At 46.8% G+C, this 144,179-nt stretch overlaps 1 protein-coding gene and 1 long non-coding RNA gene across 2 annotated transcripts in view; one reads left to right on the forward strand and one right to left on the reverse strand.

Annotated features, from left to right (window-relative positions):
• Nucleotides 1-9,194: 9,194 nt before the first annotated feature.
• On the reverse strand, nucleotides 9,195-117,148 carry RTN4R (reticulon 4 receptor). Its single transcript, XM_083590322.1, has 2 exons — nucleotides 116,474-117,148; nucleotides 9,195-11,332 (listed from the first exon to the last, which is right to left on the reverse strand). The coding sequence occupies exons 1-2, from the start codon at nucleotides 116,493-116,495 to the stop codon at nucleotides 9,900-9,902; spliced, it is 1,455 nt and encodes a 484-aa protein (XP_083446448.1). The 5' UTR covers nucleotides 116,496-117,148; the 3' UTR covers nucleotides 9,195-9,899.
• Nucleotides 117,149-141,136: 23,988 nt separating this feature from the next.
• Nucleotides 141,137-144,179, forward strand: part of LOC310751471 — an 11,427-nt gene continuing 8,384 nt past the window's right edge. Inside the window, exons 1-2 of the long non-coding RNA XR_014542534.1 lie at nucleotides 141,137-141,921; nucleotides 143,259-143,355. This is a non-coding gene — a long non-coding RNA (uncharacterized lncRNA). The remainder of the gene's footprint in view (nucleotides 141,922-143,258; nucleotides 143,356-144,179) is intronic.

A 144,179-nucleotide genomic window follows, 5' to 3' on the forward strand; every position in this document is an offset into this window, starting at 1 on the left:
GGGCTAATTTCCTTCAGAATGGAGTCTATGGGACTCTCAAGAATCTCCTCCAGCACCATAATTCAAAACCATAAATTCTTCAGTGATCAGCCTTCTTTCTGGTCCAGCTCTCACAACTCTGCAATTCTATGATTCTGTTATTCTCACTCTGTGTCAAACTATCCTCCCTCTCTGGGGCTTCGTTGCATCTGCAGTGCCCATGGGATCTCCCTAGGAAGCAGAGATGATAATGCCTGTCTGTCCCCCTTCAGAAAGATACTGAAGATTGATGTTGTCAAAGGAAAAGGGTGTAGCTCAGTGGTTAAGAACATAAGCATAAGAACACCAACATCTTCTGCATCTCCAAGCATTCAGCTTCATTGGCTGTCCCTGAGATCTGGTGAGATGAAAGAGGGAGAAATACTTCTCTCTGTCTACTTCCTCCATGCCAAATCTGCAAGAGGCCTCTTCTGTTGTGTGAACAAACCCTTCCCCATTTCCTGCACTGATCACCAATTATTTCAGTGGCCTCTGTGCTCTTCTCTCATGAAGGAGGGAGAACTCTCTCTGTGCCCATCAGAAATCGACAAGCCTCATCAGTGCCAGGGGATCTGTTATGCTCTGATGGCGAAGCGGATGAGTTTTTCTGCCCTGGCTGCCAGCACCAAGCTGTGAAGAATTCACTGGCACCTCAGTTTTTAGCATCGTAGGGCCAAGATCCGTTGCAGGGCACAGCTGCATCATAACCTCCTGGCTCCTCACCAGGTGGCATGGGCATTGTTTACGCAGGCTCTGCATCTGGCGCTTACTCCTCTGCGATGCAGAGCTGTCTGGGCACAGCTGGTGCATTTATCCAGCTGGCAATCCCTGGACCCTGTTAGCCTTCCCCCTCAACGTGGTGGCAGGGGGCTCCCTGTGCTGAAGCAGCCCAGCTTATATCCAGCACACATCCAGCCAAGGCATTTGATGAGAAGCATCCATGTTATCATGGCAAGTAAACCCAGGATTGCTTCTGAATACCACTTGCTGGAAGCCACGGAAGAGGAGAGTGCCCTAGTGCTTGAATCCTGCTTGTGGATCTCCTACAGACATCTGGTTGGCCACTGTGAGAACAGGATGCTGAACTAGCTAGGCCATTGGCCGGATCCAGCAATACTACTACTACTACTACTACTAATAATAATAATAATAATAATAATTTATATCGCCGAAAAATTGATGCTTTTGAATTATTGTGCTGGAGGAGACTCTTGAGAGTCCCATGGACTGCAAGAAGATCAAACCTCTCCATTCTTAAGGAAACCAGCCCTGAGTGCTCACTGGAAGGAAAGATCGTGAAGCTGAGGCTCCAGTACTTTGGCCACCTCATGAGAAGAGAAGACACCCTGGAAAAGACCCTGATGTTGGGAAAGATGGAGGGCACAAGGAGAAGGGGACGACAGAGGACGAGATGGTTGGACAGTGTTCTCAAAGCTACCAGCATGAGTTTGACTGAACTGTGGGAGGCAATGGAAGACAGGAGTGCCTGGCGTGCTCTGGTCCATGGGGTCACGAAGAGTCGGACACGACTAAATGACTAAACAACAACAATTATTTATAACCCCCCCCCATCTAGCTGGGCTTCCCCAGCCACTCCGGGCAGCTTCCAACCAAATATTAAAATACAGTAATACATCACACATTAAAAGCTTCCCTAAACAGGGCTGTCTTCAGATGTCTTCTAAAAGTTTGGTAGTTGTTGTTCTCTTTGACATCTGGTGGGAGGGTGTTCCACAGGGCGGGTGCCACTACCGAGAAGGCCTTCTGCCTGGTTCCCTGTAACCTGGCTTCTCGCAGTGAGGGAACCGCCAGAAGGCCCTCGGCGCTGGACCTCAGGATCCAGGTAGAACGATAGGGGTGGAGACACTCCTTCAGATATACAGCAAGCTCTTCTTACGTTCTTATGGAAACTGCAGGAGAGGAGAATGCTCATCTAGTACGGCATCCTGTTCTCAGTGGCCAACCAGATGCCCCAATGGAAAGCCCACAAGCTGAACCCAAGCATAAGAGCACTCTCCCCCCTGTGGTCTCCAGCAACAGGTATTCAGAAGCATTAATAACATAAGTACAGCCTGCCTAATCAGCCCACTGGCTCACCTAGTCTAGCTTCCTGTTCTCACCATGTCTAGGCCAAGAGAATAGGGCAGTTCCTGACACAGTGATCTGACTCCATACAGAGGGACTGGTGGACTGCTGCAGTCAACTCTCTGGAGGGTGAATCATAAGAACATAAGAAGCACGTACTGGATCATCCTGGCCCATCTAGTCCAGCATCCTGTCATTACGATGGCCAACCAGATGCATGTAGGAATCCTGGTACAGGATTCAAGCTCAAGGGCAAATCAAATTATCTACTACTGAGCTATTTTCAGCCTTTGTCAAACCCAGCCTGGAGTCCTGTGCCCAGTTCTGGGTAACACATTTTAAGAGCAATATTGACAAGCTAGAACATGTACAGAGGAGGATGTCCAAAACGGTGAAGCATCTGGAAACCAAGTCTTGTGAGGAACGGTTGAGGGAGCTGGGTATGTTTAGCCTGCAAAGGAGAAGACCGAGAGTTGATATGATAGCCATCTTCAAATATCTGAAGGGCTGGATGATGGAAGATGAAGCAAACTTCGTTTCCTGCTGCTGCAAAGTATAGAACCCAAACCTATGGATTCAAATGACAAGAAGGGAAATTCTGACTCAACAGGAAGAAGTTCTTGATTGTAAGAGCTGCTAGACTGGAATCAACCACCTTGGGTCCACTGAAGTCTCCCTTACTTGGCTGCTTCTGCAGTGGCGGCAAAGTGAGAGGTGTGCTCTTCCATTTCTGCCACCCGAGGCAGCTGCCTCACCCAGCTTCATGTGTGGGCCGGCTCTGAAATGAGGCAACATTTCAATGGGAGGTGGAAATGTTTTCACATTTTTCTTACATAGTCTCCCCCTCTAACTATCCTAGTGTTTGAGGGGAAGTCCATTCCCTTTCCCACTTTATATAGATCAAATTCCCTGCTGTCAATCCACCAGATGTCTCGCCCAGATGGGAAGCAGATGGCCCAAACAGCAGGGGGCGGGGGTGTTCGCATCACCTGCGTGGAGGAGCATATGTTGAGGTTGTTCACCTTTGGGCTTGTTGATTGATGATGGACACAAACCACCTTTTGCTTGGAGGACACAAAAGCTCCTGGGAATATATATCAAGCAGACAGGCAAGCAAGCTGGGGTAGGGTGGGAGGTGGACATTAGCAGCTGTTCCTTTTCTGGTTTCAGAATTATGATGGGCCATGGTGCTCCCTGGCAGGTTGTAGAGCCGCTATCTGGATTTCCAGAGCGGTGGAGGACATCTCATGGAGAAGGTATCAGATATGCTTCCAAAGATCTCCTCATCCAGATCTCTCCCCAGGTCCTGAATGATCTGGTCCCAAAGTGAAACTGATGCACTCAAAGGCCACCCCTCTTCATTTATTTATTTTTAAATCAATTTCTGAATTTTGTACACTGTGCTGTGGATGACATAACTTCTGTCCTGGATCTTAAGGAAATACTTTATACCAAAGGAAAGCGAAGGGGCCGTAGCTCAGTGGCAAAGCATCTGCCTTGCATGCAAAAGCCAGTGTAGTGTAGTGTAGTGTAGTGGTTAGAGTATTGAACTAGGAACTGGGAGATCCAGGTTCAGATCATTTCTGTATCAGTTTTCCTTTTAAAAAAATCAGCACAAAAGTCCATATGCAAGTTCTTGCACATTTCTCCTAACCTACACATTTGAGCACATAATGTTGCCTAATATATGCATGTTTGCAAGTAAATAAGCTCAGACCCCTTGAAAGGACCCAGAGCTCCCAATGGGGTCTAGGTAGAATGAATGAACATGCCTGTTCCAGCAGGGGAACACAGAGAGAGTCAAAAATGAACAGGTCTGAACCATCTGCTCACCAGCTGGCAGAGGTGCCAGGTTGCCCCCAAGCTTGGAGAGCTGTAGTGTGCATCAGACACATATGACATCACACGCGCAGCACTTGCGTGTGATGTCACACGTGTGACACATGTTATGTGATGTCATACGCATCTCCCAACACCGTGCAGGCTGGTGCAGCCTTCTGCGATGTCGTGCTGGGCTCCTCATCGCTGGGGGGCTGGGCCACCTTCAAGCAAATATTGAGGGGGCTGAAGACCACCTAGAGTTGGGGTGCCTGTTTGCTGTTGAGGATTCCATTCTGCTTAGTTGGGCTGTGTGTGTGTGTTCGCTAGGTGGCAAGTGGAAGATCCAGACCTGCTGCCTGCAGGGGTCTGTTGGGCCAAAGCGTTCCCTGCCATTCGACATTAGCCCCTGCCCAATTGATTCAGGGCCAGATCCACCCTGGATGTTAAGAGCACAGGAAGAGCCTGCTGGATCCAGCCAATGGCCTAGCTAGTTCAGCATCCTGTTCTCACCGTGGCCAACCAGATGTCTGTGGGAAATCCGCAAGCAGGACTTGAGCACAACAACTCGCTTCTTCCATACCCTCCAACATTTCTCCAATGAAAATAGGGACATCCTGTTGTTGTTGTTGTTGTTGTTGCTATGATGATGATGGTGATGATGACTATTGCCAGGGGTGATTTGGGGCCTTGGATAGGGTTAGGCTGTGCCCAGCACTAGCACACAACTCTTTTCCTTCCACATCCCTCAAAGTGAACCATCCCTCAGATATATGAGACCAAGTACAGGAGAGGGAAGAAAGGTGCATTTGTGTGCTCTGTGAATGCATGTGAGAATGCGTGTGAACCATTATGGGGGGCCAGTACCCACCCACTGGCACACGGACTTCAGAGGGCTGGCCAACTCCCCCAGCAACTCTAAAAGAAAGTTAGGCACCACTGCTTTGGGGGAGGTGTTTTGTTATATATCTTTTAACGTTCGAATGTATTAGAGTATGTGGTTTCCCCTCACTAACTTCTAAGATGGTATGCAGTTCGTTCTACTGCCTTGGGACTTCCACTTCCAACTTACCACATTGCTTCCTCCTTCTGCCTTGTCTGTAGAGCCAGCCTTAAATAGCTTTCTGGGAGCATCACAGATCAGCTGCCTCAGAGTCAGCATTTACCAGTCAGCAACTTCTGCAACCCAGTGAAGGTTGCTAAGAGCTCCCAGACCCACTTCCTAATTAGCAGAGAAGCAGGCGGCTGGAGGAAGTGTTTGCTTATGAATCGCATTCTGCTGGGCTGATTCCAGTGGACATCCCATAGCATATTGCAAAGAGAGGCAGTGTGGTGTAGTGTTTAGTGGACTGGAAGAAGCAAAGATCACCAGTGTTGAAGCAATGATTCTTCAACATGAACTTTGTTGGACTGGCCATGTTGTGTGGATTCCTGATTACCGTCTTCCAAAGCAACTACAGTGGTACCTCGGGTTACAGACGCTTCAGGTTACAGACTCCGCTAACCCAGAAATAGTACCTCGGGTTAAGAACTTTGCTTCAGGACAAGAACAGAAATCATGCTCTGGCGGTGCAGTGAGAGCAGGAGGCCCCATTAGCTAAAGTGGTATCTCAGGTTAAGAACAGTTTCAGGTTAAGAATGGACCTCCAGAATGAATTAAGTTCTTAACCCGAGGTACCACTGTACTCTATTCTGAATTTAAAAATGGACAGTGCAATGCTGGGGATCAACAAAAGAGGTTTAAAGACTCTCTCAAGGTAAATCTAAACAAATGTAGTATAAACACTGGCAACTGGGAAAACACTGGCCTGCGAGCTCTCCAATTGGAGAACAACCTTTACCAAAGGTGTCATGGACTTTGAAGATGCTTGAACTCAGGATAAAAGGGAGAAATGTGCAAAGAGGAAGGCACGCTTGGCAAACCCTCACCGTGATCAACTCCTGCCCGGAAACCTATGCCCCCACTGTGGAAGGACTTGTGGATTCAGAATTGGCCTCCACAATCACTTACGGACTCACTGTTAAAACTGTGTTTATGGAAGCCAATGTGGTGTAGTGGTTAAGACCGGTGGATTTGTAAGCTGGGGAACTGGGTTCGCTTCCCCGCTCCTCCACATGCAGCTGCTGGGTGACCTTGGGCTAGTCACACTTCTCTGAAGTCTCTCAGCCCCACTCACCTCACAGAGTGTTTGTTGTGGGGGAGGAAGGGAAAGGAGAATGTGAGCCGCTTTGAGATTCCTTGGGGTAGTGCTAAAGCGGGATATCAAATCCAAACTCTTCTTCTTCTTCTTCTTACTCGGCTACAAGTGATCGGCAAAGAAGAAAGAAGAAGAAGAGTGTCAGAGTCAGACCTGGGAGATCAGGGTTCAAATAGCCACTCGGCCATGATGCTCACTGGCTGACTTTAGGCCAGTCACTCGCTCCTCATGTAAGCTACCTTGCAGGGTTGTTGTAAGGACTAAACAAGGGATGGGGGACCATGTACAATACCTTGAGCTCCTTGGAGGAGAGGTGGAAAAACAAACAAACTGGATAGATTATTTCCACCTCACACCCTATGCAGTAAGTCATGTTCAATGCTACTTTACATCTTCTATCTGCATATTTTGGTTCTTCTGAAGCTCACCTAAATATCAGTAGTTTTCCTCTTGAGTAGATGCTTCCAGGAAGCAGAAACAGCCCTGCAAAGGTCAGGAATGAGAGGTGCTGCTTAGGGATAGGAGAGGAATCTGATTTGGTTTCCATTTTAACATACGTTTAACCGATTCACACTTCCAGAAACTTTCTGATAACAGGAACGTGGTTTACCCTTTGAAATTCACACTTCTCCAAATTTTGTGATGTGGCTCTCTGGCAAAAGAAAGTATGCACAATAATGCATATCTATGGTAAAAAAAAAATTGCATACATGACATAAAATAGAAATGCATTGTTTCAGGGACAATTGCGGCCCATAATATGGTATACTAGAGAAATACTGTTCAGAGATGTCAGAAGCCTGCCCTGCCATAAATCAGAGCAGGGCCTTTGCTGTGGCTGCCCCTGTTCCGTGGAATAGCATTCCTGTTGGTGTACAGAAGGCTCCTTCTGCCAACCCTTTCTGCACAAAGTTGAAAACATTTTTGTTTCGATGGGCTTTCCCAGCTGGATGAAAAGTCTTTTGTTTTCCGTGTTGAGGTTGACTCTTTTTAAGCTGGTTTATTTTATTTTTAAAAAAAGGTATAAATCACCTTGAGAGTCATGCAGAAGGCGACAAAAAGGTAAATGGATGTGTATGTGTGTGAGAGAAGAGGGGTGGTGTAGTGGTTAGAGTGCCGGACTAGAACCTAGAGGATCAGGGTTCAAATCCTCGTTTGACAATGCAGCTCACTGTGTGACCCTTGGCCCAGTCACTACCTCTCTCAGGGTTGTTGTAGAGATTAAATGAGGAAGGGCAAGGAACCATGCATGCAATCTTGATCTTGAAGAGAAAAAGGGGATGTAAATGCAATAGTTAGATTCCCAAATGCCGATAGATTTCTCTGAGGATTTTTTTAAAATAAATAAATAAATAACTCGCATACTGATACAGATGCATGGAGGATGCAAGACTTAAAAAGTGGCAGAAACCAGATCTGACAGCTTCATCGATCCCTGGTTTCTGTACACACTATCACTGTTACCTCTGCCATGAATATAACCAGCGGAGAAGGCAATGACCTAAGAGGAATGTAGTTGTCTGTTGTCTGCATGATGCTCCAATCTAGTTTGGCCTGTTTCCAGTCAGGTGTGTGTGTGTGTGTGTGTGTGTGTTTTCACAGAAGCAATTTTGCAACATCTCTGCACCAGCGGAGCTTGGATCATCCACTCCATGGCTGTGTCGGCTGGAGCTGATGGGAGCTGTAGTCCAACCAAAACATCTGGATGGCAGAAACTTTTTAAGAACAGAAGAAGTGCCTGCTGAATCAGGTCAAAGAGGGGGCCCCTCTAGTCCAGCACCTCATGTCCAGCCCATAGCTGTCAACTTACAGATTTGAAAATAAGGGACCAGCAGCCTCGAAAATAAGGGATCAGCAGCCAAAATAAGGGATTTTCCAGGCACAGGTATATTCAACTTCTGAGCCCCTCTGAGCCAAAGGCAGAAAGCCCAGCCAGCAGCCAAACGAAGCCTCAAGTGGTGGTTCCCACAGCGCAGCAACCCGGCAAATGGGATGCAGCGAGAAACCACGTCACCTCTCTGCTGGGAAGCGCTGAGCAAAGGCGAGTCCCCAGGCAACGCAGCCGATTTGATCGGCGCAAGGCATGCAAGCTCCAGCTCCCAGTGATTCTTAGACTCCTTATTGGGTGAGCAACGCAGCCAAGCAACACAGTTGGAGCCTCCCTCCTCCCTGGCCAGCAGGGAGGGAGGGAGAGGAGCTGCTTCCTTTGAAACCAGGGAAATTTAAGGGACATCATCAATAAGGGACAGCAGCGGGACACGGCACTGGGATAAGGGAGTTTCCCGCCAAATAAGGGACAGTTGACAGCTATGGTCCAGCCAGATGCTGCTAGGAAAACCCACAAGTGCAGGATCTGAACACAAAAGCTCTCTCCTGTGGCTTCCAGAAACGGGCATTCAGAAGCGTCGCTGCCTCCAATATGTTCAGACTCCAAAGGTGATTAGCTCTTCTGCGAAAGCTGCAAATCCTAGCGCGTCAACTCTGCATATTTTGACACAAGAAAATCCCCCAGACCTGCCAAAAGACGTGACTCAGCTACACAACACATGCGTATATAAATATTCAGCAGATAGCACAGTGAACACACACCTCTTCCCAATTTCCCCTTTTTTCCCAACAACTCCTGTCAATCCTCAAGGTTTCATTCTTATTTTCTGCTCTCCTCGCTTGGCTTGGGGCCTGGTTTATACATCCTTTTTCTATTCTGGGCCATCTGAAATATGTATGATGCTAGGAGAGACTGCAGGGAGCTTGTGAGAGGAGGGGAACCGTACCATTAATGCAATGGGTTTCGTGCGATGAAATCCTTTGTTGCTGCCAATTAGAGATTGCATAATGGTGAGCTCCATGCCTTATTCATCACCTCCCTTCCAGCTGACAGCCCGTCTCAGGTGGTGACTGCAAGAGCTAAAATCTAAAAAAGGGAGAACCCAGGATTGACATACGTGAGACATTTGTCTGTTTGCACATCTCTCTGTGTGCAGAGGACACCGTAAAGGGGGCAAAAAAAGAAAAGAAAACCTTTATTTCATATCTTTTTTGTCATTGTTGAACTTGTACACAAGTAAAATAAAATGCATATCTTTTATATATATATATAATTTATATATATACTGCAGTCTCGAGGGGATGAAAAGGGATGCATTCTTTAACAAATGCCCCTGTAAACATGGCAGAATAATGAAGGTGGGAAGATGGTTAAATTGCAGGAATCGGAAATGCAGGAGCCGCAATGAAATCGTTGCGTCACCTCTTCAAATGGTAGGGGGGTACCGGTACTTGCAACATCATTCAAGGATGGTTTCAAATTACAAGTAACACTTTGGAAAACATTTTGAAAATGGCATATTTGCATCTTTTATTTTTTTTCTATTTTATTTTATTTTTTTCCATAGGTAAATCTTTCTCTCTCTTTTTTCCCCTTTTTAACCATCAGCTGTGGCTATAGACTCTCGTGGGCAAGTGCAGTTCCAAGGACGAAAAAATAATAATAATAATAATTAAAAATTAAAACACATAAATTTCAGGAGGAACAAATAAATTATGTACAACGTTTTGTTTTTTTATAAAGGCATCCAGTTAACTCGTAGTGTAACCAAGTTTTGTTTTTGTTTTGTATTTCCCCCACCCCCTGGGCTTAACTTTCTTCTTGTTTGTGGAAGTGATTTTATGTTTTTATTTTTTTATGGTTTTATTTTTTTTAAGCAAAAGTCCTGGGATTAAAGTATCACTCCTCGAGGAAAGGGGTGGGAGGGAAACAAGAGACATGTTGCTGTCGTTTCAACAGGACCAGAATAGACTCCACACCAACAGAGAGATCGATAGGCTGGGGATTAGCCGTGAGGTGGTACTTTGCGTGGGCTGAGCCATGCGACACTGTGACCTGGATTTGTTCTTTTTCGAACACCCCTGCCTCTTTTTGGTTGGGACTGTCGAAGGTTCGATGGGGCCTAGGAACTCAGGTTTCAAATTGGTCAGTGGAGGGTCCACTGCACTGGGGAAGGTCCCAAAGGGGGAGTCGTTGATCTGTTTGTTGCTGCTGTTTTTGGAAGGGTCCGTCTCCACCTGGGGCTTAGTTTTGGCGATGTTTTCCTTATCCTTGAGGGGGTTGTTGGAGGAGGCCCGGCTGCTGTGGGAAGACGGGCCTGCCTTGGCTTTGGCTTCATAAATAAAAGACTTATCCATCTCCGGCTGGCAGCATTTCCGCCCACCATCGTGGGGGCTTAGAGGAGGGTCGGCAGTTGGCAATTTGCCAGTCCTGGTCTTAGTGCTAAAGACGCTTGTTCTGATCTGGTTGAAAGAGTCGACGCATCCCTCCAGGTCAGCGCTCTGCAGCCGTTTGAGGTCCCTCCCTGCCAGGTGAGCGGGCAGGTGGCACTCAAGTTCCGAAGAAGACCCTTTGAACTGCTTGAACCAATCCCAGAGCGACCGGGCTTGGCAGTCGCAAACCCATTGGTTGCCGTTCAAGCGGAGATACTGGAGGGAGACCAAGGGAGCCATCGTCTCTCCCGTCAACACCGTCAGGTTGTTATTAAAAAGGTACAAGGTCATCACTTTGCCCAAGTCATGGAAAGCCCTGGGGTGGATGACACTGACCCGGTTCTGATGCAAGAGGAGCCGGTCCAGGTTGATCAACCCCCGGAACACGTTTTCCGACAAACTCTTTATCCTGTTCCCGTGCAAAAACAGATAGGTGAGGTTAGCAAGATCCAGAAAGGTGTCGTCCAGGAGGTTCTGCAGGCTGTTGTCCTGAAGGTAGAGATACTGCAGAGAGAATAGCCCCCGGAAGAGCCCCGTGGAGAGCTCCAGGAGGCCACAACGGTCAAGGTGCAAGGTATGGAGGTGGACAAGGCCTTGGAAGGTGGAAGGGTTGATGGACCTCAGGTTGGTGTTGTCGCTGAGGTCCAGCTCCTCCAACTTGTCGAGCCCGTAGAAAGCCCCAGGTTCTATCAGGCTGATGTTGTTGGAATGGATCCAGAGGATGGACATGTTCCGGCAGGAAGTGAAGCTGGTGGAACGGATCATGGTGATCTTGTTGCTGTGGAGGAAGATACGCTGAGTCTGGATGGGGATTTCGGTGGGGATGGCTCCAAGTCCTTGCTGTTGGCAGCTGATGGTGATCTTGGGTTCGCTGTAGCATACGCAAGCCCCTGGGCAGGATTCCGCTTCCGACGGGAAGTTCAAGCACAACACCAAAATTAGCAGTTTGCTTCCTGGAGGGACAGCCATAGGGGAGGAGGGGGGGAAAAAAGAAGAGAGAATGATATGCAAATTAGATCATTAGCACCTTCTTTTCCAGCATCCCCTACATTAGCTCAAAATGCACCTTTGGAAAATTCATTAACTGCACAACCTTGGCGAACGTGCATGACCTTGATGAAAACATAGGCATTGCTTTTGTTCCACCAGCCTGAGAATCAGCTCAAGGAATGGAAGGAATAAGGCTTAGCAGAGGAGCTCATTGTACCCTTTCCCTTGCCCCCCAGTCCTAGCCTGATTTGGGTCAAAAGTAGATTTGGGGCAGCGGGGAGAAAGAACGATGAGAAAGAAAAGCAGTTCAGGTAGGCCGCATCCACACCATAGCAGTATCATACCGCTTTAAACAGTCATGGCTTCCGACAAGGAATCTTGGCAGCTGTAGTTTGCTATGGGTGCTGAGAGACATTAGGAGATCTCCATTTTCCCCCCACCAAGAACTATAGTTCTCAGAGCTATTTAACCATCAATCTTTCTTCCCCGGGAACTCTGGAAACCGTAGTTTGGTAAGGTGAGATATAAGTTAACCAAAAGCAGCTAAAAGCACAAACACAGCCAACACATTTAAAAATAGATTATAACCCTAAGAAGTGGACACTCATGGGAAACATCCCATGACACAACAAAAAGGTCTTCAATTGTTCCCGGAAAGTGCAGATAGTGGCCACCTGTTGTATCTCAACAGCAATGTTATTCTGTGGAATAGGGGCAGCCACACTGAAGGCCCTGCTCCTCTGAGTTACTGCATGGGGACTTCAGAGATCTTTGGAACTGACAGGAGGAACTCTCCCACAGACAGCAGTGATCTACTGGGTGCATAAGAGATAAGGTGGCATCTCAACATTGGATTAGTTTACCTGCGAGGTCACCTTACTTCTCACATGCCCACTCAGCCACTTCACTCTGTGGGACTGGCACCAATACAGGATCCACATGGAAGAACTTGGTCTTTTAGTGTGGCAGTGTCCACACTCTGGAACTCCCTGCCTATTGATATCAGTCACCTTCGTTGTATTCTTTTCAGCACCTGCTAAAACCATTTTTGTTTAGATCAGCCTACCCAGATAAGTAGAATATCTCAAATGCTGATGTGTATTTTAATATTTTCTTTTTGTTTATAACTGTTTTTTCAAAAAAAAAAGTTTCAAATTTTTGTTAACTGTTTTATTGCTTTATTCTATTCACTTTGAGGTTTGTTTGTTTGTTTACAATCAAGCAGGGCATAAATTTTATGAAATAGATAGATCCCATTATATGTATTTTACTGGTGAATGCATTGAAAAATGCGGGTTTACATATAATTATTTTTAAGTGCATATTTTATTTTATGTAGAACTGGCACTGTTGCAGGTGCCATGCTGCATCCATTCTGCATCTATAAGAAATTGATATTTTAGTGTGGCGTCACCCGCACTTTGAAACACCCTGAGTCTTCGCTGTACTCTTTTCAGCCCACGTTAAAAACATTTTTGTTCAAACAAGCCTACTCAGATTCTAGAACGCTGGAGTGTTTTTAGTTTATTGCTGCTTTTATTTTTATTTTATTTTTATTTAAAAAATGCTTCAGTTGTTTTTACTAATAATTTCATTGCTTCATTCTTTTTGTAAACTGCTTCAGTAAACTGCTGCAATCAGGTGGGATATGAATATTGCTAAACAAACAGACACATTGAATGCAAAAAGTGCTTACAAAATGTGTACCAAAAGCCTATGGCAGGACATAATGCAGCAGGACAGGGTGCAACAAACTACTGACTGCCAGTGAAATTGTAGGTGGGGCAAGGGCACACCTTGTGGTCTCTTCCAACTCTATGATTCTATGATTCTATGATTCAACTCGTGCCCTCCTTTTTGGCAGACAGCTCTGCAGCAGGTGTGACTTTCACCTTGGCTTGGTGTGACCCAGATCTCCAGATGCCTGTCCAATTTGTCCAGCACTCTCTCTCTCATTGCCTCAGCCGACCCGGCTCTCTCAACTCGGTGGCTGAGCTGTGACTTTGCATTAAAGCATAATGAGGCATCAGAATGGAAGAGCATCCTTCACAAAGGAGGATGACTCTTTTCCCGAAGACGCGCAAGCCGAGGAAGGGGTCCTGAGGCTTGGACTTCCCCAGATGATGGGATGGGTTGATGGGCAATTCCTCCAAATGGAGGGAGTGCAGGTCAAATCTGACAGGGATTCCTGGTGCCTCTTCAAAATGTGGATGGACCAGACTGGCAGAGATAATTCATAATGATGTGGTTTTTTTAATATATATATTTTATTAAAGATTTCTTGGTTTATTTTCAAGCTACGTTTTTCTACAAATCAGTTTCATTTGCTGTGAGACATTAATGTTACATTAGGAAGAAAAGGGGGAAAGAGGTGGAGGGGGGAATGGTGAATGGGGTGGGGTGGGAATGCTTCTATTCTACTTGGTGTATGTGTGGGGTTTTGTGTCAGCGTCACTTGTGTGGGTTCTCTTTACTATTTGCTTGTATTCCTTTACTGGTGAAAGAGGTTGGAGTTGGTTTAGGGTGTGGTTGTTTGTTTGTGATTGGCTGGGGTGAACTTTGTTTTCATGTGGGAGTGGTGTGTGTGTGTGTGTGTGTGTGTGTGTGTGTGTGTTTGGATCAGGTTAGCCAGATTGATTCGAATGCTGTCAGCGGGTTCTTGTTATTGTCTTGTTGGGCTGTGTATGTGATAAAGAGGAACCATACCGGGGTGAAGGCATCTTCTTCTATTTGTCCCTGTGTCAGTTTCAGTTTGTTGGTTAGTTTTTCTAATAAGGCTGTTTCCCAAACTATTTGATACCATTGGTCCATGCTTACTCCTGACAGGTCTCTCCAGTGTCTGGCTATGATGTTTCTGGCTGCTGAGAGTAGGTGGGTTATGAGCTCTGTGTGTTGTGAGTGGCCATTATTGCCTTGGAAGATGCTTAGTAGGGCCAGTTCTGGGGTGACTTCTAATACTTGCTTAGTTATTTTGCATATTTCTTGTATGGTTGGTGTCCAGAAGAGTTGGATTTTAGGACATTCCCACCACATGTGAAGGTATGTACCTGTGGAGGTGCATCCTCTCCAGTATTTTGGTGAGGTTCCTGGGCATATTAGCATTAGTTTCCATGGTGTTAGGTTGAGGGAGAATCTTTGTCTAAAATGGTTTGTTTTAATTATGCATTAGGTACTGTGTACTACAAGGGACGCGGGTGGAGCTGAGGGTTAAACCACAGAGCCTAGGACTTGCCGATCAGAAGGTCGGCAGTTCGAATCCCCACGACGGGGTGAGCTCCCGTTGCTCGGTCCCTGCTCCTACCAACCTAGCAGTTCGAAAGCACATCAAAGTGCAAGTGGATAAATAGGTACTGCTTCGGAGGGGAGGTAAACAGCGTTTCCGTGCAATGCTCTGGTTCGCCAGAAGCAGCTTAGTCATGCTGGCCACATGACCCGGAAGCTGTACGCCGGCTCCCTCGGCCAATAAAGCAAGATGAGCACCGCAACCCCAGAGTCAGCCACGACTGGTCCTAATGGTCAGGGGTCCCTTTACCTTTACCTTACTGTGTACTACAGTTTAGGGGAAGAGTTGAAGATTAGGAGAAGAACCATAGTTTGGTAATGGAGTGTCTACTTTGTCCCTGGTTCAATCCCCAGTAGCATGACCAGGTAGGGCTGGGAGTGTCCCTGGCCTGAAACGTTAGAGATCTGCTGCCCACCAGTGTAGACCAAGGATGCTGCTTGCCTCCAGCTCCCATCATCCCCAGCCAACAAGAGCAATTGCTATAGAAGTTGAGAGTTGAGATCCAAGAACTTCTGGAGGGCCACAGGTTCCCCACCCCAGTGAAGGCAGTGCTGAGCTGGATCAACTCATTTTCCCTAGCACTGCCTGTCGATTCCTCTGAGATGTCCCTTTGCTGAGTAGGACAGACATCATTATCACCATTATGGACTTTTTGCTGGACAGTGAGCCGGAAGTCATTTTATTCTTATCTTCCTCTAATCTCCCCCCACACACACACACTTTCTCCTCTTCTCTTTCTTTTCTTTCGCCTCTCTCCTCTCCTCTCCTCTCCCTTTCTTGAGGTTTTCCTTTTTCTTGTCTTTACTCCTTCCTGCCTTTGTTCTAGACTAAGTAGCTGTTAGCATATTGTAAAAAGACACTTTGCAACAGACATGCATTTTTGTATATCTCTGAATAAGGATCAATAAATAAATTTCCAAAACAAAAAAGATGTCGCCAGTCATCATGATCATTGGCATTCTCATCATCTCCCTCTGCTGCTTTGGTTCCTAGGTGATGATTTCCTCCTTGGTCCATCCTCAGGGACGGTTAAGTGGGTGCCAAGGCAAGCAGGCAGCTGAGCCTGTAGCGTAAATAGCCCCACAAACCCCACCCACAGACCAGCTGGCCTGCAAGCATATTGTCTACCCATATATAGCAGGGCTGGGGAACAATTCTCAGCCTCAGGCCCACATCCCCTCCTGGGCCACCATCCAAGGGCAAGAAGCCATAGCCTCCAACATTCTTCTGATGAAAATTGGGACAGTGCAGCACCAAAAGACACAATATTATCAATAATAATTTATTATCTATCCCCCACCCATCGGGCTGGGTTTCCCCAGCCACTCTGGGCGGCTCCCAACAGACTATTAAAAACACGATCAAACATCAAACATTAAAAACTTCCCTAAACAGGGCTACCTTCAGATGTCTTCTAAAAGTCTGATAGTTGTTTATTTCTTTGACAGGGTGTTCCACAGGGCGGGTGCCACTACTGAGAAGGCCCTCTGCCTGGTTCCCTGTAACCTCACTTCTCACAGTGAGGGAACCGCCAGAAGGCCCTTGGAGTTGGACATCAATTTCTGGACTGAACAATGCGGGTGGAGATGCTCCTTCAGGTATACTGGGCCAAGGCCGTTTAGGGCTTTCAAGGTCAGCACCAACACTTTGAATTGTGCTCAGAAATGTACTGGGAGTCAATGAGAACGCAGTACCACCAGAAGCACCAGTGATGCCTGCAAGCACCAACACATCTTCCTGTCGCATACCAATGCCTGTGCATCCTGCATCAGAAGGAAGGAATAAAATTAATGGTTTCATCCTATGTTACCCACATATCATCCCTGAAAAGGAGAGATGGTGACTGGCCCAAAGTCACCAAGGCTCAACAAGGACTGTGCTTTCCTAATCTCTTCCTGATCCACCAGTCCCATTCCTCCATGTTGGATCTCAACCCCATGCACGCCAACTGTTGCGAAATGGAGTGTGTTAGAGAAATACTCTTGCATGCTACGGAGAGCAAGGCAGAAACCGGGCTATAAATCTCAATCAATAACTTATTATTGCTTGCTAGGTCGATACTATAGATATGGCTTGAATGTTTTATTGGGGGAATGAGAATGGTGCCAGGGGGGTGATAACCATGAAGAAGGGAGATTCTCTCTTTGGGGTAATCAAAAGCTGGAAACCTAAACCGGAACTGCAATCTTGTCATCATAACTCACTTGGTGCACTTAATAAAACTGCCAGAATCCGAAGCATCTATGTGCTTCCATACACTTCCATATCAGATATCAGGGGAGAGCTGGCACCTGCCTGGAACGCATGCCTAATCTGTCCCAGATATTATTAGCTTCTGCACAGCCCCCATGAGGCTCTGGGTTAGGGATTTGCCTGGTGACATCTGCTGGCTGGCTCACCATCTTTTTTTGACACATCACCGCCCATCGAATGGGATAAAATAACACAAGGCACATCAAGTCCCTGCTGGGAGTGTATCACACTGGGAGGCATCCCTGGGGAAATTAAAGCATTGCAGGCACTGCTTTCTGCCCAGCACTATTTCTTACTGGGTGAGAGAGGCAGCAGAAGGATATATATATATCTATATGGTGCAAAGGGGAGAACATTCTGGAGCTAGATGGCTGCTGATCATGTATCAAGCGGGTGAGGTGCAGTAGGGATTGGGAGGTGTTCCACACTTCCTCATACTTCTGGGTTGTGAGGGCAGCAAGTCAGGGGCATAGCGTGGTGAGGGCCATAGCCCCAGGCACCAGTCCAGGGCTGGACTGAGGAGGAATGGTGGGGACTGCCCCAACCTTCTCCTGAACCTTCCCGAGAACAGGAGGACAGTATAGATTTAGAACAGTGGTTTGCAGAAGGTCACAGTTCAGAGGCTGCAGAGGGGAGAAGCTGGGAAGAGGAACAGCAGGAACAAGAAGCACCAGGGGAGAGGCAGCTGACAAACTCAGTGTCTTTGGAAAGCATTCCTGATCAACCCCCCTTTGCCAGGACCAGGCGTGCATTGAGGGTGGTAGAACAGAAAGCTCAGAGGCAGAAAGCACAGATCAGCCAACGCAGGGGTGACGTAGAGTAGGAGAGATGGATGGGGTGAAACTTTACCCATTATCCTACACCATTATCCTAGGTAGACTGCATTCCTTCATCTCTCTCTGTGCATAGTGAATAAATTCCTTGGTAAGAACTGCTTTTTGGTTTGTCTGCTTCTTGGCTGCCACCATGGAAAGGATCGGATTCCCTGAACCCAGTCCCTTCATTGAATGGCTGGAGGGATGTGCCTGCCCAGGGCTGTGTCGGCCGGCCGGGCTCCCCCCTGCATGGGTGGGTGGGTGGGCAGGTGGGCAGGCAATGCAGCAGGGTCCTGAGAACCTTCCATGCCCCCCCAGCAGTTGGGGTTGGGCAAACGCGGCAGGTTTTGTTTACCCTCCACACCCCAGCCCCTGGTCCTGCCTGGTATTTGTACACATATGCCCCGGGTATCAGCAAAGGACGCAACGCTTCTGCCCCAAGCTCCACCTGACGCTGCCCATCTGTGGGGCTTCAGCTCAGCCAATTCTATCTATTCTATCTCAAACATGAAACTAAGATGGTCAAGGAAATGGAGAAACTCCCTTATGGAGGTTGCAGCATTCGCCCCTACGGAAGTTGCAGCATTTGGAACTTTCTAGTTTAGAGAAAAGGTGGGTGAGAGGCAGCATGGTTGAAGTTTATGCAATTATGCATGCCATGGAGAAAGCAGAAAGAGAGAATTTTTCCTCCTTTTATGACACTAGGGGCATCCAATGAAGATTAACATAGATTCAGGCCAGAAAGTCCTTCTACATGCAGTACAGAGTTAAACTGTGGAACTCTGTCCCACAGGGTGCAATGATGGCCACCAACTTGGATGGTTTTAAACGAGGATTTGACAAATTATTGAGGCTATTGATGGCTGTTGACCACAATGACTATAATCTGTGTCCATGGTTGGAGGCAGTGATGCTGCTGAATACCACTTGCTGGAAACCCTGGGAATGGTGTGAGTGTGTGTGTGTGCTCTTGTGCTCAGGTTCTGTCTGTGGGCTTCCCACTTCATAGAATCATAGAATAGTAGAGTTGGAAGGGACCCCTAGTGTCATCTGCTCCAAAGCCCTGCAATGCAGGAATTTGTCCAACATGGGGTTCAAACCCACGACCCTGAGATTAACAGTCTCATGCTCTACCGACTGAGCTATCCCTAAGGGACAAAACACTACGCCGACAAAGCTGGGGTATCTGTGCTTGAGTCCTGCTTGCTGGCTTTGGAGCTTCTGTTTCGCCACTCTGAGAACAGGATACTGGACTAGCAAGTATATTATTGGCCCAAAAATGGAAGCAAGAAGAATTACTGACGATTGAAGAATGGAGGATGAAGTTAATGGACTATGCAGAATTAGATAAACTAACAGGAAGGATTCGAAACCGGCGGGACCAGAAATTCACGGAAGACTGGAGTAAATTTACGGACTATTTGAAAAGTATTTGTGAAGATCAGACGACGTTTGTAGGTTTGCAAGAAGTTCTGTGAGGAGTATTATTGGAAGTATTGCAAAAATAGATAGGGGAAGGATAATTAGTTAAGAGACTTAAAGGCAATACAAAGTTAAGAAATGTATAAGAAGTAGATAAAACGGTGGATTATCAGAGGTGCTGATGGAAGTAAAAAAAAAAAGATTGTATAAGTGATAAGTTTCGTGGTACATTTTATAATTGATATGTTAAAATCAATTAAAAATATTTAAAATAAAAAAGAGAGAACAGGATGCTGGACTAGATGGGCCATTGGCCTGAACCAGGAGTCTCTTCTTACTTTAGTTTGTTTTTACCAACTTTGCCCACAACTCCAGAAAAAAATGTTTGCAGCACCCTGCCCACTCCACCTCCTCCAAAAAGGCTCGTGAAATTGGCAAAACGACTCAGCCCTGGCTACACAGACACAGATCCTAAAGAACCCAATCACAAGCCCTTTCAACATCTAACACACACCACCTTCATGCTGCTGAAACTCGACGTTCATTTTCCCCATGGCCTCCGAGGCAAAGTGGAGAGCAGCGGGCCGCAAGTGTTTCAAAGCAAACGGGATCGCCTTTTATCCCTCCCCGCAGAGACAAAGGCAAGAGAAGGCTGTTTGACTCAGCAAAAGTCTTTGAGCTGCCTATGAGCCCCTTTACGTCCAAGGCAGTAGAGAATTCTAATGATTATTGATCCGGCTCTGAAGGGAGGCTGCATTATCATATCCCCGAATCAATAGATTCGAGAGGCGAGCAGTTGTTGGGGTGGGGGGAGTGAGGAGAAGGCCAAGCCTTGGCAAGCGGAAGAAAATTGCATTTTGCTTGGGCCTCTGAAAAGAAAAGGAGAAGAAGAAAAAAACCGGAGCATCTATTAGTGGTCTCCAGAGTCTTTTCCTTCTAATTGCCGTGTCTGACAATGTGATCGCGCTGGGACCAGCGGAAAGGCAGATAATGGACCCGCTCTAATTGCTTCCCTGTTCTCTGAGTCATCCAACACTTTGGAGATGGCAAAAGGGTCGTGCCGACGTTTTTGACTGGAGGAGGAAACTAGCTTTTAACAAGGCCACGGGAGAGGCAAACACCCGATTCAAAGCCCATCTCAGCAAGAGAACGGATGTTATCAGGATGGTCAAGTGCTTGTTTTTCTACAGAGGTGCTTTTGACCTGAGAGACACCCTGAACGTTTTGATCGTGGTTCTGCTGAGAGATGGCCCTTGTGTGAGGGGGGGAAGGGCTTTTACGGATAAGGAGGAACGAGGAAGAGGGCAAAGCGGAGCTGATGGCTAGTTGATAGGAATGGAGAGGGGCGTCTGGCAGAGAATACTGAGAATACTGAGCTATGTGGGTTAAGGTGCAAGTAGATAAATAGGTACCGCTCTGGCGGGAAGGTAAACGGCGTTTCTGTGCTCTGGTTCGCCAGAAGCGGCTTAGTCATGCTGGCCACATGACCCAGAAGCTGTACGCTGGCTCCCTTGGCCAATAAAGCAAGATGAGCGCCGCAACCCCAGAGGCGGCCACAACTGGACCTAATGGTCAGGGGTCCCTTTACCTTTTTAAGGCCAGTAAGGCAGTGTCGAGTCAAAGGTAATAGGGCTTTTTTTCAGCCGGAACACACCAGAAATCAGTTCTGGCAGCATTCAGGTTGGCTCCATTGCCAGTACAGTCGTACTTTGGAAGTCAAATGGAATCCGTTCTGGAAGTCTATTCGAGTTCCAAAACGTTCAGGAACCAAGGCACGGCTTCCGATTGGCTGCATGAAGCTCCTGCAGCCAAAGACGTTCGGGTTCCAAAGAACTTTCACAAACTGGAACACTCACTTCCGGGTCTGCAGCATTCAGGAGCTGAAACATTTGACTCACAAGGCTTTTGACTTCCGAGGTATGACTGTACAGTGGTACCTCAGGTTACAGATGCTTCAGATTACAGACGCTTCAGGTTACAGACTCTGCTGACCCAGAAATAGTACCTTGGGTTAAGAACTTTGCTTCAGGATGAGAACAGAAATTGCACGGTGGCGGTGTGGTGGCAGCGGGAGGCCCCATTAGCTAAAGCTAAAGGTTAAGAACAGTTTCAGGTTAAGAACGGACCTCCAGAATGAATTAAGTTCTTAACCCGAGGTACTGCTGTATAAGAGAACAAGGGAGGCATTCATGTTGAGTTCCAGCACCTCTTTTTCTAGAAAAATGGCACCAGTAACTCTTACCTGACTTGCATTCAGAGTCATAGATTAGATCCAGTGAGTTAATAAGAACATAGGAAGATCCTGCTGGAAGACAGTGGACCATCTGTTCCAGCATCCTGTTCTCACATTGGCCAACCAGAAGCCCCAATGGGAAGCCAGCATGCAGGACCCGGCACAAAAACACTCTCCCCTCCTTTGGCTTCCAGCAACTGGTATTCAGAAACATAGTCTCTGACTGTGGCGGCGGAGCATAGCCATCGTGGCTAATAGCCATCAATGGCCTTCTCTCTCCCCCAGGAATTTGTCTAATCCTCTTTTGAAGGCATCTGAGTTGGTGGCCCTCACTGCCTCTTGTGGGAGTGAGTTCCAGAGTTTAACTAGACACTGCATGAAGAAGTCCTTTCTTTGGTCTGTCCTGAATCTTCCATGTGAACTTCAATTGGCTGAAGCAGTTGGCAAGGCTGCCATGGAATGATGCAGGAGGGAAGGCAAACTCAACCAAACTTATTGGACTAACAAGGAGGACGGGGGGGGGGGGAATTGAGATTAATTACACTTTTTGCATATGGATGTTGGAGAAACTGCCAAAATCTTGTCATGCCTGAAGCCTATAATCAAACTGGGGAAAAGGAGACGTCAAAACAGAACACACTGACTGCCAAATTCATGGGGAAATGGCCACAGCTCAGTGACAGAACATCTGCTTTGCATGCAGAAGGTCTCAGGTCCAGTCTCCAGATAGGGCTGAGAATGGTAGTGAATGAATAAGTGAACAAATGAACAAATGAGCAAGGCTGTGAGGATTGACTAGGGCACCTTAAAGACTTCCATTTTTTGTGGAAGAATAAGCTTTAGTGAACTACAATCCATCAGATGCACAAAACATCGCCATCCTGAGCTACGCATGGTTGGAGCAGGAACAGAGGAAAATGGGAAGATGCCTTTGTTGTTGTTGTTTAGTCGTGTCCGACTCTTCGTGACCCCCTGGACCAGAGCACGCCAGGCACTTCTGTCTTCCAGTGCCTCCCGCAGTTTGGTCAGACTCATGTTGGTAGCTTCGAGAACACTGTCCAGCCATCTCATCCTCTGTCATCACCTTCTCCTTGTGCCCTCCATCTTCCCCAACATCAGGGTCTTTTCCAGGGAGTCTTCTCTTCTCATGCGGTGGCCAAAGTATTGGAGCCTCAGCTTCACGATCTGTCCTTCCAATGAGCACTCAGGGCTGATTTCCTTAAGGATGGAGAGGTTTGATCTTCTTGCAGTCCATGGGACTCTCAAGAGTCTCCTCCAGCACCATAGTTCAAAAGCATCAATTCTTCAGTGATCAGCCTTCTTTATGGTCCAGCTTTCACTTCCATACATCACTACTGGGAAAACCATAGCTTTTACTATATGGACCTTTGTTGAAGATGCCTTATACTGAGTTAAACCCATGGTCCATCCAGCTCAGTATTGTCCACACGGACTGGCAGCGGCTCTTCAAGGTTTCAGTCATGGAGTCTCTCCCAGCCTTGCCTGGAGATGCCATTTCGGGACCTTCTGCATGCAAGACAGATGCTCTACTACCAGCTATGGTCCTTCACCGTTGGTCCACCTAGCTCAATATTGTTTACACTGACAGTTGTTCTCCAAGGTTTCAGGCAGGGGTCATGGCTGGAGGTGCTGTGAATTGAACAGAGGACCCTCTGAGCACAAAGCTCTAATCATTGCACTGTGACCTCCTTCTTCCCCTAAAAATAATGTAAGGTTCTAGTCTTCATTGTTCTGAATCCTGTGAACTGCCCTGAGACTTACGGGTATACAGAGGTATATAAATTTAATAATAATAATAAAATAATAATAATAGTAATGGACTAAAAAAAGATAGGAACAGGGGAATCTGCCCTGTGCTGAGTCAGCCCATCAGTCCACCTGCACTGACTGGCAGCAGCTCTCCAGGGGTTTGGGTGGAAATACTTTCCAAGCCCTACCTGCAGATGCCCAGGGCAAGATTTAGGTTTGACGAGGCCCTAAGCTACTGAAGGTAATGGGGCCCTTTACATGTCCAGCTGTCCTTTGTCAACAACCAGTTGTCACTGTTTTTTTGTGTTGAATATATGCTATATGGTAATTTATGGACCTAATAGGTATCTAAAGCCATTTGCACATAACAAAACATGTATTTTATCAAAGTAATTGTTGAACTGAAATACATTCCATGCAGAATGTAAGCACCCTATATATAGAAATGAGCAAGCCCGTGATATTTTAGGGAGCAGGCGAGCAGGCGGGGCCCATTACTTACATCATAGGAGCCTACACAACACAAAACACTGTTACTGTATGTAGGTTTTATTTTATTTGGTTTTTTTGTCTTATATTTTGGAAATGTACATCCAGGGTTTTTTCTTTTAAATTTTTGTGGGGGCCCCAAGTGATTGGGCCCCATGTTATAGCTTGTTTAAGGTAAAGGGACCCCTGACCATTAGGTCCAGTCATGACCGACTCTGGGGTTGCGGCGCTCATCTCGCTTTATTGGCCGAGGGAGCCGGCGTACAGCTTCCGGGTCATGTGGCCAGCATGACTAAGCCGCTTCTGGCAAACCAGAGCAGCGCATGGAAACGCCGTTTACCTTCCTGCTGCAGTGGTACCTATTTATCTACTTGCACTTTGACGTGCTTTTGAACTGCTAGGTTGGCAGGAGCAGGGACCGAGCAAAGGGAGCTCACCCCGTTGTGGGGATTCGAACCGCCGACCTTCTGACTGGCAAGCTCTAGGCTCTGTGGTTTAACCCACAGCGCCACCTGCATCCCATAGCTTGTTTAGCTTATATGTAAATCTAGTACTGCAGATGCCAAAGATTGAACCCAAGGCCTTGTTCATGCAGGACAGATGCTCTGTCATGGAGCTTTGTCCCTGCTTTGGGAAAATATGAACTGTGAGATTAGAAAGAAAGAAACTGTGAGAAAAGAAAGAATCTGTGAGATCAGAAAGAAAAGAAAGGCAGAAAGGTATACAAACAACACACACATATTCTGCACGAGAAACCAAGGTTTGGCAGTCTGACTATATGACTACCAGTTATAATTCATTTACTTTACTCGTGCTATATAATGGTGCTGTATAAACAACCCTTAAGCATCTCCATTAACCCTTTGCCTTGCTAAGCGGGCATGGGACATACACACACCGCAAGTTTAATCCGGGCTGCTCTTGCAGCGCAGAGGAAAGTTATTTGACTGGATCATTGCCTTAATGAGGCTGAAGCAAGAGTTTGCTTAGCCTGATTGTTTAAATCTTTAACAAACCACCCAAATAGGATTATGGGCTTTGTTAATAACCCAGATCCATCATCCCGTTAGCAAAACAATAGAAACCAATGGAATGGATCTAGGCTGAAGTTTGAGCAAATATTTTTCCAAGTTGTTAAAGTGAAACGGGGGAGGGAAAAGGAACAGAAAAACATAATTTTATAGGTGCAGCAGAACCTGGTTGAAAGAGAACAGAATGGACGTCATGTGGTTCTGGGCAACTGAAGATTTCATCAAGGATTTGGCTACAGTTCTATTATTAATTTATTGCCTTTGCATCCCATGTTTTTCTCCAAGGTTGCACGCGTGGTCCTCTCCCTCTCCCAATTTAATCCCCACAACAATCCTGTGAGGTAGGTTAGGCTGAGGGGCAGTAACTGGCTCCAAAGTTCACCCCGTGAGCTTCATGACCACGTGAGGAATAGAACCTTGGTCTCCCAGGTCCTAGTCTGAATGACTAACCATGACATCACACTATCTCTAAGGATCCTATGTAAGAAAGGCAGTGTGGCGTAGTGGTAAGAGTTCTGGACTAGGATCTGGGAGACACCAGGGTTCAAACCTTCATGGGGTTGTGAAGCTCACTCAGTCACTCTCAGCCCAACCTACCTCACAGGGTTGTTGTGAGAACAAAAAGGGGAGGAGAACAATGCATGTCTCCTTGAGCTCCTTGGAAGAAAAGGTGTGATAGAAATTTTTAAAAGGCAATGCATAAATAATAAAACTAACCACTACTCAGAGCAAATCCACTAGAATTAATGGAACCAACTGCATCCATTTCATTTGTTTCAATGGGTGTACTCTACCAACGTTGCCTACAGCACTATGGGACACGGGTGGCACTGTGGTCTAAACTGAGCCTCTTGGGCTTGCTGATTGGAAAGTCATAGTTCGAATCCATGCTACAGGTTGAGCTCCCATTGCTCTGTCCCAGTTCCTGGCAACCTAGCAGTTCAAAAGCATGCCAGTGCAAATAGATAAATGGGTACTGCTGCAGCAGGAAGGTAAACAGCGTTTCCATGCAATCTGGTTTCCATCATGGAGACCTGTTGTGTCAGAAGTGGTTTAGTCATGCTTGACCACGTGACTTGGAAAGTTGTCTGTGGACAAATGCTGGCTCCCTTGGCCTGAAAGCAAGATGAGCGCCACAACCCCATAGTCGCCTTTGACTGGACTTAACTTCCAGGAGTCCTTTACCTTTACCTTTTACAGCACTACATCTTCCTTTGAGAGTGCCCAGTGCCTGATTAACCATGAAATTAATGTGTGGGTTGGGGGATAAAGCAGACCAGAAGACCCCTTTCCCATTAATAACCCCCTGAGACCAACTTAATCAAATCCCAGTGTTTGCATGGAATCTGATTTCGTTCAATTTGATTTAGATAAATTACACCATTCTCGATTTGAATTCATGAAAGATGGCGAATTATGGGAGATGGTGGGTTGACAGCGATGAACATGCACCGCAGCGCAAATTTGTGTGTGTCTAATCAGAGATTAAATTATGCACAACCGCCCCTGCGCTTTAACTCTGCTTGCTAACAGGCACCTCTTTCTGAAGGAAGGAATAATCTGAAGAAATAATGTCTCTGTCCCAAGACGTAGGCAAAGTGCTCCTATAATTCCTCCTACACCAGTGAAAATTAAGGCTGACCGTATCAGGCATTTACCCTGATACACAGGAAAAAACACCAACAACTGGAAACAATGGCCTCTGAGCACTCCAGTTAGAGAACAGCCTTTACCAAAGGTGTCATGGGCTTTGAAGACGCTCAAACTCAGGACACAAGGGAGAAATGTGCTAAGAAGAAGGCACGCTTGGCAAATCTACACCATGATCAACTCCCACCTGGAAACCTATGTCCCCACTGTGGAAGGATGTGTGGATCCAGAATTGGCCTCCACAGTCACTTACAGACTCACTGTTAAAACCGTGTTTATGGAAGACAATCTTACTCAGCTACAAGTGGTCGCCAAAGAAGAAGACACAGGAAGGGATGGCTTGAGAAGAGGAACTCATGGAGAAGACTACTTAGGGCTACTGGCCATGATCGCCATGTTCTGCCTCCATGGTCAGAGGCAGCAATGCTTCTGAATACCAACTGCTAGAAGCCACAGGACGTCCTGCTTCCCCAAAGAGGCATCTGATTGGCTCCTCTGAGGATGCTCATCCAGCGTCAGGGACATGCCCAGCAGAGAGGAATCTCCAGAGGAAGAGGAATTGGCTGCACTTGAGTCTCCAAGAAGTAGGAGGCAGAGCAAGTGATTAGAGCAGAGGCAGGGGAGGACGGGGCGTATATCTGGCCTTGGGAGGGGTCAGAAGCCAGTCAAGTCAACTGACCCTGATGGAGAAGGATGAGTTGTGGAAGCCTGGACTGCTGTAAGCCTGTTATTGCGAAATAAAACTCAGCTACTTAAACTGCCAGCGTTCCGTGTCTTGTGTGGGAGAAGCGCTAAACCTGACATCCAGCAAGGCTCTTCTTATGCTCAATATGGTATTTAAAGCATTTATGCTTTGAAACGCTGTGCCTTCCTGGAGCATTTGATTGAATGTGGTGCCATGGTTGACACTGCTAGTTTTGCCCATTAAACTCAACACCTCTTTGGAGAGCTGAATTTGTATGCCTAGCTGACAGCTCTGCTTTACGTGGGTCTATGCAGACTATTAATAAGTGACAGCCCACTGTGTAATTCCTTATCGATTAAAACCCACATCAGATCCAACTCCCCCACGTCCCCGAGGGTCAATGGAAGCCTAAGCAGATAGTCCCATCTCATCTAGACTGCTCAGAGCACTAGAACATAATGAAAGGGACCTGCGTACATTTTCAAAAGCGGCGTTTGTCGAGGTGTGAATCTTTTCTCTTTCTCTTTTTGTGCTTTTTGTGCATCTTGGTTTCTGAAGTTCAGTTCATCACATTCTGCACAATCCTTAGTCCTTGATCTTTGACTGACTGGGTAAGAAGGAGAGCAGAAGGCTGGAAGGCAACCCCTGCTGGGCAAGAAAGATGGCTTGGCCACTGGTCTTTTTAAATACTCAGATACAAGAGTGATGCAAAAACAAACTGTAGAAATTTACCAGCGTTCAATAAACTGCACTGCGCAACCTTAGCAACTGAATGAGAAAAACCCTTGCCCCATTTTCCTGCGCACCCTATGCTCTGACTCTGAAAGAGTCTTCTCTGAAGGAGCGTCTCCACCCCCATCTTTCAGCCCAGACACTGAGGTCCTGCTCTGAGGGTCTTCTGGCACTTCCCTCACTGCAAGAAGTGAAGCTACAGGGAACCAGGCAGAGGGCCTTCATGGCAGTGGTGCCCTCCCGGTGAAACACCCTCCCATCAGATGTCAAACAGATAAACAACTACAGTGGTACCTCGGTTTTCAAGCATAATCCATTCCGGAAGACCGTTCGAGTTCTGATGCGTTTGAAAACCCAAAACTCAATAGGTGCCAGCTAGGCCTCAGCAGAAGCCGCGTGGCATGTTCGACATCCGAGATGTGTTCAAAAACCAAAGCATTTACTTCTGGGTTTACAGCATTCGAAAACCAAAATGTTCATCAACGGAGATGTTCGAAAACCGAAGTACCACTGTATTTGACTTTGGGGAGACACCTAAAGGCAGCCCTGTTCAGGGAAGTTTTAAATAGTTGATGCTTTATTTTGTTTTTAATATTTTGTTGCAAGCTGCCCTGAGTGGCTGGGTCAACCCTGCCAGTTGGGCATTATTATTATTATTAGTACAATGGAACCTCAATTTTTGAGTGTCTCAGAGGCCGAACGTTTCAGAAGCCGAACGTCGAAAACCCAGAAGTAATCACTTCCATTTTCGACCACACCTCAGAAGTTGAACGGCTTCCACTGCGTGTTTTTCTTTTTTCTCAATGGATTTTGCTGACCACCCATTGCTCCTCAGTTTTCGAACATTTTGGAAGTTGAACGGTCTTCCAGAATGGATTTCTTTTGAAAACTGTGGTATTATTATTATTATTACTATTATTATTATTATTATTATTATTATTATTATTATTACTACTACTACTACTACTACTACTACTACTACTATTATACCATCTTGAGCTTCTTGAAGAGAAAAGGTGGAATATATAATTATTAAATAAAATAATAATAAACACCCACTGTAACATTGAAAGGTGTCCCTTTCCACTGTCCTCTCTTTTCATTGGGGGGGGGTGGCTTACGTTGGGTTAGAAAGCAACCTATTTTCTCATGACTCCTGCCCGCCATGTTAACATTACTGCCTAAGTGCAAAGAGAACTCGGAAATGTTTTTAAACTCTTCCAACTTGGGACCAAGGAGTTCAAAGCAATGTCCACCCTTCCCTTGGTGGTCCTGCAGAGCCTGCCACAAGCAAGATGATGGAACAGTCATGAACTGTCTGCCATGCCTTGACAACAAAGTAAACCCTGAAATTAGTGCATCCATCTAGCGATGGACTGATGGCTTGAATTAACTCTGCATTTAGGACGGACTGATGTTTTCTGCCTCAAAGTTCACAGGAAGTGATGAGAATATTTAGAGGGCTCTCTTTTCCCCACTCTGCTCTTGAAATGTTAGATCATGAATCGTGTGGGTCTTCGCTGAATCCCAAACATCTCATCTTAGCATTTATTAGAGAGTTATGTAATGGTGTCCTGGTTTCGGTATCCTTTGTGATTTTCTGCGCCGTACCTAGGGACAAATGAATCAGCCTATTTCCATTCTCTGTCAGTTTTTGCATGCAGTCCATCATAAGTCTGTTCTGCCCTGGGTTTTGTGAATTCATTAAAAGAAACGCATGGGGGAAAATGTACATTTAAACTGTTTTCATTTTCTACACATTTTGGGTGCATTCATCCCCTGAAATGTGCATTTTAATATGCTTCACAGTTACATTATTAGATGTAGTACTAGCAACAGCAATGTTTCAATTTATTTATATACCATTCTTCAGCCCAATGACCCCCCTCTAAAGTGGTGAAAAGCATATCAAAGGAATGAAATATATACCGGAGTACAATAAAATGCCCTAAATCAATTTGCAAGCAAAAGCGTATGAGAGAATAAATTGACACACATAGGAAAGCCAAAGAAAAGCTTCACAAGCTAGAGGGGTGCTTTCACCAAATCTATATCCCGCATTCTTCTCCTGCCAACCTAGCAGTTCGAAAGCACGTCAGAGTGCAAGTAGATAAATAGGTACCGCTCCGGTGGGAAGGTAAACGGCATTTCCGTGCGCTGCTCTGGTTCACCAGAAGTCATGCTGGCCACATGACCCAGAAGCTGTCTGCGGACAAACGCCGGCTCCCTTGGCCAATAAAGCGAGATGAGCGCCGCAACCCCAGAGTCGGTCACGACTGGACCTAATGGCCAGGGGTCCCTTTACCTTTACCTTATATCCCGCATTCTTAGGGACCAGAAACCTGAACAATGATAAATATTGAAAACAAAAACGCAAGCCTATCCCAGTTAGAAGAATGAAGGGTACTCTCACCAGCTCCCTTCTAATGATCCAATGCACAATGCATTTTAACATCACATACACACAAACACGCAATTTTGGGACTCTGAATTGCAAAATTCAAAGGTGTGTGAATCTGGTTGCATTCTGATCCCACTCCACACGAATTTGGAGCAGGGTCTTCAGAGAGGGTGCCCCTGTCCACACTGTCTGCACTTTCCGTGAATACATATTTTTTTAAATTGCATGGACTTTCCCAGCTGGATAAATGGGTATTCTTTTAAAAATTATCTGTTTTTATTCTCTGTGTTGCTTTTGAATGTTTCCACTGAATTTTGTACAAGCTGGTGCCAAACCTATTGTTCTGCTTTCCTTTGGACCACATCAGCAAGGCTGGGGGGGGGGGCGGGTCTTGTCTTCTGGGCAGCCCAGGACCTCCATACACACCACCCAGGCTTGTGCCCTGGGGAGGTCACTTTGGTTCTGCTTGTTGTGATATTCCGTTCCACCTTAAGAACAGACGTGTAGAATTGTTGTATGTCACAGTTCTGTTTACACTCCAGCACAGCTTGCTGGGAACTTCCGTTTGTGTATAGCTTTTGCTGTCTTGCTTTGGAGACAAAGGAGATCAGACATGTTTCCTTTTGTCCTGCTGTATGCTGAATAAGGAACGCGGGTGGCGCTGTGGGTTAAACCACAGAGCCTAGGACTTGCCGATCAGAAGGTCGGCGGTTCGAATCCCTTCGATGGGGTGAGCTCCCGTTGCTCGGTCCCTGCTCCTGCCAACCTAGCAGTTGGAAAGCACGTCAAAGTGCAAGTAGATAAATAGGTACCGCTCCGGCGGGAAGGGAAACAGCCTTTCCGTGCGCTGCTCTGGTTCACCAGAAGTGGCTTAGTCATGCTGGCCACATGACCCGGAAGCTGTACGCCGGCTCCCTCTGCCAATAAAGAGAGATGAGCACCGCCACCCCAGAGTCGGTCACGATTGGACCTAATGGTCAGGGGTCCCTTATTCCTTTACCTATGCTGAATAAACTGCTTGTAAATATGCTCACTCAACCTCTCCAGCCACTTCTGTTGCGTAGCGTTTACTCTTCTGAGTAGCGTGCCCTAGCTTCCGAAGCTCCGGTTGCAGATGCTGCACCAAGGACTGGAGATCGCCCAGCATACCAGCTGGTGCCAGCTGGGGGCCTGCCAATTGCCCCCGTTTCCTTAGTTGCATGCCAACACTGCTAACCCAGCGGTTTGACTTCACCCCTGGAGGCACACTGCATTGTCTCTCGAAACAGACGGATGCCAACAACTACCTTGAGCCATGTGTGTGGAAGGCGATTAATAAATAACAAGAATAGGTAAAGGTAAAGGGACCCCTGACCATTAGGTCCAGTCGTGACCGACTCTGGGGTTGCGGCACTCATCTCGCTTTATTGGCCAAGGGAGCCGGCATACAGCTTCCGGGTCATGTGGCCAGCATGACTAAGCCGCTTCTGGTGAACCAGAGCAGCGCACGGAAACACCGTTTACCTTCCCGCCGGAGTTTATCTACTTGCACTTTGAAGTGCTTTCCAACTGCTAGGTTGGCAGGAGCAGGGACCGAGCAACGGGAGCTCACCCCTTCATGGGGATTTGAACTGCCAACCTTCTGATCGGCAAGCCCTAGGCTCTGTGGTTTAACCCACAGCGCCACCCGCATCCAACAAGAATAATGTAAGTCATAATAATATAAGAAGAGTCTGTCTGGATCAGGCCAATGGCCCATCTAGTCCAGCAGCCTGTTCTCACAGTGGCCAATGAGATACCCAATTGGGAAACCCTAAACAGGACTGGAGCATGAAATCACTCTCCTCTCCTGTGGTTTCCAGCAACTGGTATTCAGAAGTATTACTGCCTCTGATTCTCTCGTCCAGTAGTAGTCAATTGCATCAGTCAATTGCCGAACGACTTTCTCTTCCATCCCAAGCTGCTTATGTAATGATGCTAAGTGTCGAAGGCACCTGGCACTGTTTTGTTTTTGTGTGCTCTCCTACCGATGGCACGGGATTACCAAACCATCTTCCTTATGCAAGTCATCACTGATGGACTCGAGAATCCCACGGAGGAACTAATTACCCAACTTGCCATTCCAGGCACGGACAGAACTGGGAGGGCTGGGCTGGATGTCTTCCCCACGTTCTCCCAGAAGTCTGTTCTCCTGCTGCCATGCAGGGGGATCTGTTTTTAATGAGAGCTAATCAAGAGGCTTCTCCTCACAGAGCCCATCAAAAGCAAACCTGCTTTGCTGGCTGCTGATAAAATCATTAATGGCTCGGCATCATCAAAAGGATGGAATTGGACTCTCTCTCTCTCTGTGTGTGTGTGTGTGTGTGTGTGTGTGTGTGGATGTGAAGGACATGTGCCATCAGCTTTCCTTCTTCAAGAAGTTGGAAGACAAATACCTGCAGATATTTTGAGGATCCAGCAGTTCTCACCTCCCAACAGATCTGAATTGTTCTCCATCTCCATAGCTGTGAGAAGCTGGAGGGAGCTCAAAATCTGGAAGGAGGAATTTTGATTGGTTGATTGCATTTATAGGCCACCCTTTTCTCCAAGAAACTCAAGGCAGTGTACATAGCTGGATGTCCTATGGTTCTGGGCAACTGAAGATTTCATCAATAATTTGTCAAAGGTTCTGATTATTATTTACTACAGTGGTACCTCAGGTTACATATGCTTCAGGTTACAGACTCCGCTAACCCAGAAATAGTGCTTCAGGTTAAGAACTTTGCTTCAGGATGAGAACAGAAATCGGGCTCCGGCAGCGCGGCTTCAGCAGGAGGCCCCATTAGCTAAAGTGGTGCTTCAGGTTAAGAACAGTTTCAGGTTAAGTATGGACCTCCGGAACGAATTAAGTACTTAATCCGAGGTACCACTGAAATCACACCTTTTCTCCAAGGAGCTCAAGGTGGTCACATGGTTCTCCCCCTCCTCACTTAATCCCTACAAGAACCCTGTGAGGTAGGTTACGCTGAGAAACATTGACTTGCCCCAAGGTCACACCCAAGGAGCTTCATGGCCGAGTGGGAATTTGAACCGTGCTCTCCCAGCTCTTACTGAAATGCTCTATCCAGTGTGCTTTAGTCATTAAATGAAAGAGAATAGGAATATAAGAATTTGGCCATATCAGGCCAGTAGCTTAGCATCCCAACCAGGTGTTTTTATGAGAAGCCAGGAGGCAGAAACCTTTCAGACTGAATCAGAGGTTAGGCCTCAATGTTCAGGAATTTTTATCCTAGGCCTCTCCCTTCTTTCTGTCAGGCATCAAATATGAAATCTCGTCAGCTGCCAAGGACTAAATGCCTTTGCGTAATCAGCTCTCAAGGACTGTCAAATATTAAAACACCATTAGATGTCAAACATAAAACACTGTCAAACATTAAAATCAAATATCAGAATGCTGGGTGGATATTTGCCGCCGCTCCAGGCATTCACAAATGACATGGGCAACATATGAAATCAACATTCCTGGAGGGGGGTCTCTAAGGGCATGTGTGGGTCATCTCTGCCATTTTCCAGTGAAATTGACTGCCACCCAAAGTGGTTGGAACTGGCCCTCGGCACAGGGCTGGATGTGTTTGCCATAAGAACATGTAAAAACACAGGAAAAGTCCAGCTGGATCAGGCCAAAGGCTCAACTGGTTTGGTAAAGGTAAAGGTAAAGGACCCCTGGACGGTTAAGTCCAGTCAAAGGTGACTATGGGGTTGGGGCACTCATCTCACTTTCAGGCCGAGGGAGCCGGCGTTTGTCCACAGACAGCTTTCTGGGTCATGTGGGCAGCAGGACTAAACCGCTTCTGGCACAATGGGACACCATGACGGGAGCCAGAGCGCACGGAAACGCTGTTTACCTTCCTGCCGCAGTGGTACCTATTTATCTACTTGCACTGGTGTGCTTTTGAACTGCTAGGTTGGCAGGAGCTGGGACAGAGCAATGAGAGCTAACCCCGTTGGGGGATTTGAACTGCCGACCTTCCGATCGGCAAGTCCAAGAGGCTCAGTGGTTTAGACCACAGTGCCACCCGCATCCCACTGGTTGAGTATCCTGGTCTCACAGCGGCTCAGAAGATACCCCCAAGGGAAGCCTACAAGCAGATTGCAAGTGGCAGAGAAACTCTCCCATACCCTCCAACACATAGAAGCCAACTCCTAGGGGCTGTGGGGCATTCGCTGCCCCCCCATAAAATATTTGAGGGGGCTGCCCCCCTTCCAGTGGATGGGCATTGCCATTCAAATGTGATGCGTACACCGCATCGTGTGATGACTTGTGTAGGGCATGGCTTACCTGCCCTCACAATATTTTATTTAAGTTGGCACCCCTGCCCCAACATTTCTGCAATTTAAATCGGGACACTCCATTCTACATCAGGAAACTCCTTCCACATTTGATCTCCCACACCACATTGACGTCATATGCACATCCACATCGGTCACCTTGAGCCAATTACAACATCTCTGCCTAACCTACCTCACAGGATTGAAAATGTGTGAGGGAAGGGATCATGTACAACACCTTCAACAGATATGGAATGAAATAAAATTTTAGCTGCAAGCTGCATTGAGTCAGGGGAAAAAGGCAGGTAATAATCATAATCATAATGGAAACAGAGAGAATGATCAGAAACATACCAAAGAGTCAATCCTATTGAACGCAGTGGGACTTAGTTCTGAGTAAAAAATGCTTAGGATTGCCATGTAAGGCTGCACAGTCCAGTTACCTGGGAGTAAGCTCCCTTGAATACAGTGGGGGAATATGCATGTGTGTAACTAACTCATAAAAAAAAAAAAATCAGACCTGTTCACAACAACTGTACATAAAATCAAACAATAAAGACCCCATAAAGAGGGATAAAATCAGAACTCAGCTAACTATTGTGGAAAGATGTGTTCTTTATTGCCTGCATAAGCCTGGTGGAATAGAAAAGTTTTCAACGGGCATTTCTGAATGCATTTTGAGACAGAAGGTGCCTGTTGGATCCATAATGGCAGAGTAGTCACATGTCTGGGTTTGATAACACTAAAGACTCAGGGAACAAGCAGCAACTCTCCTGCAGACGATCTCAGTGATCTAGCTGGGATACAGGGGTTCAGGCAACCCCTGAAGTTCCCTAGCCCTAAGTAGTTCAGAGCTTTGTAAATTAATGCAAGGGTCTTGATCCCGGCTCAGTTGTAGATGTGCAGTCAGTGCAGCTGTTTTAACAAGGGTGTCGCAAGGGTGTTTTCAGCCAGATGTCCCCATTAGTAATCTGGCCACTTCCGAACCAGGTCCAAGGGCAACCCCACCTAGAGAGTACTTTAGATACTGTGGGGTTGGGGAACCTGCAGCCTTCCAGATGTTGCTGAACTGCAACTTCCATCATCTCTGACCATTGGTCTTTACTGACTAGAGCTGACAGGAGTTTGGCCACCTCTGGAGGGCCACAGAGCTCTGCTCTGACATCTTGCTTCAGGAAGTGCTCATTGGCTGGGTTTCCCTGAATGAACTTCTCCCTTGTCCCTCTGGTTAGATAACCTTGCGCTGCTAATGAATTTGAAGAGGGCACTTGTAGAAGCAGGGACATCAGGTCCATTACGATAAAGAGGCTAAAGCCTACTCTGCAGCCTGTTATATAACTTAGGCTAGTCCCTGGAAGTTTTCGGCTCTTGTTTCCACATGCTCCAGTTGAAATTTGCTATAAAAATGGGGCAAGAAAGAGGACGAGATGATGCAAGAGAATGGAGAAGGATGGCAAAGGACAGGAGATCATTCCCCCCCCCTTTTTTAAAATCAAGTTTCAGAGTCCAGCTTTATACAGCTTTCACACATAAGACTTAAGAACAAATGAAGAGACTTGCTGCATCAGGCCAGTGACACGTCTAGTCCTGCCACCTATTCCCACAGTGGCCAACCAGATTGCTTAGGAATGCTATAGGGGTTGAAAGATACCCTCTATAATCACTGACAAAGAAGGAGGGGGAACCTCCCCAGATCCGTTTGACATTCAGTGTTGGTGATACGCAGTTTGATGGCTGATTTGGCCTAATCAAAACCCATTCTAAGCAAAGGCTCAATGGGAAAGCCCAGAGCTGTAATTTTAGTCCGAACTGCCTATACAATGCAGATTGAAACTCATCCTTAAGAATAAAGGGAGCGAGCCCAGAAGGAAAAAAACAATAATCTTAGCCAATAGGTGAGTATGGATCCATGCTCTGGTGTATATGCTCAAAAAAACCTGCCTCCAGCCTCAAAATGGCGTTTGAAGCTAGTCATTGACTGTAATAAGATGACTTGATTTGACAGTGGCCAACCAGATGTCCCGATGGGAAACCCTCAAGCAGGAACCGTCCTCAAGAGCACTCTCCCCTCCTGTGGCTTCCAGCAGCTGGTATTCAGAAGCAACATTGCCTCTGACCGTGGAAACACCCTCTCACTGAGCAGGAGCCCTCCCCAAAACTGATGCAGGAGATGCTTGGCCTCTAATGCATGAGGAGGAGGGGGAATCACTGAGACCTCACTGACGCCCCCGTGGGGTTATTAAGGTGCATAGGACTCTGAACAATAGATGGAAAGCAACAGTTTGAAGCAGGTGAACATACAGTCTAAGATGCCTTGATGGTCAACCAGTAACTAATGATACGCTCAGCCTCCTTCCTGACCATTCTAATTGTCAGAATTCAGATCATGAAACATATACCTCCTGTACAACAAGGCAAACTGCTCACGGATGGAATTTGGGTGTCCAAAAGCACCTTTCTTCACAGTCTTGAAGTACTGATGGATTTAAGAACATAAAAAGAGCTCTGCTGGATGACATTTTTCACTCCATCTCCCATCAGCTCCAGTCAGCTCTGCCAATGAAGGGAGAATGAGTTCTGGAGGGAAGGTTGACTACAGCTGTATTTTGTGATTTAATACGAATGAAGTGCATTGGCTGAGGCAGCCTTTGTTTTGCTCAGAAGACAAATATTGAAGAGCCAGTGTAGTATAGTGGCTAAGGTGTTGGACTAGGGATCTGGGAGATAAAGGTAAAGTTAAAGGGACCCCTGACCATTAGGTCCAGTTGTGACCAACTCTGGGGTTGCAGCGCTCATCTCGCTTTATTGGACGAGGAAGCCAGTGTACAGCTTCTGGGTCATGTGGCCAGAATGACTAAGCTGCATCTGGCAAACCAGAGCAGCACACGGAAACGCCGTTTACCGTCCCGCCGGAGCGGTACCTATTTATCTACTTGCACCTTGACATGCTTTCGAACTGCTAGTTTGGCAGGAGCAGGGACCGAGCAATGGGAGCTCACGCCGTCGCGGGGATTCGAACCGCCGACCTTCTGATCGGCAAGTCCTAGGCTCTGTGGTTTAAGACCAGGGTTCAAATCCCCACTCAGCCATGAAGCTCAATGGGTGTGACCTTCTCAGTCTAACCAACTTCACAGGGTTGTTGTGAGGATAAAATGGGGGGGCGAGGTCTCTGTACACCTTGAGCTCCTTGGATGAAAGGTAGGATATAAATGTAAAAAATGAACAAATTAAATAAATAAAAAGAACTAACAAGCATCTTTTTTATTTTCTTTCAAAACTGGTGGTTCCCATCTGGAAGGAGAATGATTATTTGTGTTTTAGGGTCTTTTCCCAAAGCTAGGGGGTTGGATGGTGGTTTGGGGTCCAGTAGAGCCCCACATTTTAATGGCTAGAGTGTACCCTCTCTTCCGATCTTGGTGAGCATACCCAATTTCATGGCCCAACAATATAATTTCGCCCCCTCTATGCTTGCGCACACATCACAATTATTCAGGAAATGCAAAAAGCGCAGAGGAGGGTGCTTCTGAAATTAATTACTTTCCAACTCATTTGCTCAAGAGCTACACTGGGAGCCTGTGAAGAATTACAACCTTAATTAGGGAGTAAACGACCCCTAACTCATAACAATGGTCTCCTGGCTTGGGGAGCCATTTGCTAACAATAATGAAATGCATCCAGCTTTATTGCAAAACCCAACAATGGAAGGTGGAGGCTCACAGTACCTTGAAATTAGCTCCGGCATGGGGGTTACGGTGAGCAAAAGAGCTTTTCCCATATCTATCTTGGTTTAAGCCAGTCACTGGACATTCCCATCTGATCTCTGGATGCCCACAATTACAACCAACCACAGAAGAAACTCGGGCAGCAAAAAATGATCCACTGAAGCTGCCTTCCTACACTGACTGACAGCAGCTCTCCAGAGTTTCTGGCAGGAAGTATTTCCCAGCCCTGCCTGGAGATGCTCCTTGGGGATTGGACCTGAGACCTGCATGCAAAACAGATTGTCAGGAACTGGCTGGATGAGGAGGAGAGATGGAAGCCGCCTGGCCAAGAGCCCCCCAGGGAAAGCACAGAGGGAGAGGATTTGGATCCTGGTGGTGGGAAACTGACTACATCCCAGGGGAGGGGAAGAGCTGGGAAGCTCTGGGAGCTTGGAGGGCGATGAAGAGGAGGAAACAGGCAGGTTCCCCAGCACAGGGCAGAGATGGGAATCAGACTTAGCAGCTCTACCACACAGCCACTCTGACAGCTTCTCTGCTGGTAGCCAGCAAGCCCCATTCCCAATAATAATAATAATAATAATAATAATAATAATAATAATTTATTTATACCCCACCCATCTGACTGGGTTTCCCCAGCCACTCTGGGTGGCTCCCAACAAAATATAAAAAACACGATAAAACATCGGACATTTAGAACGTCCTGATACAGGGCTGCCTTTGGATGTCTTCTAAAAGTCAGATAGTTGTTTATTTCCTTGACATCTGATGGGAGGGCATTCCACAGGGCGGGCGCCACTACCGAGAAGGCCCTCTGCCTGGTTCCCCGTAACCTCACTTCTTGCAGGGAGGGAACCACCAGAAGGCCCTCGGAGCTGGACCTCAGTGTCCGGGCAGAACGCTGGGGCTGGAGATGCTCCTTCAGGTATATTGGGCCAAAGCTGTTTAGGGCTTTAAAGGTCAGCACCAGAACAAGGTGTCTCCCATGTTTCTGAGCAGAGAACAAGGCAGACACAGAGAGGGTCCCTTGGGGTTCACCATAGACAGAAGGAGGGGCCTGACACAGAGGGATAGGGAGGGGAGGAGTTACAAGCCAGTCCGGGCAACTGCTTCATCTAGACAGGAGCAAGCAACCCTTACAAGTCTCTGTGTGTTCTCTGTTCTCCTTAATAAAGTAACTAATAGTAAGTTAGCTGGTGTTCACACTGTCTTTCTCTTATCTGTGTACAACCTGTTCTCCTTGTTGGTTCCCTGACAGAGATGCTCTGCCACTGAGCTACAGCCCTTCTGCAAGGTTTGTGACCAAAGCCAATGAAACAAGCAGTTGTGACACAGGTGAAGCTTATATAAGCTTACTCAAGGGTCTCTTGGGTGGCAATCTGTGTTGGAAGTTACACCACAAAACTATTCAGATGAATCAGTCCCTGCTATGGGGAACTGATGATTTTTAAAACTTGTCCTTGTCCCTTTGGAATGAATAGGGGACCCTTCTAATTCACCATAAGCACTTAAGAAGAGGGTGCTGGATCAGGCCATCTAGTCCAGCATCCTGTTCTCACAGTGGCCAGCCAGATGCCCATAGAACCCTGCCATCAGGACACAAGCACAAGACCACTTTCTCCTCCTGTGGTTTCCTGCAACTGGCATATTAAGTATTACTGCCTCTGACTATGGAGGCAAAGCTGGGGAGCCAACTTGAATAAAATATTGGGGGAGCAGGTAAGCCCTACCCTGCATAATCACATGACTTGGCACACACATACACACACACACACAATTTGAATGGGAATTCTCCTTAACTTTTTTTGAGGGTGGGGGCACCACCGTCTAATTGCCAGGCTTCGGGGAATCCCACGGTGGCAGTCAAGAAGCAGAGAAACGATAAAAGTTCTTACCATGCAATTTATTCAATAATTCACAGAAAGCAGTGAAGGAATGCAGTCTTCCCTAAATAATGGTGTTGCTTCAAGTAAAGTCCCACCCCCCTATGCCTCCCCTATTCTACGTCACCCCTGCACTGGCTGATCTGTACTTTCTGCCTCTGAGCTCTCTGTTCTACTACTCTCAAGGCTCACCTGGTTCTGGGAAAGGGGGGGGGTCAGGAATGCTTTCCAAGGACACTGTCAGCTGTCTCTCCCCTGGTGTGTCTTCTTCCTGCTGTTCCTCTCCCAATATTTCCCAGCTTCTCCCCTCTGCAGCCTCTGAACTATGCCCTTCTGCAAACCACTGTTCTAAATCTACACTGTCCTCCTGTTCTTGGGAAGGTTCAGGAGAAAAAGGGGCGGTCCCCACCATTCCTCCTCAGTCCAGATCCTGACACTAATATTTTTTAGGGCAGGGGGCTGAAGGGACCTCAGCCCCTAAGAGATGGCTCCTAAGAGGCAGAGCGAAGACATGGTGGGAGGTAGCGTTCTCCTCCAAATTTATCCCATCCTCTTTTAACGCTATCCAAATTCGTGGCCATCGTTTCCTCCTGTGAGAATGGGTCCCATAATTTTAACTATGAGCTACCACCTGCTGATGTGTCCCTAACAGGCCGATTCCTGGCCATGCTGACCTCTGACGAATGATTGTACTCCGTGAAAAAAAGTTGGCCCCAGGCGCCTAGCAATAATGCAGCAAGCTGGTTCGAGCATCATGTACAGCAGGGATGTCCAACAGGTCGATCACAATCTACTGGTGAATCCCTGTGAGGTTTTGGTTGATCGTGGTCGATCGCTGGGCCCCTTGGCCCGGCCTGCCTTCCATTGTTGGAGAATGGAAGATGGAGTTTAAAAACCAAGGCCATCCCCCCCCCCCTCAGCGATCCTTTGGTGCGTTGCTGTTTCTCCTTGACTCCAAAATAATGTAAAAACGTTGCACACCCCCCCCCCCAAAGCTAAGCAACTTGTACCTCCCAAAACAGGGCTTTTCCCCTTCTCCCAAAAAGCACAACAACTTTGACCTGAACCCCAATAAAATGGAGGTAGATGACTGCCAGTTTTTAATTCTGTGAGTAGATTGCAATCTCTTGGAAGTTGGCAACCCCTGATGTACAGATATGCACATTTATGCATAGCATCCGCAATCCGAAGAGAGGGAGAACTGCAATTTTTAAACAGAGTGGAAGAGCTGCATTTCTTAAAACTCCCACACCACACCGTTTCTGATGGAGAGAAACTACGGGCAAGCTTTTTCATTTCACAGTGGGATAAAAAAACAACAGGTCCCCCTTAGGGCAATTGAGATAGCTCTGAGGGCAGGCTGTGACACAGAGGCACTAATTGGCCAGCCCTGCTTTATGGGACAGCCACCTGCCTTGGGTGATACTCACCCCTGCCTTACACTAGAGGAGCCCAGAACATCACCTTCATGGGCTGCACCTCTCTTTCACCCCAGCAGCCTATACAGCCTATTCATTCTTTATTGGGGGGATTAGGAAGGCATTTGTGGTTTCTTTTATTTTTTTTATTTTGCAGAATTCTTAGCTCCTCTGAGTCTAATTTCCTGCCCTATAAATAATACAGCAGTGATAGCAGCAGGCAGCACTTCAAAGCAGAGGATTCTTTTGGTGCCCCTCACGTGGGGAAGCGCCGATGCCGAAGTTTTCCTCCAATAATGCCCCCCCCCTTTCTGATGCCACTGGGCTGTTTCTCACCATCATCTGATTAAACGGGCATGTTAGAAGGATGGAAATTGGAGAGGAAAGCATTGCTGAGGCAGGTGAGATTGCGCCTTTTGATAACCGCGACTCAGGGGAGCCCAGGGGAATAAGAGCCATTGTCTCTCTCTCCCCCACCCACAATAAACGAAGCATTGCGTATAAAAACACTAGCCTCCAGCAGAATTATTAGATGAGCAAGACAGCATTCCCACGCCCCACAAATATAAAAGTTACTGTCTAGGGATATGTGTGATTCACTGCCTTCACTAGTGTGTTCTTGTATAATAATAATAATAATTTTATCTATATCCTGCCCTCCCCAGCCAAAGCCGGGCTCAGAGTGGCTAACAACAGTAAAATGATACGACATTCTAAAATCATTTCATTATAAAATCAGGTTAATGGCAGCCATTGGGCTAGAGTTCAGTGAGGATTGCCAAAGGAGGGGATCAGGCTGTGCCTTGGCCAAAGGCCTGGTGGAACAGCTCTGTCTTGCAGGCCCTGCGGAAAGATGTCAAGTCCCGCAGGGCCTTAGTCTCCTGTGACAGAGTGTTCCACCAGATTGGGGCCACAGCCGAAAAAGCCCTGGCTCTGGTTGAGGCCAGCCTAACCTCCCTGTGGCCTGGGACCTCCAAGATGTTTTTGTTTGAAGACCGTAAGGTCCTCCGTGGGACATAGCAGGAGAGGCGGTCCCGTAGGTACGAGGGTCCTAGGCCATATAGGGCTTTAAAGGTTAAAACCAGCACCTTAAACCTGATCCTGTACTCCACCGGGAGCCAGTGCCACTCTTTCCTCTTTCCTCTTTCCTGCAGTTCCTTAAATTTATTTTTAATATTTTCTGCATATCCAAATTAACTGAACTTGATCATTTATACATCTACTTTAAATATATACTCTTAGGAAACTGCAGGTTATTGCAATAACCCTGCCAATGTTCTTATTGGTTCACAATTTGTTTGTAAATATTCAATAAACCATTTCTGTTCTTTTATAAAAAGGTTGTTATCTTGATTTCTTATTCTTCCGGTAAGTTTCATCATTTCTGCATATTCCATAAGTTTTTGTATCCATTCTTCTTTCGCTGAGACTTCTTCTTCTTTCCATTTTTGGGCTAGTAACATTCTTGCCACTGTAGTCACATACGTGAATAAATTTCTGTACAGTTTGGGTAGTTCTGTCCATATAAGTCCCAAAAGGAACCACATTACTGCCCAGGCTTGTGCCCGGGGAAGGTCACTTTGGTCCTGTTAACACAGCAGTTAGCAGGGCTCTCTATTGTCTCTCGAGACAAACAGATGCCAACAAATCAGTACAGCAGCAACAGTTTAAAACATAAGGAATATTTAACTACAAATCTTCACACGAACACTGTCATCACCAGCTGTTCAGTTCATGTAGACATCGCTACATTCACATTTCTAAACCAACTTTCTCCTGTACTGAGTGTCAGCCCAAGACTGAGCAGCCTAAATCTTATTTATTTATTACAGTTGTATCCTTCTTTTTTCTCCGGCAAGCTCAAGGTGGTGCACATGGTTCTCCTCCTTTCTCATTTAATCCTCACAACAACCCTGTGAGGTAGATGAGGCTGAGAGGCAGTGATTGGCCCAGAGTCACTCAGTGAGCTTCATGGCTGTTCCGCTCCACCTTCCCTGGCACTCAGTTATACTCACCTCCCTTCCAACAACATTTGGGCAGATGTTTTCAAAAGACAACAACACTGCACAAAAATCTGCTTTGAAATAGTGCACATTTTGCATGCATTTTGTACAAACTTTTTAAATTTATTAATTTATTTTTAGCGATTTAATTCATATCCCACTTTTCTCTCCTTGTTTTTATTTGGATCTAAACCACTGCCTTGGATCTATCTGGGAACATGTCCAGATGAAGGCGATCAAGATGATACAGGGTCTGGAAATGGAGTCTTAGTGGGAATGGTTGATGGAGCTGGGTATGTTTAGCATGAAGAAGCCTGAAAGGTGGTAGGAGAGCCATCTTCAAATTGGGGTCCATGCAACACTGGTGTTAGAAGTGGGATAGTGTTTCCTGGGAAAGAAAGTGTGAACCCTTCCATCCTATGCTCAGGTTGTAAAGGTAAAGGTAAAGGGACCCCTGACCATTAGGTCCAGTCGTGTACGACTCTGGGGTTGCAGCGCTCATCTCGCTTTATTGGCTGAGGGAGCCAGCATACAGCTTCCGGGTCATGTGGCCAGCATGACTAAGCCACTTCTGGTGAACCAGAGCAGTGCACAGAAACGCCGGAGCGGTACCTAATTATCACCCCGTCAGTATCTGATCGGCAAGTCCTAGGCTCTGTGGTTTAACCCACAGTGCCACCCGCGTCCCACTGCTCAGGTTGTATCTATGTGCAAGTGAAACCATATCTCGTTAGGACACCCGAGTCTCTGCTGACCTTCATGCCAAGAAAACTGAACCCTGGGTAAGTGTTGGATCCCCTGAAGTCTCTTGCTCTTTGGAGATTAGGGTGTGTGCAGCAGTATCATATATCATGCACCAACTCCTTGGCTTCCAGATGTTCACTTCCAAGTCTTGGTTGACAATCCTGAGTAGTGTTGTGTTTGTGTGTGTGTAGCTAGATTGATTTTTGCATGTGTACATTGCTGCAGATTGATTCCATTGTTTGGCAGAAGATGATGGCAAAAGATTAGCAGGCAAGCTTCAAAGGCAGTTGGCACAGTGCATTCTGGGTAAGCGCATTCTAATTAGGCCTCCTCATTTGTCTGCATCCTCATTGGTATGCGTTTACCCAGAGTGACCTCCAGGAAGCTCAAAGGGGGGAAATGTATACTACTGATTATGAGTGGCAGGGTTAAGGAAGGCCCCATTATTCTCTGTCTCATTGCAGGAGACGGACATTAGCAGGCACCTTTAGAAAGACGAAATCCCTCATCAATCATGGATTAGATTTCGGCAGCCTCACTCGGAGTTCCTGCTTGCACTTCCTCTGAGTTTACCGCATTTGAACTCTTGACAAATAAGTACACATGAAGGGGGGGTGAGTTTCATTTGGATTGCATAAATCATCGGTTTCGGGTTGCAAAGGCTGTTCTCTTTTTTTTGCTAAATTGATTTTCATGCTTTTCATGCCAAAAATATTGCCGTACCAAAGGTCACCAAACTTTTAGGTGGACAGAGAACTCTTCTGCATGATACGTTTAAAACAGCATCACGCTAAAATGTCATGGGGCATGGGGACTATTCTTCTGGTGTCCCAGTGAGTTCAAATAGAGCCACATTCACATCATATTTAAAGCACAACCGGAGGGGGTGGGGTTGCTTTGTCGGCGTCTGGGCTGGTGCCTCACTCCGCCTGACACATGACCATCCAACCTCTGTTGAAGGAGAGGTTGGAGGATTCTATGACCTCAGAAGGTGGTGGACTCTCATTCAAGGTTTTTTTAAAAAACATTGAAATAAAAAAATTTAAGGGCTTATATATATAATAAAAGGGACACGGGTGGCGCCATGGGTTAAACCACAGAGCCTAGGACTTGCTGATCAGAAGGTCGGCGGTTTGAATCCCCTGCGACGGGGTGAGCTCCCGTTGCTCGGTCCCTGCTCCTGCCAACCTAGCAGTTCGAAAGCACATCAAAGTGCAAGTAGATAAATAGGTACTGCTCTGGCAGGAAGGTAAACAGTGTTTCTGTGCACTGCTCTGGTTCGCCAGAAGTGGCTTAGTCCTGCTGGCCACATGACCCGGAAGCTGTACGCCAGCTCCCTCGGCCAGTAAAGCGAGATGAGCGCCGCAACCCCAGAGTCGGCCACAACTGGACTTCATGGTCAGGGGTCCCTTTACCTTTACCTTTATATATAATAAATGTATATAAATGTACCAATCTAGCACATACATAGAAATGGGGACCACATGTCTGGAGCAGCACAGGAAGACCGCCCTGAAACCATTTTGACTCCCAAACTGACCAAATGTTTTCTCTGCAAGGAGGGAGGGGGTGAGGGAACTTTCCCATTGTCTCAGGAATTGGGTAATCACCATCTCAAAGGAATGGCCAGACTACCAGGAAAGGCAATCAGATAAGGCATTATCAGATAACCTGGCTGACAGGAAAAACAACATTCAAATTTCTGTTGTAGACCACCTTTTCTGTGCTGTAGGTATGATGTTTGTGGGGGGTGGTCTTGGGTTACACCTCTTCTGTGATGTATATATGATGTATGGAGGGGTGTCTTGAGCTCCAGGGCGGGCAATTTAAAATGTCTATGTAAGGGCAGGCACACCTTGGTTCTGGGTCCTCCTCCTCTCTCCTGCGGGTGAGGGGAGCACCCTGTTGCAACAGTTCAGTAAAAATCGGGCTTACGAGCTGCTTTGCTTCTCAATATTCTCTAGTTGGCCTCTGTTCTTTTCTGCTACCGATGGAGAACCTACAGAGGACTCTATAAGAGCTATTGTGTCCCCCATAAGGGAAAAAGGGCAGATTTCGTTTATTACAAGAGGTTGGTAATAATGATTAAGATGGTGTCTGTTGCTGGGTGCACAGGCCTGAGAGCTGTTTGACAGTGGAGCAGACTGCCACAAGGAGTGCTAGACTCCCCTTCATTGGAGGTTTTTAAGCAGATTTTGGGTGGCCTTCTCTCATGTATGATCTAGTTGACATTCCTGCATTGCAGGGGGTGGACAAAATGACTCTTGGGGTCCTTTCCAACTTCACAGTTCTGTGATTCTAACTATTGCATACCCTCCAACATTTCTCCAATGAAAATAGGGATGTCCCATTCAATAATGATAATCTTACTATTTATGCCCATCACATCTTACTGGGTTGCCGTAGCCACTTCCAACATATATAAATACAGTTGTACCATGGAAGTTGAATGGAATCCATTCCGGAAGTCCGTTCGACTTCCAAAACGTTTGGAAACCAAAGCACGGCTTCTGACTGGCTGCAGGAAACCGCGGAAGCCCCATCGGACGTTTGGCTTCCAAAAATAGTTCCCAAACCGGAACAGTCACTTCTGGGTTTCCGGCGTTCAGGAGCCAAAACGTTCAAGAACTAAGCTGTTCGAAAACCAAGGTACGACTGTACATAATAAAACATTTTTTTAAAATCCCTATACAGTGGTACCTCAGGTTAAGTACTTAATTCGTTCTGGAGGTCCGTTCTTAACCTGAAACTGTTCCTAACCTGAAGCACCACTGTAGCTAATGGGGCTTCCTGCTGCCGCCACGCCGCCGGAAAACAATTTGTGTTCTCATCCTGAAGCAAAGTTCTTAACCCGAGGTAATATTTCTGGGGTAGCGGAGTATGTAACCTGAAGCGTATGTAACCTGAAGTGTATGTAACCTGAGGTACCACTGTGCAGGATTGCCTTCAGACAATTCAGGAGTCAGATAACTCCATATCCTCCAACATTTCTCCAGTGAAAATACAGTGGTACCTCCGGTTGCGAACAGGAACCATTCCGGAGGTCCAGCTGGATCCCGAGGTTTCCGCAACCCAAGGAACACTGTTCTGTGCATGTGCACAGTGGTAGACCGCTTCTGCGCATGCGCATGCGGTGAATCCCAGTCCAATACTTCCGGGTTTGCCACTTTCGTAACGTGAAGTTTACGTAACCGGAGGGTTATGTAAGCCGAGGTGCTACTGTAGCGACATCTTAAGGGAAAGTGGGACATTCTGGGATCAAATCAGAAACCAGGATGGCTTCTCTAAATTGGAGATGTCCATGGGAAACAGGGACGCTTGGAGGGTCTGCCATTGCAACCCTGTTTGAGATAGCAATAATGCTTTTATTCCACTCCCAGACTGGAAATGCAGGCCTCTAATGGAAATGCAATGTGGGAATCGGCTTTCAACAGAAGCACTCTGAACTACTCGCTGGTTCATGTACAAAACCATGCTAGCCCCAGTGGTGTGTTTGCATTGCACAGGGTGTGTGTGTGTGAGTGAGTGAGAGAGAGAGAGAGAGAGAGAGAGAGAGAGAGAGAGAGAGAGACAGCTCTCCATTCAGCCTGTCAGAACCTGCTCGCGATGAGGAATGCTAAGGCCTTCAAAGTCCACAGTGTTCCCGTGGCATGCGTGGGCGGTTGCTTTAAACTTTGGAAGGCTGATGTTTTATTTAAACACAAAGGCCCAGAATTCCAGCTCGTTTCGGAAAAATAAAAAAACCTCTCTGTGAAAAAGATGCCTGTATTCATATATCTATATCTATCAATGCAGGTACAGAAACAGGCTCCATTTCAGACCCTCCAAGTATCCCTATTTTCCAGGGACGCCCCCTGATTTAGAGAAGCGGTCCCAGTTTCTAATTTGATCCCGGAATGTCCTGCTTTTCCTTAGGATGTCCCTGTTTTGATTGGTGAAATATTGGCGAGTTTGTAATTATCAGACCCCCGAGCTGTCTGAAGGCAATCCTGTATGGGCAAGGTGTGGTTTTTAAAAAAATGTTTAATGTTTTATTATGTTTTTATGTATCTTGGAAGCTATCCAGAGTGGCTGGGGCAACCCAGTCAGATGTTTGGGGTATAAATAATCAAACTATCATTATTATGGAACGTGAGGTCCCTATTTCCATCAGGGAAATGTTGGAGGGTATGCCACTTGCACTATACATTTAAAGCGCTCTTCAAACAGGCATGGCTTCCCCCCAAGAATTCAGGGGGCTGTCGTATGTCAAGGGTGCTGAGAATTGTCCCAGAGCTGCAATTCTCAAGAGGGCTTTAACAGTCAATTCGCCTTCAGTGAAATCAGGCCATTGTACCTCTGTGCAGCTGCAGAGCATATGTCCGTGCTGTGCGGGACGGCCAGGTGGGCGTGCTAGTGAGGGGGGCGTGGCGTGGCGGATGCCCTCCAAGGTGCGGGATAGATGCTCGGGTGCCAGAGCAGCGCACGAGCCCTGCAGCCAGGGGTAAAGCGAGCCACCCATGGCAGACATTCGGCACGCCACCTGTCCGCGACTCCCAAGCCTCCCCCAAGCTGTCAAAATGAAGGGGGGGGAATGCCGCCGGCCATGCGGCACAACTCCCCCCATTACCCCGACGGCTCAGGGTAGGGAGTCGCGGGCAGAAAGGCGGCGGGCCGAATGTCACCCCCCTCAGTGAGGGCACCTGGGGCAGTCAGCCCCCCCTTCCTACGCCCCTGCCTCTGTGAGGGAAATAAAGGGTCTCCTAACCATTCTCGGGACACGGGTGGCGCTGTGGGTTAAACCACAGAGCCTAGGACTTGCCAATCAGAAGGTTAGCGGTTCAAATCCCCGCGACGGGGTGAGCTCCCATTGCTCGGTCCCTGCTCCTGCCAACCTAGCAGTTCGGAAGCACATTAAAGTGCAAGTAGATAAATAGGTACCGCTCCAGCGGGAAGGTAAACAGCGTTTCCGTGCACTGCTCTGGTTCGCCAGAAGCGGCTCAGTCATGCTGGCCACATGACCCAGAAGCTGTACACCGGCTCCCTCAGCCAGTAAAGCAAGATGAGCGCCGCAACCCCAGAGTCGGCCACGACTGGACCTAATGGTCAGGGGTCCCTTTACCTTTACCTTTTAACCATTTTCAGCACCTTCAGCAGATAAATGGAATGAAAAAAATTTTTAGCTGTAAACTGCCTTGAGTCCCTGTCAGGGATAAAAGCGGGTAATAGTAATAATAGTAGTAGTAGAAGTAGTAGTAGAAGTAACTGTGAGAATGATCAGGAACACACCAGAGAGTAAATCCTATTGAACTCAGTGGGACTTACTTCTGAGTAAAAATGCTTCGGGTTGCTGGGTAATGCTGCCCAGTCTTTACCCAGTTACCTGGGAGTAAGCTCCGTTGAATATAGTGGGACTTACGTCTGAACAGATATGTAAAGGCTTGCAGTGTACGGCTCAGTTTACAATAAAGGAATAAACACTCCATGTGTTTCCTTTAAAAAATAATAATTGCTGGCTGCTGAAGCATTGCAATTAAAGAATTTAAAGTGGGTTGGTTATGTTTTCATTCAAAATTATAGGAAGGGCTTTGTATGTCAGCTTCACCGTTTCCTTCATTTGGAAGAGGTATTTTCTTTTCAGTATAAACAGGACTCCCTTTTTGCATCTACACACACACACACACACAAAACCAAAAAGCAAAGGCTTCTGTTTCAAAAAAGGACTGAAAGGGGAGATGTCAGATCTCTGCACCACTTTTAATTGTTCTCCAAGATGTGGAGGGGAGGTGAAAGGACAACCGGGACATTCTGGGATCAAATCAGAAACTGGGATGGCTTCTGTAATTCCAGGATTGTCCCTCAAAAATCGGAACACTTAGAGGGTATGGTCCAGTCATGGCGCTGGGCTGGGCAGAGAGGGTTTCAACCCCTCCACCCAGTCCAGCACGACAATCAAGCTGAAAATTATGTAAATATAGATAAATATATGTTACACAAATTCACCTCCTTTTATGTCCCCTCACCACCCACCGCCGGTGATTCTATTAATTCCATCTCCAATGTGTTTTATCTGCAGGTGTGCCGTGAAATCCTCCAGTGCAAACACAGGCTTTTTAATTTCATTTTGGGATCGCGGATGGAAACAAATTTATTAACTAAAGTCAAGTAAACAATGATCCAACCTCTCCTTTGTTATTAATATTCTCTGTTTCTTTGTGTTCCTCTCCTGGGAGCCTGAACAGAAGGGCTGCAGGAGGGGGAGGGCGGGTAGCAGTTTGTACTTGGGTAGAAAGATGCACCATTCAAGGATGCTTTGAGGAGCCAAGTGGGACTCTTTCATGACAGGTACAAAGATTTTGTTTTTTTAAAGGCATCTGCAGTCATCAGTTACCGAAAAAGGATAGAAACAATATTTGCAGTCCAGAGTATGTGTTATTAAGAACATCAGAGATGGCTGGATCAGGCCAATGAACCTTCTAGCCCAGTGTCCTGTTCTCACAGTGGCCAACCAGGTGCCCGAGGGAATTGCTCCAGTGTCAAATATGGGAGTTCCAGTGGCTCACCGATAAGAATTAATGAGCATTTAGTAGATTTATAGTCTTTTCATTACAGTGGTACCTCCGGTTACATACGCTTCAGGTTACAGACTCCGCTAACCCAGAAATAGTGCTTCAGGTTAAGAACTTTGCTTCAGGATGAGAACAGAAATCATGCTCTGGCGGCGCGGCGGCAGCAGGAGGCCCCCTTAGCTAAAGTGGTGCTTCAGGTTAAAAACAGTTTCAGGTTAAGTACGGACCTCTGGAACAAATTAAGTACTTAACCCGAGGTACCACTGTACAGCAGTCTATTATAAGCACAAACAGGCAACTCTCTGCAAGGATCTTAGTTGCCTACTCTGACTCCTCCTTGCAATTTCCACAGCAAGGAGCATGCCAAACAGAAGTCCACCCTCCACGTTTTCTTTGTTCTCTGACATGCTCAGACCTCCAAGTTCAGGGGGAGGGAGGGGATTCCCACACACACACACACACTTGATTGATGTATCGCCCAGCTGCTCCCTCCCTTCTGGTTGCTTAGCTACTATCTCAAAGCTGGGCAGCTCCTCTCTCGACTGTGTAGCTTCCGTGTCTCCCTGCTTCTGCAGTTGCTGGAAGCAAAGTGGGAGGTGAATATTCCCCCTCCTCTTCTGTTAGGATCTGATCTTCCGGCAAATGCATTCCCCAGTCGTCCAATTCAGACCAGCCCCGACATCCAGCAGGATTTGAGTGCGAGAACCACCTTCTGCACTCCCGCAGTTTCCAGAAACTGCTATTCAGAAGCATCGCTGCCTCAAATACACAGAGCAGAGCAGAACCCAAATCACGGGTCAAAAGTGACTAACTAAAAATAACAATCGAAAATTGTTTTTTTGAAGTGCAAACATGCAACGCAAGTCTTGTGGCCTGTGCATAGCTCTAACGGACACCTTTGACCTCAACTGTGAAGGGCCCTCACTCCTTTGCCCTTGAATGCCCAGGATATGGACCTGCCAGCTTATCTACCAGCCTGAGCGACTTCGTTCTCCAAATACCCCCGTGCCCAGCTGATGGGTCATGCCTTCAAATGGCATCGCAGCCTTGGACAATCTCAGGGAGAACTGCTGGTCAGCAAAAGCCTGGCATGGTGAGGAGACCAGCTTCATTCCCAGACCAGAGAAAAGGGGACTGCGTTGCTAACCTCTATTAATAATGCAGTTCCTCAACCCATCACCCACTGCCCAGCAGAGCACCAAGAAAATGCTGATTTGTCACTTAGACATATTTTATTTTTCTTTGCAGTGCAATGGAATATTTCTGCAAAACTTTGAATACACACGAGCAAATGGTTGAGTCAGCAGGACGGGGATTTCCTCCAGAAGAATGGAAGAGATGGAATTTGAAGAAGCAAATAGAGGACAAATCCAGCCCCAAAGACACTCAGGTGGTTCTTCCCCATTGCCATCTAGCCTGCATAAATGTCAATGAATTAACATGTGTAAATCAATAATAGTTCCTGCCCCACCCCTTCCCAGCTGGGAAGGGGGCCAGTCACTCTCCCGTTTTCTAATTATTGCAATGGCAGACTTTTTAAAGCATTAAAAATGTAAGCGCATAAGAAGAGCCCAGCTGGTTCTAGTCTAGCATCCTGTTTTTACAGTGGCCAGTAAAGAGACAGGATGAGGCAAACTTATCTAGCATGGATTAGTGCTGTGCCAGAATATGTCCTCCATTTTCTTGAAGTTGCCTTCCTCTGTGAAAGGGGTTTCTGCTTTTCCAGACCCAGGGTACTAAAGAAATCCTTTAGGCTATAAGTTGGTGAAAGGTTTCAAGCTTATCTTATCACTGAAAGAGGTAGCTGAGAGTGATGTGTGTTTCCTTCCTTCCTTCCTTCCTTCCTTCCTTCCTTCCTTCCTTCCTTCCACACTTCTCCAGAGTTCTGCATCCTGCCCAACTACCCATGCTTCCGAATGAAAAAAAGCCCCCTGGAGGAATTAAATCGCAATGGGGGTTAATTGAAGTATGGGCACCCAGGGAGGCTGCAGAGAACACTGGTTGTGTGATTTGTAGAAAGAAAGGGCACTCAGAAACACCCATCGGCAAGACGATAGAAGAAGAAAATCCCAATGTCTTTTCCTGGGGGTTAACTGAAATGTGGGCAACTGGGGAGGCTGCAAAGAGGTGCTTTGTTTACACCTCCACCCTTACCGGTGGCAGGACAGCCGCAGCAGCCAGGACGACTGCAGATTAGGTAAAACTTTTGCCAACAGCTCCCTACTCTGCTTCTGACGCTGCTGTCCCTGAAAGAAGAGGAGAGGTGCCAAACCATCCCTGGAGGACCCTGGCCCCACCCATTCCTGATTGATAGTTGCTGGCCTTGACATCAGAATTCTGGGTGGGGTGGAAGATTAAATCAGCATCAGCAGCATCAATCGGTATCTCTAGGTTGATGCCAGTGATTTTGGGGCTAGGGAGGAGGGTCAGTGTTGAGTATTTATTGTTATCTGTTTGTTTGTTAGTTAGTGGGTGGGAGCATTAGGATCATAGAATTGCAGAGTTGGAAGGAACCATGAGCGCAATGTAGTCCAACCCCCTGCAATGCAGGAATCTTTTGCCCAATAAGGGGCTGGAACCTTTGACTTGAAGATTAAGAGTCTCATGCTCCACCGACTGAGCTACACGCAGACAAATACAAAATCTTTCCAGGGGGCACCCGTATTACTTTCTCACTGAATTGTTTGCTTACCACTACTTTTTATTATTGTTAGGGGGGGGGGCTGGGGGTGTTTTTTTCATTTCCCCAATATGTTGCACAAAATATCAATGTGATCTCTCCCCACTGCCCTTCAATGTTATACTGCTATATTCAATTGAAGTTGCTTGGAGAGCCTTTCGGTGGCAGGTGACGGGTAAGTTTAACAAAGGAATAAACAACAGACTTGTAGACTTGTAGACTTGGAAGGAACCCCCAAAGGTCATCCAGTCCAACCTTCTGCAATGCAGGAATCACAGCTGAAAGAATTCCTGGCAGGTGGCCATACAACCTCTGTTTGAAAGCCTCCAATGAAGGAAAGTTCACCACTGCCAGGAGTGGGTGTCAGGTCAACAATAAATCACACAGCGTCAGTGAAGTTAACCCTTTAGTCAAGGGAACAAGGTTGACTCGGGAGACCAGGCCTAGTGAGCACAGCAACTTGTCCCAGTAGATCTTTCCCCCATAGTGCCTCCCTCTGTGTCCAACCACCTTCTAAGGGAGTCCATTCCCCTGCTGGACAGCTGTTACTGCCAGAAAGTTCTTCCTAACATTGAGTCAGAATCTCCTATCTTGCAAATACAGTGGTACCTTGGTTCTCAAACTTAATTTGTTCCGGAAGTCTGTTCAACTCCCGAAACATTCAAAAACCAAGGCCTGGCCTCCAACCAGCTTCAGGAGCTTCCTGCAGCCAAGCGGAAGCCATGTCGTCCGGCTTCCGAAAAAACATTAAAAAGCCAGAACACTTACTTCCGGGTTTTTGACATTCGGGAGCCAATTTGTTCATCAACTAAGCTGTTCAAGAACCAAGGTTCCACTGTGAAAGGACACCCAGAAATGCCCCTTGGCCACCTCAGATGTAAGGCAGGAACAACAAGAAGTGAAAATTTCTGCCCTTCAATCACTCTCAGATTCAATTCCTTTTCTTGCTAATTGACAGAGAATGGTTGGCTCGGGTGAGGCACAACTGATTTTTTTTAATGTTTGGCAAAGCACTAGTGTAGATGATTGTGGTTTCTTTTAAAAAAGAAGATCCCATGGACATGCCCATCAAGAACAATCATTCATGCTAACTGAATGAAGCAGCCATATTTCTAATGGTGTACAGGAAGTGGATAGGGAAATGTTTTTCTCCCTATCTCATAACACTGGACCTCATGGATATTCAGCCCTGGAAACCACAGGGCAGGGGGGCTTATACCCTGGGTTTGTACCCTGCTCCTTGGGGGCATCTTATGCTAGGCTAGATGGCCACTGGGCTAATCAAGTTCTTATGTCCTTATGGCAGGTTTACTATGGGGGCAAACAGCAGGAACTGGCTATTGCTCTGGTGCCCTGCAAACTTCCCTTGCAATCTTCAAAGGCATCCGGCTGGCCACTGAGGAAACAGGTTGCCTGACAGGACATTGGTACAATCTAAGAAAGGAATTCTTATTCTAAAAGATTGTAATCTTATGCATGAGTCTCCAAGTCGTCTTGAGCTACTGTCAAATCCTCCATTTTCAACATTCTGTTTACACTTCACTTCTTGCAAATAACAAGGCACATTTTTCCCCCCAATGCAATGCCAGTGTTTGCCATTCTGCAGCTCCCCTAGCAATAGCCAGCAAGAGAGAAAGCAGGGGCTGATGCCTGTCCTGTGATGCTCAGCACAAATCATTTCGCGGTGCAATCACTCAGCAAGCCCAGGGACAGCCGAGACAGATCAAGGGCTCGGTGCTGATGAACTGGGCTGGCGTTGCACATGCCTGACAAGCTCAGCTTCTGGTGTGGCCGGTGCTTACTCTGAAATGAACAAACGATGGCAAGGAAATAGGCTGCTGAAATGACCTGAAGATTGAAATTGATCTCCCTTGCCCTGTCCGTTGAATAGAAAGAATCAATAGCGCTGGGATGGAGAGCTAGTCCTTTTACAGGCTCTTGAGGTGGGTTAGAAGAATCTTACACAAAAAGGAACCGTCATCTGGTTGGCCCATGGCTGTGCGGGGGTGGGATCCATATTAGAGCAACATTTTCTTTAGGCCAACCAAAATGTCACAAATGATCCTCTTGCCGCTCAGGGCTGTAGCTCAGGGGTAGAACATCTCCTTAATTCCCAAAGGAAGAATTTCCCTACTTGAAACCCTGGAGAGCTGCTGTCAGTCAGTGTAAACAATACAGTGGAGGCGGACCAATGGTCTAACTCAGCAGAAGGCTGTCTCCTACGTTCCTAGTTGGAAGGATTAACAGAGGACTGGTTGAAGGTATCCTCTGGTTGAAGGTCCAAAGATCAGGCACGCTACGAAGATGCCAATCAACTCTTAGTACCTGGACTGCAGACCTGAGCAGGTACCACAGAGTCAGCTGGCCATAACCCTCCCCACTATGGTGACCTGCATTGCATTCCTGTTTCAATAATGGCTGGGGAACTCTGCAGCCTTCCAGATGTTGCAGAGTGACAATTTCCATCATTCCTGAATGTTGGTCATGATAAAAAAAAGAAAGTGCTGGATCGCTCAGTTGGCAGAACAAGAGATTCTAAACCTCAGGGCTGTGGGTTCAAGCTCCACATTAGGCAAAAGATTCCTGCATTGCAGTGGCTTGGACAAGATGACCATTGTGGTCCCAAATACATAATTATATGACCCTACGATAAGAGTCACAGTCCATCCCGGATTTAAATTGTGGTGTTTCTTTCTACACTGGCATTTATGCATGTGCAATTTTTATACAGTGCTACCTCAGGTTAAGTACTTAATTCGTTCCAGAGGTCTGTACTTAACCTGAAACTGTTCTTAACCTGAAGCACCACTTTAGCTAGTGGGGCCTCCTGCTGTTGCTGCGCCGCCGGAGCCCGATTTCTGTTCTCATCCTGAAGCAAAGTTCTTAACCTGAAGCACTATTTCTGGGTTAGCAGAGTCTGTAACCTGAAGCGTATGTAACCTGAAGCGTATGTAACCTGAGGTACCACTGTACTGATCTCCACTATCTCTTCATAATAATAAAGAAGCAACCTTGGCTGATGTCCTATCTCTAGAAACCAAAAAATGGTTGTTGACAGTCTCTATCCTTGGGCAAAAGGCACTGCCTTGGTACATTCAAAACAGGACTAAACAGAAACCAGGCAGTTTTCTGTATCAGCAATGGTGCCAATTAATTTTAGGTGGCATGCCAGGTAAAAATAAAAATAATAATTACAAGGTTAATACACCTATAGCAGAAGGAAATATGATTGGGGGCAGGGGCAAAAGTCTGTCAGCTAACTCTGAAGGGTGTAAAATTAGAAGGGATAACTTTTCTCTCCTCTTTGATGATGATTTTCAAAGGCAATTCCTTTTCTCATTAATTGATGGGGAGCAGCTGAACTGGCAGCTATTAAATCACCAGAGCAGGGACTTGTCTATCTGTCATAACACTGGCACTCATGGACAGTCAGTGCAGCTGAATGTTGGAAGACTCAGGACAGGTAAAAGAAAGGAATTCTCAGTGCCGGAACCTGGGGTCTCAAATTCCAGGGGTAGCCTGTGCAATGTCAAAATTTGGCGCTCCTCCACCTCTCATGCTGCATTGTAAATCATGGTTGTGGCACCCCCAGTGGCACACCGAGGCTCTGCACCCAGTGCAACCAAGCTGGTTGCGCTCCCCTAAATCTGCCTGTGGACTTCTTCACCCAGTGCATAGTTAAACTATGGAACTTTCTCCCAGAGGGAGCAGCAGTGACTACCAGCTTGGATGGCTTTAAAAGGCGATTGGACAAATTCATGGAGGAGAGGGTTATCGATGGCTGCTACAGCTGGAAGCGGTAATCTTTCTGAATGCCAGTTGCTAAAAAGCAAAGGTGGTGTCAGGAACGTGGTTCACCAGAGCGCAGGGGAAGAGTCAGACTCAGAAATTGAGCTAAGTGTGAGTGAGAGAGACTCTGCAGATGAGAGCTGGCTGATAGAGCCGAAGAGGGGCAGTTCGACCCCCGCTTCCTGAAGAATACACTGTTCGCTCTCAAGAAGCGGGAGAGTTGGGAGGCAGCCGGAGCATTGCTAGGCAATCAGCAGATAAGCAGACTGTGTCAAGTGAAAGGGGGGAGGGGGAGGCCAGCCTCTCAGTCCCCGTTCTAGGAGACTGGATAAGATCAGAGGACAGGGGAAGGGCAAGAGGGGAAGGGCAGGAATTTGGCATCCTTCCTTCTGTGAAAGGGTTGGAAATTCAGACTGACCAACTATTGTCAATGCGAGCAGGCGAGAAGCCATGCTCTGGATGTGTGTGTGTGGTGTTGTTGTTTTGTAAATAAACATACATAAAATTGCGGGAGAGTCATTACTTCTTTTCGGGACTTGCTTGCCTGCCTCAGATCATTACAGATGGGAACTGCTCTTGTGCTCAGATCCTGCTTGTGCACTTCTCATGGGCATCTTTTTGGCCACTGCAAGAACAGGATGCTGGGCAAGAGGAGCCATTGGCCTGATCCAGCAGGATCTCCTTGTGTTCCTTTATTTAAGAGGCTCTGCAGTTCGATGCACATTGATGGCAGTGTAAGCAAATGAATAAGAAACGTGACATGGTTTTAGCATCCCAAGAGGGTTATGCCCACGTCTTCAGCGATCCTAATAAAAATGAGCCAAGGTCATCCTGCGGTAAGGATGCTGAGGAGGGAGGCTGAAGAGTACTTGGTCCATCAGTTTTAACAGGGTGGGGGAGTGTGGGGGGAGGTACATTTTCCATTTCATGAACCACCAGTTCTCATTTCTCCAGCCCCCATCCCTTTGCTGCCTGAGCAGGTTTCACACCAGTAATCGCTTATTAGAAAATGTGATGTCCAGCAAAGCAACACGGCTGAGTCACCATCGTCTGGCTGAGCAGTGGCAATGAGCCAGTTAGCGTTAAACTCCCTCCTAACACTCCTGCGCCCGCAGTGTGACACGAAGTGGGTGATGGTCATTTCACGCCAAGGCCGGTGGTCCGCATCCAAGCTGCAACATCCTCTTCGCGCTGGCTAAGCGGCTGAAATGTGGTGCTTAGGATTTTTCTGTTCCTGAATAGGGACGTCAGGGACTTCTGGTGGAAATGGCAACAGAAATGGCCGAGATCAGCTTATTCATCTCATATTTGGAACAGAAATTAATCCAGCAAGTACGCTGTTTCCAGGAACTCTTCTCGTTGTGAGACTTTTGTGGGTGAGCTGAGAGTTTGTGTGAAGCTTGGGTGAGAACCACAGGTGGCGAGTTGCGCCTGACATTGGGGGGGGGCTGAAACCACGCCCATGAGGCATGTGGCGTCACATACGTTGCACATTGTGCAACCTGAAATTGATTTTTATATACAGTGGTACCTCATTTTGCGCATGTCTCGGAAGCCGAACATTTCGATTTTTTAACGCCTAAAACCCGGAAGTAAATGCTTCTGTTTTCGAAAGTGTCTCAGAAGTCGGACGGCTTCCACTGAGGGGTTTTTTGTGGTTGGTTTTTTTTTTTTTTTTCAATTTTCTCCATTGACTTTGCAGACCGCCCTTTGCGCCTCAGTTGTCAAATGTTTCGGAAGTCAAACGGTCTTTTGGAACGGATTATGTTTGACAACCGAGGTACCACTGTATTAGTAACTTTGTATTGATGTTACATTTTTATATGTACAGTAACTGTGTATTTTTGTAATATTTCAAGTTGTTCTTTATTGCTTCCAATTTTTTTGTACTCCGCTACAAGACATTTGTAATATATTAAGCTGTACAGTGGTACCTCAGGTTACAGACGCTTCAGGGTACAGACTCTGCTAACCCAGAAATAGTACCTCGGGTTAAGAACTTTGCTTCAGGATGAGAACAGTAATTGTGTGGTGGCAGCATGAGGCCCCATTAGCTAAAGTGGTACCTCAGGTTAAGAACAGTTTCAGGTTAAGTACGGACCTCCGGAACGAATTAAGTGCTTAACCCAAGGTACCACTGTATAGGATTTAAATAATCAAACGACAATCACTCAAACTGGGGAGGCATCTTCTTGCGAAGGAGCTAAGGAAACTGCTTCATACATTGATCCATAGGAGCCAACTCCCAGGGGCTGAGGTTCCTTTGACTGCCCCCCAATAAAATATTTAAGGGTTTCGGGCCCCCAAAGCTGATTGTCATTGCCATTCAAACGGGGGGTGTGCACTGCATCATGTGACTGATTATGAGGGCCAGGGTCTAATTGCTCCCCCCAATATTTTATTCCAGTTGGCACCCCTGCATTGATCCATCTAGCTACGGATTGTCTACACTAGGAATGGAGAAGCTTTAGACCATGGGTAGGCAAACTAAGTCCCGGGGGCCAAATCCGGCCCAATCGCCTTCTAAATCCGGCCTGCGGACAGTCCGGGAATCAGCATGTTTTTTACATGAGTAGAATGTGTCCTTTTATTTAAAATGCATCTCTGGGTTATTTGTGTAGGAATTCGTTCATTTCCCTCCCCCCCCAAAAAAACCTGTATAGTCAGGCCCCCCACAAGGTCTGAGGGACAGTGGACTGGCCCCCTGCTGAAAAAGTTTGCTGACCCCTGCTTTAGACAAATTCATGAACGAGAAGGCTATTTATTGCTACTAATCCCACTGGCTGTGTTCTGCCTCCCAAGTCAGAGGCAGCAATGCTTCTGAATACCAGTTGCTGTCTAACCCAAGTATGGGGAAGCTTTAGACAAATTCATGGAGGAGAAGGCTATCAATTGCTACTAGCCATGAACTCTGTGTTTCACCTCCACCGTCAGAGGCAGTGATGCTTCTGATTACCAGTTGCTGGAAGCCACAGGAGGGGAGAGTGCTGTTCTGCTTGGGTCCTACTTGAGGGTTTGCCACAGGCATCTGGTTGGCCACCATGAGAACAGGATGCAGGACTAGATGGGCCTCCTTTGCCCTGACCCAGTAGGCTCTACTTGTGTGTGCGTTTTTTGACCCTCTGGATGTTGCTGAACTTCAACTCCCATCAGCCCAAGCAAGTGTAGCCAATGACCAGGGATGATGCAAGCTGTAGGTCACTAGCATCTGGAGAACCAAAGGTTCCATACAACTGATCTATGCTGGTTGACAGTGGCTCTGCAGAGTTTCAGGCAGGGGGCCTCCCCTGTCAGCCCTCCCTGGAATGAACCTGGGACCTTCTACATGCAAATAGATCCCAGGCCATGGAGACCCTGAACATAAGGAATTTGGAAGATACTCCAAAGCTATTTCAGATGAGGTCATGCCACTGTATAGCTTCAAAATAATAGAATCTCAGCCTGCAGAGTAGCTTTCTACAGTTACCCTTGAACTTCGTGAGAGCAAGATGCCGGGCTATAAATGGGCCATTGGCCTGATCCAGCCATAGGGGCTCTCCTTGCATGCTTCAATACTTGCTGCCTGCTGTAGAAAACAGCATCCTGCTCCACCCTGCCAGGCCAGCTCCCTCCCAAGCTCGCTGACGGCGCGCATCTGCCTGTCGCAATAAATTTGGAACTCTTAATTATTGATCAGTTAGCATGCAAAGGGAGGATCTCGTGGTGAGCCAGAGGAAGGTGGGAGGCAGCCGTGCCCGTGCGGATCTTTCCTTGGGAGGGAATACATAAATAAATAAATAAATATTTGGATGGGTGGCCGAACGGCATGAATTTTTGAAGAGACCTTCTTGCGACTGCTCAGGCTATCCTTATGCTAAGCTGCCCGCCTGCCCTGACCCCCTGCCTTCCCTTCTTGGCAGCTATTTCGGGGGGTGGGTCGTCGCTCCAGGGTGAGAAGGGGGAAATTCTCCCAGCGAAAAGAAAGGGGACACACAAACACGCCATTGGTTGCAAGCTTCTGCCAGCCCGAGCTGCTACACCGCCCGAATCCGCTTGCCGGTTTCCTCAGAGAGCTGGTATGAATATTCACGAGGGAATTTGAATTTCACAGCTTAGCACGGAGCAAGTAACCAAAGGAGCTTTTCGTTTTGATCAGCGTTTTGCTCTCAGGTTCATTATTTTATGGTTGGAAGCGGATGGGGGTGGGAGTTGTAGCAAAGGCTACTAGATGAGCAGGGGTGCCAACTTGAATAAAATATTGGGGGGGGCAGGTAAGCCCTGCCCCACATAATCAATCACATGACACGGTGCATGCACACTCTTTGAATGGCAGTGCCCATCAACCTGGGAGGGGCTGCTGGCCCCCTCATATATTTTATTGGGGAGGCTGAAGCCCCCATGGGCCTTAGGATTTGGCTCCTATGGAGATTCTGTGCCCCCTGAAAATTCTCACTGTTTTACCAGGGGGCTGAATTTGTCTTTCTTTGCTCCCATTCATGGGGCCAGAGGTTTTTTTCAGGGGGAATTTCATGGAACTCAGTTCTGGCACCTCTCAGATGGACGCCATTGCCATTCTAAGAGAAAGAGGGAGGCTTTCATGGTGAACTCCAGCACCTCTTTTTCTGGAAAAATAGCACTGCGCGGGACCCAAAATTCATTGCTTTGCCATAAGAAGGAAGGATTTTATTTTATTTTATTTTATTTTATTTTATTGATTGATTTATATCCCACCTCTCCTCCAAGGAACTCACACACTTCTCCCTCCCCCTTCGTATTATCCTCACAACAACCTTGTGAGGTAGGTTAGGCTGTGAGGCAGGGACTGGCCAGTGGGCCTCCTATGGCTGAATGGGGATTTGAATCCTTGTCTCCAAGGTCTTAGTCCAGCACTCCAACCACTACACCACACTGGCTATCAATACAGTCAGGTAAAGGAGGAGTGGAGAAACTATGGTCTTCCAGCTGAATATTTGTACTTTTGTCCATTTAGTATTTATTTTTCCTGATTTGAACTATAAAATGGTGGTTTTCTTGTGTCAAAATGAGAGTAAAACATTTTTTTTTAGAAAAAAAGCAGTGTGTGTGTTTGCGCATGTGTGTGTGTGTATACACACACATATATGCACACACAAATATTATTATGAAGGCTGTGCATTTACTTTTTTGGACAGGAGAATGGACTACCTCAGAAGTTGGTGGATTATCTTGCCAATTAATTTTTATTAATTGTAGAAGGTAGTATATACTCATTTATTGGAGACTTTTATACAGAGGTTGGATGGCCGGCCCTCAGGGATTTTTTAACTATGATTCCTGACTTGTAAGGAGTTGGACTAGAAGACTCTAGTTCTACATTTCTATGATTCCCTGCTCTTTGCATCTTAAAATAAACCATCACTAAAATGGGGGGGGGGGCTGTGAGAAATCTAATGAAGTTGCAGAGGTGAAGCAAGGCTGGGGCGCCATCACTCTGCCCTGGTTTCGGCTGTCGGCCCCTTGTAAAAAGTGACATATGGCTCCCCCGATCCATATACGCTGCAAAAAGGAATTTATTTCACTGTAAAAAAGAAATGTTCCAGGAGAATCGGTAAACGGCGTTCCTGGGAACAGCCAGCCTGCAGCCATATAGAGTCGTTTGCACAAACAATTGCTTTCTCCTTCCCCCCCTCCCCAGAAGGCCTCCATTCATCTCTGTTCACCTCCGTGGTCATCCTGGACTCGGAAGAGAGAATCAGAGCTTGAAAAGCTCACCAAATAAGGCTGGAAAAGACTCAGTGCCCTCTGCCAGTCAAGCCGGTCCAAACAGGTTAGATGACCAGACTCACGAGCCAACAGAAGAACACAAGAAGCTGCGATGTTTGTTAAATTTATATCCCTTTCTTCCAGTGGCGGCCTCAGGCATTTTGGCACCTGAGGCAACACGCCCTGTTGCTACTACCACAGTGGGGACACAGACTTTGAAGGAGCCGCCCTGCCAGGCAGGGAGGAGATCCTTCCTGGGTCTCCCACCGTACTATAGGACTTTCCATCACCACCTCCCTTCAGGAGAAGGCAGTGCAAAGCCCCCCCACACACACACACCTACCTCTAGGCAGTGGGAGATCCCCACCCAGCCAGCAGCAAAGCTGGGTGGCAGAACACCTCCCCTCTCACTGGGCAGCAGGGGAGGCATTCTGCAGCGCTTTGCCACCAGTACCTCTCTGTTAAGAGTCCAGGTTCCCAGCTTGATAATACAGTGAGTGTAGGTCATTAAGAAGGAGGATTTATTACAAAAACAAACAGATAGCTCTGGACGGCTCTGACAAAGCCTCCAGCATCATTAGTCAAGATGACCCTTCTGAAGACTCCTTCCGTCGTTGACAGAAGATATGGAACTTATGACTCTTACGTCTCTTGTTTTGCTTCCTATCTAGCAGCCCTCCCATTCGCCAACTCTTTGGTCTTAGTGGATCAGCTCCAACCTCTTCCTGTTCTGAGAGGCTGAGTCTATTCGTGCTTAAGAAAATGCAGGGCAAAAGGTAAGTGTGGATAAGCCCTTAGTCTACACTGACTGGGGGTAGATCGCTCCCATTCCTACCTGGAGATGCTGATGGTTGAACTGGGACCCTTCTGCAAGCACAGCAGATGTCCTTCCACCAGCCTACAGGCCTTCCCTGAAAAATAAGTTCAGATTCTAGTCCTAAAAAGAGAGAGCTGAGTTAAGCAGCTAGCTGCCTTATACGGAGTTAGACCTACTGAGGTCTATCTAGCTCAGTACTGTTGACATGACTGTCAGTGGCTTTCTGGGGGTTCAAAGAGGAGCCTCTCCAGCCCTATCTGCAAATACAAGGGATTGAATTTGGGACTTTGTTCAGGCAATCTGAACTACAGCTCTCCTTAACTTGTCTCATACAAAGTCAGAACATTGTTTCATCTAGTTAAATATTGTCTACACTAACTTGCAGCGGCTCTCCAGGGTTTGGGATGGGGGTCTCTCCTGCCTGGAGCTGGGTATTAAACCCAGGATATTCTGCACAAAAAGCAGGTGCTCTGTCACTGAGCTACCTTCCCAAAAGAGCCAAGGTGTATGAGAGAAGATGAGTCAAGCGGGACTCTCTCCCACCCCCTCCACTTTAAATATGACAAAAACCTCCTTTGTGAGCGGGTGGTAAGCCGGGTGTAAGATTGATGTTCTGGTGGGCCCAATGGAGAGGGAGAGAATCTCATTTGCTGGCAAGAAGTCAGAATAAGTGGAGATAAAATGGAGTTTGGATTGTTCAGGCCCATAAATTGCTTTTTCTGATTTTGCACAGAGTGATTCTGGGAACATTCTGCTGTTACTGCATCAGCTACCGGGTGCCGGGTGCTTCATAGTAGAGTAAATGTAAATCTCCTTTCCTCTAGGGCTGATTGAGCTAGGAAGTTACTCATACAGCTGGAACAGATTTGCTCCAGAAATTCCTCTTTTAAAAAAAGTCACCCTCTCTAAATTTTGGACACAGATATCCTCCAAATATTATCTGGAGAGATGGTAATTTGGAGCCTGGATTTTAGACATTGAGATTCAGACTGCAAAATGTTAACGACGTGTTGAGAAATCTCATCCTGGATTGAGTCTGTAGCTAAAACACTTTTTTGTAAATGACCTGTCAGGGTTATCACCTTGCTATCATCATTCTGGGATACAAACCCAGTAACCATTACACATGTGTCTGACCAAGTGAACATGAGTCCATGAAAGCTTGTGCTGCAGAAAATCTATTCATTATCGTCAGCAGCGTAGTGGCAAATTCAGAAGTACAGTTTCCCTTCATAACAGTAAAAGCCATGCCCCTTCACAGTTGCACCCCTTTGAAGATTATACAACACTCTGAGACTATAATATAATCTGTGAGGGGGCATGGCTTTTTACAAATAAAATTATTATACAAACTTAATAATTAGGGATGCATTGCAAGGATCAGTGTAGATCTCAGGTTTTTCTTTTCAGCTAGATCTACCATTTTCTGTGCACCTAAGTAGGCAAATGATTCGGGGTGCTTTTATACCTTCTTTTGGAGTGACTGAGACTGTGTTTTCCATGAAGATCCTTGAAATTGCACACCATTCTCTTGAAATGGAAGCACCTTGTTTTTTCAGGGTTCTTAAATGCTTAGATTTGGAGCATTGTTGTTGTTTAGTCGTTTAGTCGTGTCCAACTCTTCGTGACCCCATGGACCAGAGCACGCCAGGCACTTCTGTCTTCCACTGCCTCCCACAGTTTTGTCAAACTCATGCTGGTAGCTTTGAGAACACTGTCCAACCATCTCATCCTCTGTCGCCCCCTTCTTCTTGTGCCCTCCATCTTTCCCAACATCAGGGTCTTTTCCAGGGAGTCTTCTCTTCTCATGAGGTGGCCAAAGTATTGGAGTCTCAGCTTCAGGATCTGTCCTTCCAGTGAGCACTCAGGGCTGATTTCCTTCAGAATGGATAGGTTTGATCTTCTTGCAGTCCATGGGACTCTCAAGAGTCTCCTCCAGCACCAGAATTCAAAAGCATCAATTCTCCGGCGATCAGCTTTCTTTATGTTCCAGCTCTCACTTCCATACATCACTACTGGGAGAACCATAGCTTTAACTTTACGGACCTTGGTTGGCAAGGTGATGTCTCTGCTTCTTGTTGGAGCATATAATACAACAATTCCTCAATGTTATTATCCCCATGTGCCTTCTCCGGAGTGACCCTAGGAGCCAATCCTCAGTGGTTAACTCACCACCATTCACTCTGACTGGTTCCAGTCAGCACAGAGGGCAAGAAGATTTCTTCTCTGTGGTTAAAAAGCACCCTTTTCATGTTGGTTGGCCAGCTCTAGGATGCTGGAGACATATCCTGCTGCAGAAATAGGAATGAGTCTCTGCCCCTACCAGGGCAGGATCTAGGTTTGATGAGGCTCTAAGCTACTGAAGGTAATGGGGGCCTTTATATGTCCAGCTGTCCTTTGTCAACAATAAATTGTCACTGGTTTTTGTATGTGCTGACTATATGCTATATGGTAATTTATGGACCTAATAGGTATCTAAAGCCCTTTGCACATGTTGCCATGCAACTAGTCCAAGCAGAATGTAGACACCCTATATATAGAAATGAGCAAACCAGTGATATTTTATGGAGCAGGCTAGCAGGCGGGGCCCATTACTTACATCATAGGGGCCTACACAACACAAAACACTGTTGCCATATGTAGCTTTAATTTTATTTGTTTTTTATCTTATACTTTGGAAATGTACATCCAGTTTTTCCCCCCTTTATTTTTTTTTGGGGGGGGGGGGCCAAAGAGAGTGGGGCCCTAAGCTATAGCTTGTTTAGCTTATATGTAAATCCGGCACTGGTCCTTGCCCCCGTGACCCAGGACCACTACAGCACCAGTTGTCTCCACAACGCCGGCAGACACTCTTCGTGCTTTTGACACATTCTAAGTGCTTTAAAAAGCATTTTTGCCAACCACCCTGAGATCCTAACTGATGTGAGGTGGCTTAAAAAGTCAAATAAATATATCAATCAATACACTTTCCCTTTGCAGTTTAATCCTGGATATATCCAAGAGCTGGTCTTGGTGCTTTGCTGGGAAGCTTTTTTCTACTCCCTCCCCCCAAACCCCTCCCCCCCTTATATATCAAAATCTGCAACGGCGGCGCTGTGTGTGTTGAGAGCAATAGATTCACAAACATGCTTTGCTTGCCCCTGCCAGCATTGTGTCTTCATTATACATTTCTGATAAACACTGAATGGTGAAAACGAAGAAGAAAATGGGGTCTGAGACAACTGTCTGAGCCTTGGGCTGCAGGTACCTCATGAAACGGTCTCCTGCTGCCAGGGATTAAGGGACTCCTTGAACGTGAAGCTACATTCCCAAGCCCACTTGGAAAAGAGCAGGTTCAATTCTCTATGATCTGCCTGGAGCTTTTAAAAAAATAAATTGATATATTTGGCACCCAGGCTCACGTAAGCATCATGTGAGGAAAACAACTTTATGCACTACAGAAAGAATAGAACGCCTCTCTGCAGGTCTGCTGGGCAAACTTTCACACAGAAATATGAAGATAAGGAGAAATTTGCACTGAAGTGTTGACATGTTTTTATGAGGACATTTTTTGGGTGTTTTTTAAAAAATGAGGAAATGTGGCGAATTGAATTTAAAACTGGAAAAGGGAGAAAGAATGAAAGCAACAGGTTCATTCATCCCAGATCCAGATGGGCTGCCCATTGAAAGGGAAACAGAGAATGGAACAGCAGCTGCCTTCTGAGAGGCATGTGGGTGGGCAGATGTAGGCATTGTTCCTCTGCACGGCATTCCATTCAATGGGGTGCACATTGGATTAGATAAGGAAGCATCAGTCCAGTTGCCACAGCAACAGAGAAGGCTCCCCTCTTCCTCCTCACCTCCCCACCCCATCATCCCTAGCTGATTGGGGTGAAGAAAACCATGAACACACTCAATGCATCAAACAGTGAAAAGTAAGAGTTTTTCATTAACATTTCCAAACTCCGCAAATGACAAGTTTTCAGCAAAGAAGAAGAAGACGGATCTGACAAATCTTTGGCTCATGCTTGTTCACCCAGATTGTAATTTTTACTGAAGGTGTTTGTATAGAAGAGAAAGTTAAACTGGGTGGGTGGGTGTGTTGGAGAAAGTGGAGAGGGAGGGAGCATGTGAACATAGCATGAAACATAGGGCATCGTCTTTGGAGTGAAAAACGAAGCATTACAACTATATGTTGTCCTCAACAACATAAGGTATTTTAAAAAATAAAATAAAAAAGTTAAAATATTTAGGGTTCTGTTTGACAGAGTCATACTCAAAGTAGACCCAGTGAAAACAAGTTGACAAGTTAAACAGACAACCAGACTGAAGTCAAGCAACTAAGAATGATTCAACTTTGCTTCTTTAAGTTCATTGATTGCAAAGGGTATGGATTAAATGGATGCAGCTCTTTTATCGCATTGCACAAATCAAGATGGCATGCAAAGGACTTCCCAAGTGACCTCTCATCCAGGCACTGAACAGAGCCGGACCTGCTTAGCTTCGGCAATGTGGCTAATAATAATAATGTTATTGTTTATATGTTGCTCATCTGACTGGGTTGGCCCAGCCACTCTGGTCCTCTCCCAACAAAATGTTGAAAACAAAACAGAACATCAACTATTAAGAGCTTCCCAATACAGGGCTGCCTTCAGGTGTCTTCTAAAAGTCATATACAGTGGTATCTCGGGTTACATACGCTTCAGGTTACAGATTCCACTAACCCAGAAATAGTACCTCGGGTTAAGAACTTTGCTTCAGGATGAGAACAGAAATGGTGTTCTGATGGTGCGGCGGCAGCATGAGGCCCCATTAGCTAAAATGGTGCGTCAGGTTAAGAACAGTTTCAGGTTAAGAATGGACCTCCAGAACAAATTAAGTTCTTAACTCAAGGTACCACTGAAGTTGTTTATCTGTTTATCTGTTTGACAAAAAGGCCCTCTGCCTAGTTCCCCTGTAACTTCACTTCTCATAGTGAGGGAACCACCAGAAAGCCCTTGGAGCTGGATCTCAGTGTCGGGACAATGGGGATGGAGACGCTCCTTTAGGTATACAGGACTGAAGCTGTTTAGGGCTTTGAAGGTCAGCAGCAACACTTTGAATTGTGCTCAGAGTCAATGTAGATCCCCTCACAGCATGCTCTGGGACCAGTTGCCTTGAGAACACACTGCGGTGGGCCATGACTAGGCACCTTGTCTTCTAAGGCATTCAGTTAAAGTGCTGCCCTTCACCAAAGCAAAACCCAAAGCAAATTCTGAGGTGCCGTTTCAGGAAGCCTTCCCCAACCTTTCTGCTGTTTCGGACTGAAATTCCCATCAGCACCAACCAGCAAGGCCATTTTGGGCTACAGCCCTTATCACGCCTAGCCAACATGCCGACATGTTGGAGCTGAAGTCCGAAACAGCTGCAAATCCCCAAGTAGGAGATGGTTGGTCTATATGGTATTTCACGCGGTGCCAAGAGACTATCGGTAAGATCAATGGGACTGGGAACAACCACAAGGACATCTAAGCATCACTTGCTTGCCCAAAGCGAGGCACGTGCTCCTCTCCTTTCTTCCAGCCTCTTCTCCTTTTTGCCATTCTCACCACCTGAGCCACATAGCTCAACAGAGAGACAGGCAAAGATGCTGGGCATCTTTCGGGATGGGGCTGTCCTCTCATGCATTTCGCTATGGCAAGTTAAGAAGGTGCTGCATTAAGAAGCTTTAAGAGCATTAGCATCAATCAGCAGCATTAGCCATGTGGTCAAACCACTAAGATGTTGGTTTGCTGGAGTGAAAAGATAAGCCGACTCTCCACCGTGGATCTTTCTCTTATCTGGACTTAAACCATAATCTACTTAAGTCCATTGATCTCAGGAGGTGTATAGCAGGGAGATTCAAGTCTGGGTCCTCATGAGCCAAAGTGCAAAGCGTACCCTTAGAGCCAGGTGGGAAAGGCTGCTGTCTCCCTGAGACAACTTTGGAAGAGCTTTGCTGAAAAGTGCATGATTAAGCACGAGCCAAAAAACACTTTCAGTGGTGCTGAAGAACAGCTCCTTTCCTTGGCAACTATCCAGAACTCCTTGTGAAACTCTGATTCCATTTCCCAAAGCGCTCCTCTGCCCTTCCTCTCTGCTGCCTTCATTTATCCTCAGTGATATTGTCACAGTTCATGGTGATACCATCAGGCTACCAAATCTGATAAACTGTGTTGCATCTTGTGTCTGTATTTAGAATCATAGAATCCTAGTTGGAAGGGTCATCTGGTTCAACCCCCCTGTGATGCAGGAATCACAGCTAAAAAATCCCTGACAGATGGCCACCCTGTTAGGGGCTTGGCCTACACTTGAGTAGGACCCTGGCAGAGACACATGCCCGACTGGCATGTTCTCTCTCTCCTGGTTGTTTGTTAGGGAGCTTCAAAAGCTTTCTTCAACCCAAACATCACAGCGACCGATGCTAACAGACATCGGCACACTTAGGGATCCACAGAGTTTGGTCAGTTGTGTAGCAGACCTCAGCAACTCAGCATTTTGGCTAATCTACTTTATTTACATATAAATACACATGGAGCACTGCAACACGGCTCCCTCTCTCTCTAGCATCAGAAAGCAAAAAAGCAAAAGGACAACAGTCCCACTTCAGGGAACACAGTAACACAAACATCCTGTCTCCACCACTTCCCATTCTGTGGAGTCAAAACATATACCATCATGTGATAGACGACAATCCCATGACTGCAATCATGGAGCAGGAATTCTAACACATCCAACCTCTCTTTAGAAACTTCCAATGAAGGAAGGTCCATCACTTTCCAAGGGAAGCTGGTCCACTGTTGAACTGCTCTACAAGTCTATGATTTTATTGATTGCAGGGGTGGCCACGTTCTAAGGGAAGAGCCTTTTGGACTGACCCCACCCACCTAGGCTAACCATTGCATCCTATTGGCCAGGGAGGAATATATAAAGTGCTTCCTGTATTATGATGTACCAGTAACACAGCTGTTCCAAGATGCTGTGGAAGAAAGACGGACTCTCCCTTCCTTCTATAGTCAAAAGCCTTTAACCAAAGCTTTTGCACTAACTGTCTTAAAAGAAGATATAAATGACACATACAAAGAGCGGGGGGAGCCCTCCTAAACCCTGATCTTCAAAATGAACCAGACCACTATGCTGGAAATTACACCAAAGAGGATTTAATTTGCTTTTTGATCTGCTGCCTGAAAGGCTCGCTCTATCAGAGGAAGTCTCTTCATAATTTATTCACAAGTAAGCGCATTTAAAAGTCTGTCTGAAGTCCTCACAGTAGTGCAGGGTGGGAGAATTATTTTTATTTAAAAGGGGTGGGTGGGTGGAGGAAGAGACCATAAAGAGATTCATGGTTCAATTTCCCAAAGAATCGGAGATCCACTTAAACCACTGCAGAGATGGCTTTAAGAAATACTTTCCAGTTGTTTCTCATTGGAAACAGATCCCTTTGAGAAGAATCTCTCTTCCCAAATGGAACAGCTATTATAGTTAGCTATGGTTTGTCCTCTGTCAATATCGGTCCCACTGAGTTCAATGATACTCCCAGACAAACAGGGTTAGGATTGCAGCTTCTAGGATGTGCAATCCTAACCAGGTCTACTCTCAAGTAAATACTAGATGTGTCTTTGGCTTGATTTAGGAGGGCTCTTCCTATGATCACAGAAACCCATGAGATTTCACCAAATTCTCTCTCTCCCCTTTGATCATTTTTGAATGCAATTTATTTTCTGATTAACTGATGGTGAATTGTTTAAAAGAAAATGCAGGATAACATTTTCAACACAGCACAGCATTACTTTTTAACTGGAGACACCATGGATTTAAACACAGGACATTATGGATGCAAACCATACTGTTATAGGTTTGCGGGGGTCAGTTTGGATGACACGCATGGATCCCTTTCCAAGCCTATGATCTTGTTTCTGTGAGGTTAGAATCTAATAAGGGGAGACCTGCTGAACCAGACAAGCCAATTCCTTTATTAAGGTAATAGCCTTGGCTGGCCAGTTAAATACCACGATTTGCATATCTAAAAAGGTTGCCATGGAGACAAATGGGTCGGCCCTTTCCCACCTCACCTGGCTGGATGCCACATCATCCGAGAAAGGACAAAATAGGTCACGGGATGCTGTGTGTGAGATAGAGTTTTGGCTGATGCATTCCCTCTAACATGTCCAGGAGAAAAACTGGGAGTGCATTTCCTGGGCCGCACTCCTGGGTGAGTCAAGTGACCTGTTTGAGAATATTGAGCCCCCAAACACACATTTTGGGTCTCCATGTTCTCGCACAAGATCACGATCTTTCACGTTTTTGGGCTTCGTGCTCTCACGGGACTATTTAGGTTTTATCCAGACAATTGAACAGTATGCTGATGCTGGAAGCTGGAGACACAGAAACATGTATTGCTCTGTGCCAGACCCAAAACTCTTGCTTGGGGATCTCCCTTGAAACCCAATGGAGAGGCAATATCTGTTGGAATGGTAATGCGGTGAGCCTCTCCATTCTCTGCTCAGGGTGTATATGTGTGGCAATAAAACCATAAATCCTAAAGACACCACAGTCTCCATTGACCTTCATTCCAATGAAACCAAACCCTGGATAAACCCTGAAGACTCTTGCAGCACAAATATCAGGGTACATGCAGCCATTTGCTCTAATGCTAAGATATGGGCTCACACAAGACGGGGATGGAGTGAGGCATTAAGTTCAACATCATGCCTCACCTTGTGGCAATTCCTGATGCCCCAAAGGAATTCAAGATCATAGGGGACTCCCCCCATAAACACACATGCTCAAAACCAGTGCCATAAGGGAGCCTTCCAAATAAAAATGACCCTTCATCCTTTAAGCAGCCACCAGAACTCTCTCCAGGTCACATGCTCCCTTCATCTTACTGGTTCTGCTTTGAAACATGTGTATTGGTCTGGTTGGAATATTGTTCTTGAACCTGGTCAATATTCTAGCCAGTTTACTTGGGTCCAGGAGGGTACATCAAGCTTACTGTACAAAGGTAAATTTTACATTTATTGCTCCACCCAGTTTAGTCTCTGGTCGTGCCACCCACGGGCATGTCACCACCATAAGCTTACCAAGAAGGGAACATGACCCTTGGGCAGAGAAAGAGACCCACCATCTCTCCTTAGCACATCCATCCTACCCTATCTTGAAGCCCAACTGCTGGAGAAACATTCCTACAGCATCATCCACCCACACTCATTTATATGTTGCGCACTTGGCACAGAAACAGAATCAAACTCTCTGGAAATGCTGTCCCCTAGGCTCACCTCAACATCTCTTTGCCCCTTGGCTCACCCTCTGCTGCCGCCACCTCCACCCCCGCAAGCTATTGCTCTGGCAAAAGCAACCTTTGCAAGCAGATTGATCGAGCCAAGTGATCCTCTAAGCAGGCGCTTTGCCTTGCAGAAGGAACGCAAACCGGCAACGGGACATTTAAGGTTCCTTGTAGCCGAGCACTTCATCTAGTTTATATTTACAGCGTAATGGCTTTTCAGCCTCACTAACTTCCATTTCCAACAAAGAGACTTCTACTGTACTGCCCTCAGCTTAAGTGCTAACTACAGCTTCACGTTAATAAATATTTTAGACCTGGGGAACTTTAAACTGCGGCGGCTCCATGCCAGCTGTCTGCAGCCCCCGATGAGAGGGAGGGAGGGAGGGAAAGGGTTTGAATGTGCAAGAACAGAAGAACATCAAAAGAGTCCTTCATAAGAACAATGGACCATCGGGTCCAGCATCCCATCCTCACAGCGGCAAATGGGGCTGGGGGATATATCGATACATCATCCCAAACTGGTTTAAAGTCAATAGTGTGATATCGGTTTTGTAATTTTTGACCTGGCTATATATTGTGAATCATGGGCTGTGTGGGTGTGGGTGTGTGCTATCACAATGTGGTGGAAACCGTGAAGCCAGCCAATGCCTCTACATTGTTCCATCTTTATTTCAGACATTGTGATATATCAGTATATCTGGTTATACGTATATCTGTCAGGGACTGGGCAGAGGAGGAATGATGGAGGCTGCCTCCCAGCCTGACCCTTCCAGAGAAGAAGGAGACAGTTCAGAATTACAACAAGGGTTTGAGGGAGGTCACAGCTCAGAGGAAGATGAGGGGGAAAGTTAGGAAATAATGGGAGAGGAGGAGGAGGCAGAGCTGGAGCAGCTGGCTGACACGTTATCACTAGAAAGCATTCCAGACCCACCATCTCCCAGAACCTGGCAAGCCTTAAAAATAGGAGAGCAAAAAGCTCAGAGACAGATGTCCTACTGTTGATGAATGAGGAAGCGGGAGAGAAGAGGGAATGGAGAGTTACTCGGGACAAGGCCATTATTTCAAAAGGCTGCATTCCCAAGCCTCTCTGTGTAAATATTGAATAAAATGTAGATAAGGACTTTTCCTTGTCTTATCCATTCCTGGCAACCTGCCGTGGGGGTTAGAACCTCTACAGCCTGACAGTATCACAGTGTTGAAAACCAGATACAATGGTACCTTGGTTCTCAAACGCCTTGGTACTCAAACAACTTGGAACCCAAACACTGCAAACCAAGATGTAAGTGTTCCAGTTTGCGAACTTTTTTCGGAAGCCGAAAGTGATTCATTTTGAGTGTTACACTCCCGTTTTGAGCGCTACACTTCAGTTTTGAGGGTTACTCTGAGGTCTGTCTGTTTTTGCTATTTATTTTGCGTTTTTGTTTTTGCAGCTTTTTTGTTTTGTCTTTGTGACTGTGTGGAATCCAGTTTAGCTACTCATTGTTTGATTGTGTGACTACAGTACATGGTTTATTGCTTTCATTTTATGAATCAATGGTCTTGTTAGATAGTAAAATTCATGTTAAATTGCTGTTTTGGGGGTTGTTTTTAAAAGTATGGAACAGGTTAATCCATTTTGCATTACTTTCTATGGGAAAGTGTGCCTTGGTTTTGGAATGCTTTGGTTTTGGAACGGACTTCTGGAACGAATTAAGTTTGAGAACCAAGGTACCACTGTATTGCCCTGTCCTAATGGCCAACCAGAAACGACACGGGTGGTGCTGTGGGTTAAACCACAGCGCCTAGGACTTGCCGATCAGAAGGTTGGTGGTTCGAATCCCCGTGACGGGGTGAGCTCCCGTTGCTCGGTCTCTGCTCCTGCCAACCTAGCAGTTCGAAAGCACGTCAAAGTGCAAGTAAATAAATCTGGCGGGAAGGTAAACGGTGTTTCCATGCGCTGCTCTGGTTCGCCAGAAGCAGCTTAGTCATGCTGGCCACATGACCCGGAAGCTGTATGCTGGCTCCCTCAGCCAATAAAGCGAGATGAGCGCTGCAACCCCAGAGTCGGCCACAACTGGACCTAATGCTCAGGGTTCCCTTTACCTTTACTTAATGGCCAACCAGAGGCCTGTGGGGGAACTTCAAGTAGGCTTTGAGCCTTCTCCCATCCTATGGTTTTCAGCAACATAGTCATTGAAAGCCCATGAATTTGTCCAATCCTTTTTTAAAGCCATCCAGTTTGTTGGCCACCACTGCCTAGCAAGTTCCGTACATCAACTATGCATTGCATGAAGAAGGACTTTCTTTTATCTGTACTGAATCTTACAATCGTCCAAATGAATGGTTAGGCTACCATGCTGTGTGCATCAGGTGAAGAGCTGGGGAAGAATATTTGCATTCATTGACAGCATCAGGCCAAGGACTCTTCCCTTGCAATACACAAGAGCAGGATGAATATATCCACATTGAAGGAGGAGGAAGCCACAAATCCATCAGAGAAGTGGGTTAGCTCCGCTTGCCATTGTCTGCCTGGTCTGTGTTGTGGGAAGAATGGGCCTCTCTAAAAGAATATGCTGCCAATGGCATTGTATGGAGAAATTTGAAAAGCCTTGTTTGTAGGGAAATTGGGGGGGGGGAATGGGGGGAGAGATCCACTTGACTTGAAGAATCGCAAGACAAAAAAACCACCCTCCACTCTCTCAAATAAGTGTCCCCTTCTGTTGCACGTGACATTACCTTGCAAAAGGGATATGCAGAAGAGCAGGATTTTCAGATGGCTTTGATTTCCTCGCAAACTGCAAACCCTATTCATTAAGAGGGAAGTTTGGCATTCATTAGAAGGTGCATTAAAAAGCCTTTGTGATCTTGCTAGCCTCAAGAATTAGACCTCAGAGGGCAATAAAAAAAGAAGAGAGAGAATGTTTTTATTGAATATCCTAATAGATACACATGGGTTTCATTTTGTTTTTTACAAAATATTTTATTTGCCTCCAAATAATTTGCCTCCAAAGAGGCACGGCGGGGGCGGGGAGATAAAAATGGGTCGCTCCTTTCCACAAGCTGTGTGAGCAAGGAGGGTTCAAACCTTGGAAATTACTAGCAATACAGCTGGCCAATGGAAAGAATAATAGAATCATTGAATTGTAGAGTTGGAAGGGACCCCAAGGGTCATCTAGTCCAACCCCCTTCAACGCAGGAATCTTTTGCGCATTGTTGGGCTCAAACTCATGACCCTGAGATTAAAAGTCTCATGCTCTAGCAACTGAGCTATTTGTCCAGATAAGAGTGAGAGGTGAGCCTAGGGAGAGGCATCAATAACAGTGAAAGCTGGGAGCATCATTGACTTCCCCTTCTTTGCTTAACCCAAAGGTGGGGAACCTGTGGCCCACCACCTCTTGCTAGACCAGAATCTTTATCATCCATAACCATTGGCCATGCTATCTGGGACCGATGGGATTTGGAGTCAAACAGCATGTGGAGAGCTACAGGTTCTTCATCTCTTGTCCTAGGTGAATATTGCACATTTAATATGTGATCCCTGATTGGTTGGGACAGGAGTCTAGGACAGGGCTGGAGAACCAGAGCCCTTCAGATGTTGATGGACTACCGCTCCCATCATCCTGAAACATTGTCCAATCTCAATGGGTCAGTCTGGAAGACCATAGAGTCCCCACTCCCGCCTTAACCAATTCAGGAAAAGCAGAAGGTCAAATGGCCTCACAGGTGCCTTCAAGTCCCCCACCCCAGAGCTTTTTCCCTAGAGATTTTTCATGAAGTCATAAGAAGAGCCTGCCTTTCATCGACTCCAACACCATTTGCTCTTGTGTTCCTTGTCTTCTTCCCTACCAGCCCCAATGGACAGCAGCCATCACTGGGATAGGATGAAGACGTTAGTGCAGGGTGCTGAAGCACAATTGCTTATGGGAGTGAGGTCCTGTCAGCATACAACACTGGTGCTCAGAAATATGCACTGGTTCCCGATTTGCTACCAGGCCAAGTTCAAGATGTTACTATTCGTATTAGGGAGAGGGAGGGTGGCGCTGTGGTCTAAACCACTGAGGCTCTTGGGCTTGCCGATCGGAAGGTCGGCAATTCGAATCCCCGTGATGGGGTGAGCTCCCATTGCTCTGTTCCAGCTCCTGCCAACCTAGCAGTTCGAAAGCACACCAGTGCAAGTAGATAAATAGGTACCGTTGCAGCGTGAAGATAAACAGCATTTCCGTGCGCTCTGGCTTCCATCACGGTGTCCCGTTGCACCAGAAGCGGTTCAGTCATGCTGGCCACATGACCCAGAAAGCTGTCTGTGGACAAACGCTGGCTCCCTCGGCCTGAAAGCAAGATGAGCACTGCAACCCCATAGTCGCCTTTGACTGGATTTAACCATCCAGGGTCCTTTACCTTTACCTACTATTAGTACATAAAGGCCTTAACAGCTTGGGACCAGTTTGCCTACAAGATCACCTTACCCCATATAAACACCCATACAACTGCTTCAGTCAATGGAACCGGCACCTCCACAGGTTCCACATAGTACCCATTTTGCATTTGTAAATACTCCATCTTTGAGTATGGGAGCAACTACACTTCAGAACTCCCTGCCTATTGATACCAGGCAGGAGCCTTCGCTGTGGTCTTTTGGCACCCGCTAAAAACAGTTTAGAAAGTTGGTGAGAGTTTTAATCAGTTTTTAAGTTTTCAAATGCCTTAAATTAATGTTGTTATTTTTTTCTTATTGATAATTTTATCATTTTATCATTTCAGCAAACCACTCTGAGGGGGGCTTTTTTTTAATAGCCAAGCGGCATATAGATTGCATGAAATAAAATGAATGAATGAATGAATTAATTAAGAGGCATAGAGCCCTGACATCTCCGTGGAAATTCTAGCCAACGCTCTTCTTCATCTTGATTTCCTTCCCTACCGGTGTGAGGAAGATTGATCTGCTTGCAAAATTACCCTCATTCTAAGTTCTTGTGCACAATCACACACACACACCCCATGAAAAAAAAAATGACGAAAGGAGACTGCAGAGCTGAGAGAGAGCCAGAATGGTATTTTGGGGAGATGGGATTCACGGGAAATTGCAGCACGCCAAAGGCTTAGTGATGAACCAGGAGACATGCAGACAGGAATGGAGATAAAGTTTAAGGCGTGGAGACCATTTGATTGCTGGGCTTCAAACAGGCAGCAGCTGGCTTCAGAAATGTCTCACCTGGACCAGCGCTTAATAGGGAAATCGTGAACATGCCGGTTTTACAAATGGGGCATTCAAAGGGTAATTGGACCTCTGCGCTTTTTTTTTGAGCCAGCATCCGGATGGAGCGGAAGGAGGACACATCAGGAATAACAAGGAGGCTGATCGCTGGGAGATCCACTTTGAGACAGCAATCGAGCAAAAGGAAACTTAATGGCAAGACAAGCCCAGCCATCAGCAGAACAAGAGGAAATCAGAGACGGCTGCAGCAGGGCAAGTTTGGCTTTGTGAGACATATTCAGACCAATGGTGTGGATAGACGTTCTGCTCCTGGCACACTGAGGAGAAACCAGATCATCCCCACTCCAAAAAAAGGGGGGGGAGAAAGGTGGACATTTGGGAAATAATCCAAGCTCCAAACTGGTTCTTCACCACCAGCTCCCTTCAGCCTTGCCTATTTGTGATTAGAAAATCCCAGGAGTTGTCACTCATGTCCTTCTCACCACAACCACCAGCAGGCTTGAGCTGACATAAATTGGAGCGAGACCAAAGGAAATGAGAAGTGGTTAAGACGAGGCATGTTTCAACAACCATCCAAAGTGTCACATTTTCAGGGGAAGCTGAACGAGAAGCAGCTCATAATACATCTGTGACTCACCCACCCAGCGCAGGCTTCATGAATGCCTGATCTTCACCTGAAGTAAACATCTTCCTTGGTTGAGAATGATTGTTGTTTAGTCGTTTAGTCGTGTCCGACTCTTCGTGACCCCCTGGACCAGAGCACGCCAGGCACTCCTGTCTTCCACTGCCTCCCACAGTTTGGTCAAACTCATGCTGGTAGCTTCAAGAACACTGTCCAACCATCTTGTCCTCTGTCGTCCCCTTCTCCTTGTGCCCTCCATCTTTCCCAACATCAGTGTCTTTTTCAGGGAGTCTTTTCTTCTCATGAGGTGGCCAAAGTATTGGAGCCTCAGCTTCAGGATCTCTCCTTCCAGTGAGCACTCAGGGCTGATTTCCTTAAGAATGGATAGGTTTGATCTTCTTGCAGTCCATGGGACTCTCAAGAGTCTCCTCCAGCTCTATACAATCTGGGGTGCTCTGGGGAAAGAGCCCCGGCTCGCTATTGGCAATGGGTGGCCTGTAGCTATCCGGGTTCAAGGCTGTTGCTTTAATTCACATAGCCCTAAACAACATGGGCACAAAGTAATGATGGGTATGCTCTGACTCCACAATTGAAGGCAGTGATGTTTTGTGCTCAGATGTTGCCTGATGTTTTCCCACAGGCCTTTGGTTGGCTGCTGTGAGAGCAGGATGCTGGACGAGACGGGCCATTGGCCTCATCCAGCAGCCTCTTCTTAACATTCTTATACTATATGCTTCTTCTAGGATGCCAACAAGCAAGACCTAAGGGCAACTGTCCGCAAAACTGGCATTCAGAGGCAATACTGCCTCCAGCAGTGAAGGCAGAGCGTAGCCATCATAGCCAGTAGCCGCTGACAGCCTTCTCCTTCATGAATCTGTCTAATCCTCTCATAAAGCCATCCAAGTTGATGGCCATCTCTGCCTTCTGTGGGAGTGAGTTCCAACCAGATGCCTCTTCTGGGAAGTCCTGCAAGCAAGATCTGAGTTATAATAATACAGCCGTACCTCAGAAGTCGAACGGAATCCATTCCGGAAGTCCGTCCGACTTCCAAAATGTTTGGAAATGTGCCTTCCGATTGGCTGCAGGAAGCTCCTGCAGCCAATCAGAAGCTGTGGAAGCCTCATTGGACACTCAGGTTCCAAAGAATGTTTGCAAATGGGAGCACTCACTTCCGTGTTTGTGGCGTTCAGAAGCCAAAACATTTGACTCACAAGGTGTTCGACTTTCGAGGTACGACTGTAATAATATTTTTAAAAATTTATATCCTGCCCATCTTGCTGGGTTCCCCCAGCCACTCTGGGCAGCTGACAACATATATAAAAACACAACAAAGCACCAAACATTTAAGAAACAAAATATTCTATACAAGCAACAAACAAACCAATACATCGATAGAAACCAATAATTACTACAACAACAACCAGTTTACAGTTATACCCAAATTAAAATAACCACCAACCCCAACTAAACATTTAACCAACATCAACAGGACTTTCCCCCTTCTGATTCCCGGCAACCAACTCAATGTTCACATTTCTTTAGATGCTGATATGAGCTGGCAGTGAACTGATCATCATCTAAATAGCATCAGGTGGGAAAGGATTTCTTAACCCTTTCCCTCCTGCTGCTTCTCTCCCCCGAAACTGCTATTTGCATTTGGGGAAAACAAGAGCTTCTCTCCCAAAGCTTCAGAAGAAGCATGATTCTTAAGGCTGCAATAAAGGATGAAGTAAGTTCCCTTTCTGCACCTTCCATTTTTCCCATCCCTTCCAGGGGTATAGTATTTGCACTTAAAAATAAACAAACAAACAAATCTCATTTGGCTCTGAGTCTACATCACACAGGCAGCATAGCAAATGGAAGAAAAATACCATTCATGAGGCATGAGCTCATTTGCCGCTGACAAATGGGTGTGTGTCCCTGAGAAACTGGGTCACCAATGACAGGTGACAGGCCTGCCTTTTGTACCTGAAATGCATGACTCCCTCTGGGGTTTATTTTCATCCACCCTGCAGTTTCCGTCCAGGAGAGCAGGGAGCTTCTCTGAAGATTATGACCAGTTAAGCAGGGGGAGAGCCTTTGGGTCTGCTTAAGTCACCTCAACATCTGCTAGATTAGCTAGCAAGGCCTTGGGTCTCTTCGATAACCCTCATAATATCACCATAACCGCGCTATATTCAGGGCAAGGCTGTCTGGGAAATGGAGGGATTAAGAGAAGAATTCATCAGCAGTGACTTCTCTGTTTCTCGTTTTTCTATTCTAAAGTTCAAGTCATCCCATTCCTGCATTTAGTTTGCACCTTAATATAATAATTAAAAAATCCACACGATAATTCATATGTGATCAACTCCTGCCTGGAAACCAACGTTCCCACTGTGGAAGGATATGTGGATCCAGAATTGGTCTCCACAGTCACTTACGGACTCACTGTTAAAACCGTGTTTATGGAAGACAATCTTACTTGGCTACGAGTGATCGCCAAAGGTACATTTTTGCACATTACTTTCACAGATGTTGCTCACTTTTGTGCACATTCCCCCCGTTTGCATATTTTGGGGCTGGTGAGCTGCATCACAAAATTCAGAGAAGTGTGACTCTTGAAGGACAGTGGTCTTCCTTTTCTTTTCTTTTCTTTTCTTTTCTTTTTAGAGGAAGAGTTTGGATTTGATATCCCACTTTATCACTACCCGAAGGAGTCGCAAAGCGGCTAACATTCTCCTTTCCCTTCCTCCCCCACAACAAACACTCTGTGAGGTGAGTGAGGCTGAGAGACTTCAGAGAAGTGTGAATAGCCCAAGGTCACCCAGCAGCTGCATGTGGAGGAGCGGGGAAGAGAACCCAGTTCACCAGATTACGAGTCCACCGGTCTTAACCACTACACCACACTGGCTCTCAGTGGCCTTGCTTTTTGGTAGCCAGAATGGCGAATTAGATGGATCCTCTTTAAAATGCAAATGGAAACAATTCCTAGGAGATGGAATTGGTGTGTGAGAGCGAAAGAAGATGGAGGGCACAAGGAGAAGGGGACGACAGATGACGAGATGGTTGGATAGTGTTCTCAAAGCTACCAGCATGACCAAACTGCGGGAGGCAGTGGAAGACAGAAGTGCCTGGTGTGGTCTGGTCCATGGGGTCACGAAGAGTCGGACACGACTAAACGACTAAACAACAACAACACCCCATCCATTTGGCTGGGTTTCCCCAGCCACTCTTGGCGGCTTCCAACAAAGATTAAAAATACATCAAAATGTCACACATTAAAAACTTCTCTCTCCTGCCACCCTGAACATTTTCACAGAATATAACCGATTTGCAGAAGGGACTCTATGAACTGAGACGCTTTATGTACTTTTGCAACCCAAGAAAATATGTAATAAAAACAATTCAACAACAACAACCCCATGTGTCTTTAGGTGAAGAGGTAATCTGTACCCTGCGTTTGAGAAAGTGCAAGGTCACCGCACCCACTTTGGGTCACACCCAACAGCAGCATGGTGGTTGACCAAGAATGAATTTGTCCCTTGGGCTGAAATGATTCGGGTTGTCCACACCCGCTGTACTCCCTGCTCCACAACCACAAGAAGAGCAGAATCCTGAGAACCTCCGCCAAGAGATAAGATGCTGCTGAAGCCTGACCTCCTCCCCATCCTCCTGCTGCCCTGACAGAGCATGTACCTGTCATGGAAGAAGAAGTTTTGGCTCTAGCAAATCCACCATACTGATCAAAATGCCCTGGGAATTATGCAGAAAGTAACCTTTTAGTTTATTGCTCCTGTTTCCATTTCGGAAATGTCCTTCAAAATGCCAGGCAGTGACTGGATTGCGCCCTCCCCTCCTAAGGATGTGTTTTGTGGGGTTTTTTAAGGTAGATATAAACTGCATTCTGAAAGCACACTCTTTTTCTTGGTATTTTTTTAATTATAGAAAATCATTCATCGGATGCAAGGTTCTGTTTCCTTCTCTGTGTGTGGACATACCCTGCTTTCTATACTGTTTATATTTTTCACACACACACCATCCTTAGAACAAAGTTCTCCGGGTGACTTTCAGCAGGTAAGAAAAAATTAATTAATATTCAGTGAAGGTCTCTGGATTCTGGAGATTGTCCTGCACACTCTGCAAAGGCCCAGATCACAGTCTTCTTATTTCCCTGATTATTTCAGTTGGGCTGGTATAGACATATTAACCTCCCACAATTTAAAAAATAAACTATTTATGATTTTCAATTTTATGCATTTCAATAATTTTACAATCATTTTAACATTTCAAAACTCGACTTCCTTCCCCCTCTTTCTGCAGTTCCTTAAATTTGGTTTTTTAATATAATTTCTGCATTTTCCAGATTAACTTCACCTAATCATTTATTCATCTACATTAAATGTATACTCTTATAAAACTGCAGGTTATTACAATAACCCTGCCAAAGTTCTTATCCGTTTGCAGTTTGTTTGTAAATATTCAACAAACCATTTCCATTCTTTTGTAGAAAGTTAGTTACCTTGATTTTTTACTTTTCCAGTAAGTTTTACCATTTCTGCATATTCCATAAGTTTTTGTATCCATTCCTCTTCCATCAGGACTTCCCCACTTTTCTTTGCCAGTGGGTTGTGTCCCATGTTAACCGGTGCCAGTGGAGGGTGCAATTTTGCTTTTCCAATTTGGGCAACGAATTGTGTTGGGGTTTGGATGCAGCAGACATAGGGAGCTGCTTTGTATTGAGCCAGACCATTGGGTCCACCTGACTCAGTGTTTTCCGCACCTGGGGTAACCAAGGTGATACCCTCCAGATTTTATTTTAATTTTGCTGTTGTTGTTGTTGTTGTTGTTGTTGTTGTTATTATTATTATTATTATTATTATTATTATTATTATTATTATTTTATTTATACCCTGCCATCCCCAGCCAGAGCCAGGCTCAGGGCAGCTAACACCAGTAAAATTACAATTAAAAAAACAAACAATTGAAAATACAGGTTAAACTATAATTTAAAATGCAGCCTCATTTTAATAGTAGCCCATAGATCAAAACCATAAGGGGAGGGAAACATAAGGGTCAGACTGAGTCCAAACCAAAGCCCAGGCGGAACAGCTCTGTCTTGCAGGCCCTGTGGAAAGATGTCAAGTACCACAGGGCCCTGGTCTCTTGTGACAGAGTGTTCCACCAAGTCGGGGCCAGTACTGAAAAGGCCCTGGCCCTAGCTGAGACCAATCTAACCACCTTGTGGCTTGGGACCTCAAAAGTGTTGTCATTTGTGGACCTTAAGGTCCACAATGAGGCATACCAGGAGAGGCGGTCCCGTAGGTACATGGGTCCTAGGCTGCATAGGGCTTTAAAGGTCAAAACCAGCACCTTGAACCTGACTCTGTACTCCACCTGACCCTGTACAGCTCCCATCATCTCTGACCATTGGTGGAGGGGCTGATGGGCATTGTGGTCCAACAAACTCTGGCGAGGCTGGGATTGAAGGCCACTTGGCTGCTGCCTTTGTCTCACACCACCCTCCCAGCTGCAAGCCAGTTTGAGAGGCTGCGGTGATCCAAGGGCCACATTGGCCAGCCAGGCCTTGCTTGGCTCCAGGGTGTGTGTGTGTTTGTCTGCTGGCACCAGCAGTGAGGGCTGGATGCCGACAAACTACTCTGCAATGCTATGTTCTGCCTCCACTGACAGAGGCAGGCTGCCCCACATACCAGTCACTGGGCATCACAGATGGGCAGAGTGCTGTTGTGCTCAGGTCCAGCTTGCAGACTTCCCACAGGCATCTGGCCGGCCACTGGTGAAGCAGGATGCTGCACTAGATGGGTCTCTGCCTGATACAGCAGGCTCATCTTACATTACCACATTGGCTAAAGGTAAAGGTAAAGGGACCCCTGACCATTAGGTCCAGTTGTGACTGACTCTGGGGTTGCGGCGCTCATCTCGCTTTACTAGCTGAGGTAGTCGGCATACAGCTTCCGGGTCATGTGGCCAGCATGACTAAGCCGCTTCTGGCGAACCAGAGCAGCGCACGGAAATGCCGTTTACCTTCCCGCCGGAGCGCTACCTATTTATCTACTTGCACCTTGACGTGCTTTCGAACTGCTAGGTTGGCAGGAGCAGGGACCGAGCAACAGGAGCTCACCCCGTCACGGGGATTTGAACCGCCGACCTTCTGATCAGCAAGCCCTAGGCTCTGTGGTTTAACCCACAGCGCCACCTGCGTCCCTATACCACATTGGCTACCCATGGTCTAAAGTGATGGGACATCCCCAGCACCTACCAGAAGGTGCCAGGGTTTGAACACTTCTGCATGCAAAGCTCATACCTGTCAGGGACAGTGCGGTGGAGGGCTGCACTGAGGAGGAAGGGTGGGAGCAGTCCCACCCCCTGCTCCTAATCAGGATCTTGAATCTTCCCAGGAGCAGGAGGACAGTATAGATTTGGAACAATGGTTTGCAGAGGGGCATAGTTCAGAAGGCAGAAGCTGGGAACCACAGTGGTGCCTCGGGTTAAGAACTTAATTCATTCTGGAGGTCCGTTCTTAACCAGAAACGGTTTTTAACCTGAGATACCACTTTAGCTAATGGGGCCTCCCGCTGCTGCCACCGCACTGCCGCCGTGTGATTTCTGTTCTCATCCTGAAGCAAAGTTCTTAATCCGAGGTACTATTTCTTGGTTAGCAGTCTGTAACCTGAAGCGTCTGTAACCCGAGGTACCACTGTACTGGATGGGGAACAGCTAGCAGAAGAAACACTAGAAAAGAGAGGGTTAACAGATTCATAGTCTCTGAACAGCATTATTGCCCCCCCCCCCATCCCTAAGGGCAGGGAGAGCTCAGAGAGTGTTAGAACAAAAAGAGCAGAAGGTACAAGCTCTGATTACAAGGCGTAGGAGTGACGTACATTCATAGGGATGGAGGGGGTAAGCCTTAATTGAGAGCACCGCCGTTCTAGGGATACACTTTCTTTTGTCTCTTGCTGTGTTTATTAAAGAAACTAACGGTAAGACCTTCCTTTCATTTGATCTGCTTATTGACTGACATGGAGAAGGAAGCCGATTCCTGAAGCCTGACAATACCCTCCAACATTTCTCCAATGAAAACAGGGACGTCCCATTCCATCATGATAATTTTACTATTTATACCCCCACACACATCTGACCGGGTTGCCCCAGCCACTCTGGGCAGCTTCCAACATATATAAAAACATAATAAAACATTAAACATTTTTAAAAAATTTCCCTATACAGGATTGCCTTCAGATGGCTCAGGGCTCAGATAACTCCATACCCTCCAACATTTATTTGATGAAAATAGGGACATCCTAAGGAAAAGGGACGCGGGTGGCGCTGTGGGTTAAACCACAGAACTTGCCGATCAGAAGGTCGGTGGTTCGAATCCCCGTGACGGGGTGAGCTCCCGTTGCTCAGTCCCTGCTCCTGCCAACGTAGGAGTTCAAAAGCACATCAAAGTGCAAGTAGATAAATAGGTACCGCTCCGGCAGGAAGGTAAACAGCGTTTCCATGCGCTGCTCTGGTTCACCAGAAGTGGCTTAGTCATGCTGGCCACATGACCCGAAAGCTGTACGCTGGCTCCCTTGGCCAATAAAGCGAGATGAGCGCTGCAACCCCAGAGTTGTCCGCAACTGGACCTAATGGTCAGGGGTCCCTTTACCTTTAAGGAAAAGTGGGACATTCCGGGATCAAATCAGAAACAGGGATGGCTTCTCTAAATCAGGGACGTCCCTGGAAAATAGGGACACCTGGAGGGTCTAAAAAGCTGGTGCTGTATCACTGAAGCATTGTCCTCTGCTTAGGGGCCTAGGAAGGTGCCTTATGATCAGCTGAATCCCCTCTCTAGTTCACCATTGTCTATACTGACAGGTAGTTTCTCTCCACTTTCAGACTGGGGACATTCCCAGCCCTACCTGGAGCTGTGACCTTCTACATGCAACGCATGTAGAGGAGGTTAAGGGGTGATATGATAGCCATGTTCAAATATATAAAAGGATGTCACATAGAGGAGGGAGAAAGGTTGTTTTCAGCTGCTCCAGAGAAGCGGACACGGAGCAATGGTTCCAAACTACAAGAAAGAAGATTCCACCTAAACATTAGGAAGAACTTCCTGACAGTAAGAGCTGTTCGACAGTGGAATTTGCTGCCAAGGAGTGTGGTGGAGTCTCCTTCTTTGGAGGTCTTTAAGCAGAGGCTTGACAACCATATGTCAGGAGTGCTCTGATGGTGTTTCCTGCTTGGCAGGGGGCTGGACTCGATGGCCCTTGTGGTCTCTTCCAACTCTATGAATCTATGATTCTATGATTCAGATGCTCCACCGCTAGGCTACGGATCCTGAGCGTTCTGCACTGCTTTGAACCGCAGCGCCTGCTCCCAGGGGGTGTGGAAAGGGCAGCTGCAAGAGCTCTTCGCAGGATGTCATCGTTCCCATCGGAGGCCAATTAGGAGACCGCTTAAGACCTCCTTAATCTCTTGCCACTCCCTCATAACTGCAGATAAAACCTATTATAAGCCCATCACAAGCCACAGTAGCAATCACCTTAATTAATTAGCACTCAGGGCTGATCTATGCCAGCGTCTGACTGCTGGGTGATATAACCAGAGGTAGGAGGGGGGGAGAGTGGCAGCCAGGTGGCTTCTGTTATTTTGAAGCCCCGGGCAAATCTTAGAGCTGCCAACTGTGCCACTCTAAGCCACGGACACAGACATGCAAACCAGTCTGATTCCAGGGCTCACTCATTAACCCATTTTGTCCCATTTCCATCTTAATTTCTGTGATTTGAATTTAAGTAGGTATTTCCCCTCAAAACACTTTTTTTATTTTTAAAAATATTTATTTATTACATTTATATCCCAACTTTTTTCTCCAAAAAAGCTCAGTGGCATGTCTTGGTTCATTCTCTTCCTCCTCGATTAATTCTCACAACAACCCTGTGAGGTAGGTTAGGCTGAGAGGCAATGACTGGCCCAAAGTCGCCCAGTGAGCTTCACGGCCGAGTGAGGATTTGAACCCTGGTCTCTTGGGTTCTAGCCCAACACTCTAACCACTACACCACACTGGCTCTTATTGTCCTACTTTTTGGGGAACCAAGGACCACTTCAGGATGCTTTCATAAGAGGGAAAGGGGGCATCATCCCCAGTGGCGTAGCGTGGGGGTGCAGGGGGGGGGCCGGCCGCACCGGGCGCAACATCTGGGGGTTAGGGTTAGGGGGCGCAAATCCACGGGTTAGGGGGTGCAAATTACTTGCCTTGCCTCAGGCGGTGACAACCCACGCTACGCCACTGATCATCCCTCTCAGAATCTACAGAACTTCAACTCCACGATCATTTCTGAGTGAAGATGGATGAATCTGTTAACTATGGTTTCTTTCGGTTGTTCCATTCACCACCCGCAATCCTAAACTCAGGAAGAAGAAATACTGAACCACAAGTTTCGTTGGAAAAATTGTAGCAATGCCCATGTGCTTTTATTGACTTCTCCTTCTTGCTGTTCAAATACAGGATGTGGTCCACTAAATTCTCTGGTAGCTCAGTTGGTAGAGCATGAGCCCCTGAATCTCAGGTGCTCGTGGGTTCGAGCCCCACGTTGGGCAAAAGATTCCCGCATTGCAGGGGGTTGTACTAGATGATCCTCAGGGTCCCTTCCAACTCTATAATTCCATGAAATTCTACTCAGAGTAGACACATACCTAATTTAGCCATTCCCATTCATTTCAGTGGGTCAGCACTTGAGTATGACCAGCTTATCATGAACATTCAATGAGGCTGAATGTTGGAAGATTTAGGACAGACAAAGGAAGCACTTCACAGAGAGCCTAGTTAACCTGTGGAACTCACCCCCACTGGGCACCAGCTAGGATGGCTTTAAAAGAGGATTGGATCAACTTCAAGCTATTGATGGCTACTAGCTATCATCTACATCCCTGATCAGAGGCTATGTGCTTTGTGAAGACAAATCTTTGGGGGGGGGGGTTCAATTCAGTGTGGATTTAAATTCAAAACAAGAAAAGTGAGAACCACCAATTAGGCGTTTGGCAAACAGTAGGCTAAGGTGGATAACATTCTCCACACAACACAGCAGGGAATGCCGGCAAGTCAAACGCAGCAGCAGGAGCCAGGAAGGGGGGACGCAAGGCAATTTCTGCAGCAAATAACGTTTGCTAAGCTGAGCTAATGATATGGGTATATCTCAACTTCTCCTGAGTCTCTGGGTAAGCTGATCACCTCCGTGCCTGAGCTTGCCTAGCAGCAAGGGGGAAATAGCTCTGTGCAAAGGCGAGCTGCTCTGGCTGTATAAGGAAAGGGCATCAAGAGGCAGAATGCTGATGTCAAAGGCTACAGCCAACAGGAACGGGAAGGATTTAAATCTGCATTCAGGAGGAGGAGGAGGAGGAGGAGGAGGAAGAGGAAGAGGAAGAGGAAGAAGAGGAGGAGGAGGAGGAGGAGGAGGAGAACAACAACAACAACAACAAAATTATTATTATTATTATTATTATTATTATTATTATTATTATTTATACCCTGCCCATCTGGCTGGGTTTCCCCAGCCACTCTGAGCAGCTTCCAACAAAATACTAAAATACAATAACCTATTAAACATTAAAAGCTTCCCTAAACAGGGCTGCCTTCAGATGTCTCCTAAAAGTCTGGTATTTATTTTTCTCTTTGACATCTGATGGGAGCTCGTTCCGCAGGGTGGGTGCCACTACCGAGAAGGCCCTCTGCCTGATTCCCTGTAACTTGGCTTCTCGCAGTGAGGGAACTGCCAGAAGGCCCTCAGCGCTGGACCTCAGTGTCCGGGCAGAACGTTGGAGCTGGAGATGCTCCTTCAGGTATACAGGACCGAGGCCGTTTAGGGCTTTAAAGGTCAGCACCAACACTTTGAATTGTGCTCGGAAACGTACTGGGAGCCAGTGTAGGTCTTTCAAGACCGGTGTTATATGGTCTCGGCGGCCACTCCCAGTCACCAGTCTAGCTGCCACATTCTGGATTAGTTGTAGTTTCCGAGTCACCTTCAAAGGTAGCCCCACGTAGAGCACATTGCAGTAGTCCAAGCGGGAGATAACTTCAAAACATTTTGCAGTTGGGCATCCAAGTTCAATGGCAGATTTTAATCCATAAAGTCGTGTGCATCATTCCATGGACAAATCCACCCACAGCAGATGTCAGACACGGCCTAGCCATCACCTAATGCAAAACATCCGAAGAATTGCCTTTTGATTCAGATGGAACATTAAGTCAGTTCCACACAGCTTTGTGGAATAACAATGTCAAGAACGTCAATCAGGAATTCATCCCAGCTTCATTATGATGCTTTTCGTTTGGGTCTAACTGTGATAGAAGAGGTGTCAAAGGGTTGGAAAGGACCAGAGCAAAGTCAAGGGTATAAAACAGCCTTCTCCAACTGGGTGCCCTCTGGAAGGGTCAGCCCATTTCCCCACTCTTTTTGCCACCGCTGCCAGAATCAAGTGGGGTCTTGGAGCACCAGGCAAACAATTGCTTGTGGGCCAGAACAGGCCCTTTATATTTGTGTTTGCTGCCCATACAGCAAATGAGTCCATTGCTGTATCCTCTGTCTTAAATGTCACAGCCATGACGGCTGTGCTCTGCCCCCATTGGGGGCGATTGGCGTGGCGATCAGTGTCCAGGGGGGCGATTGGCACCCAGAAGGGTGGCGTGGTGATCCTCCCAGGGGGGATTTTGTCACAATGGGATGACACCCAGGGCGGACTGCCCCCCCCTTCCTATGCCCCTGCAAATACATGTTGGAAATGGAAGGAATAAGAAGGCACCTTTTATCACATGTGGTGGATATGTACAGTAAGGTAGTAAAAGAATTATGGGAGATGATATACAATGAACTGGGGGGGAAATGTTCAAAATAACATTTTCTTTAAAAACAAACAAACCCCAAAGCTTTTCTTTTCAGAATTCTAGGTGCCAAAATTCCAATGGATCAGAAAAGACTATGTATGTGACCACTGCTGCCCGGATGTTACTAGCCCAGAGATGGAAAGAACACAGAGTCTCTACCAGAGAGGAATGGCAGGCCAGAAGAATCAGAAATCAGGAAGACCAAAATGTTAATAAGGAATGGGGAAAATATATAATTTACCTTAAAAACCACTGTAAACTGTAGGATTGGAATGACACGTGTAGTTTAATGTTGAATTTTGGGTACAATGGAGACACCAATCCAGAGCTTTCACAACCTCTCCTGATTCAGAGATTAATCCAGATCTAAAAGATTTGGATTAATAGACAAGATGCAGGAGGAAAGGGTTAATATAACGACCCACAACGGTTGTTTGATAATTGTTTGTAAATTTTTTAAAATCTGAAAAACTCAATAATTTTGTTTAAAGAAAATGGCACAATCTTGACCCAAATTTGCACTGACCACAGTGGCGCTTCTCCTTCAGAAATGGATTCAACTGGGTGTGTGGCGGTGGCAGAACAATGGTGACAGGAGCAGGTAGGTGGTGGCAGAAGCGGCGGGAGTAGCAGGACAAAGCTGTCCTTCCCATTTTGCCTCAAGTGGCAAAAAGGGATGAGCCGCTCCTGACTGCAAACATGCAGAATTCTCCGACATCCCCAATTTGGCCATGCAGATATTGAATGCTGAAAGTCAACAGTGTGTGGCTTTGGCGCTGCTGTTCCTCTCCACCTCTCGAAATGATCCTCCTGCAGGCTTTAGACTTGTTTGCATCATGTGGTGGCTTGTTTGTTTTTATCAGACACCGAGCGTCATCTCTCAAATGTCAAATGCTGCCATGTGTTAAATATTGCATGTCCTCAATGCAATGCCATCAAGGGACTAAATGCTTGATGCGCCAGCCCTCCATTGCGGGCAAATATGAAACGCCGTTGCACGTCAGCAACCCCTGCCAAGTATAAATGCCACGTAATCTACTCTGCTACAGCCGACTCCATTAAATCTTGCTCTGCTTCTCCAGAACATCTGAATCAGGAGAGGTTGTGAAAGCTCTGGATTGGTGTCTGAATGCAGTGGTGGTCTAGATGTGGGCCAATAAACTGTGCTTGGATCCTGCAAAGGTGGAGGCTCTTTGGGTGGGTGATTCCCATGTTTGGGAGACAGGAAAGTTACCTGTTCTGGATGGGGTACCTGAAGGAGCATCTCCACCCCCATCGTTCAGCCTGGACACTGAGATCCAGCACAGAGGGCCTTCTGGCGGTTCCCTCATTGCGAAAAGTGATGTTACAGGGAACCAGGCAGAGGGCCTTCTCGGTAGTGGCCCCCGCCCTGTGGAACGTCCTACCATCAGATGTGAAGGGAATAAGCAGCTATCTTATCTTTAAAAGACATCTGAAGGCAGCCCTGTTTAGGGAAGTTTTTAAATATTTAATGCTGTATTGTTTTTAACATTCGATTGGGATGTTGTTGTTGTTATTGTTATTATTATTATTGGGTTGCACTGCCTCTGAAGGAGCAAGGGCATAGGTTGGCGTGTTCTCCTGCCTTTTACCACCTTCACCTGATTTTCCAGCGACAGCCATTCCTGCACTAAGATAGCCTGACCACTGTAGCTCATTTATTGGTAACCTCAATGCGCTCTATGTGGGGCTGCCCTTGGGCCTGATTTGGAAGCTCCAGCTGGTGCAGAATGTGGCAACCAGAAATCTGATGGGGGCATCTTGCTGAGAACCCATGATACCATTATTAAAACAGCTGCACTGGCTCCCCACCTACTGCTCAGCCGGGTTCTAGTTCCTTGTGTTAATTTACAAACCCCCACATTTATATCCCAGCTTGATCACTGAAATCACCTGCAGAAGCACCATTTGTCATTCCTGAGTTGGTGAGGCTCACTTAACAGCAACAAGAGACCTTTCGTGTCGTCAAGCCCAGTATTGCGGACTACTTTGTGTCAATAGAGATTCAGCAGGAACCTTCTGTTTTGATTTTTAAACGCCTGCCGAAAACATTTCTATTCTGCCAAGCCTGTGCAGGCAATTAAGAGTACATCCTTCCACAATGGTGCATTGATGCCTGTTTTTAACTTTTTAAAATATGGTTTTTATTGTACAGTTTTGTTTTCTTGTTGTAAACTGACTGTGTGTGTATATATGCTTATGACATAGCAGTATCTAATACAGTCGTACCTTGGATCCCAAACGCCTTGGTACTCAGATGTTTTGGCTCCTGAACGCCGCAAACCTGGAAGTGAGTATTCCGGTTTGTGAACGTTCTTTGGAACCTAGACGTCTGACGAGGCTTCCATGCCTTCTGATTGGCTGCAGGAGCTTTCTGCAGCCAACCAGAAGCCACGCTTTGGTTTCTGAACATTTTGAAGTCGGAAGAATGGATTCCATTCGACTTCCAAGGTACAACTGTATGTTACTTATTTTCCTTTCTGGTTCTAACCACAGAACCATTCCACACACAAACCTGGTTCGTGGATTTTGAAACCATGAAACCACACCATGCTCCTAATGTGAGCAGGGTTATCTGCTTGCAATTTCTGAAAAGGCCTCAGATGGGGTGTGGAATAGGCGCATGGATGGAGACAGGGTTAGGTGCTAGCAGCTCAGAAGTTGGAACCCAGTGGATAAGATGTGCACACAATGGGGGGAGGAGATTAACCCTCTCCTGGGCTCAAAAGAGAGCTTTCATGGTGTAGAGGTTAGAGCAGCTAGGGGAAACCTGGGCCCATCCTGGTTTTGAACTCCCAGAAGCTCCAGCCAGAAAGGTCAATGGTCAGGGATGATGAGAGTTGTAGTCCCAACATCTGGAGGCCCAATATTTCTCTCCACTCCTAGATAAGAACACCAGATTTAAATCCATGCAAGGTCCTGAACAAAGGACTGCTTGGTTGGCGTTGCCTCATGACAGGGCCCTTTCAGTGGTGGCTCTCAATTTGTGGAATGTGCCCCCTGGTGGACACATTCCTGGCCTGTCTCCATCTTTATTCAGGAGGCATTCAGAAGGAAGGAAGGGAGGGAGGGAGGGAGGGAGGGAGGGAGGGATATAAACCCAATAAAAAACATAACTAAAAGGAAGTTCTTCCCTAAATGACAAGCCATCATTGCTGAATAGAGCCCAGCTTGAAGACCTGTTGTGAAAATCCCAGAGGGGAAAGGAGTTCTGGGATTCTACCTGGAGCTCCTTATGGGAGAGCCAGAATATAAATGTAACGAATAAAAAAGCTGGTTTATTTAGTGAAATACTGAAAAAATATCAAATATCCATTGGCTGACAAACAATACTCTTGGCTAGCCCCTTCTCCCTCAGCCCTCCTAAAAGGCCATGCTAGGCCTGGGCCCTGGGGCCATTTTATTATTATTATTATTATTATTATTATTATTATTATTACTACTACTACTATTATTATTTGCTGCTTAAAACACACTAGCAAAGGGTCTCCCTGCATGGCCTTTTGCCGAGGGAGAAGGAGACAGAGAGAGAAAGTGAAGAGAAGCTTCCCCGGCGAGCAGGAGGGGCTGTTCTGGGTCTAAACCACAGTTACAGGGCTAATGGAGATTTTACAAGGACGCAGAATCAGGGAGTGATGAATTATTGAGGTTGCAGCAGACGGCATCCTCCACAGGGCTTTCCATTAATGCGAGGGGAGGGGACATCACTTGGACCGCAGCAGAGAAGCCGCTCTGCTGGGGCTCCAGAGTTGAGAATCCTGGGCTTTAGAGGGCATGCACAGTGGGCGAAGAGGTGCGTGTATGATGAGCACCTTCTCTCTGAATTGGAAGGTGCCCACCCCTTGACTGGATTAAGATCCAGCCTGCCTGACCCCATCTCCAGATTGAGCACAGCCAGGCCTGACAGCTAAGTGGGGTAATCATGGCGAGAGATGCCCTCCTCTCCCCACATCAGCTGGGCCTTGTCAGGGGTGATGGATGGAGCCAGCCACTAATAAGCCCTCTCCATATTTGTTTCCTCATTTGCAAGCAGCGCCTTGCCGTGGTTTCCCACAATCCATCATTCTTTGCGTGGCCAGGCGCTGTAATAACAATTATTTATGCTCCCACTATTGTCAGAGAGATTAGCGATGAAGGCAGAGAGAGAGAGAGAGAGAGAGAGAGAGAGAGAGAGAGAGAGAGAGAGAGAGAGCAGGAGAGGGGAAGTGGCTGCGTTTGATCAGTTGATGTGACCCAACCCTCCTCCGCCTCTTCTTCCTCCATCACCAGCAGCCCATGCACAAAGTAATACCCAAAAAGATTCAGGATGAAAGCACAATCGGGATACTGTGTACAATACAGGGAGCTGGCATGGCACCTTCCACAGGTGTTGTTGCACTACAACTCCCATCAAACTCAACCACTTCCCAGAATTCTTTGCGGGAAACCATGACTGTTTAAATTAGTATTATTCAACTGGATAAAAACCTCCAAGGAAGGAGAGTCCACAACCTCCCGAGAGAGACCGTTCCACTGTCTGACAGCTCTGATGTTTAGCCAGAATCTCCTTCCTTATAACTTGAAATTGTTGGTTCAAATCCTACCTTCCAGAGCAGGAGAAAACAATCTTGCTCCAACTTCCATGAGACAGCCCTTGAGATATTTGAAGATGGCTATCACATCTCCTCTCAGTCTCCTCTTTTCCAGACTAAACACACCCAACTCCTTCAACCGTTCCTCATAAGGCTTGGTTTCCAGGTCCTTGATCATCTTGGTTGCCCTCTTCTGCACATGTTCCAGCCTGTTGTCAACATCCTTCCCAGATCTGGATACAGACCAGGCCTCACCAAGGCATATATATGCATATACAGTGGACGCTTGGGTTGTGAACATGATCCGTGCGGGATACACGTTCACAACCCGCAGCATTCGCAACCCGCATCTGCACATCTGCGCATGCACGAGTCGCGATTCAGCGCTTCTGCACATGCGCAAAGCGCAATTTAGCACTTCTGTGCATGCGCAACCGCCCAAACCCGGAAGTAACCCATTCTGGTACTTCTGGGTTTCGGCAGTCCGCAACCCAAAAAATTGTAACCTGATGCGGCTGTAACCCGAGGTATGACTCTGTGTGTGTGTGTGTGTGTGTGTGTGTGTGTGTGTATGTTTCTCCACTCAAGTCTCTGGTTTGAAATGTTTCCAGACTTTGACCCTTCCTTGCCTCGGAAAGAATGGAGAGACAATAGTGTATGTGTTTGTGTTTTTCCCTCCCGTTCATTTTCTCTCTTTCAATAAACCCAAGCAAAGGTCTCAGCAGCATTCAATACAAACATCTTCAATGCGATAAACAGCACCAGGAAGGGGAGGGGGGAACCATACAAAAAAACACAGATGTTTGTATGCAGTGCAAATAGACTCGTTGAGCGGTAAATAAAAGCTCGTGGAGCAACTCCCATCTGACAAGGCGGACGGGGCCGCTCTTGAACAGGTCGGAGGCAGGAGCGACAGGAGTGTTCAGCGCAGATGGGCTAATGCGTCTCCTCTGAAGTGAAAGGGACAGACAGCCCTCTAGTGTAAAGACAGAGGCAGGAGTGTTTTGCCTTGGCTTGGAAAGTGCTGTCACTCAGCAGCAGCAAGGAGGAAGGACAGAAGGCGTGGGGAGGCATCTCTGCAATCAAGCACAGCTATGCCAGACTTGGCTGAGAGATCAATGGCATGCGGCTTCCTTTACGGTTCCTAATTAATGAGTTACAATTAGGATACTCTCACTCTCTCCCACACACATCTATGTATATATCCCAGAGGGTGAGGATGGCTGATGCCCAGAAAAGCAGGAGGTGCCCTTCCTAGCAAAAAGGGATGCGGGTGGCATTGTGGACTAAACTACTGAGCCTCTTGGGCTTGCCAATCAGAAGGTCGGCGGTTCGAATCCCCACAATGGAGTGAGCTCCCGTTGCTCTGTCCTAGCTTCTGCCAGCCTAGCAGTTTGAAAGCACGCCAGTGCAAGTAGATAAATAGGTACCGCTGCAGCAGGAAGGTAAATGGTGTTTCCGTGCGCTCTGGTTTCTGTCACAGTGTCCTGTTGCACCAGAAGTGGTTTAGTCATGCTGGCCACATGACCCAGAAAACTGTCTCTGGACAAACTCCCTCAGCCTGAAAGCAAGATGAGCGCCGCAATCCCGTAGTCACCTTTGACTGGACTTAACCATCCAGGGGTCCTTTACCTGACCTTCCTAGCCCTTCTAGAGCCCTATTTGCACTGCGCATTGAAATCAGCATATGGACATTCAAGGAAGCTGAATGTCAGTAGATGCACAGAACTCGTAGTTAAGCTATGTAGCTCACTCTCACAAGCAGCAGAAATGGCCACAAGCTTGGATGGTTTCAGGACTAGACAAACGAACCAAAGACAAGAGTCCCAATGGCTACTAGCCACAAGGGCTATATTTGCCAGTTGCTGGGACTCGCAAGCAGAAATAGTGCTCTCACACTTTGCGGTGTGGCATTGGTTACTGCCAGGTGGGGTGAGGCACCAGGCCAGACGCCGACAGAGTGACCCCAACCCCACAAAGCAGAGCCATGCTGAGCCACCTGCCCGGCCATGTGGGGGGGGGGGGAGCCCAGCTGGGCGACATGCCCTTGGCGGGCAGAGAGGAGCAAACATCCCCTTTCATGTCCTACTGACTAGAGCAAACATCCCCTTTCATGTCCACTCTAGGAATGTTGTACTGTATTTGACTGCTATCTATGTCACATCCCACACTGAGGTTCACCACACTATGCCCCCTGGCGCCCCCACACTATGCCCCCGCTCACACTGAGGTCTTTCTTGATAAGCCGCACCAACAGGTTAAAGAACAATTTCTACCCATGGGCCGTGAGGCTGCTGAATGGAAGACAGCAAAATTGCAGCTGACGTTCAGGGTTGGTGGTCGTACGACAGCTCAGAGAGTGTAACAAGGACTGAGAGATTGGGGGGGGGCTTGTTTAATCTTACTGTAAACAAGTGGTACAGTGACAATAAAGTATTTCTTCTATTTCTTCTTCTATTCTTGCAGGTCTCCCACTGGTTGGCCCCTCTGCAGACACAATACTGGCCTTACGGGTCAGGATCTTCATATGTCCTTATTTTTTTATGTATGCAAACAGTGACAGACAGCAGCGGGTGGCAATAAACAGGGAGCATACGCTCGCTCATCTGCTTGCAAAGCCACATTTGCTAATTCAGTGGGGCACACAGGAATTTCATGATAAAAGACATGTGTATCCATCCGTATCTCAGCAGCATATACCTGTGTGTAAGTATCTCACCTTGCTGAACCAGGGTGATGGTTCACACACACACAGAGACGCCCAAACTCTCATTGATTTAACCGTACCATTTATTTCTGTCACTCACAATTACAAGAAACACAGAAAGCTAAAGATAAACAAAAGGTAACAGTGAAAAGTAGAATTGGAAGCAACACAGAATTTAAACAATATAAAAATGCAAGTATATTAAAATACCAATAATAAACACAGCACCACAATATTAAAAGCCCTTTCCTTAAAGAGCAGTCAGTTCCCAAAGGCCTGTTGGAATCAAACAGTCTTTACTGGCTGGCATAAGGACAACGAGGAGGGAGCCAGTCTACCTCCTCTAGGAAGGGAGTTCCAAAGCCTGGGAGCAACCAGCGAGAAGCCCCTGTTCCGCGTCCCCACCAAGCATGCCTGTGAGAGTGGTGGGACCAAGAGAAGGGCCTCCCTTGAAGATCTCAGAGCCTGGGCAGGTTTGTATGGGAGGATAGGGTCCTTCAGCTAGCCCGGGCCTAAGCTGTGTAGGGCTTGCAGCCAGGAGCCAGTGGAGCTGTTGTAACAAGGGAGTTGGATGTGCCCCATAACCAGCCCCAGTCAACAGTCTGGCTGCAGCTCTTAGGCCAGTTGAGGTTTCTGAACAATCAAACGTTGCCCCATGTAGAGCATGTTAAAGGTAAAGGTAAAGGACCCCTGACCGTTAAGTCCAGTCGCGAACAACTCTGGGGTTGCGGCGCTCATTTCGCTTTACAGGCCAAGGGAGCCGACATTTGTCCGCTTCCACAGACAGTTTTTCCGGGTCATGTGGCCAGCATGACTAAGCCGCTTCTGGCAAAACCAGAGCAGCGCACGGAAATGGCGTTTACCTTCCCGCTGGAGTGGTACCTATTTATCTACTTGCACTTTGACGTGCTTTCAAATTGCTAGGTTAGCAGGAGCTGGGACCGAGCAACGGGAGCTCACCCCGTCATGGGGATTTGAATGTAATGAAGGCATGTGTCACTGTGGCCAGAGCAGACATCTCCAAGAACAGAGTTAGTTGGCACACTAGCTTTGCCTTTGTACCCTCCAACATTTCTCTGATGAAAATAGGGACGTCCTATTCAATAATAGTAATAGTAATTGTTGTTGTTGTTGTTTTATTTATACCTCGCCCATCTGACTGGGTTGCCCCAGCCACTATGGGCAGCTTCCAACATATATAAAAACGTAATAAAATATTAAACATTAAATAACTTCCCCATGCAAGGCTGCCTTCAGATGTCTTCTAAAGGTTGCATAGTTACTAATCTCCTTGGCTCAGGGGGTCGCATAACTCCGTACTCTCCAACATTTCTCTGATGAAAACAGAGACGTCCTAAGGAAAAGTGGGACATTTCAGGATCAAATCAGAAACCGGGACAGCTTCTGTAAATCCGGGACTGTCTCTGGAAAATAGGGACCTTTTGAGGGTCTGTACCTGTGCAAATGCACTGCTGGCCAGCACAGAAACCTGGGCATCCATGCTCAGGGCTGAATCCAGGAGTATATCCACAGTGTGAACTCTTGGAAAAGCACACAAAGCAATATCAGTTTGGAGTGTTTCAAAGCAACATACAAATTTAACAGCCCCCCGAAATCAGCCGCAACATAAATGCGCTGGGCAGCGTGTCACAGACCTTCAAAATCTGACGGGAAATGTGCCAAGTTTAAATGCTTCCCTGCAAATCTGGCTTGCAAAGAAAACCCTGTTGCTTTGATGTGGGAAAAGCACCTCGCCTCAGACGAATCCATCATATTTACTCACTGTTTTAGTGCTAAGTACACAGCTGAACTCCCGGCAAACGTGAAATGGCTCCTGCAAGAGAGCTCAGTCTCCATATGGTTCCGCTGTTGCTCTTCAAAGCAACTTCATTATTTCCAACGCAGAGCAGCCCCCAAGGCGGGGGAGGCATTGCGTCTCAACTCCTGGACCTAGAGATGCTTGAGCATCTGCCCCCAAAGGGCCTTAAACCTTGACAAGTATTCCAAGCGAGCGCACATTCAGAGTAGCTGTTCTTCACATTCTCCAAGCGAGCGTGTCTGTGATGGCCTGAGATTTGGACTCGGATGCTGCACCTGAGGGATCCCAGCCTGCACAGGATTCCCCACCTCCAGAACCAGCTGAGCCAGGGCTGGGGGTTGAGCCTGAAGGGTCCTCACCTGTGCTGGATCCTCAGGTGCAGGCACCAGCTGGGTCTGCTCTGGCTCCTGAGGTGATGGAGGACCCATTGCCTGCAGGTGCTCCACTCTCAGCCCCGTCAGGGGAAGCTGAGGTTGCCTCTGGGTTCGGTAACCCTCCAGCCTCTCCTGAGCTGCAGAGGCTCAGGGCAGAGAGGCGGAGGGAACTAAGTTCCAGCAGGAGGAGTGCTCGCCTCCAGGAGAGGCGAGACACCTGTGGACCGGGGCCACCCTATGCCTCGGGGCAGATAAAAGCCAGCCAGCCCCAGTCCCAGGTTACGGGAGCAACATTGTTGGTAGCCTGTTCCTGCCTGCACCCTGTCCTGCTCTTCTGCCAGAGTTCCTGACCCCACCCGGCTCCCTGCCTTGGACCCAGCTTCAGCTTTGACAGACTGCCTCCATACCGCACCCTCGACCTCAGACTGGACTCAGACCTTGCAGCACGGTTAACCCTCTGGACCAGCACAATGTCCAAATTACTGGTCAGATCAGAAGGTAGAGTGAGGTGATCACCTCAGAAGAGCCTACTGGATCAGGTCAGTGGCCAGTCTAGTCCAGCATCCTGTTCCCACAGCGGCCAAAGTGTTCCCCTCAATGGGAAACTGTGGGATGTGATCCATGAGAGGCAGTCAAGTACAACATTCCTTGTAATGCTAGAGAAGACATGCGAGGGAATGTTTGGTCCAGCCAGTCAAAACGTCTTCCTGGCTGGAGCATCCTTCTTTTTGCATGTGACAGAAGGTGGGCATGACAAACAAAACAAAAAGGACGAGTCACACAGCAACCTTCCTCTTTGTGACTCCCATCTTCGTTTGACCAGTTTTTAGCTAGGACTGCTCTGCTAGCTCTCAGCTAGCAGAAGCACTGGGATTATTCCCCCATATGGGGTAGATCCACTTGTACATATTTGTAACTAAGTCTGCTTTCAGGAATCCAACTGTGAACTGATGTAAGTAAACTTCTTTTACTGACTTTGAATAAGATCGTGGCATATTTACTCTTTTAAAAGGGATGCATGGGAACTTACCAGGAATGTACAATTCAATCTGAGACAGACTGAATTGTATACTAGTGAGAGGCTCACACGAGCCTGCAACCAGCTATCTGCTGTGCATTTTAAAAGGGGAATGTAACTCTGCTGTGCATGTAAAAAGGGCTTTAGGGCTTTAAAGGTCAGCAGCAACACTTTGAATTGCACTTGGAAACATACTCTGAAACGTATTATTATTATTATTATTATTATTATTATTATTATTATTAGTGGACTGTCCCAGGATCAAGTGACTTTTCCTCTTTAAGTTCTCAAAGCTCTTAACCTAGTTCAAGGGTGCCATCTGAAATCGCCAGATGTTTTAGTGAGAATCAATCAGTTGAAAAATCAGATTTAGAGCTGTCTGGCCCCCAAAAAGCAACTAGACATTCCGTTTTGGCGACTGCAACTTTGGTTTAAAGAGCCTTTTGGTGCCTACCTTATTTATCTGCGTTTCTAACACTGCTTCTGAGCCGAGCAGCCCTTCCTTACACCAATTTTTTTGAGGCTGGGGGAGAGCAGAGCCATTGCACCAAATTTGCATGACCTGAAGGGAGACCGAGTTGCATAGCCTCCCTGCAACCCTTTAAACCAGCCTTGTAGGCAGTTTTCTTGTTGTTGTTTTTTAAGCGGGGGGGGGGAGCTGTTAAAACCAGATTATGCACCTTAAGGAGAAAATTGGAGATTTGATCTTGTTAAGAGAGAGACAAGTATGCAGGGTTAGCAATATCTCTGTTGCATGAGGCTGCAAGGACAATGCAAATATATGGGGGTGGTGTGTGTTTTTTTCCTTCCCCTTTCCTCTTCTTTTTCAGCTGCACCTCAGAATCAGCAGAAGACAGGAGCTGACTTAATTAGGTGTACTCTCTCCCTGGACTTGAAATGCTTTCTCTTGCCATCACCTTCATTAAGATCTTCCTCTGGCAGCCAAGCTCTCCCCTTTGATGCTTCTGGCGAAGGGAGGGGGGTATTTATCTAGGAGGTAGGAAGGAACATCAACAGCTCTTGCCTTGGGCCAAAGGAGCTGCCTGGCTGTGGCCGAGGCAGGCGCTGGAGGGCGCATAGAAATATGTTCTTTGAGATGTTCACAGAGCCATTCCCAAGACCACCTCAGGCACTTTGAAGGCTGCCGCCGCCTACGCACCATACACTGAAAGCACATGGCTTCCCCCAGAAGATCCTGGGGGCTGTAGTTTCTTAAGGAGTGCTGGGAATCCCAGCTCCGCAAGGGGTGAACTACAGTTCCCAGAATTCTTTGAGGGACACCGTGCCATTATCAACTTTCAGGAAGAATGTGAAAACGTTCTTCTTTTGCAGGCAAGAATGGTGAAGAATGCTGCTCCTGGGTTTTTTAAAAACTGTAACTGATTTTAGATGTTTTTAATTGCAATTGGGTTTTTTAAAAATCTTTTAATCTGTTTACTGTTCTGGGCTCCTTGTGGAGTAAGAGAAGGACATTAATTCTGATAATGATAATGATAATGATCAGTGCTTTTTTTCTTTAAAAATGTTTAAGGGTGCTCTCATTTTGACTCAGGAAAAATCACCATTTTATAGTTCAAATCGGGGGAAATAGATACAGTAAATGGACAGAAATACAAAGATTCACAAAATGTTTAGGTATATGCATACCCTTGCATCCCCCCAGAAAAAAGCACTGAAGAGGAAGAGGAAGAGGAAGAGGAAGAGGAAGAGGAAGAGAAGAAGAAGAAGAAGAAGAAGAAGAAGAAGAAGAAGAAGAAGAAGAAGAAGAAGACGGCATATATTCTGGGGAGATAAAGGGAGGTGGTATTGTTTGTTTGTTTGTTTGTTACATTTAGCTCCCATCTGTATCTTTAAGGAGATCAAGGTGGCATGCACAGTCTCTCTCCCCCCCCCCCACACCTATTCAATTGCCACAACAACCCTGTAAGGTAAATTAGGCTGAGAAGGGCCATGACTGGCCCCCAAATTCACACCCAATGAGCTTCATGGCTGGGTGGGAATTTGATTCCTGGTCTTCCAGGTCCTAAAAGGTAAAGGGACCCCTGAACATTAGGTCCAGTCATGACCGACTCTGGGGTTGCAGCACTCATCTCGCTTTATTGGCCGAGGGAGCCGGTGTACAGCTTCCGGGTCATGTGGCCAGCATGACTAAGCCACTTCTGGCAAACCAGAGCAGCACACGGAAACGCCGTTTACCTTCCCGCCAAAGTGGTACCTATTTATCTACTTGCACTTTGACGTGCTTTTGAACTGCTAGGTTGGCAGGAGCAGGTACCGAGCAACGGGAGCTCACCCCGTTGCGGGGATTCGAACCGTCGACCTTCTGATCGGCAAGTCCTAGGCTCTGTGGTTTAACCCACAGAGCCCAGACAACAACCCTGCAGGGAAGGTCAGGATGAGAGGCAGCAGCTGAGCCAAGGTCACACCCCAGTCAGCTAAGTATGTATTTGAACCCTGGTTTCTCCCAGGTCCCAGTCTGACACTCTAAACACTACACCGCCACTGGCTCTCGTGACCATTTCACATGACCGTCTAATGAATTTACATAGAATTAATATGCAGGCACAGCCACTCACTTCATTTTAAAATCAGGATTAGGTATATTTACATAGGACCACTCTACCAGCAGTATACCTCTGAATTTCAGGTGCAAGGGAACAAACAACAGGGGCAGGCCGGCACTTGCATGCTTTTCTTCTGGGGCTCCCAAATCATCAACTTTGGGAACAGAACACTGGACTAGACTGGGCAATGGTCTATTCCAGTAGGACATTTTTTTCTGTTCAAAAGTGAGAAACAAATCCCTCTGGAATGGGAGCATTCAAAAGGAGCTGTCCATGGTCAGGTTTTTTGCAGCAGACTTCAGGCTTGATTAGAGATGGAGAATTTTGTTTCGGTTCATTTGAACATTTCAACATTTGAAACCAAAGAACACAGGACCCAAAATCCTTCAAAATGTGCCCTGATCCAAATTTTGAAATGTGGTCCTCTAAGCCACCATAATAATGCATATGTTGAGTGAAAGTGGGCATAAAAATGAAGCTATTTGTGAAAATAACATACAAAAATGCATTGTGTTAGGAGAAATTGTTTGCAAAATTGGGGACATTAGTCAAAAGGGCATGCAAAAAAATTTTTGGGTGAATTCCCCATTAAAACACCGAGGATTTTCTTTAAAAAGAAAATTTGCAATTGCTTTATTTATTTTATTTTATGTATATATTTATTTATGGAATTTATATACCGCCCTATGCCCGGAGGTTTCAGGGCGGTTCACAGGAAAGATCACAATATCAGAAATGTGGAGAACCAAATGTAAGATTGGCAAAATGAGAGCCTGAGATAAATGAAATAAATAGGACCTTCCACTCGTAGGCTTGACTGATCTCCCTTGTTTTCATTTGGCTTTGGTACTAGAACTTTGACATCCATCAGCCAAAATCCAATGCAAAATTATGGTGCTGAGGGTGCAGAGAGCTTCTGTGCCGTCAGAATGAAGAGGCAGATTGCCCTGGAGGCCAGATAAATGTTTCTCAGCTCTCATCTCACACAAATCCACTCAAGATTCTCCCTCAATCTTTCTTCATTCTGATAACCTAGTTTAGCAGAGGGAGGAAGCAGGCCATTTGTTGTAGTATACAGGTTGTCGACCTTGAGGCTGGATTACTGCAATTTACTCTTTGTGGGGCTGCCCTGGGGCTTGGTTCAGAAGCTCCAGCTGGTGCAGAATGTGGCAGCCAGACTGCTGATGGGAACATGCGATGCCATTGATAAAAGAGGCAGGTTCAAGGTCCTTGTATTAATTAAGCCCTGAGTGACTTAGGTCCAAGGTACCTCATGGATCACCTGAGCCCTTATATCCCAGCTCAACCACTGAGATCATCTGCAGGAGCATTGCTGGTCATTCTCAGAGTTGGTGAGGCTCCTTTGACAACAGTAAGAGACCAAGTCTTTAGTGTCATGTGGAACTCTCTGCCACTAGAGACTAAGCAGGCACCTTCTGTGCCAACTTTTACACACCTGCTGAAAATTCTTCTCTTCCACCAGGCAAGGCATACACAGGCAATTAAGAACACGCCCTTCCAAAGTGGTTAATTGATGTCTGTTTTTAACTTTTTTTGGTGGTTTTCAATGTTTTATTGTGTTTTTAGAAATTACTATACAGTGGTACCTCGGAAGTTGAATGGAATCTGTTCTGGAAGTCCGTTCGACTTCCAAAATGTTCGGAAACCAAGGCGCAACTTCCGATTGGCTGCAGGGAGCCCCTGCAACCAATCAGAAGCCACAGAAGCCACTTCAGACGTTCGGCTTCCAAATAATGTTCGCAAACCAGAACACTCACTTCTGGGTTTGCAGCATTTGGGAGCCAAAATGTTTGTCTCGCAAGGCATTCGTGAACCAAGGTATGACTGTGTACTTACACTACAGTATACAAATATTTTCATAAATAAATGCCACTTGAAGTCAAAAACCCTTGCTGATCTATTGCAAACCATGTGTCAACCTACTAGATCTGCAATCCATTGTTTTATTTTAAACATCCGCATGCTTCTCTATAACAGGGAAGTTCAAATGTGCAGCTCAGCCTGGACAGCTGCTGCTTGTCATTCCAAAGCTTATCAACCTTACCTTAATCCCCAAATGCTGCCTGTTATAGCAGCCATCCCAGACTCAGTGCCCTCCAGATGTTTTGGAGCATGACATGAATCAGCCCCAGTCAGCATGGCCAGTGCTCAGGGATGTTGGGAGTTGTAGTCCAAAACCTGGAGGCTGCCAGGTTTAGGAAGGCTGGGCTCATTCCAGAAGTCCCTGTGTGGTTTCCCCAAGTTACTGCAAACTACAGCATTCCCAAGCCACAGCATTCCCTCACCGCAAAGCAACAACAACAGCTTAAAAATCCTGCTTGCCCTTGCATCTAGTCCAACCCCCTGTGATGCAGGAATCATGTCCCTGAAAGATGGCCGTAAGATTGTTATGGGAATAGAAAGGGGACCTTGAGAACCATGTACACTGCCTCAAGCTTTTGGGAGGAAAGCTGGGATATAAATGTAATGAAATCAGTAAGTAAATTTCACCGTGTACAGTGGTACCTCTGGATGTGAACGGGATCCATTCTGGAGCCCTGTTCGCATCCTGAAGCGAACGCAACCCACGTCTGTGTGTCTGCACATGCGCGGGTCATGATTCGGTGCTTCCGCGCATGCGCGTGACATCATTTTGAGTGTCTGCGCATGCGCGAGTGGCGAAACCAGGAAGTAACATGCTCCATTACTTCTGGGTCACCACGGAGCGTAACCTGAAAACGCTCAACCTGAACCACATTTAACCCAAGGTATGACCGTACAAGGGGGGGACGCGGGTGGCGCTGTGGGTAAAACCTCAGCGCCTAGGGCTTGCCAATCACATGGTTGGCGGTTCGAATCCCCGTGGCGGGGTGAGCTCCCGCCTTTCGGTCCCAGCTCCTGCCCACCTAGCAGTTCGAAAGCACCCCTAAGTGCAAGTAGATAAATAGGTACCGCTTTATAGCGGGAAGGTAAACGGCGTTCCGTGTGCTGCGCTGGTGCCGCTTCGCCAGAGCAGCTTCGTCACGCTGGCCACGTGACCCGGAAGTGTCTCCGGACAGCGCTGGCCCCTGGCCTCTTAAGTGAGATGGGCACACAACCCTAGAGTCGGACACGATTGGCCCGTACGGGCAGCGGTACCTTTACCTTTTACCTATGACCGTACAAACTATTAGCACTTAGAACGTCAAGAAAAACAGAACAGGGCAATAGCACATGATGTTGCGAATGGGAGATTAGTGATGTATGATTTCTATGTTATACATTGGGCTGCCTCTGAAGATGGTTCGGAAACTTCAGCTGGTGCTGAATTCAGCGGCCAGGTTGCTCACCAGAGCAAGACGGTTTAAGCATATTACACCGATCCTGGTCTGACTGTGCTGGCTACCAATTAGTTTCCAGACCCAATTCAAAGTGCTAGTTTTGACCTATAAAGCCTTAAATGGCTTAGGACCACAATACCTCAAGGACTGCCTCTTCCCATATGAACCTACCCAGACCCTGAGATCATCTTCTGAGGCCCTTCTTCATGTGCCTCCTCCTCGAGAGGTGTGGAGGGTGGCAACACGAGAACGGGGCCTTCTCTGCAGTGGCTCCCCGTCTGTGGAATGCTCTACCCAGGGAAGTTTGCCTGGCACCTTCATTATACACCTTTAGGCGCCAGGCCAAAACATTCCTTTTCAACCAGGCCTTTGGTTGACCTGATTGACATCCTATGCTCTTTTAAGATGCGTTCTTGGGGGAGGGGCTATTGCTCTGTTGTTTTCTTTTTATTAGGTATATGTGGTTTTATATCTTGATTTTATTCTGTGAACTGCCCTGAGACCCCCCTGGGTATAGGGCGGTATATAAATTCAATAAATAATAATAATAATTTCTGATCATGCACAGAAACCAGCTGGGTGTCACATTATTATTATTATATTATTATTATTATTATTATTATTATTATTATTATTATTATTATTATTTCAATTTATATTCCGTCTTTTCTCCTGAAGGTTGGTACTAGGGAAGGCATTATTTTAGAATACTTGGGTCCTAAGCCATTTAGGGTCTTATATGTTTGTATTAGCACCTTGAATATGCTCCTGTAGCTCACTGGCAGCCAGGGCAGTGGTTTCAGGATGGGTGGCGCATGGCCCCATTGAGCTACCTCAATTGCCAGTCTATCAGTTGCATTCTGTTGCATGTAATACGCAAGCAGCAGTCAAGTACAACATCCCTTGTTTTCCTAGAGTGGACATGTAGGGGAATGTTTGGTCCAGCCAGTCAAAAACTTCCTGTTTCCTCCTGGCTGGGACATATTTCCTTTGCATGTGACTAGAGGTGGGCATGGTCTTACCTGCCCAGGTAACAAAAGGGCAAGGCACGCAGCACACTTCCTCTCTTTGACTTCCTCTGTCGTTAGAGCAGCAGCTTTTTAGCTAGAGATGCTCTGTTGGCTTCCAGCCAACAGAGGACACTGGGATTATCCCCATATGGGATAAATCCACATGTATATACTTCAGGGATCCAACTGTGAACTGATGATGTGAGTAAACTTCTTTTATATACTTCACACAAGATTGTGGCGTGTTTATTCTTTTAAGAGGGGTATAAGGGAAATTACCAGGAATCTAATACTGAGAGGCTTACACAATCCTGCAACCAGCTATCTGATGTGTATTTAAAAGGGGAATGTAAAAGTCTGCTAAGTTATAGAACTTGCGAGCGCAAGTTAGGAAGGATATTAATAAACAATATATCCTCTCCTGCCTCCCTGAACATTCCCACATTTGGCACTAGCCACAGTCGCCATATCATGTGCAAAGGCGGCCCCACTTACAGTGCATTACAGTAGTCCAGACAGGAGTTACTCAGGTCCCAAGTTTTATATGCTCATCATAACATCTTGAATTGGGCCGAGCACAGCCAGTTTTCTAAAACACCCCTCTTCATATGACCTTCGGTCAGCCACTAGATCTGGCGGAGAGCCACTGGGTCCAAGAAGGTAGATCAAGCCAAGTGCCCAAACTCCACTTCTCCAGCAACAAACACAGTCAGTTAAAGCACTTCCGTTCTCTGTTTCAGTCCACAGAGGACGCTCAAGGTGGTTTCACGATGCATAAAACATGAAATGCAACAAAACGCACAGCACCACTCAGGATAATCAGCAGTTCTTAAGAGAAAAAGCCAGCAGAGAGATCCAACAAAGGACCAACTTCAGTGTTGGCTGCACTGACCGGCAGTGACTCTCCAGGGTTTCAGAGAGGAAGTCTCTCCCATCCTGACCTGCATGCAAGGCTGATGCTTCCAGCAGTAAGCCATGATCCTTCATGTGTGTGGTGCAGTGTTAGAAACTCAAATATAGGTAAAAAGGGTAAAGGACCCCTGGACGGTTAAGTCCAGTCAAAGGCGACTATGGGGTTGCAGCACTCATCTCACTTTCAGGCCAAGAGAGCCGGCGTTTGTCCACAGACAGCTTTCGGGGTCATGTGGCCAGCAGGACTAAACCACTTCTGGTACAACGGAACACTGTGACAGAAGCCAGAGTGCATGGAAACGCTGTTTACCTTCCTGCCGGAGCGGTACCTATTTATCTACTTGCAGTGGCGTGCTTTTGAACTGCTAGGTTGGCAGGAGCTGGGACTAAGCAACAGGAGCTCACCCCGTTGTGGGAATTCGAACCGCTGACCTTCTTATTGGCAAGCCCAAGAGGCTCAGTCGTTTAGACCACAGCGCTACCCGCTAATCACCAAAGTGCACCTTAAACCTGGGCTTTGGTCACTACAATGGAATGTCTAGGTGTCATTTTTCCACCAACAAGGTTTATTATTATTATTATTATTATTATTATTATTATTATTAATTCCATTCCTACATCGCTTTATATTTTAAAGAAAAAACCTCAAAGCGGTTTACAACACATTAACACATTGAATAAAACAATCCAGAATAAAACAAATTCAAGCTTAAAGGAAAATATTTCCGATCCTTCTCTAAGTGACCTTTTGCTTTTCCCATATTTATTTACCTACGTACCGTATATAGCTGCCCCTTGGCAGAAATAGGAAAGCAGTGTGGTGTAGTGGTTACAGTGTTGGACTAGGACCTGGGAGATCAGGGTTCAAATCCCCACTCAGTCATGAAGCTCACTTAGTGACCTTGGGCCAATCACAACCTCACAGGGCCATTGTAGGGATTAACTGAGGAGCGATGTGTGTGTGTGTGTGTGTGTGTGTGTGTGAGAGAGAGAGAGAGAGAGAGAGAGAGAGAGAGAGAGAGAGAGAACCATGTAGTCTTTGAAGAAAAAGGTGGGATATAAATGCAATAAATAAGCTCTTCTGCTTGCCTGCATAAGAAAACTTTAGAGGCCAGCCAGGTGGAGATGTCAGTCCCCAGTGTGGCATCCAGAGATCTCAACATGGTCACAATTGGACCCATGCCAGTCACAAAACGCGCCTGGTGCCTGGCTAATTTCTAACACTGGTGGGGGAAAGGGCAACTAGCAAAGGCTTTTAATCTTTGTATCATTCTGAAAAGTCACTTTGAGTCACTCTTTGCAAAAGTTACTGATCATAAGTAATAATACTAATACAGTACTGCTAATAATACTCTAGCAACAATAAAACTCTAGCAATACTAATACAGTACTGTACTGCTAATAATACTCTAGCAACATCTGGCAGGCCACAGGTTCCCCATCCTTGGCCTGTAGGTTTTTTTCTCAGTTCCTAATCCCACCAGAGGGGATCTGTAGAAGAATATATTCCTTTAGGAGAAGCCATAGAGTGAACAGATGTTCTGTTTGACAGAGCCTCACATCTGGGGTGTGATCACCATCTTGCAGAATGCATGGCTTGCTGAATGTCAGAAAACCTCTGTAGGCTCCCATCTGAAACTGTAGCTCAGCAGCCAACCTTTTCTCCCCAGTGTTTTTTCTTTCTTGCTTGCTACCGTATATTTAAAAAAACAAAAACAAAACAGCCAATGGAGAGTAGACACAATTCCACACTCTCCAGAGCAGCAGAACATCTGGGCAGCATGATGCTGCAACCATTCACGAGCACTACCCTTTCTCTCCAAGGAAGTCAGTCTGCAAAAAAAAATTAAAAATCACTTCCGTCACTTGTAGGAGAAGAGTGGTGGTGGTTGGAATGAAATAGTGGGGCATCACCACAGCAGTTATAGCTGATGATCTGAGACAGTGGTTCTCAAACTTTTTGGGTCCCCCTTGGTTCCATGAACTCATGCCCAGTGCCCCCTACTTCACCCCATAAAAACCATTTCAGTGGTACTTTGGTTCTCAAACTTAATCCATTCCGGAAGTCCATTCCAAAACCAAAGTGTTCCAAAACCAAGGTGCGCTTTCCCATAGAAAGTAATGCAAAATGGATTAATTCGTTCCAGACTTTTAAAAACAGTCCCTAAAACAGCAATTTAACATGAATTTTACTATCTAACGAGACCACTGATCCATAAAATGAAAGCAATAAACAATGTACTGCAGTCACACAATCAATCAGTCAGTAGCTGAACTGGGTTCCACACAGTCACAAAAACAAAACAAAAAAGCCGCAAAAACAAAAATGCAAAATAAATAGCAAAAACAGACAGACCTCAGCGTAAAACTCAAAACGGAAGTGTGGCACTCAAAATGGAGCACGTTCGGCTTCCAAAAAAAGTTCGCAAACCCGAACACTTACTTCCGGGCCAGGTTTGCAGTGTTTGGGTTCCAAGTTGTTTGAGTACCAAGGCATTTGAGAACCAAGGTACCACTGTATTCAGAATAGCAGTTTGCACAACCCGCTAAGGGAGATAATAACACAATAAAATTCAAAACAGTGACAATTAATTGCACATTTAATCAAAATCCAATTAAAACTACTTCTTCAACAAAGCCAACAAAATTTATGAACTTGATCCAGCGGTACCAGCTTTTCAAAGTCTGATAGTCGTTTACATCTCCAGCATCTCCCTGCTACCCATTTTCCTCTTAGCACCCCCTAATGCACCACCTCTAGGGGGAAGTAGCCCCCACTTTGGCAACCACGTAGGGTTCTGTTTCACACCTTGATCATCTTTCCCCTTTGTATTCTCTCTCTCTCTCTCTCTCTCTCTCTCTCTCTCTCTCTCTCTTTTCTTTCTTTCTCTCTTATTTATTTCCATGGCCCCTTTCCATTAAAATGTTAATTTTGGCTCTGCAAAAGTTAGAGGCAATGAGAGCACAACAGCAGCATCAAAACCAGTTGCAGGAAACAACAACAGATCTAGTACAGTAGCAAGGAGCCTTAAAGTGCTTATATATAAGTCACCTCCCCAAAATAACCCATTCCCCCCTGTAAAAACCATGCTGTGTCGTAAATCTAAACATCCAAATGAAGCAGCTTCACACGCAAACACAGAAAAAGAAATCAAATCTGGAGGAGGGGAAAAGGAAAGTAAAGCAGTACAGTGGTACCTCAGGTTAAGAACTTAATTTGTTCTGGAAGTCCGTTCTTAACCTGAAACTGTTCTTAACCTGAAGCACCACTTTAGCTAATGGGGCCTCCCGCTGCCACCACGCGATTTCTGTTCTCATCCTGAAGCAAAGTTCTTAACCCGAGGTACTATTTCTGGGTTAGCGGAGTCTGTAAGCTGAAGCGTCTGTAACCTGAAGCGTATGTAACCCAAGGTATCACTGTATTGCAACAAATCATTCCCATGGGTGACCATAAACAGGAGAAAGGCCTGATTCTGCTGCAGGAATCAATCAGAAGAGTTCAAGGTGGATTTCCCTAAGGAGGGAGTCCCAAAAAGGCAGTGTGATTTAGTGGTTAGAGTGTCGGACTAAGACCTTGGAGACCACAGTTCGAATCCCCATGCAGCCAGTAAGCTCACTAGGTGTGATCTTGGGCAAGTCACTGCCCCTCTCAGCCTAACCTACCTCGCAGGGTTGTTGTGCGGATTAAAAAAAGAGAGGGACAGCCATGTACACTGCCTCCTTGGAGAAAAAGGTGGGAGATAAATGCAATAAATGCTTTTGCACCAGCTATTGAGACAACTGTGAAACTTTTTGCCCCCCATTACAGTGCATTTTTATTTAACTGCTGTGGTTAATACCACACATTGCTACAATACACCTGAAATAAAGGCATGACACAAGAGAAAGCACACCTGCAGTGAAACAAAACTTATTTCGTATAATAATTGATTCTGTACTTTTTACTACTTTGTAAATTTTTGTACTGCTACTAATTGGAGGAAGGCAACAAGGTTCCACCTGGAACTGCCCCCACACAAGGATGTTGTAGCTCCTGCAAGGAGCAGAAACCTCTTCGTGCATTTTATTAAACGAATCCTTAGGAGGATGAATTCTGTGCTCTTCTTTCAAGCTCTAGTGGAATATAGGTGTCAGCACAGCCCTGTTTGCGTCTCTGGTTCTCCTTCAGGGGCGATTTAACAAGAGTGCCAACAAGGGCCTTTTAATCCTGTAAAATGAGCCAGTCAGGACAACCTCCCCCCACCCCCCATTGAATCAACACATATCAAGTACTGTTGGTGGGAACATACAGAAGGGCCTGTGGAACTCTCTGCTTGAAGTTAACCCTCTGGCTCCCCCTGTGGTGACTTTTCATCACTGCTTTGAAACCTTTTTGATGTATTCTTTTCTGGGGCGGAGATCATTTATATGAGAATTGAATAAAACAACAACAACAACCACATTTTCCTGTTCCCTTATATATGGAGAGAGGGAGTTTAGTCCAGTGGTTAGAGTATCAGACTTGTTAGAGTATCAAATCCTTGTTCAGCTATGAAACTCACTGGAAGGCCCTGGGTCAGTCCCTGTCTTTCAGCCCAACCAACTTCACAAGGTTGTTGTAGGGATAAAATGAAGAGGAAGAGGACCACCTTGAGCTCCTTGGAGGAATGGTGAGATATAAATGTGATCGGTAAATAAATAGTGCCACGGTTCTTTCTTGGCTTCTGAGCACTGGGAGACCCGTCCAAACGAAACTCCTGGGCTAGCTCATATTTATTTCAGTGGAGCTCCTCTAGGCAAACTTGCCGCAAATGCTGCCTTGTGGTCCCCATTATGCCACCCTTCCAGGCATCCAAAACCTGCCCCCTGTGGCCAGCCGCCGCCTCTCCTCCGGGTTCCGGGCAGTGCTGCCTCTGCAGCCATCTGATCCCCACGGAGCACAGGTATTTGAGCAGACCTGGAACAAGACCTCATCTCCCTGCAACTGGCAACCCCCTGCACACACAGTTCCCTGCCGAAAGCCAGATGCCTTCCACGCCGATTACATCGGGGGGGGGGCATCATTACCCAGTGGAACGAAAGCGACGCCTAACCTACAGAACATGATTTCCTCACTTTGCATGTAATTTCACACACAAAGCCTTAATCCAGTTTAGCGCCTTGATCCCCCCCCCCTTTTTTTTTTAAATGAAGCTGAGCAGAGGAGCAATTAGCTAGTGATGCTTTGGGCCAGCCCTGCTCATTACACCAACAGTGACACCCCACTCCCTTTTTCCTTCCTCACCCCACCATTTTTCCCAGGACCATCACAGTGGAGATCAGATCTGCAGGGGCTGGAGGAGGATGAGATGCCATAATCCCCTCTTTTCCCCCCATTCATCCTTTTCCTCCTAACAAAGAGCTTTGGTGCCTTTTGAGGGTGGAGAACATTCCCCACCAACCCCCCAAGAAAAGACAATACCCTGGAAGGTATTGTGCATAGGAATCTGCCTTATCCTGAATCAGGTCATTGGTCCAGCTAGCAGTGGCTGCCCAGGATTTCAGACAGGGGATAATCTCAGACCCAACCTGGAGATGCCTTGGGGCCAATTGAACCTTCCATATGTGTAAGAGACACTCCCACCACTGAGCTACAAACATAGAAAGCCGCCTTAAACAGAGCCAGGCCATCTAGCTCAGTATTCCCAACACTGACTGGCAGCAGCTCTCCAGGGTTTCAAGCAGGGTTTCAAGCAGGGTTCCTAGCCCTATCTGGAGATAGTGGGTAATGGACCTGGGACCTCCTGGGTGCAAAACAGGCAATTCCACCACCAAACACAGAAAACTGCCTTAAACAGAATCAGATCATAGATCCAACACTGACTGGCAGCAGCTCTCCAGGGTTTCAGGCAGGGGGCATTCATTCCCAGTCCTGAGGATTGAACCCAAAACCTGTATGCAAAGCAGGTGTCCTAAGGACCAAATATATATCGTTTTAGTTACGAGATAACCCGGAGGTGACACACACAACCCATTGTAAATGCACACTCCCATTAACAGCTCTGTCTAATCAGATTGCTCTTGCCTAGATGGAATGTCACGTTATCCCTGCGGTGTTCAGACAAGCTCTGGGAAACTTTGGCCAACTCCATGGAGCTTGCAGCGCAGCTTTAGCTCCTGCCAGGGAAGGAAATGCTGCTAAAATACTTGATGCTCTGGGTGGTGGTGGCAATACTCCTAAAATGGCCATGGGGTCTTTTCCACTAACAACACCTCCCATCATAAAGTTCCCCCTGTTCGACACAGGAAAGGACCGAAAGATTGCCTCCCGCATCCACACGCCAAGGAAATGCACCGCGGGGGAAGGGGCACGCGGAGGGACCACTGCCCGCCCCCGTCTTTCCACGCTGGCCAGGCAAGAGCGCCTCTGCAGACACCTGCTGGAGCCGCAGACCGTCAGGGCCTCTGGGGGGCGCTCTTGAGAAGCCCATGAAAGATACGGGGCCCGACCTAAAGCAAGCCCCTTCAAGCGGGAGAAGGAGGTGGGATCTGAACTGGCAAGCCAAGAACAAGGAACTTCTGCATCTCCAAAGCTATTTTTGAGGGGGTAAAATGCTAACCCTTTCCTCTCTCTCCACCTGGGGGAGATGTTGTTTCTCTGACAGCCAAGCTGCCCCAAACTGGCGACTAGCAAAAGGAGCTATTTTGGACACACACGCTAAACAGCATTTCCTTTCATTGGAGGCCTTTGACTGCACCCCATGCCATCTATTCCACCTCTCCTCAACCTGCTTTGGGGTCCGAGTTGAAAATGATTGAGATGGAGTTCTTTCTCCCCGACAGACACATTTTCCCCGGCAGACACTCCCCCCTGCAATAGCACAAAAGCCTGGCATGGAGAAGGGAAGACAGAAAGACGATGATAATAATCCCCCGCTCCGCGCGCTCAAATCCAGGCGCAACGCGCCGTCCGGTCTACATTCCTTGTAAACGCGCCAACGTCGAACTGGATTCTCCTCTACACACAAACACACGTCCAGGGAGGAATTCTGCGCCAAGCGGGGCGGGGGAAGGGGGGGGAGAAGCAAAGGTCCTTCAAGGGCGGGGTAGGTCCCGCGAGCACCCCCCCCCCAAAGAAAAGACACAAACACACCGTCTATCCTCTCCGGACTTTGAGCAGGCGATGGCAAGTCTCCCTAGCCTGCCTCTTTGAAAAGAGCACAGTTGGCAAACGCTTCTCCCCGACGCCCCTCGCCTTAAGTTAGACGGCTCCCCCCTCCCTCGAAGTTGGCCCCCGCCGTCCCCCCTCCTTCCCAGAGCTTCCACGGACCGCGACAGACAAAGTTGCCTCCTCGGAACTTCTCCCCGCGCCGCGCGCAAAGGAAACCCCGACGGCCACACTCTTTCATCTCCCCTCTCCAGCCCATATTTGTGTGTGTCCCCACCTAAAAAATTTTTTCCCCCTTTGTGTCTCTTCCTCCGTGCCGTCACTTACCTTCAGCGATCGCCCTCTTCATTTTAGGGGCTCGGGAAAGGCACGGCTCGGAGGGCAACGGGGGGACGCAGCGGCAAATCCTTCCCAAAAGAAACGCAGCGGAGCCTCATGCAAACTTCCACCCGGGCGCGGGCACGACGACAGGGATGCTGCTGCTGCCTTTACCGGCGACAAGCCCGATGCCCGCCTGGCTCATCGGGCTAGCGAGGCGGAGCGCTCCTGCGGCCGGAGGAGCCAGCATCCAGGCAGAAGGGACTGAGGGAGGAGACGCCCCGCGCGCTGTGGCTCACACCAACGCGCCGGCGGCTGCGACGCAGGAAAAAAGAGGCAGGCGCTGGTTCCACCGAGCGCGTCCGCCCTGCTTTGCCTCGGCTCCGCTTCTGCTGGTCTTGCCCTCCCGGCGTCAGGGTGGGGAGGAGCGGGTAGTTGTTTTTTGTATGGCGAGGCTTTCCCAGCTGGGAAAGGGCGCGCGATCCGGGGCTCGGAGAAGGAGGGACGGCGGCGCTGGCGAGGCTGGTTTCGGCTGCTCCGGCGGGGGGACTGAAAGGTGATGAATGTTTTATGGGATCATGTGGTTTGACGTGAGAGGAATCGGCCTAGATCGGATTTACTGGCTGGAGGAGGTAGAGGGAGAGGGAGGAGGGAGGGGCCGCCGCCGCGCGCTCCGGCGAGGGGGGCGCACGCGGAGCGCGTTTGGGAGTCCTGCAGAAAAACGGGGAGCGCTTGGCCGGAGCTGGCTTGGCTGTGGCTAGACGTCGCTCTCCACCACCACCAGGGGCTTGCCTGCGGGGAGACGAGGGGGACAGCGGCACCTGGCCCCCACCCACCCACAATACACGCGCGAGATGTATGGGTCCCGGGAGCCTCTCTCCAAAGAGAAATCACTTCGGACTTGTTCGGAGGCGTGTTTGAAGATAGGAGAGTGCGAGGAAGACCCTTCAGGACTATGACAGGGCCCCGTTCGGGCTGGAAAAGGGTTCGGAACTGATGGGAGGTGCGGAGGGGGGGGTGACAGAAGAGACGACTGCAGCAGCGATGTTTCTCCCGGCCCGGGTCTGTCCGCGGCAGCACGCTGGCCTAGGCGACGAGGCTGGCAGCTCATTCCTGGAGGGACGGTGCCACCTATAGGACGCCGAGGAGAGAATCCGGACTGACTGTGCAGGGGGGCGGGGGCGCGTCGGAGTGCGGGCGCATCTCTCCCTTCTGCTTCAGAGAATAGACATCTCATTCTTGCCTGTGAAGCGAGACTCCGTCCTGGGAGGCATCGAGCACACTCCACGCCCACCCGAAGACACTCCCGCACCCGCATTTCCCAATGCTTCCTACCCTGGATATCTGACTCTCTCGAATATCGGTTCCTCACACTTCTGGGACAGGGTGACGCATCCCTCATCACCCTCCTCAGCGCTTGACACGCGTGAGACCCATTTTGAGAAGGGGTGGGGGGGTGGGGTAAACAGAAGGAAATTGGTTGTGTCCTCAGACACACAAACACATACACAGCCCCCCCCTCGCGTGCCTTATGCTCGCTATGCAAGCTCTAATCCATATTAGTGATTTGTTGGGACAACAAAACCAGCAGCTTGAAATGGGAGTTAATCTAGATTAATCTGCTCTGAAAGGGGACGGGGACTTTCGCTCTTAACTCTCTGTGTCTTAATGTCCTCTTATCGCACCACACTGATTTGAAAGACTACACAGCGAGTTTTTTTTACCTGCTCTAATTCACCTCTTGGGAATACAGGAGCTTGAGGCAAAAAGTCCCGACTTCAAAGGGGACCTTCCTCTGATACGATGGTGGCTGGTGCCCATTGGTTGTGGTAGGGCAGAAGACAAGGAGCCCAACATTAGGGGGAGCCAGAGAGCATAAGAGACGAGACAAACAAAGGTGGGGCCAGTGTCAATAATAGGTGAGGGCAGCTATTTCTAATTTTGTCCCCATCCTCCCCGCTGCTGAGTTCTACAAGGGCCACACTGGGACTGAGGAGGAGGAGGAGGAGGAAGTTGATGGACAGTTCTTCTACTTCCCCCAAGACTGCAGGCAACTAAGAAGCAGCACTGTAGTGCTGCAGAGTCATGGAAAGTCAAAGCCCTGTGATTATTTTTGCAGCAGGGTCCCTGTCTCCTTTGAGGGAAAGGTTCGCTATAAATGCAGTCAGTCACTTATAAGATATCAACGTGCATAGGGTCACCTCCTGAAGCTTGCATACTCCTGCCCCACAGGATAAACTTTGGGTCACACAAACACCCATGACACCCACCCCCTTTCAGATGCTTTGGCATTCTGCCCAGCCCAAAGGCTCCTTTCCATGCAAGCCACTCTCAAGACTGATGCCCCCATGCCACTGACTGCCAAGACCTGCAAATAAGAAGGTGGGGCCTTTGAAGCCTCCTGCTGCCGGTAGGGAAGCCTGGGTGAGGCGGCTTGGATCACAGCATCAACAGCATCAACACCCCAACAGATCTTGCTTCTCCATTCATCACGGAGCAAACATGGCTCTGTGTCTCCAGCTTCCAGCCCGATTCCAGCTCAGCTCAGCTCAGTTCACACACACACTGATGGCTATTGTTCTCCAAGAGAGCTAGACGATTGGGGTGGTGGGAAGGCTCACCTATTAGCCCAAAGGGCACCATTACATAGCTGCAGCTCTTGTAACCTGGCTGCTTCTTTGGGGATGCTGATGAGGACACCTTAGTCCTCATCAGCTAAGGTCACTGCGTTACAAGGAACCTTGTCTATTTCAGCAAGCTCCTCTTGATTCTCAAGCTCACTGGGTATCCAAAGAACTGGAAGACTGACACACACACACCCAACCCACAACAACAGCACAAACATAACATGCATTCAAATCCAAGGCAGATGCCAGCTGGGATGAATATTTCAGAAGGATTGTTGAAAGAGGAACGTCTTGAGCAGTTGCTGAAATGCCAATAGAAGGAATGCCCACCCCCACCTCCCAATATGCAGTGGGAGGATGTTTCAGAAAGCAGTTACCACCTCACTAAAAGACTGATTCCAACATCATACAGAGCAGACTTCCTGAGAGGAGGATCTCTGCGGGATACTGTCTCCTGCAGAATACAGTATTCAGTTGGGCATATAAGGGATAGGGTGAAATTTAGGTATCCTGAACGGTATTGGGCTTTGTACAGCAAACACAACACCTTGAACTTTACCTGGTAGCTATTTGGCAATCAAGGCAATTGCTTTAGCGGCTCCATATGTGTTGGCCATTTTCTGTCCCAGCTGCAGCATCTGGTCAGCCCCAAGGGCAGCCCCCCCTCCCCACTGAACATCAGAAGAGCATGCTGGATCAGGCCAGTGACCATCTAATTCAGCATCCTGTTCTCATAATGGCCACCCAGATCCCTACAGGAAATCCAGAAGCAGGATCCAAGCACAAGAGCACTCTTCCTGTCATTTTCAACTGTGGAGGGAGAGGCTTGACATCTTGGATAGTAGTCAGCGATAGCCTTCCAGGAATTTGTCTAATCATCTTCTAAATCCATCTAGGTTGGTGGCTATTACTGCCTCCTGCAGAGGCAATTTCCATAGCTATTTCTATGCCCTGTATAATAAATAATAATATATTTTGTAGAAGTCTTTCCTTTAATCTGTCCTGAATCTTCCAGCCTTCAGCTTCACTGAAGGTCCAAGTGGGAGATAAGCTTAGAGCATAAAGCTCATTATTCTCCACTAAACTAATACACCATTAAAAAGCTCAAATTTTCAATGAACTGATTGTCTTTCTTCCCCAACTCATGCTACATTACCAAAAGAAATTGGTCGCATGAGCAGTGTGTCCCAAACTCTCAGAAGCCACTCATCAATGGAGGGAAGATTAATCTTTTTTCCCATCTAAAACTCCAAACCATACAAGCCACAATCAATAAACGAACCATTGTTTCTCAGTCTTCAAGCAAAGCCATACGTCTGACATCGTGAAATAAAAGGACTCTTGGATCTAGCGGCTGTGTATGCCCTGAAATGCTTTTGATTTCATTTACAACAGAAACACTGTTGCTTGTGAGTTGAGAACATGACCGAAATATGTGATATATATATTTGCTCTAAGGGAACGAACATCTCCAGCAATCATCCTTCACCGCGTGCGGATTCTGTTCCACCTGAACGATGCTAAATATCAACTGAGCAGAATTTTCATGGAGGAAAAGGCTATAAATGGCTACTAGCCCTGATGGCTGTGCTCTGCCTCCATGGCCAGAGGCAGGAAGGCTCCTGAATCCGAATTGCTAGAAGCCACAGGAGGAGAGATGGCTGGTGCTCATGCACCACTTCTGTGTTTCCCAGAAGAGCCATTTGATTGGCCACTGTGAGATCTCAGGATGCTGGACCAGATGGACCACTGGCCTGATCCTGCAGGACGCTTCATATGTTATCCATTTTAGAAGGGAAAGAAGCTTTCCTAAAAATTCATACACAGGTTGTTCCATGTACGGATGCACATTTTGATATCAAGTACATTCACCTCCTCCTCCATTTAAATCAATTCCCTGTGATTATCCTGGTGTGCATTTTTGACCATCTCCATGCCATCAAATATTTAATATATCCAGATCAAAACATATTTGCTTGATCATACAAACAGAAATGGTACTGGGAACAAAATTTTGACGTTAATAACCCCATGCCAAACTTTTAAATGCTGAAATGTTGTGAGGGATGGTGTGGCTTCGTTCATTTCATTTCATTTCTGAGTCGCTTCCGTGAGGATTGGGGACCAGGAAGCAACTCCAGTCTTTTGTGTTGACCCAGGCTGTGGAGCCTGGAAGGTCTCAGATAACATCAGGTTGGTGCAGCCTGAGAATGACAGACTGATGGATGGCAGATCACCACACAACCAATTCCACAGAGCTCTTTTTCAGTTTGAAAGAGAGCAAACTTCTCTCTGATTCTGATGAGCTTTGGTGCTGCAATTATAGGCTCATCCCTCCCTAATTCTTAATTATAGTATGGCACAGGTTGTTCCATGTACGGATGCACATTTTGATATCAAGTACATTCACCTCCTCCTCCATTTAAATCAATTCCCTGTGATTATCCTGGTGTGCATTTTTGACCATCTCCATGCCATCAAATATTTAATATATCCAGATCAAAACATATTTGCTTGATCATACAAACAGAAATGGTACTGGGAACAAAATTTTGACGTTAATAACCCCATGCCAAACTTTTAAATGCTGAAATGTTGTGAGGGATGGTGTGGCTTCGTTCATTTCATTTCATTTCTGAGTCGCTTCCGTGAGGATTGGGGACCAGGAAGCAACTCCAGTCTTTTGTGTTGACCCAGGCTGTGGAGCCTGGAAGGTCTCAGATAACATCAGGTTGGTGCAGCCTGAGAATGACAGACTGATGGATGGCAGATCACCACACAACCAATTCCACAGAGCTCTTTTTCAGTTTGAAAGAGAGCAAACTTCTCTCTGATTCTGATGAGCTTTGGTGCTGCAATTATAGGCTCATCCCTCCCTAATTCTTAATTATAGTATGGCACAGCCTTCTGCTTAGAATCAAGAGTCTTGATTGAAGGCTACGTAGCTGCTCTCTTTGGGTAGCACTGTGATGGAGAAAGGTCTCAGAGAGAGGAACAGAAAGGAAGGTTGTGACTTTGCTTCTGCCCAACACATCGAGAGGGAGGTGCTTACTTGAAAGTAGGAAAGAGACCTTTATTTAAGCTGGCTGTTGGTGGCAAGAACATGAGAGGAACCTTCTGGCCCAGACACCCTCAAAACCCCCCTAAATGAGCCTCCCCCCACTGCCATACCTGCCAACTGCTGCTGCTCCTCTGCTTCACTACTGCTGCCACCTGCCTCTTTTCCAATGAGTGCCCTCTCTTGCCCTCTTTTCTGATGACAAATTTCCTCCTTTTGGAGGGAAGAGACATGTTAAACAGCCACCTGCGTCCAGTGATTTGAAGCTAGCTCTCCTTTCCTGGCGTGTGGGGGATGTCATCTCTCTTGACCTGGAAAAAACACCACCAGCTCAGGACCTTGTTGTCCTGGAAAAAACACCACCAGCTCAGGCATTGAACTGGGCTTCCAGAGCCCGCCATCACCAGCTGGAGCCCTTTGTGTACTGCATCTCATGTCTGCAGTGTGATGGCACATCCGGCGCTCAACCCAGCACCACCTCTTATCTGGATCCAGATAAGATTGTGTTTGATGACAACACTTTGCCATTAGCTTCCTCCAGCAGATGCACAAGCTGTTCCTGTCGACATGGCAAGAGGGAGGGTTCCGTTTCTCTTTTGGAAGATGGACAAGCTAGCCAAACTGCAGACCCAGACCCAGGGCAAGAAAGGCAAGTGCTGGTGGTGCTGTCAGACCTGTTGGCTGCTATGGTGAAGACATGGAGACCCAAAGACCTTGGTTTCCCAGGAAGGTAAAGGTAAAGGACCCTGGACAGTAAAGTCCAGTCAAAGGCGACTGTGGGATTGCAGCACCCATCTGAAGGAGCGTCTCCACCCCCATCGTTCTACCCGGACACTGAGGTCCAGCACAAAGGGCCTTCTGGCGGTTCCCTCACTGTGAGAAGCCAAGTTACAGGGAACCAGGCAGAGGGCCTTCTCAGTGGTGGCGCCCTCCCTGTGGAACGCCCTCCCACCAGATGTCAAAGAGAAGAACAACTACCAGATTTTTAGAAGACATCTGAAGGCAGCCCTGTTTAGGGAAGCTTTTAATGTTTGATGCATTACTGTGTTTTAATATTTTGTTGGAAGCTGCCCAGAGTGGCTGAGGAAGCCCAGCCAGATGGGCGGGGTATAAATAATATATTATTATTATTATTATTATTATTATTATTATTATTATTATTATTATTATTTCAGGCCGAGGGAGCTGGTATTGGTCCACAGACAGCTTTCTGGGTCATGTGGCCAGCATGACTAAACCGCTTCTGGCACAACAGGACACCATGATGGAAATCAGAGCATACGGAAATGCCGTTTACCTTCTTGCCACAGCAGTACCTATTTATCTATTTGCACTGGTGTGCTTTCGAACTGCTAGTTTGGCAGGAGCTGGAACAGAGCAACGGGAGCTCACTCTGTTGCAGGGATTCGAACTGCTGACCTTCTGATCAGCCAGGCCAAGAGGCTCAGTGGTTTAGACCACAATCATGAGAGTAATGCTGCCAGATGGTTAGCCAAGCTATCAGTGGTGATTAGCTAGGATTGCTGTGTTCTGGTTCCACAACTGTAGACAGCAATGCATCTGAATCCCAGTTGCTGGAAACCACAGGAGAGGAGAGCGCTGTGTTCCACTCCTGCCTGTGAGTTTCCCATTGAGGCATCTGGTTGGCCCCCGTGAGGATGCTGGACCTGATCCAGCAGGGATCTTATGAGCAGGAAAGGAGACCACCCACAGGCTGGCAAGGTGGTGAAGGGAATAGATCAGCCTTTCCCAACCTGGCACCCTCCAGGCAGGGACACCATCTAGGGAGGCCGTCCTCAAAATTCTGTGACATCTGGATGGGCAACTAGGACCCCAACGTCAGTGTGGAAGTGCAAACACAGTGGCTCATAGCAGCTCCTTTTCAACCTCCTGCCATGGAGGGGAAGCAGTCTCTGGCCCATGGCAGCAGCAGCAGGAAGAGGAGGAGTAGGAGGAGGTGCTGGCACAGCTGGCCATAGAATGGAGTTGCTGTGTGATGATGTCATGACATCATGACATCAGGCACACTGTTGTGACATCACATGCAACATCAGCCTCCTCAATCTCCTACCTGTCAGGCAGCAGAGGAATCAACCCTGATTGCAGGTTGCCAGAAATGGATAAGACAAGGGAGAGTCCTTACCATCTGCTTTTATTCAATATTTACGGAGAGAGGCTTGGGAATGCAGCCTCTTGGAATAATGGCATTGTCCCAAGTAAATCTCCACCCCTCTTCTCTCCCACTTCCTCATTTGTCATCTCTTCTACAGGTGGCACTGAGGGCCCTTTGCTTCTGAGCCCTTTGCTCTCCTACTTTTAAGACTCGCCGGGTTCTGGGAGAAGTTGGGTCTGGAATGCTTTCTAGTGATAACGTGTCAGCCAGCTGCTCCAGCTCTGCTTCCTCCTCCTCTCCCATTATTTCCCAGGTTTCCCCCTCATCTTCCTCTGAGCTGTGATCTCCCTCAACCCCCTGATGTAATTCTGAACTGTCTTCTTCTTCTCTGGAAGGGTCAGGCTGGGGTGGTGGTCTCCACCATTCCTCCTCTGCCCAGTCCCTGACAGGCAAGAGGAGGAGGAGGAAGAAGAGAGGGGTGCTGGCACAGCAGGCCATGGAAATCGAGCTGCTGTGTGATGCCCAGATATGGCATCATGACATCAGACACGTTATTGTGATGTCACATGCAACATTGGCCTCCTCAATCTCCTACCCGGGTCGGCATGCCTGCCTCCAGGTGTTCTGGACCAGCTGTGCTGCCTGGGACTGATGTTGGGATGGGCAAATCTGTCAATTTCAGCCTCTCTCTGTTTCTCATTATTCCTATCTTAAGTGCAGTTCTTCACATATTCATATCAGTTTGAGATTGTTCTTTAAAAAGAAAAGATCAAGATCCCCATGAAAAATCATCGGCATTCTGGTGGGCCTCTGCATATTTTTGCAAAGTAATTCCACAAAGCAATATGCAGCATTGCCTAATAGACACATTTTAATTTTTTTGCAATTTTCCTAAATATAATGCATTCGTCTGTGTTATCTTCACATGTTTTTATGCACCATTTCCTCTGGAAAATACATTTTTGGACACATTGGTTGGCTTTAAATGCAATCGGAATCTAGACATCTGGAACATGGGACATCCCAAATTTTATTTTTTTTTATTTACAATTGGAATACTGTATATAATTGGTGTATTGCTATTATGGTAATTTGGATTGATTTGATTTGTCATTAATTGGAAGATTGTTATTGAAAATGAATAAAATTTTAACAAACAAAAAAATGCAATCAGAATCAAACTTGTGTAAAGATAATGTACAAAAATGCATCCTATCGGGGGGGGGGGAATAATTTTGCAAAGAAATGTGTCCATTAGGCAATATTGCATATAAACTTGTGTATATATATATTTAATACATTTTTATTAATTTTAACATACAAATTATAAAACATACCACACAAATTATTACAAATACACTTTTTTTGGACTTCCATCAGCACCTCCGATGATCTTCCGTCTTAACCTCTTTTTATGCATTACTTAATTATATATTGTCTTTACCTCTCTTAACTTATCATCTCCCCTTTTCCATTTTTACAATATTTCCAACAATACTCCTCACAGAACTTCTTGCAAACCTACAAACGTCGTCTGATCATCACAAATACTTTTCAAATAGTTCGTAAATTTACTCCAGTCTTCGGTAAATTTCTGGTCCCGCCGGTTTCGGATCCTTCCTGTTAATTTGTCTAATTCTGCATAGTCCATCAACTTCATCCTCCATTCTTCAATCATTGGCAATTCTTCTTGCTTCCATTTCTGAGCTCATAGTATCCTAGCTGCTGTTACTGCATATAAAAAAAAGCTTACATTCTTTTCTATTTATATCACTTCCCGCCATTCCCAATAGAAAGGCTTCTGGTTTCTTTGTAAATGTATATTTCAACATTTTTTTCAACTCGTTATATATCATCTCCCAAAAACATTTCACCTTTTTACATTCCCACCACATATGATAGAATGTTCCCTCTTTTTCTTTACATTTCCAAGATTTATTGCTAGATTTATACATTTTCGCTAGCTTAACAGGAGTGATATACCATCTATACATCATTTTCATCACATTTTCTTTTAATGCATTACATGCAGTAAACTTTAAACCTTTTTTCCATAATTTCCCCCAGTCACTCAGTTGTATATTATATCCAAAATCTTTAGCCCAATGAATCATATTAGGTGACATCATCTGATGAATGCTTATGAGGACTTTTAAAAAACCACAAACTTTTGCCAAAATGTGGTGAATTAAACTTTAGGGTGGAGATATGAGAAGCTCAGAGAAACTGAAATTGACTGAGGCCATATCCATATCAGACATTTAAGGTACAGTGGTACCTCAGGTTACAGACGCTTCAGGTTACAAGCGCTTCAGGTTACAGACTCCACTAATCCAGAAATAGTACCTCGGGTTAAGAACTTTGCTTCAGGATGAGAACAGAAATTGTGCGGTGGCAGCAGGAGGCCCCATTAGCTAAAGTGGTGCTTCAGGTTAAGAACAGTTTCAGGTTAAGAACAGACCTACAGAATGAATTAAGTTCTTAACCTGAGTTACCACTGTATTATTGCAGCAGTTTAAACTGGCAGGGCTTCCCCCAAAGAATCCTGGAAACTGTAGTATGTTAAGGAGTTGTTAAAAGACCCTTCTTTTCCCCTCCCAGTTACAATTCCCAGAGTTTTTGTTGTTTATATCTCACCTTTTCCAACACCGGAGCTCAAGGCGGTTTACCCAAATTAAACCAGCATGAAAAGCAAAAACGACGCTGCCGACATCAGATGCCATATGTCCAGATTTCTCCAGACATTTTTTTGCCGATTTCTGCCTGGACACTGTTTCGGATGCAATATTCTGGATATGTCCAGGAAATTCCGGACATATGGCAGCCCTAAACTAGATGGCGCTCAGGGTCCCTTCCAACTCTATGATTCTATGAGTCTCTATGAGTCTCTCTGCTGCTGTACCAGGGCCCTCCCTTGGTTAAGTGGCCTTTGCCAGATTTGAGAGCCCTAGCAAATACCCAGCCGTCCCACTTTCTGGAGCCAGCCCTGCTGTGAGTTAACCCACAAAACGTCAAGGTTTCCCAGAGATTAAACATAGCTGATCTGGTATGGTGTATCACAGCTTTTGCCTGGGAAGAGAGAATGGGCCTAACCATCAGCAGCACCTAGCTGGGGAGACGACGACAGCCAGCCCCAAGATATGAATAAGTGCTAATTGAATTCTGAGATCTGGGCGGGGGGGGGGGAGGACCTGCACGGAGAGCGGGGGGCTTCTCTACTCTGAGGCTCAGCCAATGACGGCATCCACCGGAAAGATGCAGATTTTTAATATTATTTTTTTTAAAAGCTAGCTTTGGAAGGCAAACAGATTTTTTGGTTGGGAGGTGAAAAGATGTGAGGGCCCAGAAATAGAAGAAAGGGGTAGGCGGAGTGTTGAGTGCCTGCTGTCATCAAAGGAAAGCATAGGGCACTTTTTGTTGGGTGGAGGGGAGAGGGTGGCCAACCTTGCATGCAGATGTGACACAAAGCCCAGCCTGGTGGGACAATCAGAGCATGCTCCTTTGGCCCCAAAAGAGAGGGAGGAGGGAAGACACACCGCTTGTGTGTGTGTGTGTGTGTGTGTGTGTGTGTGTGACTGGATCTACAAAGGAGGGACATGAAAGCTGCTGAGAAGGTACCAAACTGGACTGTGCAAAGCAGGTCTTATAGACAGGCCAGGGTTGAGTTGGAAATGCAGGTATGAAATGCTGAGAGGAAGCCAGGCTTGGGTTTTACTTAAACTGCACTGTGGTTGTACAGTGGTACCTCGGGTTACATATGCTTCAGGTTACATACGCTTCAAAGAAATCATTCTCTGGTGGCGCAGCAGCAGCAGGAGGCCCCATTAGCTGAAGTGGTACCTCAGGTTAAGAACAGTTTCAGGTTAAGAACGGACCTCCAGAATGAATTAAGTTCTTAACCCGAGGTACCACTGTACATTTAAAGCAGTTTTATACCACTTTAAATTGTCATAGGTAAAAAGGTAAAGGACCCCCGGATGGTTAAGTCCAGTCAAAGGGAGCTGGTGTTTGTCCACAGACAGTTTTCTGGGTCATGTGGTGAGCATGACTAACCGCTTCTGGCACAACGGGACACCGTGACGGAAACCAGAGTGCATGGAAACGCTGTTTACCTCCCCGCCACAGCGGTACCTATTTATCTACTTGCACTGGCATGCTTTCAAACTGCTAGGTTGACAAGAGCTGGGACAGAGCAACGGGAGCTCACCCCATAGTGAGGATTTGAACTGCCAACCTTCTGATCAGCAAGCCCAAGAGGCTCAGTGGTTTAGACCACAGTGCCACCCGCAACCCTTTAAACTGTCATAGCTTTCCTGGGAGCTGTAGTTTGTTGAAGGTGCTGAGAGTTGTTAAGAGATTGCCCACCCCCCATTTCCCTTGTCAGAGCTACAATTATCAGGGTGGCTTAACAATTAAACCCTCTCCCTGGGGAGCTCCAGAAATTGTAGCACGGTGGAAGCAGTGCAGAGCCATCCTGGCTAGTAGTCACTGGTAGCTTTGTCCTTCATGAATTTGTCTAGTCTTTTTTTAAAAAGGGGAGAGGATGCTGGACTGCATCAATGATTACTAACCATGATGACTATGATCTACCCCCACTATTAAGAGGCAGAAAATGCCAGTGAGTACATTGGCTCCCCGTACATTTCTGAGCACAATTCAAAGTGTTGGTGCTGACCTTCAAAGCCCTACACGGCCTTAGTCCAGTATACCTGAAGGAGTGTCTCCTCTCCCATCGTTCTGCCCGGACACTGAGGTCCAGCACTGAGGGCCTTCTGGTAGTTCCCTCACTGCGAGAAGCCAAGTTATAGGGAACCAGGCAGAGGGCCTTCTCAGCAGTGGCACCCGCCCTGTGGAATGCCCTCCCACCAGATGTCAAAGAGAAAAACAACCACCAGACTTTTAGAAGACATCTGAAGGCAGCCCTCCTTAGGGAAGCTTTTAATATTTAACAGACCACTGTATTTTAATATTTTGTTGGAAGCTGCCCAGAATGGCTGGGGAAATCCAGCCACATGGACAGGGTATAAATTATTATTATTATTATTATTATTATTATTATTATTATTATTACTACTACTACTACTACAAATGGGGAGAGCAGTGTTGTTGCACCCAGGTCCTGCTCGTGAGCTTCTCTTTGGGGCATCTGTTTGGCCTGACCCATCAGACTCTTCCTATGTTCTTAACCTCCAAACAGCAGGAGCATGAATTTTTAGAGTGGGGGGGGGGAGAGAGAGAGACTAGGTAAGCACCAATATTTTAGAGGGTGCAGACTAGGCAGGTCATCATCAGCTGCTGATGCTAGACCTGGCTTTTAGCCCTGATGAGCAGCAAAGCAAGGGCAGATGAATTTCTTTGCTCTGCCAATCCACTAGGGAGCCCAGCAGAAAGTCACACTTCCCTCTTGCAAACCCCAGTAACTCTCCTCTTAAGACCCTCTGTCAACCCTGAAGCATATGCTAGGTGTGCCCCTCCTTCCACTACATCAACGGGATCAGGATGAGCAACAACAATAACCATTGCCCTCTCCTTTCTCCAGCCCCCCTTTCTTGCCCAGAGATGCAAATCATCCCTGCAAAGGTTTCTGGGGGAGGCGTGAAGCTGTCATTAGCCTTGCAGATTATGAAACTTGTTAGCAAACACCCCAGATCTTGCTTTCCACTGTTCTAATAAGAAAATGCTCTTTCTCAAGGGAAAACTGCCCCCCCCCTGATTTATGCCTCATTCTAGAGAGACGGCAATGGATCTATATTGATGTGTTTGCGACCCACAGCAGAGAGAGGGATATTGAAGGAAAGTGGCTGTTTACTTGACTCCATCAAGAATCCTGTATTGATGCCTGGGGGGTGGGTAGGAATGGGGTGGTGGTGGTATGTATTTCATCATGGATAAAGCACCCCCAGTTGCAAATCCACACTTGCCAATACAGGCCATATTTAGGGTTATTATATCACTGTAAAATAGTTTTATGGAGCTATGAATACAGGCAACACGTCAATATCTCACCGTCTGAAGCTGATGCCATTTTATAAACCTGATAGCGTCAATCTGAGATCCCGGGCAGTTTGACAAAGCATTAGGCAAATGTAAGTTATTATTTTTTTTCCAGTAGGAAGTGGGATTTCTGGAACAGCTGGCTCTGTTGGTGGGAGCTGGGCCTATTTTGCCGGTGTTGGTAAGTAGGGATGGAAGGATCTAGGAACATAAGAAGAGCCTGCAGGATCAGGCCAGTGGCTCACCTAGTCCAGCATCCTGTTCTCCCAGTGGCCACCCAGAAGCACCAATGGGAAGCCAGCAAGCAGGACTCAAACACAAGAGCACTTTCCCCACCTGTGTTTTCCAGAAGCATTAAGAACACCAGAAGAACATGCAGGACCACACCAATGGCCCATTTAGTCTGGCATCCTGCCCTCATGGCAGGGAACTGGATGCCCCAATGGGGAGCCCGTAAGTGGGAGCTGAGTGCAGCAGCGCTGTACCCTGGCTGTAAGCAAGAAAGGCAGTCAGGTGGAGGTGTGGGATATTGACAATGCAGTCAAACCAACAAATACCAGTGTACTGGAAGAAGCAAAGATCACCAGTGTCGAAGCAATGATTCTTCAACATCAACTTCGTTGGACTATTCATGTTGTGCAGATACCTGGTTATCGTCTTCCAGCACAACTTATCTGTTCTGAACTTAAAAATGGAAAGCGTAAAGCTGTTGGTTAACAAAAGAGGTTTAAAGACTCTCTCAAGGCAAATCTTAATAAATGTAGTATAAACACTGACAACTGGGAAACACTGGCTTGCGAGTGCTCCAATTGGAGAACAGCCTTTAACAAAGGTGTCATGGGCTTTGAAGACTCAAACTCAGGACACAAGGGAGAAATGTGCTAAGAGGAAGGCATGCTTGGCAAATCCACACTGTGATCAACTCCCTCCCGCAAACCAATGTCCCCACTGTGGAAGGACGTGTGGATCCAGAATTGGCCTCCACAGTCACTTGCGGACTCACTTTTAAAACTGTGTTTATGGAAGACAATCTTACTCAGCTACAAGGGATTGCCAAAGAAGAAGAAGAAGCATGTTTGCTAGATAGGCACATGATAGGAGCTGAAGCTCACAGAGTTTCCCTGTAACTTTGCTAGAGAGAGCTCTGAGAGTCACTCCCACTGTGCTCTGACAGGGGGAGGGCATAGCTGTATATATATTCTCTTACCTGCCTAGATGTATCCTCTTTTTTTTGCATCTCTTCACTCCGACCTCTTCATCTCATCACCAAGAAATTTGTTGAGAAGAAACAAATGGCTAAGCCAGAGCTACAGCTCAGACTCATTTTAAGCTCGACTTAAGTATGTCTTTGTAACTGAATTACTATTTTGAGACTGCCTGAACAAAGCTGCTGTATCTGTTCTTCTTCAATGAGTATTCCGAGGGAGTAAATGCAGTTTTTACCTTTTTGCAAGATTGTCTGTGTGATTGTTGTTTTAAGGGGGAGAAAAGGGGGAAACACCAGGAGAATCCAGTCTGCCTTAGAGCATCCCGGATTACTTAAATTAAAAGACTAAAACCAGTCTATCTAAGCTTCCCTTTCAAGCTGCAAAGGGATGCACTTTGCTGAAGTCGCAAACGTGAAGAAGGTAGGATATATCCCCTCCTAGCATCTATACACATCCCTACAGGAAGGGCTGGCTGAGATTGTCAAGCTGTTGCCCCATTCTGTCGAACTGAACTGCCGAACTGAACTGGCAGGTGCACGGGGGTGGGGGAATGCATCATACACAGTGGTACCTCTGGTTACGTACTTAATTCGTTCTGGAGGTCCATTCTTAACCTGAAACTGTTCTTAACCTGAAGCACCACTTTAGCTAATGGGCCCCCTGCTGCCACCGCACCGCTGGAGCACAATTTCTGTTCTCATCCTGAAGCAAAGTTCTTAACCCGAGGTATTATTTCTGGGTTAGCGGAGTCTGTAACCTGAAGCGTCTGTAACCTGAGGCGTCTGTAACCCGAAGTACCACTGTATAATAGATGGGACCTACGGATTTTGGAAATTTGAATGAGGGAGGTTCATATTAAACCCCATTTTGCATTAAATTGCTCACTGGATTGAATTTTACTGCTTGCTTGTTTGTTTGTTTGTAGCATTTATATCCCACCTTTTTCTTCACAGAGCTCAAGGTGGCATACATGGTTTCCCCCCTCCTCATTTTATCCCCACAAAAGTCCTCTAAGGTAGGTTGGTCAGAGAGTGAGTGTCCGGCCCAAGGTCACCCAGTGAACTTCTTGGCTGTGTGGAGATTTGAACCCTGGTCTCCCAGATCACACTCTGAGCACTACATCCCAGTGACTTTCCTGCAGGGGTGCCAACTTGAATAAAGGATGGGGGGAGGTAAGCAGCCACCCGACGTAAACAATCACATGACACGGCACACACACACACACCATTTGAATGGGAATGCCAATCAACATTTTTTTTTTTGGGGGGGGGACGACACTCCCTCCTATGCTTTTCCACATCAGTACTATAGCTTCAAGATTCCTACTCACAACAATCTTTCCAGCATGGCCGTGAGCTGTGTTGGCTAAAAAAATCTTTGCGGCGATAAGGCTCATTTTTCAGGCACGATGGATTCCTGTAAGCTTTGTTGAGCCAACAATAGCGAGAGCTGAAGCCTTTGGAAAAAAAGATTGATACCTGGCAAATAGAAGCTGGAGTGCATTTAATTCTGTTTAGCTATAAGCCTTCCTGCACACACATGACCGCGGATCCTCTTTGCAAAGGTCACCGCGATATAGAATGGTCATCATCTGTAACAAAGCTGCTTAACCATTGAAAACTTGTTGCATCCAAAGCAAATGTTTGAAAGAAGAGGAAAGCAGAAAGTGGCATATATGCGTTGGGAGTGGGGTGCGGGGCATGCTCAGATCATGGGATCAGATCCAGCATCCTCTACTTGCTAGCAGTAAGAGCCCTTGTGCTAGGGAATGTCAGAGCTGAAAGGTTGAGCAACAAAGGAATCCAGCACAACTGTTGTACAACAGCTGATTTATTTGGAGCCTATTGTTATGCAGAGTGTGCAAACTGTGCTTTGTGCATTTGGTTAGAGAGCAGACTTTACCTGTTGCAATCACACACAGAGAGGGATGCATGTAGAATAAGAAAATAACAACATTGTTTATTATAGGAAGTAATGTAACTTGGATGGGAAATGTGTTTGGTTCAAAGCCAACTAACTAATCCAGAGAAAAGAAAAGCAGCAATGCTTGCTCAGTTGTTCTCAGAGGTTAGAGCCAAGCAGCGGCATAGCATGGGGGGCACAGGGGCGGTTGCCCCAGGCGCAACCTTCTTAGGGGTACAAAATTTCAACACCTGCTGCTGCTTCAATACAGCTGCACACTTTTGTTGCTGGGCGTTGTTGAAAATGGCTTCTTCATGTGAACCAGGAAGAGACATCTCCAGACAACGGAACGACTCTCCTTTTCTTATCTCAGCGGCTACGATCTCCCGGGTGACACACACACTGTTAGGAAGTTGAATGCGCATGAATACTCTGTCCGTTTCCCTCCCTCCGCACGGCCTCGGGTGCTGGCAACCCACGCTATGCCACTGGAGCCAAGGTGACCTCTCATCTTGAGGTCCAAGAGAGAAGTGTGAGGAGGAGGAAGTTGTAAGCAGGATGTTGTAAGGCATATCAGTCTAAACTGTGAAGGAGAGGGAGGTCATATAGAGGTCCGTTGCATAAAAATCTTCAGTAAAGGACTTGTGTTTTCTCCTGTGCAACAAGGTTCCACCAGGGCAGAAAGTCTGCCATGAAGTGAGAACTTTGTGGCTCATTGGGTATCTGAACCCTGGACTCCCAGCTGCTTGCCCAATTCCCTAACCATTATGGCTACCAGCTCCCATCAGCCCCAACCAGCACAGCTTTGTGGGACAAAGATTTCTGCCTGGAATCCAAAAGAGTCACTCCCTATTTGTGAAGATGATGCTAGACAAGATGGACCAAGGGGCTGAGCTAGGGAGTAACTCAGGGTAAGTGCCTCTGCCTTGCATGTAGAAAGTACCAGGTTCAATCTCCAGCCACTCGGTGGCTCAAACCCTAGAGAGGTGCTGCCAATCAGTGTGGACAGTACTGAGTTAGATGATCCAGTGGTCTGACTCAGTTATAAGGAAGCTTTCTAAGATAGGGCAAGGGATGCAACTCAGTGGTAGAGCATCTGCTTTGTATGTAGAAAGTTGCAGGTCCAATCCCCAATGGCAGTCCAGGGATGGTTGAGAGCCCTGCTTAAACCCCGCCAAGCCACTGCCAGTCAGTGTGAACAATATTTAGATGGACCAATAGTTTGACCCAGTATAATGCAGCTTCCCATGTTCCTAATGTACTCAACTCTTCCAACTGTCCATTTGAATACTTTGTCTCCAGATCTCTCATCATTCTGGTCGCTTTTCTCTGGGCACAATCCTGCGACGTCCTCCTCAGAGCTGGCTGAAACAGAGAGAGCAGAGTTTGGCCGCTCCAAAAGCAGGTGGGAGAGCGAGGGATAAACAGGTGGAATGACTCTACTCCAGCCAGATCCATGGCAATTCATCTTCATTCCCGCTATTAAGCAGAATGTCACTTCCAATCCACCAGAGCTCACAGCTCAGGTGTCAAAGTCTTTGGAGACATCCAGGTGACACTCCAGAAATTGAGGCACTGCTGTTCCTTCTATCTTCTCAGAGCAGCCGTTTAGTTAGATCAATTTGCAGCTGATATTTGCAAAACATCTCTCCCTCTCCCTCTCCACCCCCCACCCCGCTCTCTCACTCACACACTTGTTTTCCTAGGAGAAAAGAGTGTCTCCTTCTATGAGAGAAGCAGAAGAACTTTTCTGATCAAAGAAAGGACTGATCATTTTGAGGAGGCTTTTCTCCAAACAGGCTCGTTGGCTGGTAAAAATAATAACTCGTCATGCATCAACTTTTGCAAGATCATTTGCTATGGAAGTTTCAGTAGTGGAGAGACATCCTTCTCAGGCTGGAATCAGAACCATGGGGAAGCTCCACTGGTATTCAAAGACCCCTTTCTGGATCATAGATCATAAAATTGTAGAGTTGGAGGGGACCCTGAGGAACATCTAGTCCAACCCCCTGCAATGCAGGAATATGGAGCTATCCCATACAATGCAACCTTGGCATTATCAGCACTTTGTTCTAACCAACTGAGAAGTTTCTGGTGGTTTTATGTACCTCTAAAAAGGAAGCCTCTAGCTCTTTGTCTTATGGAAATTGTGTCAGCATCGTCAGAGCATCTGAAGAGCCTGGCTGGATCAGGTCTGTGGCCCCTCTAGTCCAGCATCCTGTTCTCACGGTGGTCAATCAGATGCCCCAATGGGAAGCCCTACAAGCAGGACCCAAGCACAAGAGCCTCTTCCCTCCTGAGCTTTCCAGCAACTGGTATTCAGAAGCATCACTGCCTCCAACTACATGGACCATTAGCCTGATCCAGCAGGATCTTCTTATGTTCTGATGCTTAGGCTTGCCAAAAAGCCTCACTTTGCCTCCCGTGGGAAGCTTTCTTCAGGTATCATTGTGACGCCAGTAGGTGGGTGGGAGGGAAGCATTTTCAGAAGCTGTTTTTAGATGCCGCTGAGATGCCCACAAGTGTAGCATAATGGCCACAACCTCCTTTTGTCATCTGCCTCCAGCATTTGATATTCTGCCTCTGAAGACAGGAAGTGCCATTTATCAATTGAGTCGGTGCTCATAGCTGTCATTTCTGCCCTCCTCCGCCGTGCATTGGTCTAACTCTGCTTGGAAAGTCATCTCAACCAGATGGCCATTGCAGAAGCAGCGACGTCCATGTGTAAATTGTGGTGGGGAGAGAGGTCTTCTGTTCTTCCAATTGACTGAACTGAGTCACAGGTAGGTGCCTTTTGCTGAGTCAGACTATTTGGCTCATCCGGCTCAGCTGGTTAAAGCATGGGGCTGAAAATGCCAAGGTTGTGGGTTCAATCCCCACATGAGCCAGCTGCATATTCTTGCATTGCAGAGGATTGGATTTGATGACCCTTGGGATCCCTTCAAACTATAGAATTCTATGATTCTCCCTCCAAAGACTGTCAGCATCCCATTCAACCCATATCCTGGAGAGTCGACGCTCCACATGCAGTTTGATGCTTGGCATATCTGGATAGGGCTGGGAGAGACTCCCTGCCTGAATACCTGCTGCCAGCCAGTGTAGCCAACACTGAGTTAGATGACCTGGCACAGTATAAGGCAGATTCCTGTGTTCCAAACTTGTGGATCCCCAGTGGATCCTGGAGAGATGTCAGCGCTGGCCTCCATGAAAGCCCAGCTATTTCCCCCTTACATTTACAAAATGCCACTTTGATATAAAGATTCGAGCCATTAACCGAATCGATCGAGCTAATTTATAACCACAGAATCTCTGTGCCCGTTCCATGAGATGGCAGTAAATTTAAGGTTTGGGGCTTGGCAATCAATAACCAGGAGAGAAGCGGACCAAAGTTTTTCACCACACCCAAAGGAGAATCAAAGATGCTGCCGTCTTTGGACTGGTGTTAAGGCACAGTCCAAAAATACATCCCATCCCCACCAAAAAAGCACAATGTAAGGCAAATTGAGGGGGAAGATCTGGTCCCTGTGGGCTGCTTGATCAATCTGACAAAATGAGGTGATGGGATGGACTGGACCAATTCATGCAGCAGGTATGACAATCCATTTGGCTGTGCTGAAACAGAGCATGATAGAAATTGTAGATCTTAGCACAGCACGCCAGGGAAAGAGACGGTGGGAAGTCCAGTTGGGTCAATGGAAGCCCTTCTGGTCATGTAATTATTTTGCTGGATACTGCCAAGCTTGTTAGCCCACATCTGGCCCATCATAAACTCCAGACAACCATTCGCCAAGCTGATGCCCTCCAGATGTTTTGGACTATAACATACCCTCCAACATTTCCCTGATGAAAATAAAGTTGTCCTAAGGAAAAGCGGGACATTCTGAGATCAAATCAAAATCCGGGACTGCCCCTGGAAAACAGGGACACTTGGAGAGTCTGCTATAATTCCCATCAGCCCCAGCGTCATATACATGATTGCTGACAGGAGTGACCATATAACAGCTTTGCTGAATACTTGCTGATTTGCTACCAGGCCAAGTTCAAGCTGTTACTGTTAATGTAACAGGTAAAGGTAAAGGGACCCCTGACCATTAGGTCCAGTCGTGGCCGACCCTGGGGTTGCGGTGCTCATCTTGGAAGGGAGCCGGTGTACAGCTTCTGGGTCATGTGGCCAGCATGACTAAGCTGCTTCTGGAAAACCAGAGCAGCGCACAGAATCACCGTTTACCTTCCTGCCGCAGTGGTACCTATTTATCTACTTGCACTTTGATGTGCTTTCAGACTGCTAGGTTGGCAGGAGTAGGGACCGAGCAACGGGAGCTCACCCCGTCGCGGCCGTGTTAGTGTACACAACCCTTGATAATTTAGAAGCAGTTTACCTGTGAAATTGCCTTACCCACTCAATCACTTTGACTGGTGGAAGTGGCACTCTTACAGGCTCCACCTATTACTCCTGCAGTTATAGGAAACTGGCATTTTCGAGCAATAGCACCCACACGTTGGGACTCCCTGCCTATTGACATCAGGCGGGAGACTTTGCTGCACTCTGGGGATTCGAACCCGAGTCTCTCCCAGGCCCTAGTATGAATAAGAAGGAAGCCATATTTGGACGGTTCTGGTGTGTGTACTGAACAGGTCCGGACATCGCTGCCATCCTCCCCCAGCATGAACCTCATGCCCAGCTGAGAGCAATACCCCAGTTCTGAGAATGATGCTCTGCCAGCCTGCTGGTTCTTCCACTGCTGGCCAGAATCCCAAGCAGGCATCTCGGCTCAGCTCCTCTTTGCCAGGAAAGAGCCTGACAAGTCATCTGTACTTGTTAGAACAGTGCCAGGGAGAGACTTTTTTTAATGGCACTTTCCAGGGGAGAGGCATAATGAATATATTACCCCAGATGCCAGTTTTATTTCCAGTAGTTAACTGAGCCAGGAGTGAATTATGCCCGCCCAAATACCATTCAAAAGCCATAAAATTGCAGGAAATAACCTTTGTGTTGGAGGCTAATTGAACTAATATTAATTGAAACGGGCTTCCTGATGGGAGCCCCCTGCTCCTCCGCAACTGCACTTTGGGGATTTGCCTGACCCAGAAGGAAGTGGCTAACAGGGCAGGGTTAGCAGGGTCAGAGGAGGAGACCAGAGATGGACAAAGAGCTTCCTCTCCCTCTTCTCAGAATGCCGAGCAACTCTGGAGAGCACAGGAAGCATAAGCTTAGCTAATGCATGGCACAGAAGGAGAGCTACCGTTAGAGAGGCACGGCACAGAGTTAACCTGTGGAACATGCATCCACTGGATATAGTGTTGGCCACTGACTTGGAGGAGTTTGAAACAGGACTGGAGAAATTCATGGAGGGAGAAGGCTATCAGTGGCTACTGGCTGCTAGGGCTTTGTTCCACCTCCACTGTCAGAGGCTTCTGAATGCCGGTTGCTGGAAACTGCAGGAGGGGATAGGGCTCCAGGGCCTGGGTCCTGCTTGAAGGTTTCCCACAGGCATCTGGTTGGCCCCTGTGAGAACAGGATTCTGGGCTGCATGGGCCATTAGGCTCTCCTTAGCTTCTGAATGCTTCTGAATACCAGTTGCTGGAAATGGGATGAAGGGAGAGTGCTCTTGGGCTCAGGTCCCACTGTCAGGCTTCCCATAGGGACATCTGGCTGGCCAGCAAGAGAAAAGGGTGTTAGGTGAGATGGATCATTTGCCTGATCCAGCAGGGAGGCTCCTCTTATTTGAGATAGGCAGATAGATGATAGATGATTGATAGATAGATAGATAGATAGATAGATAGATAGATGATAGATAGATGATAGATAGATAGATAGATAGATAGATGATAGATAGATAGATAGATAGATAGATAGATGATAGATAGATAGATGATAGATGATAGATAGATAGAGATAGATAGATAGATGATAGATAGATAGATAGATAGATAGATAGATAGATAGATAGATGATAGATAGATGATAGATATAGATAGGTAGGTAGGTAGGTAGATGATAGATAGATAGATAGATAGATGATAGATAGATAGATAGATGATAGATAGATGATAGATAGATGATAGATGATAGATGATAGATGATAGATGATAGATGATAGATGATAGATAGATAGATAGATAGATAGATAGATAGATAGATATAGATAGATAGATTGATGATAGATAGATAGATAGATAGATGATAGATAGATGATAGATATAGATAGATAGATAGATGATAGATAGATAGATGATAGATAGATAGATAGATAGATAGATAGATAGATAGATAGATGATAGATAGATAGATAGATATAGATAGATGATAGAAAGATGATAGAGATAGATAGATAGATAGATAGATAGATAGATAGATAAATAGATAGATAGATGATGATGATGATAGATAGATAGATAGATAGATAGATAGATAGATGATAGGTGATAGATAGATCAAGTGATGAAGCTTTGAAAGTGATAGAACAGAAAGCATAGAGGCAACAAGCTCAGATTACCCGACCTAGGAGTGACGTAGATTAATGGGGACAGAGGGGGTAAACCTTAACTGGGAGCAACGCCATTTTTAGAGAGGCATGCATTCCTTTGTCTCTCGCTATGATTATTAAAGAACTTATCTGGTAAGAACGCTCCTTTTGTTTGATCTGCTTATTTACTGCCACCAGGGGAAGGATCCAATTCCCCGAAGCCTGGCAACAAGTCATTCTAGGACGCATCTCAGCTGGGAAAATCGTTGAAGGAGCATATTTAGCAAGGCCAGTAAAGAATGTGGTGTGGCTAGAAAGGAGGTGTCCTGGGAAGAATTCTGAGACATGGAGAAGTGTGGACAGACACAATTGGCTCCTGGGCCTGAACTTCCTCCACCTGCCAAATTGTCTTTACCCCATATACATTCACTTGACCACTTCGATCTGAGGATCTGGCACTATTCAATGTGCCACACAGTACTCATTCCACATTTGTAAGAAATCAATTGTTTCATGCGGCAGCACCTATGCTTTGGAACTCCCTACCGATTGATACCTGGGCAGGCATCTTCACTGTGCTCTTTTTGGCACCTGCTAAAAACATGTTTGCTTAGACAAACCTACCCTGATATGTAGAATTCTGACATGTGTTTTAATCTGTTTTTAGTTTATTACTGATTTAAATTATTATTATTATTATTATTATTATTATTATTATTATTATTAGCTGTTTTTAACAGTGTTCACAGATAATCTTATTGTCCCGTTCTTTTTGCAATCTGATTTGAGGGTTTTGGTGTTTTTTTAAAAAAATTAAGTGGTCACTACAGTGGTACCTCTGGTTACAGACGCTTCAGGTTACAGACTCTGCTAACCCAGAAATAGTACCTCAGGTTAAGAACTTTGCTTCAGGATGAGAACAAAAATTGTGTGGCAGCAGCAGGAGGCCCCATTAGCTAAAGTGGTGCCTCAGGTTAAGAACAGTTTCAGGTTAAGAACGGACCTCCAGAACGAATTGAGTTCTTAACCAGAGGTACCACTGTATATTGTACGATCTATAAACTGATCTATAAACAAACCCTGAAATAGCAGACAGACAGACAGAACCAGGAGCCAGGCTTAAAACCAAAGTGCTGCATTTAAAATTTTACATCGCAGGCAATTTGCACAGTTTAGGGGAACCTAACCAGGAGCAGGAGAGAGGGAGGGAGGGAGGGAGGGAGGGAGAGAAGCCTTTTGTGGCTTTGCTCAGAGAACTTGAAAGGGAGGCCGACCAGCCGATGAAATAATGAACTTTATTTGATTTTATTTTCACATTTTGGACCTGGAAGGGAAAAAAAGAAAAAGCCCAGCGAGACAATGCGGACTTAGAATCAAAGCCAGCTGACCTTCGCTTGATGACCCTGCAGGGGAAAAAATGAGCTCAAAATATAAGATGGAGAGAAAGCAGAACCGTCTCCTGGCTTATTGTATTCGTTTCATATTTCCCAGGGGCATCAGCTGAAGCTGTTAACAAGTGGCTCACAAATGAATCCATTCCCCTTTCATCTTTTTTTTTGTCTCTTTGCCTCTCCCTCCAACCTCAGCGTTAATATAGATTTCCCTGCTGCTAGATCCCCTGCTAGCTCCTCTCTGAGTCAGCCTTTCTGCAAGGACTGTGTCATTTATTTCCTCATTTCCTAGCACTTCGCTCTCTTTTTTCCCCTTGCTCTTCCACCACAGCTCCCAGGAGCACTACATTTCCTGAATCTGCACACTCATTTCTGAAACACTCTGCTTTCCTTTCCCTTAGCCTAAACTGAATCTCCCCACTGGTTTGTTGGGGGCTCCTTCCTCAAGCTATGAGAATCTGTCCATCAGGGAAATGGAGCCAGATTCCTGCTAGGCCTTTTCTATTCATCCCCTCCTCGACTCTTGGCTTCCCCCTGTTGGGAGCATAAGACTCAGGACACAGACTGCATTTGCAGGCCACCACCGGTGCCAAGGCAATTCTCGGAAGGACATGGCAATAAAGAGGAAGAAAGGAAAATATCTCATTTGCTCCAGAGTTCCTTCAAAGCCGGGCTCCTGCGCACCTCATTTGGCAAGGTGAGAATCTCCCAAATCCTCTTCTGGTCTTTGCTAGCAGCAAAGAATAAAAGTGTGGGGCTTTGCTTTAATAGAGTTTTGTGTTTATGGGATGAGATCAGCCAGGAGCTGTGCCCGGGAATAAATAAGTCCCCAAGACACAAAAGTCAGCAGCGAGGAAGAAAAACCTGCTCTGGGTGGGGAAGGAAGGAGGGAGAGGCGATTCTGTGATAACCTGAAAGTTATCTGCTGAGAAGGAGGCCAACTGTGCTTAAGGGGTTCCAGAACCTACATAGGTTTTCAGGGAATAAACACACAGAGCTATCATTTCAGTGGATTTTCAGAGACATAAAATGGAGCCATCTCCCATTAGTGATGCTAAAACAGGGGTGAAGATTCAGAGGCCTGAGGGCCCTTGAGAAGCTTCCCAGGCTATCCCTTCTCATCAGCCAACCATCCCTCCCCTTCACCCTCTCCTTGAGTGTTTAGCCCTGGCTAGAAAGTGCTTGCCTGGTTGGAGGAGAGAGAGGGGAGAGGGGTTTGTGAGTGTAAAATTGTACAAAAGTAAAATCTATATCCAATACTCTACCCCAGAGGTTTCCAAATGTCAGGGACTGGGCAGAGGAGGAATGATGGAGGCTGCCTCCCAGCCTGACCCTTCCAGAAAAGAAGGAGACAGTTCAGAATTACAACAGGGGTTGAGGGAGGTCACAGCTCAGAGGCAGTTGAGGGGGAAAGGTGGGAAATAATGGGAGAGGAGGAGGAAGATGAAGCACCAGAAGGGAGACAGCTGACGGTCACAGTGTCATTAGAAAGCTTTCCAGACCCCCCTTCTCCCAGAACTCGGCGAGCTTGAAAGTAGTAGAGCAAAGGGCTTAGAAGCAAAGGGCCCTCAGCATCACCCATAGGGGACAAGGTGACGAATGAGGAAGTGGGAGAAAAAGGGGCAGAGAGTCACTCAGGACAACGCTGTTATTCCAAGAAGCTGCATTCCCAAGCCTCTCTCTGTGAATATTGAATAAAAAGCATATGGTAAGGACTTTTCCTTGTCATATCCATTCCTGGAAACCTGCCATAGGGGTAGATTCCTCTGCTGCCTGACACCAAACTTATTTGGCCTACCCCTCCCTTTGGGGAGCGGGCACTCAGCACACACAAACACCCCAGGAAATCTACCTTCTTTAAGCGAACAAACCAAAAGATGCAGTGACAAATTTGCATTCTTTTATGTACCTATATTTCTACCTGCATCCTACAACATGGTAAAGAAAATGTGGTTGTAAATATGACACCTTGGAGCTTGAAATTGTAAAATTATTTATTGAAGTAAACCACAGTCACATTCACTTTACACACAGGGTTTGCCCAAGCACAGGAAAACAACCTCGCCTCCAGCATGACTTCCAGATCCCAGGAAGACGTCGTCGCTGTCCCGCAACGGCACCCGACCTACTGGTAAGCGTCATTACACAACAGATGAAACATGTATGAATGCTTTATTGATTTTTTTCTCCTCTTCTTTCTTTATGCTTCCACTGCCCCCTTATTTTTATTCAATGCCCCTCAATTGCACCAGAGGCTACCACTGCCCTCCTGGATCGTTCCAGTGCCTCCCAGGGGGTGGTAATGCTCACTTTGGGAAACACCACTCTACCCACTCTTTTCCAATGATGGCATGTGGCCCCTGGAATGTTGCTCAGAAGGGAAGGCAGCTACTGTACTGAGTTCAAGACATATTCCACTCAACCCTCCTTGGATAATGAGCCCAAAGCTGCAGAGGTTATAAATTCAAGGCTTATTTAAGCACCACATACAGCTCTTTCCAGAGGGCAGAGCCTACAGCACAACAGGTCTTACCTGATCAGACATCTCCAGCTCTCTACTACAGCAACATCTTCCCTGTGTTGTCTAAGAAAGAACCAGCCAGGCCTGATTGAATGGGGAGCTCTCCAAGGTGCTGATCTGATTTCCTGAAACTACGAGTCTGGGGTGGGAAACCTGTGGTCCTCCAGATGTTACTGTACTACAACTCCTCTGATCATTGGCTGCACTGACTAGGCTGGAGTCCACCAACATCTGGACAACCACAGGTTCAAGCTATAGTGTGGTGATACCTGACTTGGAATTACCTAGTGACCCCTTCTAGCTTCCAGCTGCCCCTAAGGAAAGTGCTGGGCACTTTGTGAAATATTTTTTAACTCTGTCCTTTTTTTGGTGTCTATATTTATGCTGCATGGGGGGCGTTGTGGGGTCCCTGAAGCAGCTCAAAGCAGTATGGA

Source organism: Podarcis filfolensis, assembly GCF_964270895.1.
Source record: "Podarcis filfolensis genome assembly, chromosome: 16".
Lineage (NCBI taxonomy): Eukaryota > Metazoa > Chordata > Lepidosauria > Squamata > Lacertidae > Podarcis > Podarcis filfolensis.

What these genes read in the sequence shown, in the direction of transcription:
- RTN4R (XM_083590322.1), bottom strand. Translation starts at nt 116,495, where the DNA reads ATGAAGAGGGCGATCGCTGAAG. An exon ending in GAAGAGGGCGATCGCTGAAG is followed by an intron (nt 11,333 to 116,473) that starts GTAAGTGACGGC and finishes CTGTCCCTCCAG; the next exon opens with GAAGCAAACTGCTAATTTTG.